The sequence below is a fragment of the Agelaius tricolor genome, unplaced genomic scaffold (genome assembly GCF_023055355.1).
Source record: "Agelaius tricolor isolate 1412-34295 unplaced genomic scaffold, bAgeTri1.0.p SCAF_6, whole genome shotgun sequence".
In the NCBI taxonomy this organism is placed as follows: Eukaryota; Metazoa; Chordata; class Aves; order Passeriformes; family Icteridae; genus Agelaius; species Agelaius tricolor.
In genome coordinates, this window is record NW_027269266.1 from 13,959,488 (window position 1) to 14,103,666 (window position 144,179).

The 144,179-nt window shown below is 42.1% G+C and overlaps 2 protein-coding genes and 1 non-coding gene across 7 annotated transcripts; 2 read left to right on the top strand and 1 right to left on the bottom strand.

Annotated features, from left to right (window-relative positions):
• Nucleotides 1-4,436: 4,436 nt before the first annotated feature.
• Nucleotides 4,437-54,727, top strand: MKX (mohawk homeobox). Of its 4 annotated transcripts, none has more exons than XM_071428759.1 (7): nt 4,437-4,573; nt 4,805-5,051; nt 7,068-7,227; nt 15,398-15,551; nt 16,771-17,106; nt 51,981-52,014; nt 52,127-54,727. In XM_071428759.1, the coding sequence occupies exons 2-7, from the start codon at nt 4,870-4,872 to the stop codon at nt 52,311-52,313; spliced, it is 1,053 nt and encodes a 350-aa protein (XP_071284860.1). In that variant the 5' UTR covers nt 4,437-4,573; nt 4,805-4,869; the 3' UTR covers nt 52,314-54,727. The 4 variants fall into 4 exon arrangements, with proteins under 4 accessions (XP_071284860.1, XP_071284863.1, XP_071284864.1 ...); XM_071428762.1 differs by having other exon boundaries at nt 52,132-52,253; XM_071428763.1 differs by lacking the exon at nt 4,437-4,573 and having other exon boundaries at nt 4,699-5,051.
• A 55,108-nt stretch (nt 54,728-109,835) lies between these two features.
• TRNAN-GUU (transfer RNA asparagine (anticodon GUU)) lies at nt 109,836-109,909 on the top strand. Its single transcript has one exon. It is a non-coding gene; the product is annotated as a tRNA-Asn (tRNA).
• A 4,074-nt stretch (nt 109,910-113,983) lies between these two features.
• Nucleotides 113,984-128,490, bottom strand: RAB18 (RAB18, member RAS oncogene family). Of its 2 annotated transcripts, XM_071428764.1 has the most exons (7): nt 128,334-128,490; nt 125,611-125,666; nt 120,411-120,472; nt 118,533-118,605; nt 116,911-117,029; nt 116,764-116,830; nt 113,984-115,242 (listed from the first exon to the last, which is right to left on the bottom strand). In XM_071428764.1, exons 1-7 carry the CDS (start codon nt 128,399-128,401, stop codon nt 115,064-115,066), a joined length of 624 nt encoding a protein of 207 aa, XP_071284865.1. In that variant the 5' UTR covers nt 128,402-128,490; the 3' UTR covers nt 113,984-115,063. The 2 variants fall into 2 exon arrangements, with proteins under 2 accessions (XP_071284865.1, XP_071284866.1); XM_071428765.1 differs by lacking the exons at nt 116,911-117,029; nt 118,533-118,605.
• Between the last annotated feature and the right edge of the window lie 15,689 nt (nt 128,491-144,179).

Here is a 144,179-nt window from a genome sequence, read left to right on the forward strand (position 1 = left end):
CTTTTGTGCTGCTGTTGCTCACAGAGGTCCCCACAGTCTTTGGCCCTGCAGTTTGACAATATTACCTGCTGCAGCACCAGCACTGAAGATGCTTTAGGGATGGTCACAGATGACACTGATGTGTTTCCTTCCTGCATACATCATTCCAACACCTTCTTACCAGTCCATCCAAACCAAACATCCATAAAGAAAAGAAATAAGCACACATATTGTCTTTCAAGTCCTCCTTCAGTCTTGCTGAGAAATCTTCTAAAGCTCATTTCTCCATAGGTCTTTGCATGCAAAAATCAGGTGTAACTTCAGAACCTATCTTTGCTTTCTAGTGGCCCAACATAATTGGGCCACTAGATTAGGATTTATGCACGCCCTCTCAGATGACAGAGGCTACTGTAAGACAGTAAGGCTACTGTAAGAACTGGTCCAGCAGAGTCTTCAGAAGAGGCAGTTCTTCCTTTCTTAGGATTCTACTTAACAAAATTCATCATTACAAGACTTAATTTCATCCCTACGTTATCTTATTCCAGTGATCTGGGAGCTACCAGACTGAGCACAAAGAGCCAGTTCTAAAGCTACCCTGCCATCTCTGGCTCCTTGCAGAAGCAGATCAAACCCTATTAGCCAACATGGTTTAGCACAGTCATCCTTGTCTATATGTGCCTCAGGACTTTGGTCAGCAGTGATTCACCTGCTCTGAGAGATGGCAACAGCTCTCTGCAGCTGCTTTACCTGCCAGTGTGGCTATTCTGTAGTTTGGATAACACCCCATTTGCCATAATCTCAAACAATTTCTCACCTACACAACTTCAGGCCTTTCAACATACATGGCCATAGTTATTTAGCCACCCTACCTGCCATGGCACAGAGAGTGCCAGGAACATGAGAAAATTCTTTGAATTTCAAACATATATGTTTACTGGGAAGGAATCTGCAGCTGGAGGGAGGAGCTGTGAGAATGCAACACCAATGAAATGTTTGCTGATCGCATATAAAAAGTAACCAGAACAACAGACAAAAGCAGCATTTTGCTTGAAGTGGACAACAGAAACAAGAACTGTATTTTTTAGGAGTATAGATGGAGCTATGTATTTAGGAGCATAGATGGAACTATGTATTTGGGAGCATAGATGGAACTCTACTGAACTGGTTTGGGGTTTCCCCCCTCATGGCTGGAGAAGGGGGAAGCAGACAGAGCAGCACTCACAGCCAGCCCCAGTGGTGCCATCTGTGGCATGGCTGCCCACCCCAGGCAGCAGGGCTGGGCTGCAGCCTCCCCACGGGCTGGAGCAGCCCTGGCACTGAGGAGCTCCATCACTTGCAGCCTCAGGAGCAAATTCTCCTCTTGGCTTGACAGCACAGTTGATTTTTTCCTGGCTCCTCCAGTGGGACACATTAAGACCCAAAGCACCGCTTTTAGGCTCTTTCTGCACGATATCCCTTGGAAGTGTGCCTTGCTGCCCCTTTTTGGCATGCCAGCCTGGCCTACCAGCTGTCTGGAGCTGGCACACAAGCATGGGCCAATAGAGGAGTGTTGCAAAGAGTGGCAGGGAGATTTTTGCAGCTCCAGCCTGGCAGGTGCCTGAAGCCCTGCTGTGCCCCGGGCTCCTGTCCCACTGTGGGATGCAGGGGAGCCACAGAGCTCCCATCAGCCGGTGCTGCATCCTCAAGGGAGCCGGCTGCAGGCTGCGGTATGCGGCCAGCAACTGTTGACTTCTTTTTCCGTGCATGGAAGGGTAAGAAACCTTAATTAAAAACATGAAGCCCACAGTTTGTATCACATTCACGATGTTAAACAAGCTCTGGAAATAGAAACACTGTTTTCATTTAAGCTTTCCAACTGTGATCTATGTAATAAAATATGGAGGGGGCGGGCGTGTGTGAGATTTACATGTGATGATTTGGGAGATCTCACTGCTTTAGAGGCTTGTGAGGCGCCGCAGTGCCAACTGCTCCTGCCACTGCCTCACCACGTTTGGTAATGCCTGCCCCACACACGCTTTTGTTTTGTTCCAGAACTGCTTTCCAAATGGTGATTTCTTCCCTCAGCTCTTGCTGCTGTGATTTATTCTGGGTGTGGGTGTGGGATCTGCCAGGCCCTCAGTGACCTGCTGCCCTGGCTGCCCGTCCCTGCCCAGCTCTGGACAGGCAGGCAGGTGAGCAGTGCACATTTCCACCACTCCTGGAGACCACGCACGTCCTTGAGGACAGCCACATACTCTGCAGGTACAATGATCCTCCAAGCCCAAATCCAGGCAGCACCAACATCAGTGGACACAGGGCAGGAATATTTCTGCCTTCCCAGATCCTCCTGAGTCACCACACAGGGAATGAGCATGCTTTCCACCACGGTGGACAGGCAGGGGGAAGGCTCTTCCAAGGGCACTTGCTCAGCACCTGCCAGTGCATGGATTGCCCCTTCTCCAGAGCCTGCCTCAGCCTGCAGGGCCCACAGAAACATGCCATGCCCCATCTGCACCTCCCCTCAGGCTGTGGGAACCAGAACCTGCACCTGACCTAGCAGAGAGGATCACCCCTGCTGTGCTAGAGGGGTTTGCAGAGGAGAGTGGGATGACAACAGAGCAAACAATTGTCTGAGACTGTGAACGACTGAGATCACCTTCCCATGGGAGCTTGATTTTGGTCAAACCTGTCACTTTCTAAGACTCCTTTTGCTGTGACATAATTATAGCAATGCTTCCCATGTCACAAACAGTTCATCTGAGCATTGCAATGATCAGAGCTGCATGTTTTGCATGACGCTCCTAATCAGCATGTTAGCTCAGTCTAGCAGAAGGCATTTGCCCCACACTGCTCCCCTGTGCCTGCTTCTCCCCCAGTGGTTCCTGAATGCTCTGGCCAAGTCATGTCCTGATGCGCAGCATTCCCAGGGCTTTTCCCAAAAGTCTGTGGAAGTGCAAGATGCACAGCCTGCACAGGAGCACTCGTGTGGTTGTTTACATTTTTAGACCTTCTGTTTTCTCAGCAGGGCACTGGCAGCAAGTTGTTCCTGTCTTTTCCTCCCCTTTTGGGGACAGTAAGTTTTCTCATTGGACATTGGGGCGTCTTCAATGCATTGCCCTGCCCCAACCTCTTCCCTGCTTCCCATCAGCAAATGGAGAAATTACAATCGGGTCGGTGAATCCCGACGCCAAGCTGCCCCTCTTCCAGGAACCCTTTCCCCAATGCGTGTGGGTGTGTGACGTCATCGAGGGCGGTCGTGACGTCACGCATCGGTGACGGCGGGGTGCGGGGTCGGGGGTGAGCCCCAGCAAGGGCCCCACAGCGGCTGAGCCCCGGGGCCGGGGGTCCTCTGAGCGCCGCATGTTGCCCCCTCCGTCTCCACCGCTGCAGCGCCGAGCCAGCGCAGATCCGCGCTCCCTCCGCGGTGGCCTCTGCAGCCCAGGAAAACGGGAGGGAGCGGCCGGGCTGATGGTAGCGGGCATACGAGGGGTAGCGGTATGCAGGCTCAGGTACTTTGGGGCCACGCTTGCGGGCACAAGGACAGGGACAGAGAGGTGCCATGGAGAGCGGGAGCCGCGGTCGGTGCCCGCACGGGGGATCCGCGCCGCGCACGTCCCGCCGGGCCCGCAGGCGCAGACGGCTGCTCCCGTTCACCCGCGGCGGTCAAATACCGTCTGAATTACATCCTTGTAAATATTGACTGTGGCCATCTTCTTCGCTCCTGCGCGCAGAAAACCAAAGCGTTGAGCCCGGCGGGGCCGGGCTGCTGCTCCGCAGGGCTGCGGGGGTGCGGGGGTGCGGAGCGGCGGGGCCGAGGAACAGGAGCACACCCGAGGGAGCGGGCCGGGGGCGACCGTAGGCATCGCCGGTAGCTGAGCATCGTGTCTCTGCCGGAGCGCGCCCGGGATGCTAAAGGCAACGGGCTGTCTCCCGGCTTGGGCTGCGGGCTAATTTACAGCCCTTGCGCTTGTAGGAGGGACACACGACTCACAAGAGAAGACGGGGAAGCGTGGTGAGAGATGGTTCCTGGCATAGCATCATTAAACACCGGTGTTAATGAGTGGCACGGGGCTGGGCTGCGCCTCGCGCCCCCGACGGGGGTCTCTGCTGCGGTCAGCGTGACACCAGCCGGTGTCCTCAGCCGCCCTCCCCGGGAGGCTCCCCCATCCAGGCGGTGCACTGCCGTACCCTCAGATGCCCCTGGCCGGACTCCTCCCGCCCCTCCACGCAGCGCCCCTCGACGCCGCTCTGCCCGGGCGGAGCCGTGCCCTGGTTGGGGCTGCCGGGGTCCCCTGGCCAGCCGTGACTCCCCCCGGCCATGGGGAGCGGCAGTCCCGACAGGGAGAGTGGCTGCGCGGCGGCCGTGCCTCCGGGCGTCGGCTCTGCGCATTTGGTGGTCGTTAAAAACAATTTGTTTCCCTCCCCGTTCGGGGAGGGGGAAGGGGAAAATCATTCCGGGGGAGGGGAAGGGAGGAAAAGGGAAGGGAAAAGGGGGGAAAAAAAGGAGTGAGAGAGAGAGAGAGCAAGCGAGACAGAAACACCAAAGCCGACAGAAAACCCGCGCTCCGAACTATTGCGACACAGAGCGAAGAGCGCGAAGGAGGCTGGCGGCGAGGTGCGAGTGGGAGCGGGCCGGGCCGTGGGAGCGGGCCGGGCCGAGGAAGCGGACCGGGGTTGGGAGGGGGGCCGTGAGAGCGGGCCGGGCCGTGGGAGGGGCGGGCTGCCTCCCCCCCCGTGGGTGGGCAGGCGGCGCCCGGTGCCTCCGCGCTGCCCCCCCGCCGGTCGCGCCGGGCGGGTCTCGGCGGTTCGGCGCGGCTGCCCGGTGACCGCTGCCGCCTCCCCGCAGCGCACAGCGAGCCCCCGCACCTCCGAGCCGGCGGCCAGCACGACGGCGGCCCCCAGCCCCCCACCATGAACACCATCGTCTTCAGCAAGCTCAGCGGCCAGGTGCTTTTCGAGGAGGACGCCAAGGAGCGGGAGCGGAGCGGCCGGTCCTACGTGGGGGTGGTGGAGGGCCCGCACCACGCCGAGGTGCTGCTCCCCGACAGCCCGTCCATCAAGGAGAGCCTCAGCCTGCGCAACCGGCGGACGGGGTATGCCGTGCGCTCGTCTCCGCGCCGCGCACCGGCTTCGGGGGCGGCCCTGCGCTCCCGGCCGCCGCGTCGCCGATTTGGGGTTGCGAGATGGGTTTCTAACTGGGTCTTTGCCCGCGGCACCGGGTTCGTGTTTTCTGGGATTCTCATTCCACAGCTACGGTGGGAAATTCCGGCAATAGGTGATGCAGGGGCGTCCGACTGGGCTGGAATATACCAGACAGAGCGCTCCTGTCCTGCTGTGCTTGACCTCCCCCTCTGCCTCCGAACAGAAACAAACCGGGAACACCGGAGCCCCACCGGCTTGTTCGGGCGCTTCATCTGATTAAAGTCTCCAAAACGGAGGCGCCAGGCGGGACGTGTGAGATCTGGGGGCCGGGGCGGCGTCGCGGCCGATCCCCGCCGGCAGTGCCGTGGTGGCAGCGGGGCTGGGGCGGCGGGCACGGCGCGGCCCCGGCACTTGTTCCGCCGTTCCGCGGGCTCGCAGCGCGCCGAGCGAACGGGCGGGAAGGAGCTGCCCTGTCCGTGCGTTCCTGGGATGGCATTTAGATCGGACTAGCGGGATGCCAGTCGGGGGCTCGATAATGTGATACTAGGATCGGGTTTGCTAAAACGGCAGCTGAGGCTAAGCCGCCCGAAGCCGGTTTTGGGGTGTTTTTTTTTTTTGGGTTTTTTTTGGTTTGTTGGTTTTTTGGGGGGTCAGGGGTTTTTTTTATTCATGCTGGAACAGGTGAAATAGAAGGTGATGAGAGGACGTGCGAGCTCTGGCGTGTTGACAGCCGTAGCTCGGAGGGTTGAACTAGCGTGCGCTGACCAGACATTTCGGGTCAGCGTTACAAAGTAAAGATCGAGGAGCGCAGTCAGGCGGCTGCGAAACCGCGGAGTCCGGGGGAGTTGCTTGTGCTGACCAATTTCCACCGTAGCGATTGCATCAGCTCGCAGCTTTACCGGCGCTGCTGGCCCACAGGACGCAGGTGTGTGTTGTGTCACCGGGATGTTGTTGCGGCCGATCCCGGGGCAGCCGCGGGACCCGGCGAGGCGGCGGCGCGGCCCAGCCCGGCCCCGGGGCGCCCCCTGCCGCCGCCAGCGGCACCCAGCGCCGCCCGGAGCCCCCTCCGCCCCGCAGCGCTGCCGCCGGCCCCAGCCCGCCTCCGGGCTTTCCTCAGCATTCTTCCGATGTTGTTCACTCACTTTTTATTGTAGGCTTTTATTTACAGAGGGACTCCTTTTTTTTTTTTTTTAATCGGAGCCCGGGTTTCGTTCCCCCGGCATACGCTGTTACTCGGCAGGCGCGGGGCTTTGCGGGCTGCCTCGCGTCGCTGCCGGCGGCATTGGGAGCGGCATGCCGGCTCCTCCAGGAGCACCGCTCGCCGCCGGTTCCGAGGGGGAAAATGATCCGGGAGCTGCTCGGTGCCGCGGGTAACTTTTGAGCATCAGCGGGAAATAAACCCGGGCGGGGGAATCAGGCTGGGCTGGCCCCGGGGTAACGCGCACCGCAGCTGCGGGATGCGCGGCCGGCCGTGCGAGATGCGGCCTGGCCACGCTGGAAAGCCCCTCCGTAGACAGACCGGCCACACTCCGGTCGGGTGCCGAGCACCGAAATCATCGGGACACTCGCTCCGGCGGAGCCCTGGCCCCGCTGAAATCCCCGCGGGGCCCGCAGCATCACCGCGGCCATTCACCAGCTCCGAGTCCGCTCGCCCAGACCCTGCACGGGGAGTTCGGGGAGCTGCTGGCATCACCTTCTCTTGAGTGGTCGTCCGAGCCACGGTTGCGGCTGTGGAAATCCTCGAGCACCCCGCGAGGACTGGGCTCGGCTTCTCCGGGCAGGGCGCAGCCCGGGGCTGGGCACATCCCGAGCTGGGTCCCCCCTCGGACGGGGCGCATCTACCGCGCCCGCGCTGGGGAGCCCGGGGCAGGCGGGACAGCGGGCAGGGGCCGGGCACGGGCAGAGGGCAGGGGGCAGGGGGCAGGTGTCCCGCCGCTCCGCTCCTCAGCGCCCCTTCTCCGCGGCAGGGCGCGGCAGAGCGGCGGGAAGGTGCGGCACAAGCGGCAGGCGCTGCAGGACATGGCGCGGCCGCTCAAGCAGTGGCTCTACAAGCACCGCGACAACCCATACCCCACCAAGACGGAGAAGATTCTGCTGGCCCTCGGCTCCCAGATGACCCTGGTGCAGGTAAGGAAGGGAACCACTTACCCCGACCTCTAAAAGCCGCTCCGAGGCGTTTCATGGACGGGAGGGATGGGGACAGCATCTGCCAAAGCTCCTTTGAGAGCTGAGCAAAGGACAGTGCTGGGTACTGGGGAGCATCGGTGCAGCCAGCAAGACCAGGGGTCCTGTGCACATCCTTCTTCCACTCTCCCCTGGGCTCCCCATCCCAGCAGGACTGTCTCTCTCAAACAAGAATTGCCACATCTCAGCTATTGTGGCTGGGGAAATGCTAAAGGCAATCAGCAAAAAGTGTGTGCTTGCACTTCTAGGAATAGATGCCCTCATCCTTTCATCTCATTCATAAATATGATGAAAATATTTTTGCTTAGTCTTTAAAAATTCTCAAGTAAAAAATATCAGTCATGGGAGAGTTCAGCACAGAATAGAAATTGTTGAGGAAATTTCAGGGAGCTACTCTTCCCTTTTGAAAAGGGGGTAGGATGGAAACTGTTATATTGTTCTGATAATAATTGTCATCACCTGTTGCACAGACACCAGTGTTATGATACACACTGTGTGCACTGGCTCAGCACACACAGTCTTGCAGGAATAATCATTGTAATATAGTTAGACATGGGGAGTAATTGTTTTGCTCTCAGGTAATTCTCCCCTGAAGTGCCTGGCAGTTTTGCTGTAAGAGGCATAAATTTTGCTGCAAATGTTTATAAATCTCACTTCTTTGTTCTCTTTGCCATCTGGTACTCTACTGATATATGTGGTTAAATGCTATCAGTTGCCAAGCGATGCTATCTCAGGTCTGGATGCTGCAAAGATTTATGCATTGTGAATAATCTAATTTCCTTACTGCAAGCTACTGCTAGGTGTGTAAAATGAAACCCATGTGTTTGCAGGATTGGGTCCTCATCACTCTGCCTAACACATTATGTGTCACTTTGCAAAGAGCACAAAGAGATCAAAGTAACCTAAAGTATTAGAAAAAAACAGGTGGTAATTCAGCTTTATTATTTTGAGTGCCCCCTCAAAAAAACCTGTACTATGAACTTCAGTTCTAGTAATGGCAAAATGGGAAATTTTTACACTTCAGTACCTCACTATGAAACTATTGCACTAGGAAAAACACTATAGCTTTGACAAAAATAATATTAATGTCTCAGAAAATGCCAGTTATAACCGGAAGATACAGTTAAAACAACTTGTCTTGCTTTTAAAAAATATACATGAAAGGTTTAAACTATGATTACATAAACACTATCCCTTCAATGGCACAATTCAATAGGAGTATTTTATTGGACTATGGCTCTTAGAATATCCCTGTAATTTTACAAGAGATTTAAAACATATATTCAGAATATGTATTGGAACACTTTCACATTAATGACATCTTGAGGAGTTCTGCTGTTCTTTTAAAAATGCCTCGGAGTGAACAGTGAAGGGAGAAGAACTGGTGGGGTTTTGCAGGATTTCTCTCTGGCAGCTTTGATAAATCCTGATGGGGACAAGAAGTGTTAGCCTTTATAAAGGCATCAAGTGAGCCGTGGCTGCTTCTCCATAGAGTTTTATGATCTACATAAAGTGTAGAATAAAATTAAACAGAATCAGGGAGGGCTGCTTTTAGCTCTGTTAGACCCCTATGACTAGTGGATTTACACTGAAACTGAATTTGACCTGTTTTGTTCTATGAACTGTAATATTTGAAAGAACTGTGCAAACAGGCATATCTATCTTCATTTACAGAAGCACAACATCAAAGAGAAATCCCAGGTGTTTTTTTCATCTTTTTTGTGCAATGCTCTTTTAATCCAGGAATTCGATAGCATCTGTATGAGATGTAAATACATATGTCTGGCACTAGCAGTAATTCCTGAGCCACAAAGAGCTAAACAACACGCACCCTACACCCTACTTTTTGGATGCTCAAAAAGAACAAGATTGTAATTCAGTACAAAATTTTTGTTCTCTAAGAGTGAGAGAGAGCATGGCAGGGTGTGGTCCCAGTCACACTGGGTACATCTGAAATAGCTTTCCTGAAGGCTGTGCTCTTTCAGATGAGCGGTGGAACCAAGAGCAGGCTTGGGACTGGGCTGTGGGTCTGTTGGAAAGCTTTGCATCTGTCCCAGGAGGGACACTTTGCAAAAGTGTCAACCAGGGTTGTCTATAAATTGTTTTTCTAATCTAGTAATATTGTTGGCCATCATTGGAGAACCAGGAATCAGTGTAGGATGTTTCCTCTGGGTTAAACACCTTCCCATTTGCTGACCTGTCTCATATTTCCTACACTTTTTACATTTCTCAGTGTTGTCCCGTGGTGTTTGCTCCCACAGTTTTCCCCTCCTGTGGAGGCTGTTGTCTGCTGACAGCTGCTGCCTCTCCCCAGCATCCCTCATCTGCTGACACCTTGTCGTCACAAGCCATAGGAAAGGCAAAAGATACTGTTGGATGTCCCTTTGATTTTCTGAGTTTCTGACAAAATCCCATTAAGAAAATGAATGCTTGGGGTGGTTTTTTGTTTTTCACCTGACTGACGACCTTGGAAAAGGTCTTCTGAGGCTGCCTGGAAGATGATGGTGGTCACAGTAATTTTGATCATCCAGATGTAATACTCTCCTCCCTGTGCTTTGATCATACTCTCTTCCCTGTGCTTTTCTTTCATCTAATGAATCTTATTCCAGTATGTATCATCTATCCAAAGGAGCATTTTTTTAGAACCATGGCATAGATAAAACCAATTCTTCTGTGAGACAAAGAGGTGAACATCCATCTCTGTTTTTTTAAAATTTGTTATTAGGACAAACTAATGGCATGCTAATGACTAATAACTTTTGTATCTGCATGTCAAATTTTCCACAGCTTTATTTTCATTAGTTTTTCTATCACTCAGTTGACTGATTTTAAATTAATTTGTTCTACTTTACTAATACTTTGGCCTACCCCACTGTTCTTGGGTGCAGTGGGACAGCGAGGGGACTGTTGCAGATGCATGTCCGATGCAGTGCTGAAGAAATGTCAGACTCTTTCAAGGAGGTAGGATTTTGCAGGGATCATAAATCATCTTGTCTCTTAAGTAGTAGTAGCAAAACCTGGGGCAAATTCTGGGCTGACTTACTCCTGTGCAGGCCAACAAGGTCTTTGGGAGTCCTCAAGGCAAATGTTATTGCAGATTTCAGTCCAGCAGTCCAAAGTTTTCTACTTCCACAACTGCCAAAGCAGGAAACCAAAAAAGCAATATAGTTTGAAAAGGCATTTTATATTTTACTCCAATTAGATTCCAATTCAGAATCCAATAACTTGTCCTATTAATATGCTACATTTTCATTTGTATTATTACCATAGTGTTTGATTTATTTTATTTTAAATTTTGGTTTAGATGTTCTTGTGAAATAAAAAAGAAAAATGGCAGTATATTCCTTCCAGAAAGAAATATGAATGTGTGTATTGTTGGAAAGAAGGTTTTTCAACACAAAGATTTGTATATCAGTCATGTGCGGCTATGGATTTAATAATGTTCAGATTTATAAAGGCGTATCTGGATTACTGGAGGAGGTGAATCACTTGATGTCTGTTCTCTTTCTGAAAGTTTGGCTGCTGTTAAGCACTGAAGCAGAACAAATTACAATAAAATTGAAGATGTGTCTTCAGAAGTAAAGCCAGAGGGTCAATATTTCATGATGCTGATATAAGTACCTGATGCTCTTAGAGAACAACTGAACTGCTGTAAAAAAATGAATGCTGGAAAGCACATCTATTATCGTTCCCCTTGGGTTTTGTCTTTTTACTTCTCAAAGAACTACAGGATTGTTACTTTACAAGAATAGTGAGTTTCATCATGTGTTTTTTCAAGATACTTCTTGGGAGGTTTATGTGACAAAGACTTTCCCACTGGCTTTTATCTAAATAATTTTTTTTGTTGTTTTTTTGAAATCATTTTTGGAGATCACAGTAGCCCAGTTTGGGACCATGGGAAAGGTTGGATGGTTTTGGCAGCTTTGGTCATTTCTTTTTGCAATGGTTTAGGTAAGCGTATTGCAAACTGGCACTCTTTGTGAGTGGGACCTACAGCAGTGGACACGCAGGTTTTTAAAGACCACATGGATAGACAATGTAACATTTGGAGCTGGTTGAAATGAGTGGTAAAACTGCTGTCTTGGAAGAAGACAGGTGGAGGTCAGGGTGAGCGTGCTGACTGGTCCAGCCTGTAGCCGTGCAGCCTGTTCCAGTCCACACACCTGGAGGGTGTCCAAGACTGAAGAGTGACAGAGGTGTTGACTCTCATGATGTCTTAGAAATCAGGATTTTCCAGCAACATGCACCAGTGCCCAAAAGTTGGAAAGCAGCTAGAGATTACCACATCATAGATTAAGCCTAAAAATCTCTTAAATGGATTTGACTAACTTTCCTTTCTTCCAAGGCTTTAATGGACCTTGTTGTAATTGCATTTGGGATAAGAGTTCCTAGAGTGAGTTTGCTACTTCTTGCTTTAGTTAAAGGTTTCTCTTCTAAAAGCTGACTTGAGGTTCTTTCAGAATGATAGAGTCATTTAGTTTGGAAAAGACCTTTATAATCATTGAGTCCAACCATTAACCCAGCACTGGCAAGTCCACTGCTAAACCATGTCCCTGAGCACCCTGTCTACATTTCTTTTAAATACCTCCAGGGACAGCGACTCAACCATGGTAACTTTCACTGGGCAGCCTGTTCCAATGCCTGGCAATCCTTTCTGTAAAGAATTTTTTCCTGATATCCAATCTAAACCTCCCCTGATTCAATGCATTTCCTCTTGTCCTATCACTTGTCACTTGGGAGAACAGACTGACCCCCCACCTACAACCTCCTTTCAGGTAGTTGAAAAGGGCAATAAGATCTTCCCTGAGCCTCCTTTTCTCTAGGTTAAACCCCCCCAGATCCCTCAGCTGTTCCTCATCAGACTTGTGCTCCAGACCTTTCCCCAGCTCTATTGTCCTTCCCTGGATTCTACCCATCATCCCAGTGTCCTTCCTGAATCGAAGGGCCCAGAACTAGACCCAGCACTCAAGTTGCAGCCTCACCAGTGCTAAGCACAAGGGTACAATCACTGCCCTGGTCCTGCTGGCCACATGTTATGGTCCAGTTCTTAAAATTGTTAGAAATGCCTCTGCCTGAATTAAGATGCAAACCAGATCATATGCCAAAGGATTGCAATCTCTGACACCACACTATTGCTGATCCAGGCCAGGATACCATTGGCTTTCTTGGCCACCTGGACACTCACTGGCTCACGTTCAGCTGATGACAACCAGCACCCTCAGATCCTTTTCCAGCAAGCATCTTGCCATCCAATTCCCCCAGCCTGTGGCACTGCAGGGGTTGTTGTGACCCGGGGCAGGCACTTGGCCTTATTCAACCTTATGCCTCCGGCCTTGGCCCATGGATCCAGCCTGTCCAGATCCCTTGTGGAGCTTTCCTGCTCTCCAGCAGACCCACACTCCCACCCAGTTTGGTTTCTCTGAAAACTTAGTGAGGGTGCCCTCCATCCCCTCATCCAGATTAATGATAAAGCTATTAAACATACCTGGCTCCCAGTACCAAGCCCTGGGGAACACCACTGGTGACCAGTGAACAGGTGGATGTAGCTCCATTCACCAACATTCTTTTTTACCCTGCAAAGAGCACACCCATCCAAGCCATGGACAGCCAGTTTCTCCAGGAGATGCTGTGGGAAATGTTGTCAAATGTTTTATTGATGTCCAGGTAGACACATCCACAGCCTTTCCCTCGTCTACTAAGTGGTCACCCTGTCATAGATGAAGATCAGGTTGGTCAAGCACAACCTGCCTTTCACAAATCTGTGCTGGCTGGGCCTGATCCCCTGATTATCTTGTATGTGGTGTGTGATGGCACTTAAAATCATCTGCTCCATAAAGAGCAGGAGGACAAGGTGCAATATATTTATCTCATTATGAAATAATGATCAAATACTACTATTCCCTTCTCTCATAGCAGAAGACTTAAAATATGACTCATCTTTTCATATTGATATGCAGAAAGCAAAGCAGTGGCATGGGAAGAATGAGCCCAAAATAAACCAAGAGTACCATGCAGAAATCACTCTTGCTAAATTTAATTGCTTTTATGTATGAATCACACTAATACTACCCTATCTTTTCTGTAAATGGCACTTCACTGATGAAAAATTTCAATATGTAATAGAATGAAGCATAATGAAATCTTTATTGTGAGAGGTTGGAAAGCTGTCGGTTTGGTAAAATGCTACAGTAACTGCAATCCTGTTGATTGGGACACTGGATTGATCCATCTCTACTATTAAATACTTGATTTCAGAATTACACTGTCATGCAGCAGGTGACTGCTGCTTCACCTGAGCAGTCTGGTGTGACTTTGCTAACAGCATTAGAAAAGTGCATGGATTCCAGCCCACCCTATCTCATTTACTGTAAAAATTACTGTGTAAATACGAAGATTACAAGCAAGTAGCCTCAGAAGAGAATTAGAATTACTTTGCCAGCTACAGTTTTGGTTTTCTAACCTGTCATAGTAAACTACATGGCTTGTAAAGTTACATGTTTGCCATCTGAGCACTGATCCAGTGCTAACTGTATTTTCAGTGGAACCCTGTTTCATGTAAACGCAATTTCAAGGCAAATCAAAGTGACAGGCGTAAGGCACCACTGCTAAGTTCTAGCTGGGATTCTGAACTAAAGCTTTGCTTTTTCTTTAGGCACATAGTGTTTATCTTTCTCATAATCACTTTAGAAGAGATTATTGATCCAGAATAATTAGACAGATACTTCTGTGTGATTTATACAGTAACCTTAGCTACAACAGACAGATGACAAAACTAGGGACAAAATCCAGCACTAGGGTCTACAGTTTGGCTCTCTGTTAGGTGGGGTAGCATGTATTGATAAAGCATGTATGAACTTGCTTTGCAGGTTGATGTAAATTAAATGGTGTGATCGTTCCCAGGTCAGAACATGATGACAGTAGTCTGGCTTTCTCTTTGTGCGTGTTCACAACACAAAGATGTGAACAGGGCTGTAGGCTGATAACATTCTTTGTATTCTCCTTTGCAAGTGATGCTACTCTGCCTCCTTCTTGCAGAGGTCATGTCAAAATGCACTTATTCCTGCCAGGGTTAAATAGGACTTTGAACACCTTATTTATCATTAAGCAAGTGTCATTAGAATGTAGGTCACTTGCCTCTGCTCTTGCTCATAGTAGAGTTATCAGTATTTTCTATTTTCTATATTTTTGGGTTGCAGTAGAATCAAGGCCAGTATTTTCTCAGGTGTGCTTTCATGCAAAGTCACTGCAAGTACATGCATCACATTTGGTGGTTTAATTAGCACTGCTGGCACTGAAGGGTAGACTGTGCCTTTTTGCTCATTCAGTGCCTAAAACACTGTGAAATACTTGTGATTGAGCCTGACTTTGTAATGAGCCTGTATGCTAGAGGGATACCAACATGAATCCATTTTTCTAAGTCAATCTCTAGAAAATGCTTTGAAGTTGGGAAGGAAGACAAAGCAGACTATTGTTTAGTAGTCACCTTGTGAGGAATTGCATCTTTACTATATTTTAAACTGTTCACAACAAAAAGAGTTTGTAAAATCAGTTCTCTGTAGAGCAAATGGTGGATTTCTGCAGTGAGTCAAAGTACATTGTACTCTGTGTAAGACTTTCCTGATGCCCATGGCTTGTCAGACTAAGAGTTCTGTAAAAGTGAAGGGAGAATTTGGGGCTTTTATATACACAAATTTAGAATGTCTTTTCTGTTCAACAGCTTTATTGTAGCCTATATAAATATCTAACGAAATTCCTGAATATTAGATATTAGTTTAATTTAGGAAGTTGGTAATATGTTAAAGGTTCATGTTAAAAGTTCAGGGTTTTATCTTTAAAATCAAAAAAAAAAAGATTAATATAAAACTGGTATTTGGGACACCTTAATTGAAACCTTGTGATAATGTGGTTTTGCTAACACTTGGGAAGGGTGGGAAGCCTGAAATTGCCTTCCTGTATGAGATTCCTGATCTGCTCACTGGTAATTTCGTGGACTGCTGTTCATATTTCTCTTGTTTGTGGTCCCCTTGAAGCATACATAAAACTCTTGAGGACTCTATGGGTTGGTTGACTTGCCTAATTTTCAAGGGAAGCTAATAGACACGTTTGTGTGCAGGTATCAAACTGGTTTGCCAATGCAAGACGTCGCCTGAAGAACACTGTCAGGCAGCCAGACCTGAGCTGGGCTTTGCGAATAAAACTGTACAACAAATATGTTCAGGGAAATGCTGAGAGACTCAGCGTCAGCAGCGATGACTCGTGCTCTGAAGGTTTGTTGATGCTCTTTTATCAATTTTAAACTGGTTAAAATATATTTAGAAAGTACTAGGTACCCTAAGTTAGCTCTAATTTTTAATCACAAATATCCCCAGTGGACCTGCCTTTATTGTTTTTGTGAATTAAGTGCCTCTTTTGGCTCCCAACTACTGTGCAGCCTACAAAGCAGAATTGTGTAAGTTGCTCAAGGTGGCAATGTGCCTGTGTGTTATTATATTTCATTATTGCTAGAAAGATAATTGTTTGTTCATTACATTCTATAAGCCTATTCCTTTAGTCTGCATTAAAGGAAAAAAATTGATTACATTTGTTGGTATAAAGAAATGAGAAATCACTTGGCTGTTACTTTCCTTCGTGGAAGGGCTATAGCAATATACATCATTAAAGGGTTGATTAGTGGGGCATCTTAGATGGTAAACTAAATATTACTGTTATTTATTTGATGTATTTTGCTAGCAGCTGTTTTCCATAAAGGATGTACTGGAATTCTCTTTCTTACTCAAATTAACAAAAGCAGGATTTTTTTTTAAGTACCCTGTATTTTTAATAGAATTCTTGTATTAATTCTGTCTGTGAGTGCTTTTTTTAGACAGTTGTGACATGAGATACAATGACAGGAACAAATCCTACAGAACATTGTCAGAAATCTGTATGTGAATTTTTAGAAGAGTATGTCTCAATCTGTACTCAATTTTAAATATCTTTGTTCCAATTTCAGTCTGTACTCACATTTCTTGAAAAATGTGGGAATGTACTCACATTTCTACTCACTTCCCTTGAAAAGATTGCTTGCAGAACAATTAAAAGAGTACAATTTAAGCAAATGTACCTAAATATTCTGCAGTGTTGAGGCAAACCAAATTAGAAGTTATGATAGTAATAATTCAGTCTATTCACACAGCTTTTTAAATGCTTATCATTGAGTTAGGGCACTTTCCAATTTTTTTCTACCTGTCTTGTGTTACTCATGAACAAATTAGACTCAAAGACTTTTCTATAGCTAATTAATTTAGAATACCTGGAACATCTGAGAATCATGGGAACTACTATGAGCAATGTGTGAACAGAAGAAAATGAAAATCAGCGTCTAATGCTGAAGTTACTGTCTAGTTTCTCTTATATTTATTACAATATAACAAAACATGGAGAGAAAGCCTCGTGTTAAATATTAAGTACTCAATGTATTACTATATCTTTGTTCTTTTGTTTCAGATGGAGAAAATCCTCCGAGAAACCATATGAATGAAGGGGGATATAACAAACCAGTTCACCACACTGTGATTAAAACTGAAAGTTCAGTAATAAAAACAGGAGTGAGACCAGAAGCAAGTGCCAATGAGGATTACGTGTCACCCCCCAAATACAAAAGCAGCTTACTGAATCGTTACCTAAATGACTCATTGAGACATGTCATGGCTACTAATGCAGCTATGATGGAAAAAACAAGGCAAAGGAATCATTCTGGTTCATTTAGTTCCAATGAATTTGAGGAAGAACTGGTGTCTCCATCATCATCAGAGACAGAAGGCAATTTTGTCTATCGGACAGGTAAGGGATATTTTTCTGCATGATTTCTATTACAGACATCTTCTGTAGACATTGGCTCCAGGATTAAGTGTAATCTGATTGTGCCTTTTATGAGACTTCTGTCCATCCTCTCATATCACAGTGGATAATTCCTGTCCATCTTCTTGCATGAGAGTGGATTACTCCTGTCCATCTTCTCGTATCAGAGTGGATAAATCCTGTCCACCCTTTCATTCTCTGGAGAAGTTCTACCTGCAGTATTACAGTTAAGTGCAGTTATTGACTGCTAATGAAGCTGGTTTGCTTTTCAAATGGAGCTATGGGAATAATTTTTGAAATTACGCTTATAGGCCACTTTTTGTCAGCACAAAGACAAGCCTAAGGAAGGAGAAAACTCTTGCATATTCTATTACAATACGGGAGGACTGGAGGACTGAAGTTCTCCAGGGCCACAGCTGGAGGAGGAAGAGGGCTTTGAAATTTCAAGGTGGCTGTTTGTGACACTTACATGAGTCATATGTCCTTCAGTGGAGTGCATGTGAACACCTTCTCCTGTTGTACAGCACCTTTCTGTCCTCAGAGTGCCTTGTCCAGTATGTGACCCTTTGGTGCTCATGCTTCTCTTAGGAATACAGGCATTAGTGAAGACTCATTTCTGCATCACTCTCCAGAGCTAAGCGGTGACAGACTTGGCCATTAAATTCTTTGTCTTCCTGTTTTTTGAAGGGTTACACATAGTTTATTATTTTAATTTTATCAATAAAAACATACAAGTGTGATGTAATGTCATCCACTGTGTCACCAGTCAGAGCAAGGCACATGGGACTACCTGGTTCATGCCAATAAATTGCTGTAAATCAGGGCTTGCTTAAATTCCCATGAGTCAGGGGGTGCTGGAAGGCTCCTCTTGTGAAACTTCTGTATTTCTTTGGGACATAAGGTAAAAAAAACCAATTAATTTTGAAAAATATGAAGTTTTGCACCCCAGTCTCTGAAGGTCTCCACCAGTGTCTCAGGATTTTGACTCATTGCAGCAGCCCCTTGTATTGTCCTGGGCCTTTCTTGGCAGGTTATTCTGCCAGGGACCACCCTGAGGGAAGCATCACTTTAGGGATGGATATTGCTGAAAAGTACCGGAGGATTTTGCAGTAAAGTTAATACAGATTTAGATTTTTCACTTGGTTCCCCTTGGCTTCCTTGGCAGTCAGGTTCAGGTGCCTTTGCAACTTCTCCTGTTTGCAGCCTTTGCTCTCTCTTTTCTGGCACATTTCCTGGGGTGTTTTTTGTCCATGTGGAGGGGCGACATGGCTGAGTTCTGTTGGTGGGGATTAGGAGGATGTTTGTGTGTGCAGGTTGTTGGGAATGACCAGAGAACGAGAGGGGACCCTCTAGAGACATGGGGTCTCGTGGAGAGAAAGAGTAGTGCATGCTCAATTAATAAGTTTCAAAATAAACTCTCTCTGCTTATGTTTTTTTTCTTTTTTCTGAACATACCAAATGCATTTGGTCTGCATTATAAGTATATTGTCTGCCAAGCTTTATTTTTAAGTGAAAAGTTACTCAAGAGCAGATGCAGAAGCTCACATATGTAAACTTCTGTTTTTCTGTACTTTATACCATAAGCTAAAAATGGATGCAATGACTTTCTAAAATTTATAATAAATTTGCTACTGGATTAAGTTCTTCTTGACAAATTTCAAGCTGCACTGAAAAATATGGTCATTAATGTGAAGACTGAATGCAGCCCACTGTAACTGTGTAAATTCACCAGCTGTGCTGGAATGACTAAAAACTAGTATGCTTGTCCTTAAAGTTCCTAAGTGACATTGCTGGAACTCCTCTTGAGATTGTATTTTATGCAGTTCCTAAATATCTTCTTTAACATTTTCACATTTTTTGAGAACAGACAAGCAGCTCTTAGGATACGGTTTTATTCTTTTTGCACTTTGAAAGCAGACAAGCAGTATATAGAAAGAAAAAAAATTATATACATATATATGCACATGATATACATATGATATATATATATACATGACTTTTTTACTGTATTGTTGCTATATATGTGTGAACACTCGGGAAATACAGGTACAAATGGGCTTTTTTCAGTTACAAGATTATGGTCCCATTAATGATTTTCTGATGTTACACATGCAGGAATTAAACATTTCATTAAGAAAGCATATTTTCAATATGCTTTCAAGGTATTTTTTCAAGGTATATTTTCAAGGTATTGTCCATTTATGAAAATTACCTTCAAATAGATGAAATTATCCACATGATTGTTAGGTAGGGAGAGATAGATGAGGATTATATATCTTTAAAATGTTTTTTCTTTGTTATTGAATACCTGGGTTGGCAATTCTCAGTGCAGTGCAGTACAGTACCAGACCTGTATCTGTGTTTTCATTAAAATAACTGTAATACATTTTGGTTAAGAAAATAACAGGGTATGGCTGACTTTACCACTCTTACCCTCCTGAAAGTGGCAAGTGCATTTTTAAGTGAGATATCACCACTTACAAGAAGTTCCACACTGCAATTTTTTGTAGTGCAAAACAGCTAATTCTTAACACAAAGGAGCTGTTGCAGGATTGTCAAGTCCCTACTAGACATTTTAATTTATGAAGACATTTTAATCAGCATTTCAAAAAGCACAGAGTGAAAACTGATTGATGTTTTATTTTTGAGAAATGTTTGGCAAGGTCGTTGTGCCTGTAAGGACGGGAAGGCGCTGGAGTTTAAACTAATTCTCTATTGTGCTTTCCTGGAAAGGTAACTTTTTGTAGCAGATCATGAGTAAGAAATCATCCTCGCCCTGTCTGGTTCTGATTAGGGGCTGGACCGTGATTTCAGGTACATCAGTGTGTCTGGAGCTGTTGTTTTGTGTGCCCAGCACTGGGGTCAGCGTGGCCACGAGTGTCCCAGCAGCCTGCGCCAAATTAACGGCGTATGCGTGCAGCGTCCAATAACAAAAACAAGAAATTGCAGTTTAAAGTTTATAAGGAAAACGGGTTGTAGAGGTTCCCATTTCAGTCATTAACATGCTTATAAACACGAGACCATATGCTACTTCGGCTTCATGCAATTGGGAAATCCCACATAAAGATCAAGGACAGGCTGCGTAACTGACTGTCGGCAGAGCAGCCGCTTTTATACCTCCGTGCAATTTCCGTGACCTCATGGGCAGCAGTTTCAGTGCTGGGGCAGGAGCAGCAAGCCCCGAGTGGAGCCCTGGCAGGGGCAGTGCCCACAGTGCCCTGCCCCATGCCCAGAGCCCTGGCAGGTGCAGTGCCCATGCTGCCCTGCCCCATGCCCGGAGCCCTGCCAGGTGCTGTGTCCACACTGCCCTGCCCCATGCCCGGAGCCCTGGCAGGTGCTGTGCCTGCACTGCCCTGCCCCATGCCCGGAGCCCTGGCAGGGGCAGTGCCCACAGTGCCCTGCCCCATGCCCAGAGCCCTGGCAGGTGCTGTGCCCACACTGCCCTGCCCCATGCCCAGAGCCCTGCCAGGTGCTGTGCCTGCTCTGCCCTGCCCCATGCCCGGAGCCCTGGCAGGTGCTGTGCCCACACTGCCCTGCCCCATGCCCAGAGCCCTGGCAGGTGCTGTGCCCGCACTGCCCTGCCCCATGCCCAGAGCCCTGCCAGGTGCTGTGCCCGCGCTGCCCTGCCCCATGCCTGGAGCCCTGGCCGGTGCTGTGCCCACAGTGCCCTGCCCCATGCCCAGAGCCCTGCCAGGTGCTGTGCCCGCAGTGCCCTGCCCCATGCCCGGAGCCCTGCCAGGTGCTGTGCCCGCGCTGCCCTGCCCCATGCTTGGAGCCCTGGCAGGTGCTGTGCCCGCTCTGCCCTGCCCCATGCCCGGAGCCCTGCCAGGTGCTGTGCCCACAGTGCCCTGCCCCATGCCCGTGGAGCTGGAGCTGCTGCGGGAGGCGGCGCGGGCGGACAGTGCCGGCAGCCTGGGGAAGAGCGGCTGTCACGGGTACGGCACAGCCTTCCCTAAGCCTGTCTGTTGTAAGCTGATATTCTTATGTATATAACAGGACATGCACAAGTGTGTTCACTTAAAGCAGAAAATTTCAGTTCAGATCAATCCTGGTGCAGGTATAATATATAAGTATAGATAATTGGTCAAATATGCATCTTAAGCTGATGACTGAAAGGCTCGGTTCAGTGTTTTTGTTTAGTTAAAAAGCCGTGTTGGAGAACTGGTTTTCACTAACTGCTTGGCATGCAGTCACTCACAGCGGGTTCTCTGTGTGACAGGAATAAGTGAAAGCAGACTTGTCTACCCGCATTTGTTGTACAAATGCATGCAGAAATAACAGTCTTGACTGCAACAAGCACTCCAGAAATCTACAAGGAAAAGATCGAATGTTTGTAGTGAAGCTGAATATTAAGCTAAAGAGGCAATGTCAGTCTTTGGTTTATGGATCACTAAAATGCTGACTTTTCTGCAATCAAGCTGCAGTGCTCCCTGAGTGCCCTATTGTCAGTCACCTGCAGAAACAAAATGTTCTGCATCGTTGTAGCACAAGGAAATGAAAATTCCCAGCTTTCTGGGATATTGTTGTCTAGTGAAGGAAAGAAAAAATTAAAACATGAGGAAAAGAGACGAAATGGCAGGAGAGGGAGTCCTTTTTCTGTAGGCAGATTTTTCATTGATTTCACTTTATATGTTACTTAGCACAGTAGAAAAGCCAGAACAAATAAAAACAATGAGGAAGCTCAAGACTTGCAGGGCTGGAAAAGAGGGTGGTTTTAAACAAGTGCTTGAATGACTGGCTGATTTTTGAAGATGTTTGATCTCTATTTTTAGACATTTATACTCAGGAGTGCGCTCTGCTTCTGATGTTTTCATTACTACTGACTTTTTCTTTCCTCTCGCCTTCCTTTCTTTCTCTCCTTTGGATCTTGCAAAGTTGGTGATTTATAAAACACTATCCTGGGTCATTTATTGCAGCACACTGAGCACCTCTGATGAGACCCTCATCACTCTGCAGGATCAGGGCCACATTCCTACAGAGCACTTGAATGTAAGGGTGTAGCCATGCACAGAAGTGCTGTAGAGAGACACAAACTGCAGAACAGTGCTGTGATTTTGTGTGGTCCTTGCCAACTTTTCCTCGCAATTTAACATTTTTAGAAATTAACATGTAATTTTAAAATAAGCCATAAAATTTGAAAGCATAATATGAACACAATGGAACCTGTTTTCAGAAACAACTCAAGGGACCTACAAAAACTGCTCACAGCAGTGACTTTTGCAAGTTGGATCTAAATGGTGCTGGAAACTTTGGGGATACTTTGAAATAAATGGTAACCTGGGAAAGCTGAAGGAGGTCTTTTTTGCAGATCCTAATGTCATCCAGAAGTGAAATGTAAAAGGTGAATGTCAAGTATAGTATTAAATGCACACAGCAACATAACTGCAATTTGAAGGTTACAATTTAAGATCGTATTTCTGCAGGAATTTTATTATTACATGACCTGATTCGTCAACTAAAATAGCATAGAATTGAGGAGAAGATTGTGTTTAATTTACTGTTCTGTTGTTTTTTCTAAAGAAAGAACAAAAGGAAATGGCTTTACTGCACGGGAAGCGTCAGGTTTAATATACCAGATGTGATAGCCCAAACCTGAGAACTTTAAAGATCCTACCCATTCCCTGCTAGTTTGGTTGACTTATTGCAGTTATTTCAGTTCAAACACCAAAAATCAAATAAGCTTTTTTTTTAGTTCTCTTTAGCTTCTTGATTTCTCAGTACCTGAGCTGCAAGGGGAATGGGTCAGGATTTTCTCCACATGACCCCAAAAAACAGTACTCATCAAAACTGAATATTTTTTGTGGGAAGGTAGCAGTTCCAACCTCCCTCAAGTAGAATGGGGGAAGAGAGCCCTGGGTGGGCTGGGAACAGCAATAGCTGGGGGCAGAGCACTGTCCCAAAAGCCTGGGCACCAGGGGCTGGAGCCAGCCCTGCTGAGAGGGGAAGCAGCACTCGGGGCAGTGCAGTTTTCCTGTGCCATTTCTCTCCACTCCATTCTTTCATTGGAAATGAGAGTATTTGTTTTCTCACAGGTTCTGGATGCAAAAACTGTGCATTCTTGATTTATCTGTTTGTTTTCAGATGCAAAAGTTTATGAATGTTTAAGGCTTTTTTTCCCATTTAAACCCAAAATATTAAAGATTCCAGAGATTCACTCTATTCTATGCAGATAAGGTGTGCTTCAAATAGCAGCATATTTGTGCCTGTTCTATAATTCAGGTATAATTGCTGAGGAGACCCCACAGAGTAGAGGGAGACTGTGGGCATGTCTTCTGGTTTTGCTTCTGTTGATGTCATGGCAAGTTTTCCACATGCTTCAGTAAAAACTGTCTTGAGCCACTTCTTGGCTGCAGAGGATTTTCTTCAAATCAGCTTGCCTCAGAGCAGCATGTGTCAGGACTCCTGACAGCTTTATCATTGTAGGGAATGGGATGTTCCTGAATTAATGATTTGAAATGGAAAAGATTATAACATTTGACCAAAAAATCACAGAAGGCACCAAAAAAATCAGGGCACCAGCCATGTTTCCATAGCCACAGGCTGTTGCTGCCTGTGCTGGTGCAGCAAGCCCACCTTTGTTTCTCCGAGACCATTAAAATTTTCCCAATGCAAATATTCACAGCAGTGGCCAAAAAGCATCAGATCCCTGTGCTTGCCCAAGACCTCTCTCAGACACAGCAGGAAAAATGTGTGGTACTGTCACCAATTTCTAACAACTATATATTTTAATACTTCTCCTTAGAGTTAGTCAATGCTCCAGGCTTCAGCAAGGGCTTTCTCTGGCAAGCCTTAGGCTTCACTCATTTAGTGAAGGTGTTTTCAAAGAGAAAAAAATATTTATCCCCATTTTCCCATTGTTCCAAATGTCTTCAGAATTATGCTTGGTTTTAAAGCCTGGGGCCGGCCAAAATGTGAATGTTTCAGGAAATTATGTGCATGGAAAAGCACATAGTCATAAATCAGACTGTTTTCCAGTTTTAGCTCTAGACTGCATGGTTAGTAATGAATATAATAGGGAAATTAGTTAGAAAATTAGCAGTTAATTTAGGGATATTTAAAGAGTGTGTGAAACTACAGCTTGGGAAAACTCATTTAGTGAAATGGATGTGATTCCTTCTCTCCTTCCACTGCCTGAGCAGGATTTTCCCCAGTAGCCAAATTTGTGTGCAGATCTCTTGCAGCAGACACACCAGGCTCACATGCTGCCTTGCCGTGGCTTCTGCCCTGATTCAGGGGTCCCTCAGCCTTGCAAACATCAGCCAGCTGCAGCCATTGCTGCAGAAAGAAACACTGCTCAGAGAGGAGGGCAGAGTGGGGCTCAGGGGAGATAAATAGATGAGGTAAATGAGCCATGTACCAGCTGAAGCAGAGCAGCAGAAAGCCCTGGGTGCTGCAGCCCTGGTGCAAGGAGCAGGGACACAGCAGGGCAGCACCAGGCAGGAGCAGTGGTTTGCATCCCAGGGATGTCTCCATAGCCTGGCTGCCTCACTCTGCCTTGGTGTGCATGCAGAGAGGCCCTGGCACTGCTGCTGTCCCCCAGAATGCTTGTGAAGGCATAAGGAGGGTGTGTCTGCTCTGTCCCTTACCCAGGAAACCCAGCAGCAAAATGTGAGTATCAGCTGTTTGTTCCAAATATGCCAATATGCCAATGAGCTTTAAAAATATGGCATGATTTTATACATAGAATAGCGAAACAGAGGAATAAAACACAAAGACAGAGATGTGTGCTGTCACCTCATCAGAAGGGGCTCAGAAATCACACACAATTTTATGTCAGCACTTTTGACCAGACAAAGCCATGGCTGGAGGCAGATCACTGGGTTGTGAGCAGGACGTGTGCTGGCTCCAACCCTGAAATGTGCCTGTTCTGCTCCTCGGGGCTCTTGTGGCACTGCAGCTGACTCTGCTCCTGCACCAAGACATCTGCTCATGGCACCTGCATGAAGAAAGAGAAATGACAGGGGCAAACCTCTTTATTGCCCAATGGATTGCTTTTACATTTGAAATCTATAATCTTTATCACAGGTAGCCACTGACTTACTAACATACTAATCTGTGTGCAGTGCAAGGAAGTGTGACCAGGAGGGGACAGGCTGCAGACAAGGTGGGCACAGGCGAGACAAGGTAGGAGCAGAAGGGAAAAAAGGGCTGGACTTCTCACATTCTGGCTGGGGCAGTAAACTTAAAGGAATGGCAAGCCCATAAAAGTTTCACTTCTCTCTGGAAAAACATCTGAATTGAAACTTCACACCTGGCATGAGTTTTCTGCATGTCCCAGCCTCCTTCCGCCACTGCTGGGGAGAAATAATGTGACTTTGGGTAAATCCTGGTAGATTCTGCTTGTGGTGCAGACTGTCCCTCGTGCAGTGTTAGTTACCTTGCTGCTGTTCATGTTGCTGTAGTTAAGGTTGTACCTGTGTTTCCATTAGAACCCTTTTAATCTGCAAATTTATGACCCAGCTGTAAAAATTCAATCCAGACTGAAACTTGGCATGAACAGTGTTCACTCTCCCATCTGTGGAAGGGATTTAAGCAGGTACATCCCAGTAATAACCATCTGAGTTAGGCTTGTAAATTTGGAGCATGATGACTGGTGAAAAAAACTGTGGGCTTCTCAGTAGTCCTGGAGTCTGAAATATTTTATGCCTGTGGTGAAACTAGTGAAAAAACAGCTTGTTTGTATTCAGTCACATTCAGTCAGTTGTAAATAAAAAAAATGGTTTGGGTCTCTCTGTGTTTGCTTACATGCACAAACACATGCATTTTCCTTGCCATGGCAAGATTTTGATATGAGTGGCAAACAATTGAAACTCTCCAGTCTCATGCACCAAAGCAGTGTTTGATGATTCTCAAGTAGGTTAAGAAATTGTATTTGTACTGGTGAAAATGGTAAAATTTATCTACTGATTGTAATAGAAAAAATTAGGGAAATAAGAAGACTGGATTTTTTTCTTTTGGGTCAGGTTTTTTTTTTTAAATTTTTCTTAAAATACTGTAAAAATGGATGCAGTATTGAACAGCAAAATTAGTTTTATTCACCATTGTTTCCTCCCATTTTAATTTTCTTTTCTTAAAAGCTCACACTGAACATTGCCTGACGAGACAAACTAGTGATCTTATCTGATCCAGCAAATCCTAATTCCCTTTGCAGGTTTGTGGGTTTTAAAAGTAATTCTGTAATTTGAAAAAAACAACAACCCTCCTATATGTGTTTAACTGAACTTTTTTAGGTCATTTGTCCGTAATGTGAATAACAGAAACATAATGATGAAAGCAGTTTAGTGAGACCAGACTTCTGATATTCCATGTGTACTCACAGAGAAGATTTTGGGAGGGTTTTGACACAATTTGAGAAGTGGACTGAAGGGGTATCTGCATGGAATAATGCTGGGCTGTGGATAAGTTTGTACAGAGCAATTCAGAAAATGTCCGGAACCTGCAGGTGTTGTTTGCAAATGAGAGTTTTATCAGCTTGAAGGAGAAAGGGGAGTGCATTTAAAAACACCTGTTCTGCAAAATTTTGTCTAATGTTCACCTGTAGAGATCAATTTCTAATTATTCAGAAAACCAGAGTCGGATTCAGTGATATTAAATCCGCTTCACTACAGACTTAAAAATTTGGGTATGAGATAGAGAGACAGATGTGCAAATTACCAGTGATTACTAAAGACCTGTTGAGGTCTTTTATGCTTTATGGCATTAAATTGGCATCAAATCACCACTTTAGATCTGCTAAAGGAGAAATATGTCCTAACAGAAAAAGCATGCAAAACGCTTGTATAAGTGAGTTTTATGTGAGCTAAAAAAAAAAAAAAAAGGACCAGGAGTTTTTTAAAGCAGGGAAGAGATTTGGAGAGGTAAATTACATTGTAGAAAATCTGGAAAAGTGAAAAACTATTCAAACAGAAAGAGATCAGATAAACATTTGAAGCTGGAATAGCTGTAAAGAAACACAAAAATAGGTAAAGCAAAATTCCAATGAGGCATGAAATCTGTTTTCCTTAATTTTTCACTGTGGCTTTGAAACCCGATGTCAGAGACTCTATCTCTGTTCTTTCACTGATGGCCAGAAATTGAGGTTAGGATGACCAGATCATTTGGTATGGCACTGACATTTCAGGTTAAAAGGGCTTGCCAAGACTCTCAGTTATGACACTAAAATATACCACTATTTCTAGAGCCAATTTTCAGTCCCTCCCTCATGCCTCCACATTGATTTAGGCAACAGATGCACGAAAAGCAAAGCAACATTCAAAATAATCCCCTAGCTGAGGCTGGGGAAAGGCTGGCTAGTGGGCTGTAGCCAAAATTCCTTAAATGTTACAATGTTTTACATTTCTAAATGTAAAAACTTTCTTTCCAATGTGAGGTACCAGCCAAATGTCTTAGTTACGGTATCTCAGAGTGAAAACTGGCATGTGGCCTTGTGGTCATTTGTGGGTATTGACAGATTTACACCCTCCAAGATCAAGTTCTACCTTGTCGGTTTCTCCATCTCCCCTTACTTTGTCAGGGTGTTTTTTTCTCTCTGTTACTATCTGTCAACTTAAATCCTTTTTTTTTTTTTGCTGGAAAAATGAAGGCTCTTCACGACCTGGCTCTTCAGGAGCAAATAGCCTCAAATTCTTTCTGCTAGCCAAGGTATTTTGTAATGCATTGCAAAACAGCGGCGGGGCTGCGCTCCTTGCACTGGATGTACTTTGTGGGCCAGACACTGCGGGCAGTTTTAATGAGGTCTTGGTGTGCTGGAGAAGTTGTCTTGGCCCTTGACTTCAGGGAGACTTTTAATCCAGGTCCCTGTTTGTCTAATTGCTCTTTCTACCCCAAGGAGCAGGATCTGGCTTTATCCCATTGTGGGATGCACCATGTGGAGTCTGGACTGATGGCTGCTCAGGGAGCAGGTTCTGGATCTGGTGTGCAAATCCAATGGTCTGCTCCTGACTATTTATGGCAGCTTTGCACTGTGGTGGTGGATTGTCCTTTACACAGACACACTAAAATCATTGTCCTGCTTTTCTCCCTTTATGCTTTTTAGCTGGTGTAGCTGTTGATTTTTGCATCAAATAATTTCCCTGGGATCATCTTCAAATAGGAGCTTCCTCCAGAAGACACCAGCCTTTGTTCCTCTATCAGGGAAAGCTCTGGGTGTCTGCAGCACTGTTTGTGCCAGCAGCATCAGAGAGAGCCACGTGCAGCCTGTGAAATTGATGTCAGCTGGGGGAGCAGGGCTGCAGGGTGAAGCCTGGAGCCTCTCTCTGTCTGTGATGCCATAATTACAGTAGTTCTGGGCCTCCTACTTGTTGAATCTCAAACGTGCTGGACGTTTAGTGACACTTTCTGAAGTGAAGAGAAACCAAAAAAGCTGTCCTGCTCTGGCCAGCGCTTGAGATTGTAGTGGTGTTTGTAAGATAGACAATGTTTCACATATATACGTACACACAGATGCACGTGTATTTCCTTAGTGCTCTGTTACAATATTCTCTTGCTGTTTTGCTGTGCTTGAACCTTCAGCTCAGAGCTGGGCAGAAATTTACCATGGCAGTGAATTTTGCAAAGAGAGAGGAAAAGAGGCTCCCAACTGTATTGTCCACAAACAATGACATATCTTGCTTTTAAATCCCATACCTTGCTGAGTTGCTTACTCCAGATTGCCCCTGCAAAGTTGAAAACCCTTTACACGAAAGTCAGCAGAGATGACAAGGTTGACCTACAGGTATTGATCCCAGTAATCCTTTGTTTCATGCAAAAGCTTATTTTTGCTGTCTAAACTGATGTGAAGAAATACTTGTTTAAACATTTAAATGAACAAAAATTGCAAGTGTCTTTATAAGCCTGTTTTTCTTTTAGCATTTTGTCCCAGCCTTTCTGCTGCTGTTTTCACTCCTTGTCTAATGAGTCTGTGAGTGATAATTTCTCCTTGCTACAAGTGCACATAAACATTAATTTGTGTTTATTGCATTTGCTGTGAATCTATATAGGGAAAATGTCCTTAATATTTCTCATTCTTCTATACCTCATTCAGATCACAGATTGACACACCTGATTCTCTTCCCTCTTATTTCTGATGTGGTTGACAATTATGTCTATACCCAACTCAAACAGCTTTTATCTTCACCTGATAATTGAGGGAGGAACAGGCACTCAGATGTTTTAAAACCAACCCTTTGGAAGTGATTGGAAGTGCAAAAATCCAATTTGCCAAGATCTGGTCTGGGTTTCGAGTGTTTTGGCCCCAAAGCATGCTACATGATTTGACACACAATGCTCATGTGTTTGCAAAGCTCTCCAAACTTCACTTTGTGAACTCCTGCTGCTTTCAGTGGGATCTCTGCTCACAGATCAAAGACTGGGAGCCTTGGAGAATGTAAGTGTTCATATTTGGATACTCCTTATCCTTCATTCCTTGCACAAAGTAGGAAAAATAAAGTCTGTATTCAGTGCTGTGGTGCTACTGCATTTGCTGAGGTTTGGGGAGCTCTGGTATCTGTCTGTGGGCTTTATGGCTGCTCAGAAACACCCCTTCCCTGTCCACAGCAGTGGCAGCACTCAGCCTGATGTGAGCCCACCAAACCCTCTCCTGCCTCATGGCTGTGTCATCTTCCCATCGTGTCTGGACAGCCTCCAGACAGTGGCTCTACACTCCCCACAGGACCAAAAATCCTTTTACAGAAGGTACAGGAGACAGGTTTTGTGAGGTAAACCCCCCATGAGCCACTGGCTCCTGCCCACAGTTGCCCATGGGGAGCTCCTGTCCCACCATGCAGCACCTCCAGCCCCTGGCCCAGCTGGGAACAGGGGGTCTTGGGAAAAAGCCAGGTCTGGGTGAGCTGGCCAAAGGGCGAGAGGTGAGTGTTGGAGCAAGGTGTGTGAAGGAGGTAGCTGGGAGAGATGGGTTTATCCTGCTCCTCAGGGTGTGAGGGACATGTGTGCAGTGGGATATCTGCTAACAGGGCTCACCTTCATCCTTGGTGAGCTCTGCTCCATCCAAGGACATTGCTCCCTTGGCCCCCACACATCTTACAGCTGGAATATGGGTTAGGTAAATCAGACACACCAAGTTCACAAATACAGGGTAACTGTTTGGAGAGGAGAGGAGGGAGAAAATCAACAAAGACCTTTGATATATTGTATGTCATCTGTACGTGACACTTTGAGACCTTCAAATGCTTAAACTAAAAACCTAAATATAATTTAGTTAGTAAAAATATACCTTAGTTATAATAAAATGATAATAGTGGAACTTGGCAACAGAACAGCTAATAAATACTACACTTTTGAAATGTGCCTGGGATCCAAGTACATACTCTTTTACTGTGTAGTTAAAGCATGTGGCAGGACATGCTAGACCAAGATTTTCTTTTTGTCTTTCCAGTGGAAAACTAAAGTTCTTTGTTTAAGTGAAGCCCATTGGGAATTTTTCTTAAGTAAAACAAGTAGCTAAAGAATTCCATTCCCTTTTGCCAACTTTTTTTTCCTCCTTCAAGCCAAATTATCGATTAATGGGGCATTAAGTAACAAATACTGCCTAGTTAGAATCATACACTTTTTTACTTAGGCTCTTTCAATGCTTTCTTATTGGTGCTTCAAACACAGCTGAATTAAAAGATGAGATATTTTATTGGAAAATACTACCCTTTCTAAACCTTATAAAAAGAAAGGTCAGTAATCTGAAAGTCATTGCATTTGCATACTTACCCCTATTTTTGAATTTTTAAATGGAAAAAAAAAAAAATCTGTACTCCTTTAAGGTCTTCTTCCTGAGATTCATTCTTTGCCTTCCTCATTAGCTGTCTCCATTTCGGTACCCTATCGTTTTGCCAGCAGAGCAGCCCAGTGAATGCTTGACCATATTTTTGTCTGGCTCTAGTGAAACCGTGATCTGACAATAGAATACTTTTCTCTGGGTTTTCCTTCTTCCCCCAGGGAACCATACTTCAAGGGCAACCTGCTTGTCCAGCATATGAACATGTGGAAAATCCACTGCTATGCACTAATGATTTTCAGATGGGCAATTGTTGCTGAAAATCATCCCAAGAGCAGCAGCTTCTCCATTGTAGCACCTAACCACTGTGGGATCACATTGCTTGTAGCTGCTCTGGAATAAACCCTTTGCATTTATGTACAGGGTGGTGACATCTGCTGCATCACACATATGTGGTGACAAAATTTAGGGGAAGAAAAGGAGGTACAAGTTACAGTTGTGGTTATTTTTTGGCCACTGTAACATGCATCAAAATCTGACACTTATTTTAGATTGAAAGTATAAATGTAGGAAAAAGTTGAGCTCTGCCAAAGATTCACAACAGCAAGGCAGAAGCACCCTAAATATTGTCCACAAATTAATAGCTTGGAAAGTTGTGTTTTAAATATTTACAAGAAGACTTGTCACACTCTGGGAGAGAGAAAAATGAGTTTTAAATTTTAAATAACTTCTATTACTGTTCTTAGAATATGCATTCTTTTTAAACAACTTTCACTTTTAATCTGCAATTAAAGCCAAAGTTTTCTTTTAATTTTAAAAGCTTGCCCTTGGACTAAACCAACATGGAACATTTTTAAACATTGATCCAAGCTGCTGTAGATACATTTTATTTAAACCACAGAGCCTGCAGTTGGATTCCTTGCTCTGCCAGATCGGCTATGAACTGTAAGTGTGGCAGTAATGATTGTGGAGTCCTGGATGCTTCACTAACAGTGAGGAGAGTTGTTTTTCTGGAGTTGTTCCTCCCTTTGGGCCCTATTCATGAATGACTTAATCTCTGTCTATGATCAAATGTCGTGCAAGTTACTGCGCACAGAAAAATCAAGGAATGCTTCTCTTTCCTGCGTTCCTTACATGGAATTGCTGTGCCTGCCCAGCAAGCAGTTGGAGAGTGGTAAGGGTGGGAAGCAAGCAGCAACAAAAACACACAGAGAAAACCACTAGAAGCAATATAAAAAGAGTGAGACAAAGAAAACAGAGAAAATTTTGTAAGATCTAGTGTGCAGGTTGGATTGAGCTATGCACAAAACAGCTCCAGCTCGTCCAGGCAGCACCAGCTCGAGGGGAAACTGGGCTTTCAACCGGGGAATGTTACAGGGGCAATTTATTCACCATGAGAAACAAAAGTGTTCCCCAGTAATTTGTCTGCAGTGTTGGCCATAAAGATGATTTCTACTGCATGTTTCTGTTAGCTTGTTTTGTCTTGAAAAGCAAACATTATTGCTTTGATGGGCAGATCTCAAGAATTTCAGGTAGTGAATGCTTCTTAGTCTTTTTATCTTCTTAACCTAATTGCTTGTGTGGTAATTCTGTCCTTTGACAGGATGTTACACCACTTCATTTGAAGCCAAGAGTAAGACTTTCATTACTAGTGATATTGATTACACAATGCATGCCATGAAATGAATTTTTCTTGTGATGTTTTGGTATTTTGTTAGAGATCCAGCAGAATACTGGGGTGAAGGGGTGCACAGCTGTCTCCATATTTATACAGGTCTCTTTCTTACTTTTTGAGTTTCAACAGTTTTCACTTGAGTTAGTTTCTGTTCTCAGTTAAGAGTGAAGAAAGGACTTACATTATCAGAGTTGTTTTTCTCATCACCAACACCCTGCAGCCACTGCTTGAAATTCTGTCTGTGTCTCCGTGCCCTAGTGTGAGGACAGATTGCTATAGCAGGACTCCCACGCCAAACAGTCACTGGTGGCAAATGGGAAATAACTTGACTCAGGTGCTGAACTCCTCCAGCTGTTGATGGGAGTTACACTTGTTTGTCCAGGACAGTGACTGGAATAGTCATTTAGCTCTTTTTGAGATATTTTCCATCCCTTTAGTACTGACAATGGACTTAAAAGATGTAACTCTCTTTTCAGGTAGGTCACGGCTGGAGTATCATTTTAGCTCTAGGAGAGAAAAGATAGAAGAAAGGATAGGGAATGAAGGGAAAAAGAAAACTCAGAGCCAGGAAATAAATACAGATAGGAAAATAAAGAGCAGAAGTTTTGGAAGATTGTAAAGAGAAGATAGTGTTGGGAGAGGACACAGAAAGGGGAATGCGAGATTAAGGACAAGAACAAAAAGAAAAAGGAAAGAAAAGGGATCAAAGGGATGAAGGCAAGAAGATAAAATACTGAGGAAGCAGTTATGGAAATAATGGTAGGAGTGTAACAGGAAAGGGTTCTAGAATAAATTAGAGAAGGGTAGGAGATATCTGTATTTTTAAGTCAAAAATTAGAAGTTTGATATTTTCATTTTCAATGTCTTTGAGAAATGAGGGTAGATAAGCATTCAAGACACTGCCACTCTTCTTGGAAGGAACCTTCGAGTCCAGTTGTGGTGTCCTGGCATTTCTTTCCATGTTACACAGGCTAAGAGCAAATACACTCCCAGGAAAGGGTATGACCTTGCTTAGGATACAAAGCAAATTAATCCAAACTGTTGCTCCACAACTTAGGGCAAAAACACAGCTTAGTCTGGGACTGGGAAATACTCCAGTGATAGTGGCAGTGGTGGCAGTGATGGAGGCGTCTGTTTGTGTGAGGTGTGCGGTTATTAATTTCCGTCTCTTGGTGCATCTGCAATCCCTGACTAAGCTGGACACAAAAGTATAGAATACTTCTCATACTTTGGCTTAATCACACCAAATCCAGACTTTGGCGGATTCTACCAAGACCTGTTTTGAAAACTGTAAGTAGTTTTCAGGCTACTGTGAGACAATTTGGCCAAGTGTGGAGGCTTCCTTGGCCCAGTGTTCCTGAAAGTTTTAACTTCTTTTAGGTCTGCTCCTTTCTGTAATTTTTTCAAATCAGATATTCTCTTTGAAATTTTTTCAAGTCATCACCTGTAAGTTAAAGAGAAAAGTCTTCTTAACCTAATGCATGGTTGGCTGGGGGCAGTGTCTTTGTGCTCCTCTGAGACGAGCATCTGTCAGTAGAGTAGAAAGGACATCACCTGGGATGGACTGGTGGTTTGATCCTGTATGTCAAAACATGCATTCCTATACAGTTCATGGAATATATGAACCTAAAATATGTCATGCCAGATCTGATAATTACACATATAATTTTCAAGTTCAACAAAAGGTTTTGTTTCTTTTTCCCCCATCATTTTTTAAAGAAACAGAATGTATCTGAATTAAAAACATGATTGGTGATGGTGAGTGGGTGGTTCTGTTTACCCTGCCACATTATATAGTACCACTTTTACTCCTTGTTTGGATAGCAGTCACAAGACCCAGATATCAAGCTGTGAAAGTATTTTTCTTGCAGCAGCCTTTCTTTTTTTGGCAGGCAGTGGCTTTGGAGATGCCTCGCATTTTGTCATGTGATTGGACTGCTGATGAGGTTTGTGTGTTGCCTCATTTTCCTGGATTCCATCTGAATTAACTCTTCTTTGGGTCACAGTCATTAGCACACTTCTGAATGAGTGCAATGAACACTAATGCTTAATCTCTGTAAGGAAACACCCTGTAAAGAAGGAATTTGCTTCATTTGTTCCATGTGACTGAAATCTGTTTTCTGTACCTCCAGCTGTCCACATTGAAAAAAACATTCCTTCTTCACAGTAGTATTCCTTCATGAAACAAGGGAAAATGAGGGGAAATTACTTGTATGTAATTGTTCCATCTAAAAATATTCAGCTTAGTCTTGTAAACACATAAACTAGTTCTTTGTAAACAAGCCTCTTAATTTTCTTTAAACTGAGTATTTAGATGTTATGTTAGAGAAGCTAGGTATATCAAACAAATATGGTTCCTATTGCATCAGGGACTTTCTTAATTTTGGTGTTCTAATTGAAGAGATATTTTTGAAATCATGCTAACTTTACAGAAACTAATCTGACTCTGTTGGGTCTAGGCTTTATTCTTCCATCTATCAGCACACTCTGGAACCATTTTCCACTTTAAATGTGCAGCAGTAACAGTATAGCTCATGGACTTTGAAGTGCCCTCAATATTTCTAGTGTGTGATGTGGAAATATGGTTTGGGGTAGTTGAGGCTGGGGAACTGAAGGGAGAGAATTAGGAAGAGGCATCAGGGAAGGAATGAGAGTAGGGACTATAATTTATTCATAAGATTTTGCCTTATTCATGGATAATTTATAACACAAAATACCCTAGACCGAGTAGTATCTTTAAATAGACAAAATTTCTATCCACATCAGAGAAATACTACAGGTCTCCTTTAAAATATAAGATATTCCATAGATGTCACGGAAAAACTATTTCCCTCAGATAACACAAAATTTCACTTTGGCATCCAATATGTATTAATTTTCCCTCCTACAAATAATAGGCAGAGAACTATTAAGTTTACATTTGAGGTGGGAGCACTTGAAATAGAAAACACCTTTCTATCTCAGGCAGTGCTGTTGTGGTTTCTGCTCTGGTGGGCTCCCGCTGCAGGTGCGTGTTCAGCAGGGAGCTGAGCAAGGCCCCTGGGCTGGCAGGTGCTGATGTCTTGTAGAGGGGTGGGATGTCCTGCAGAGCTGAGTTAGAGCCCCCTCCCCAGCAGCACCCTGAGCTCTTTGCACTGCACCTGCTGGCTCTGAGCTGAGGCAGTGAGCACACCAGGCTTGCCACTGACTTGGGTCTGAATTCTGGGTAAATGCACCTTTCCCAAGAAACCAGAATATTTAACAATAAATTGCCTTTTTAAATTTTTTTTATTTTTATTTTTATTTTTTATTATCCAGCAACATGTACAATATAAAGTCCACAAAGGTCATAGAGGTAAATTTTTTTTATTAAATGGAAATACTTGGGTCCAGAAACCATTATGAATCATTTTGGTGTTTTAAGTTCAGGATGCAGGGTAAATTATTCCAAAAATAATGGTAGCCAAATGTCATTCCCTCCAAGTGTTTGTGTAATATCTATTTATCTGTGGGCAGATGACTGCTATGTATAATCAGAGGCAGACTTTTGTCAAATTGAGACTAAGTAAACACAGCTGAACACAAGCAAGTTGGACTACAATTTTTTGAGTTCTGCCAGCACTGTTATGACCTTGAAAATGAATGTTTTTTCAGAGCAATCTGCTTTCAATATGGGAGAATTTTTAGTGTTTCAAATTAACAAGTGTTGACTGCAAATTTGTTCTGTTTAATTTTAATATTTTTGTCCAAATAAATGAAAAGGGTATGATTGTCCAAAGGAGGGCATCCTTTCTGCTGCTTGGAAAGTAGGGATGTTTTGTACAGAAGTGTTTCTTGCATGTATCTATGAGAACAAGAACAACAGTTAGAGCTGTAAACTCATCTGAAACGTCATCATATAATCAGAGAAAATTTTCTATTGTTCGCTTGAAACATAAATGCTTTTTTTTCTGTTCCGTACAAGTAAATGTAGAATTCAGGCAGTAGATTTTATGCCATTACATATTTAGATACTGTTTTCATCATCCTTGAAAACATAAGACTCCTATTTATAACTTTTGCCTATTTTTCTGAACTTTATCCTTCTAAATTTTTTTGTACAGACCCTGTTTTTCTCTGATACCCAAAAAGAAACAAGTCTGATTTTATTGCCAAACAGTACAATTTCAATCTTTGTTTAAACGTGGATTTTCTGCTTTTACAGTACCAATCATTAAAACAAAGAACATTTTGCTCCCTTGATTTTAAAGGTCACAGCATTTGGAGCTCAGAGAGGCTTTGGAGAGAATTCAAATAGGAGTCCTGATCAAAAATTTGTCTTTCAGTAATTACAGCAAGTGAGTGTCATCCATTGCCAATATCTGTGTTTCAAGGCGCTTCTTTCAAAGGGATTTTTTTTTTTTTTCCATTTTAAATGCTGTATAGAAACCAGCTTACATACCAAACTCAGGAGTAGGACATGTGCACAGAGTTGTGGCCAGGGGAAACTTTCACAATGTCTTTGTGCTTCATATTCACAAGTCATTCTTCCCAATCTGCCTCTTTGGCAGGCAGCAATTATCAATTTCTACCCAATTCTTACAGAACAAGAGTTTAATGCCAGCAGCTACACATGCACTGCTCCTCGTATTTGATGGTTGCTGCAGTGTGGCTTTGCAAGCCAAGTGCCATCCCAACAGGTAGTCTTGGATGCTTTTTGAAAGAACTCTTCTTTCTTCAGTTTTCTCTTCCCCTATCCTAGCAGAGAAAGAAAAATGAGGATCCAGTTGGAAATGGGGAGGAAGTGGAAAAAGACAGATGTGACAGAAAAGATGTCAACAGAATTGAGAAGCAATTTTGATTGAGAATTGCAATCACTGGGTATGGCTGAACATTCCTGTATTTTGTTCTCTCTACTGAAATGCAGATTTCACAAATAAAGCAGAGGGTGTTGCTTCCAGGTCTATCTGAGCAATGTGGCATCTTAATGTTAACCAAAATAATATGGAAAAGTCCTTGATGCCAGGTTTTTACACACTTTGTTGTTTTTTCTGGGCAGCTTCTCCTTGGGGTCTAAGGGTGTGGATACTCTCAGTGTCAGTGTCCTGGTTTGTATTCTGGAATCTCTGCTTCACCACAAAGGCTAATGAGTCTTAAAAAAACAAAAATAAAGGAACGGGGCAGGTGTCATCTAAGCCTCAAAGTGGGCCTCTGGGTGTTTGAAGGGTGCAAGGCAAGCACTAATTGCAAAGCTTAGGAGCATTCAGGCAGAACTCACTTTGTGTTATAACAGCCTGAGGCAGCCAGCTGTGTTGGAGGTGTGAGAGGAGGGGTGGGTGTCTGCAGATGGGGCTGTGGGTGGTCAGCAGCCCTCAGGTTGCTTTGAGCAGCTCTCAGGATGCTCCTACCTTGTGGGAACCCAAAACATCCCTCTGGATATCCAAGACGGCCAAGACCTCTGCCAGGGGCCTCAGAAGCCCTGGCACAGAGCCCAAAACACCTGTGGGTTTGATTTACGAACCTGTGGAGCAAATTACCAACCTTGTATGAAGATCTGCAAGCCACAACAGTTTAGGTAGAATGATAGTGAAGTTATCACAGAGTGGAAAAGTAGATTTTGGGGTTTCTAGAATGGGGGTTCAGGAGGCAAGATGGAGGAATCTGGGTGTGTCCAGCCTTTCTCCTTCTTCTTCTTGGCCTCCATCTTCTGCTGTGATGTTGGCACCTTTAGATTGGTTTAGAGTAGAAGCTCACTGTCTAACACAGGTGATAGGTACTGGAAAGTAATTGTAAACATTGTACAGGTAGTTTTTGGTATAAAGACATAACAACACCCCGGGGGCAGGCAGAGTGCCTGGAACTGTCCTGCTGGATGGACCTCGGCAGGGCAGGAGAAAATATTTTATAGATAAGGAACAATAAACAACCTTGAGACCGAGAAATGAAGAGCCCTGACTCCTTCTTCGAGCACCGGGCTGGGAAAAGAGACTTTCAAACTCTTCTCGGGGTCACTCTGACCAGCAAGAGATCCCAGCACTACCTGAGACAGCAGTTGCCTGGGAAGTGCTGTCCAGAGAGAATTTTTTAAAAGATTTGCTGAACCTGGAGTCACAGTTGGGGTTGATGGTGTCTGCCAGCACTAGCCAAGACCTGCCCAAGAGCTGGGTGAGCCACTGCCGGTGCTGCTGGACGGGCTGGTTTTGCCAACACCTCTCTAGTTTGTTGGTCTGAAGTAACATGCTGGTGCCACCCAGCTAGGCTGGATTTTGTGCATCCTGATGAATCCATACTATCAAATAGAGCATTTGCTGGTGGTGCAAGGTCTGTTTGTCCTTTGTTGGAGAAGGACAGTGGGCAGGAATTCAGGCAATGTCCACACATGGGATTTGCTCTGTCTGCTTTGCAGGCCCTTTGCAGAGCCCCATAAACTTCACAGACTGTGATGTATAGGCAATTGTTCTATGGGAAAGCTTTGGCTCACGGGCAAAAATAAAAAGTTCTTGCAAATTAAAGAAAAAGCCTTTCTTGTTATAAAAGTGGAAACAGAAGTACTACTAATAATAGCAGCAAGTTAATTAAAAAACATGAAACAGTTCACAGGGCTTAAAGATTTTGTGTTGTAGCTGCCTGGTTTGCATGGCTGCTGAGTCCTCCTCTTATCCTCTGTTCAAAAGCTCAAAGCCAAGGGTTGAACTGTGTTGGAGGGATCAAAGGATCTCACTTTCTCTTACCACAGTTATTTCCTAAAAAATATAAATGTTTTTTATGTCTGGAGCCATGGCTTCATGTCTCTTTGTTTTCTTTATAGAAGTAGAAATTCAGGATCTTAATTCTTAAAAGGCAGATGAGAATGCAAGGCTATCTGTACAAATATATAATTGTTGCAGATGCTACTTACCCTTAGGAAAACATCTAAGTAGATCAGGGAAGACACATAAAAAAATTCCATAAGTGTGAATTACTCTGAGATAAAGTTAATTTAATTGGTCCTTGAAGAAAATGTTCACAGTGATTTTCAACTGCATCTGTGTAAGGAATTGTGTTCTGTGAATGCTGGTATTTTCTAAATTTTTATTCACATGCCTGTAGCTCAGTTTCCCATTGCAAATCTTGTTGGGTGAAGAGGTTTTGGGGTTTTTTTGGTTTTTTTGGTTTTTATTTATGGTAACATGAAGAAAGACCAATTATTTTTAATGCTAATAAAGCTTCTGAGCTGGTTTTGATTTATAGAGCTTCCAAATTAAGCAAAATTTATAATTTTGAAGTATGTCAGTTGATTTAACCATAAATACCATATGGCTTTACCATAAATATGTATGTGTGTTTTAAGTCTGATATGGCAAACTGTTGCAGGAGAGAATTCCCTGGCAGAAGTCTCATATGAGCTAATATAAAACAAATACATAGGAAATATGACATTATCACCTTCTGCAAATGTCTTACGTATTTTTGAAGCACCTTATGTCTGCACCAACCTGATATTTTTAAACAGTATTCACCCTATTTTGAGGAAAAATGTTACAAGAGCTACTTTAGATAGCATTGTCTTTTATCTTGCAAGCTGACAGCCAGCAATTTAGTTAAGGTTTAGAGGAAGCTATTGGCTTTAACTGCTTTTAGATCCCATTCACTGGTCGATGTGTTGGTACCTTTTTGGGAGAAGTATGTTCAATACCTATGGATAGTATATTTTTTCTGTGGTAATAATACACTGTGCATCAATCACTCATAATCGTATTATGAAATTTTATTAATAAATTTAGTACAAAATTATTTTATAGTATGAAGGGAATGGATTGCTTTTTATCAGTCATTATTTAAAAGATATGTATTATTACTGTCACAATTATTAGTAGTACTATTTTAGTCCAGTGTCTATTTAGGCACAGTGGCTAGTGTAGGTTTTTCAGGTGAGAACTGTTTGCAATGATTTCAGAAAATCATCTTCTTCGCTCAGAGAAGCAGCCTGAGGACATTGCCCCTAGTTCAAAAGCTCTCTGTTTGAAAGCAGATCTGTTTGCCGTGAAATACCGCGGCTTGGGGTCCTCCCCAGCTCAGCAATTGCGAGCGGTTCCTCCTGAGCTGAATGGCAAAGGCTGTGAATGCACCTCGTTGTTATGCAGCGTGTCCTGCAGGAGGGGAGCAGAGCAGAGCTGCTCTCTGCAGCACCACGGAGGCTCTGGAAACCGGGCGGTTGTGCTGTACCAGGAGGAGCAGGCGGCATCCCTGGTCGGGGTGAGCTGTAAGCCCTGTCTCTCCGCAGTTTTGCTGCCATGTAGGTCCATTATCGCGCTGCTGTCACGGCTCGCTGCTCTCTGCCAGTGGATGGATGCTCCGAGCCTGCTACTGCTGCTCATTTACTCAGCCTGAGGCCCGGGGTGCAGGAAATCTGAGCCCAGCCCCTGTCCTGTTATCGGTGACGGTGCTTCCCTGCTGGTTTCTTGAAAATCACTGTCTCCAAAAGCAGCAGTGTGTGTTGAATAACAAACCCCTTCACATTCAGGCTCTTCAGGTTTGGGAACGGAGCCAACATTCTTGAAGAATGATTTAGTGGCCAATAAACATCTGCAAGATCTGTAAGACTGTCAGAAGCAGTAACATTGAAAGTGAAGATCATATCAGCAGCAATTCCCCTGTCCTGACAAGGCATTCAGTGCAAATATTTGTTCAGTCATCCTCACTCTCATTCCTGTTATCACAGACGGTTTCATACATATTGCCAGAGAAGCAATTTCATCTTCTTCCACAAAGCTGTTCACATCCAAGGCCTCTGCAATGTTAAGTACTGGCCTACTACTGTTTCAGGACCTCCCACATGTGCTCCTTCAGAGTGCAGGAACCTCATGTGTCTTGGGCAAAGGCTCTGCTGTGAAAGGGACTGAAAACTTCCAATTAGTGAGCATCTGCAGTGTTAAAGTTTAGCTACTCCTTGAGAATTCAAAACCAGTGTGGCTGATTTATTCCACTGCACCAATCTCCATGATAGCCCAGAGAGGCTTTGAGCTCTTCTTAGTGTGATTCTTCTGCAGGGTTACTGGAATTGCACTGCATTAGGACTCAAACTATTTTAAACATGAGATGATGTTTAGAGTACAGAAGGAGGTGTTTCTGCTTCTTCAAAAGCTCTTGGCAAATAGGCACATCTTCCTGAATAACTCTGGGCATGATGCTCTGCTCCAAGAGCCTTCTGCCTTTTAGTGTACTGGCTCTCGCTCACTCAGTGAATAGGAAAACTGAAAACACAGCCCTTCTTGATAGGCCTCCCAATTTACTAGAATCTCTGAGGGCCTGTTTAAAAGGTGCCTGAGAATACTTAGGTTTGGGAAGAAATCCTGTAATGGAAATAATAACAGTGCAAGTTGTGGTGAGCAGGAGCATGAAGACTGCAATGGCATCACAAGGGAAAGCAGAGGAAACGAAACTGAAGAGCTGACTCAAAAATAATGCTGTCAAACACTAAAATCACTTTTGTCCAGCTGGAGGTGAGAATAATCCACAGGCAGCTCCTTCCCCTGCAGCTCACTCAGCACTTTCCTTCTGCTGATTATTCTGTATATGGTCAGGGAGGTGTGTGACTTCAGCTTTCTGTGTATGTTGCTGATATTCCTTGGGATGCTGAATAAAAGGGTTCCCATCACATTTCAAGCTAGATGAGGAAAGAGATACTTTTCTGACATACATGACCTGGCCTAGTTTGAAAGATGCCTCAAAACCTATCTTGTATCCTCATTGGCTGCTCACTGCTGGTTCTGTACCACCAAAGCCACAGCATGAATGTAGCTGAGCCCCTCTGAGGACAGGATGATTTCATGATGTGCTGTTCAGTGCCACTTGATACATTTTATCTGGCCCTTTTCAAAGTTTAATAAAGGTGTTTTCATAAGGCATCTATTGGATTTCACAAATGGATAAGTAAGGCACCAAACAATTACAATTTAAAGTAATTTTAGCTGTTTAAGACCTTGAGGATGCTCATGGTTTTTTATGCATGCAAAACAACACTCTTGTTTACCTCGTTTGCACCTGTGAGTACTCAGTCATGCTGAAGTTGGAAGCCCAGGCCCTCAAGTCAGAGTCTAGAGACCAGGGAATGTACTGTAGCACCTGTGAAAAGGCCAGTTAGAATGACTTATTGAGCCCCACACAAACCTGTAGCACAAGCAGAGACTGTCAGTCCCTGACATGATGTACTCAATGTGTTAAGTTCATCTGTCTTCTCTCTTCTTGTGTCCTCTTCCTGCAACAGCCTTGGAGCTGCTGTGTCATGGCACCGAGGTTGTGCAGGGAAAGGTGTCACTGACTGCTGCAGGTTCAGCCCTGGCACAGCTCTGTCATGTGCCTGCAGGAAGTGGTGACACAGAAAATACCGTGTGTGATTGTGCTGCTGTATCTCATAGTATGCTTAGTGTGAGGGCAGAATGCTTAGCCATTCCCATTTCTATGCAAACATAATGTAGAAGCAGATACAGGTAGGTATATGAAAATATCTATATCTCCTTGGAGATATAAACAATCTTAAATTTCACACGTAATCCCTGGATTTACAGGATCTGTTGTGCAACAGTTGTCTGGGTTACCGTGAGCCTCTCTTGCAGCTTACAGTCATTTTTATAGCTGTTTGATTGCTGGAGCCCTGCTGATGCACTTTTCTTACAAGCTCCTTAATTTGTAAGCTTATGATCTCACAGCACAGTAGGTTTAGGACACTACTGAGGTGTCTGGGGTTTGGTATTTGCACACGTGTCAGTGGTAGTTTATGTGGATATTAGGAAAATGTTCTTCACCCAGAGGGTGGCTGGGCACTGGAACAGGCTCTCCAGGGAAGCAGTCACAGCACCCAGCCTGCTGAAGTTCCAAATGCATTTGGACAATGCTCTCAGGCTCATGGTGCAATTCTTGGAGCTGTCCTGTGCAGGGCCAGGGGCTGGACCTCAATGATCCTTGTAGGTCCAGCTCAGGATATTCCATGATTCTGTGGTAAGTATTGTGCACATTTCAGTACCCCATGCATTGCGTGGAAGAAGCTGTGTTTAAAGAGACCATATTTGTAATTTCTTTATCTTACAGGTGAATGAAAGAAACTGAATTTTGTCTCTCAGATTCTTTACTCCATGCACCTGGCTAAACAGACCATGGAAATCAGTTCTGACATTCACTGAGAAGTTCCTCCACTTGCCTGAAAATACAGCACCTTGTAATTTAAATTGTCTTTGTACAGCATATGCTTGGCTCCCAGGAGCAGGAGAGGAGCTGGCTCCTGCAAGCAGGGCTGCAGGAATGGGTGGCACGTTTCTCTAAATTCTGCAAGAAGCTTCTGAAAATATCCTGTGTGCATGCATTCATATCATAACATTACACTGCATATATAGGGTCTGCTCCCAAACCCACAGCCAACTAGCATAACAAAATCAGATTTTACTGCTGTCGTGTCAGCCTAGGGTTGAAATATGGCTTTGAAACCCTCCCTTTCACCCTGCTTTTTTAATGAAAAACAATCGTGCTGGAGTGTAATAGTGCTTACCCTGGCTGCATTTGACTTTAGCTTTTTATTTTTAAAGCCTTATTTTAGTCTTTAAGAGCTCCCAATTAAAATCTTTAGATCCAGAATGAAAGACTGAACGTGCCTGCCTGCACAACAGCAACTTTCTTGGGTGGGAGAAGGATATTTTTGTATTAAAAATAAAGAAAGTTTATATAGTGGTATATTTTCTCCCTTTATATTCCTTACTCCTATTTTTCCTGGTGAATCTTCATTTGCCATTTTGTCATTTTCTTTTTTTTTCTTTTTTGTAACATCTAGTCTTTCCGCTATTTCTTTTTTCTCTTCCTCTTCTCCTTTTTCCTCTTTTCTTTATTTCACCCTCCCCCTTACCTGCTGCCTAATGTGGTTTTCAATGTTAACCCCTAATGGTTTGCAACAGAAGGGCAAACCACTTCACCTGATGAGTCAGCAGAGCACGTGTTGTGAATCCCTTCCCAGATAACACACACACACAAGAAGCCTAGGTCAGATGTTCCTTTATGCATTGTGAAATGCATGTGGGAGACTATCACCAAGGAATCTGACAACATTGCACGACTCAATGAGGAACATGCCAACTCAATGAGAAAAAAATGTATTTCAGTCAGCTTTGCAGCAAATTTGTAAAGAAAAAAAAAACCGTATAACCATCAGTTTGTTAACAGCTCACCTCAACACTCACAGCCCCAGCTCCCATTATAGGCTCTGCTAAGGTCTGGCTGAGAAAACAAGACTCCCACAGTGCCCTGAATCTCACCAAGGAGAACACATTGTCACTGGTCAGGGGAAATCTGGAGTCAGCTGTGACAGCCTGAACAATGAAGTGATTTACACCAGTTTTTTATCTATTTTGCTAACTCATAAATTCTTACATTCATGTGCATAATTCAAGACTCTAAGACCATTTGCACCAAGCCTACTATTATGTGGGGCTTTCAGTGCACTTATTAATGCAAATATTAATATAGACTTGCAAACTCAGTTCTCTTTTATTATTTATAAAATGCACCTATCACAGTCTCTGTGGGCATGTACACTCATTTTATAAAAATCACATGTATTGAAATGTAATTAGATGCCTACTCCCACTGCAGCAGGCTCCAGGCTGCCTGCACAATGTAAAAAAGTCTTTGGATGCTCAGATACTCAGCAAAAAAACTTGATTGTTAGCAATCCTTCACAGTTAAAGCTGATATGTGAAGTTTGATGCAAGAAACAAATTGCAAGGAAGTATTTTCGCAGGAAAGGTTTAGTCTAGGGCACAATGGAAAAGGGATGTTTCTAACATTGGCAAGACCCACCATACAGATCTTAATAGAAGATGTCAGACCAGGGCTATAGCTGTTCCTCAGAAAAAACCCACTGGTTGAGCAGGGAAAAATATTCACTCTAGTGGTTACTGTGGACATAAATTGTCATTATGCAGTTTGTTCATCTGAAAGGACGTAACAGCTGATGACAGGTCAGTTGTTATACTTGGTGTCCCTGGGAAGCCAAAGGAGTGAGGTAACAGGGTTGTGGCGGTGACTTCATTACAAGCTGCTCTGTAACCTCCTCCTGGAAGAAAGAGAGCAGTGGTAAAATAAAGCTTTGCTGAAAAGGAGCTTTCTCTAGAGCCTGGGCCCAGAGCTCATTCGTGCAGGTTTCTGACAGCTTTCCTCCTCCCACCCAGCTAAAGGACATGGCAATAAATCTTTGTCAGTAGAAATCCAGTACACCCCTGAGATGGGACCAGCTGTGATTGGTATCCTGCCCTCTCCAAGGTCACGCTGCCATGCTGTGTCTGCAGCCATAGGTCACCTGAAACTCCAGCAGGGACTTTCATTCCTCCACCTAGAGGTTCTGCTGCATGAGCGCTGCCAGACCCAACCAGATGGTTTCACACAGACCTTCCCAGCCCAGGACCTGCTTTGGGGCAGGAGGGGACTCACAAGGGACAACACTGAAGGGGTCCCATGTGGAGGTGGCCTGGGGTCTGCAGGAGATCAGCTGCCAGGGCGTGTTTAGGGAATATTTCTGTAGGAGACTCTGCGGTTTGGAGTCTCTTCCAGCATGAGCTCTCCTGTCTGCACTTCTTCATAATTCATCCTTAATAGGTCTACTGTCCCTGAGGAAACTGGGAGGATGGTGCAAAAGGAAAAGGGTTTTAGGAGTTTCAGTGCTGGGTGGGATGAGCCCTGTCTGTGTGTGGAAAGCCTGTGGTAGTGTGGGTCTCTGGCTGAGCAGTTACCCATGTTTACAGGCTCTTTTGTCTGTTTACATTAGGCTCAAAATGGGAGGCTGCAAGTGTAAATATGGGATGGCCAGTTCCTTCTTCCTCCAATTCTAGCTAGAGAAGCTGAGGTTTCCTTGTTTTTCAAAACATGCTGTAGTTTTTGCACCAAGATTAAATGACATTTTTATAAGAGCCCTGGCCTGCTGCTTTGGGCTGCAGTTTCCCCTCCCTTGCATTGCTGAGCAGCCTGGGCTAAGCCACGTTCCCTCCCTAGATGTGGGTGAATATTAGTGGTGTTGTGTGGTTCACAGTTTACTTTGGGATCCTTCAGAGGTAAAGGAGTTGTGTCAATGCCGAAGAGCACAGGATTATTAACTCAAATTAACCCAACTTTGTTCTTGGAGAAACAGAGATCTGAAAGTGTTATGCGCCCTGAAATTGTGGTTTGGAAAATACTGGGATCAAGGTGTGTATGAGTATGTGACCTACAGAAATACTTCATCTCCCCACTAAGTTACTCACACATGTAATGTTCATTTTTCCTTCAGCTGTCCCAGTTTATTTCCCGTTTCTCCTTCTTTTTCCTCTACTTGCTTGTTTTGAAAATGCTGGTCAACACATGTTAAGCCAGAGTCTCCAAAACCAACAAAAGAAAGTTCTGGAGAGGCAGTGAGAGAAACAACTGAATAATGCTGCCAATTTTAAAATGAAGATAAGTTATACAGGACCTTTTATTGAACCAACAAATGTTTTATAGTGCTCACCAGTTGAGGCCAGCAGTTCTTTTTTTCCCCCCTCTATTTTAAGCTAGAAGATGTGTAATTCACCAGGAATCTGTACATGTTTAAGTAGCTTCAAAAAATACGACGGTCATGTGAGACTGACCTACTGTGCCTTGACTTCTATGTCCATTTTTTCCCCACTACATAATGTTCTGTACCCTTCCATCTCTGTCTTATTCCCTCATTCACACATTCTTTCCCCTGTTGGTTTCAAGCCATCTTTGCTTTGTCAGTGTTACCTGATAACACAAAGCAGGGCTTGAGCCAGTTGTTGTGGCTCAGCTGGAATCAGGGTGAGTGGGGGAGCAATGTGAGGCTGCTTGGTGCTGCCTAAGGGCTCAGTCCTGCCTTCCCTGTTCCCCGCAGGGCCTTAGGGTGTACTTCATCACTGCACACATGCAGTGCTTAGTTTAGAATTCTCAAATCCAAATGATAAAATCTAACTGTAATTAACATTATTTAGCACACCCCTGAAGTCGTCCAAATATATTAAAAAAAATATTAGTCTGGATGCAGTGAACAGTAAGGGTCTGAGTTGTTCTGAAATGTTTGAACGTGCTGCAAGCTCTGTGTCACCAGAGAGCCTTTGTGCATAGTAAATTGGAGGTGTGTGATTCTCTTGTGCAGTTTAAGGTTGGTTTGCCTGCAAGAACCCTGGGCTTCATTTTCTTTGGCTAGTCCTTGCTGATAGCAGAAGAGCAAAGGAAAACATTTTAAATATAAGAGGAATCCTGGAAAATTCTGTTCTTAAATGCTTTTGAAATAGTCAAAATATTGCCTAGGCAGTAGTTTGACTTTGGACTTCTGAGTCTCATTTACATCTCTGCTAAAATGGGACAGCAGGCTACCTTGCAAGAGAGTTGTCAGGATCAGTGAGTTAATATTTATGAAGAAATTTTATGGTGAAAAAAAAGATGCCATGTATATTATTAATAATTATGTGAGTCCTGAAAAATACCATGCTGTATCACAAAGCTGGTATTGTCTGGTGTCTACACTCTTGGCACTATGCCCTACAGTAAACTGTATACTGAAAACTCATACTAATGGAAAGGTATACAGAATTCCTTTGGTAGGTGATTTATAGTGACTTCCTATTATAAACAAGAGGGAACAAATATCCTGCCTTGCTGGTTTCTTTGGGTGGATGTTGAGAGCAGAATGAGACATTCTTGGCCAGGCCAAAGCAATTCTCTGGATCCTTACAGAATGAAGCACCAGAAAGTGAGGTATAAATGACAACCCCTAATTTTAAATGATTAAATTTCTATTTTCACAGTGTTTAAAACTTTCTGGCTACAGAGTAAATGACCACTATTTTAAGTGATTTCCAAACCTGTAGCAAAAAGGTATTTCTGAGGTTTAATATTAAATAGATTTATTATAGAATCTCAATATATGTTGAAAGCCTACCAACATCCTTTGACAAGAAGCATAATCTTTTCTGAGATGCTACAAACCACCTTCAGCAGCAGCTTCTTCTGATTTCAATTACTAAATATGCTATTGAGCACTACTGTTGTTTGTTTAGGAAAATTATTTGTGCTGGCCAGTTGTATGCTGTTAAAATGTATTTATGTCTGTGTGTAGTATTTTTAACCTTAATAATTTTTTAATCAAATGAATCTTGGGAATGATGTGGAATACAATAATTCATCAGTGCTGGCTTTTCCAGGAGTCACTTGACACACTGATCTAAGCTTGACCAGTCTGTGGGGGTTTAGATTTGTGTGACAGCTTGCCTTGATCTGACTATTGGGAGAGCCCCACTCTTTAGGAAGAGACCAGAGGTTCTGCCTCCGAAGGTGTATGAGGTCAAAGGTAACCAAAGGAGAGAACAGCTCTGGTCACCTTTGGCACCTCAAGGCTGGTAAAGTGCTGCTTCTCACATTGTAGAGAGAGGGTCGTGAGTGGAGTGCCCATTAGCACTTGCTCTGGGGTGAGTCCTCAGCTGAGGCTACTTGGTGAGGTTCAGGATGCTCCATTGTTTTCCCATTCCTTTCATCACCATTTCCAGAGAGGCTACCCAGCCCCAGTGCCATTTCCTAATTGCCTCAGAGATTAAATCTAGGGATGTGGTGTGTGATGGTCAAGCAAATGAACATTTTCCATTTTGAGAGTGCAGTTCTTTGATTATTTTCATGGAGCAATCTCACCAAAATGTTGCTTTTACAGTTGAAATATACGTTGCGATTCTTGTGAAGGTACCTCGAATATTAAAAGCTTCAATTATAAAAATCTTTAATTAGTAGTTGGAGGCAGAGCAGATAGATTACAAAAGATGAAGAAAAAGCAAAATATTGGTAAGACTCACCATTTTGCAGTTTTTTAATATGATTGATAACATTTTGTCATCTATGTTCTTTCTCTGGGGACTGAGGAGCCAGACATGACCAGCCTGCATTTCTTCCAGGCTGAGCTAAGCCATTAAGGCTGTAGTTATACTAGCAGTGTCTAATGTCTCTATATAAAAATAGATATGAATCATTGATATACTGAATAGCCAAAGGAGAGATATGGTCCTCCCCCATCCAGCTCTCAGCATATCCACATGGATGATAATGCTGTCCAAAGGACAAAGTGTGAGGAAGGGGCCACAGAACAGGACTCGGGGATTTGGCTTTGCAGCAGCATGCAGGGATATTGGGCTGCAGTGTTGAATAGAATGGCTGAATCCACTCGTTGGGGAACATCTCTGTTCTTTATGAATGGAGTCCAGACAAAAAAGGATACCAATTTATGTGACTTAGGGTCACATAAATTTATGTGGGGTTCACTTCACATTCATAGCATGTGAAGTGAACCCCACTTTCGCTTTGAGTCACATCAAGTTGGTTTGACTGGCAAGATGTCAAGGAGAGCGTAAGGAAAGGTCTTTGTCTCTCTCACTGAGGTTATCCCCAACCAAAAAAAAAAAGGTAATACTTATTTCCTTTGCTAAAGGCTGTTCAGACACAAGGGAGCTGCTTGGATGCTGTGGTAGTGCAAACTGGCATATGCTGTCAGAAGTTTGGTATAGCAGAAAAGGATTTTTGGCAAGAAAAAGAGGGCTTGTTCTTTGAAATTATGGATTTTCAGACTTCATTGTAGTAACATGCTTTAAGAGCAGTTATTAACCAGAGCTTTGCAAATTATCAGTGATGGTTTTATTTTAACCTAGCTTTGAGTTTCTTTGACATAAATTATTTATTTGAAAAAAACATAAAATCTGAACAGAATAAGAAAATATATGTGATTCAGGAAAAATCTCCAGCAAAGTTAAAGAATGGGCAGCTCATTCCCCCTGGATTTTATTTTTTAGTATTGCTACTGCTTTTATATATCATGGGCAACATGCTTTCTTTGAGAGCTGGCTAAACACCAGTAAAAAATATTTGCGAATACTCCTTCAAATAAACGCTGGAATTGGAATGTGTGTCACCATTCACACCTACTTCCCACAGAAGTTTGTATAAGCAATTTTTTTGTTCATAGGAAATATTTTCCAACAGCAAAAGAAACGGACAGATGCTTGAGAGAGGTGTATTTATATCCAGGTTTGCTCTGGCCATGATGTTCTCTATTACTTGCCATTTCCATTTCTATACCTACTGATCTGTTCAGTCCCAAATATCATCTTGAAAATTGTCTCTAATTAGAAAAAACAATGAAGCAGGGCTGAAGAATTCTTCATAGCCAAGTACAGTGTGAAAAAATGAGACTTTTTGTGTCATCCAGTATCTCTTTATGGATCAAATGTTTCTTTTCTCCTTCGTTCCTTTCTCTGCTTAGGCTGGACTTCCCCTTCTTGAATCCTATTCAAGCATTGTTCTAGGAAATATTAAGAGATACTGATTTAAGCTATGTGCTTTTGGAACAAAGCTTAAATCTTGGTCACCTGGGAACATTTATTTATAAAGCTGTTTTTTAAAAGGATGAAGGCCTGCTGGATCAAACAGGCAAACAGCTGATCTCTGAAATTGCAGCTGGTCTCCCTGTGGTTCTTTAGTGGGACTCCAGCAGTCACCTCCAAGTACTGGGCAGTGCAGCTGAGCTGAGTTTTTGGCTGTAGGAGACAATGGGCTGCTGGCTGTGGTGGGCAAGGTTGCTCCTAAGGGAAGGGCTACCAAGGGTTATTCCACTGGAAACTCTGTTTAAAGACAAGATCAACTTCTAACTAATAACCTGATGGAAATCTAGCAGTAAGGTTGATTTTATTTAGGAATCTGGCCTCACAAAGATGTACATTACTTTTTGAGATTGATGTTGTGTTTAGAGGCTTTTTGGGTCTTGTAGCCATTAGTGCTCATGCTATTGCTGTTTCTTTGGTTTGACCTGTTTTCCATAGGAATTGCAGTTGGGCATTGGCTTCTTGCTCCTCTATAATGTATTTCTGTGTCAGGATAGCAAACCCACTGAATAAAGCTTATACATTTCTGTAAATATTTCTGGCTTCTCTGGGACGTGAGGACTTAGTGAATGAACAAATATGACTCTTGATGAGGAAGTGTAGTTCATGCCTGTGATGCAGTTTCATCTCTGAGGGCTGTTGACCAGGTGTGCTTGTTACTTGTGTCCCTCTCAGCTGCCTCTGTGACTGAGGCACTGCCTGGGCAAGGGGAGCACTGAAACCCACACACATCATGTGTGCATGGTGAGAGTCCTATTTTTAGTGCATACTAGAAGGCATTCACTGAAAGGCAATGAAGCTGATTTTTATTTTTAGGTTTTGCAATTCCTTATGTCCTTGGTATTCAAAACATAAATATGTTTTGAAGAGCTCCTCTATTGCCCTGAAAAATGTGGGTGAACCTTCAGGAACAGCTACACCTTCAGTGTAGCTTTCTCCAGGAAGATGCCTGCATGAAGCTTGTCCTTTATGTGTGTCAAAGCAAAGATTTTCTTTTAGATCTGGTAGCAAATTTGGAATAAATCTTGGGTTATGTTTCAATATGCCTATTCCCTGAACATGCTTGTTTTTAAAACTATTAAAATAAAATAGACTTTTCTTTTCCTGTTTTCAGAAAATCTGGAGAACGGACCAAATAAGTGTGAAAGGTGAGTAAGGGACTTCACAGTTTTCCAAAACTATTGTTGCTATTGCAGTTTTCCTGACATCATGTAGCTATGTAAGATGTGTGTGTAAATATTTATTATTGCTTGAATCTAGTGCAGCTAACAGAAGGGGACCCAGCAAAGATGAGACGTACTGGAAGGAGATCAACGCAGCTATGGCCCTAACGAACCTTGCCCAGGGGAAGGACAAACTGCAGGGAACCACCAGCTGCATCATTCAGAAATCATCACATATATCAGAAGTAAAGACTGTTAAAGTGCCATTAGTTCAGCAGTTTTAAGGGATGGGTCCTCTTTCTTTTTCACATCAAACAGACATTTCCCTCACAGGATTTGTTTTCAGCAAAATCCGGTTCACAGACAGGGGGAAAATGTGGAAAATAGGTCCCTTTTTACAGAATGGTCAGTTAAAAAAATTAAGGTCCCTTCTGACTCAGATGTTTTCATTGTATTAAATGAAATGTTCAACTGCTTCTATAAAAGGCATGTAAATTATAAAAACCCTGTTTTTATCAAAACATTAACTTATTTTATGTTAATCGAAGTGCGCATAAGATGTTTGCATTGCTATTACAGTAAGTGCCTTGCTTTGAAAAAATAAGCTATAACGTGGGCATAGTACAACAGTGGTATGCCTCAAAATGACAATGCCATAATGCTTAAACTTTGTATATTATTCCAAGTGGGCTTAAGCAGCCGAGGGCTAAACACATTACTGCTGAAGGCCCTGGAGAGTTGTGCTTATTTGACTTGTACAAATTGATGAGTCTTAATGAAATTGTTACATCATTCTCACTCTCTTTTTTTTAATCAACAGTGTTATAAAAATTGTACAGTATGTTTTGTCAAAGTGACAATAAGGTTGTTATGCATGTTTCTTACCTGTATTCAGTATATTAAAATACCAAAACCATTCCTTTGAAAAGTGCAATACTCTAGAACACACAAATTTAGGAAATAAGTTAATTGTTCAGATTATTTTGAACTTATACATATGCTGTGTTGCTCATTAAAGATTTCTAGTTGAGAAGGTTTTAGTCAGACTAGTTGTAAATTCAAGTTGAATTTCTATAATTTTAAAGCTTTACTAGTGACTTACTGAAGTTTTGATAGAAGTAAAATTGGTTTCTTCTTGTACAAAACTAAAACTCTAGTGCCATTCAGAAATGTTTCCATGGTGGAACTTATTACTTTAATGTGGTTCAAACATTTTTATTTTGTATGTACTGCATAAATAAGGACAGTTGATTGACATTTCACATTTCAGTAAGAAAAGCCTATAATATAAACGATCAAAGCCCAAACAAGAATCACAGAAGGAACTGTAACATTGAAAAATCTCAGCATTTAAGGCAGGAGGGTTTTAAGAAGATACTAAACCATGTATTAAATGTCATGTCTCTAAAATTGACTGCTATTGAGTGTAATAACTGTCATAAAACCAGGTTTATTTTAAAATTTTATCTGGAGGTGTACAAGTTATTTTTAAGTCATATAACAATAGTCTAATGAGGTTTACAGTGCTTGAATAAACAGTGGCAAAGCCAAAACCAATTTATACAGAATCTGTTACAGAAAACTGGAAAAGAGCTGATTGTTGCTAGGATTTGGATTTTTTCCTGTGGGTATCCTGTCAGGTTTTTTCCTACTTATCCCTTTCCTTGCTTCTCTTTCTGGTGAGCCATCAATGAACAAGACAAGACTTCAGTTCTGCTCCTGCTGAGTTTAATGGCAGAACTCCCACATCAATGGAAGCAGGACTATGCTAATGATGTAACTAACTTGCAAATAGAGGCTGTTTGAGTTGCACTAAAATAGTCAAGACACATTGCAAATATCAGACTTGGTGTGACTTCTTAGGAAACTTCTTGATGTAACATAACGTTGTTGGTTTTATTTAGTGTACAATGAAAATTATTTGATATGAAAATATTTTGTACATATATATTTTTACTTTGTTTTCTAAATTGCTGATTTGCATTGACTTAAAGTGCCAAGCAAGAAATGTATGTTGTGACTGTATGAACAGTTGAAGTATGTTTTACTGACTTGCATCATTATATGTCTAAGATTCCATGACATTAATTTTTAATACTTTACTGGATTTTGGCATAATAATGTGAGTTTATAACTAATAGCAGAGAGTTAATACTTCACTTTTGTTCATACTATTATAAGTTATTCTGGTATTAAATATTTTGTGACAATAAATTCATGGTTTTGACAAACTCTTCTGTTAGGAATATTCAGTGTTTTTGTCTGTATAAACAACAAAATTTGTCATGTAGAAAGGGTACTTTTGGGGACTCCTCTGAAGTAAAACTGGAGAAGGCAAGCCATTGTATAAACAACTTGTTAATGGTTCTCTTTTCCAATGATCAAAGCACAAGAATAATCTGTAAAACACATCAAGTGGGTTTTAAATTTAAGAAATACTTGGCCTAATTTCTTGTTACTGTTTCCTTTAATTTATTTTTTTTTCTACTGCTGCTTTAGAGTTTTCTGAAAACACAAATTCTGATGAATTATGTGTGTGTCTTTTTTAAATAACGAAAGTCATGATCAGTGCTGAGCCAACAGCTAATGAAAACTCAGTAATTATTTATGATATTGGAAAAACAAACATTATTACTATTGCTCTTCTTTGTTTCAACATATGTAACCATTTTAGTAAAATAAATAACTGCAAACAACATCTTGCTGGTTTGAATTAAATATTCATTTATCTGTCCTTAGGCATTTGCATTTCTGGTTTCCTGTAATAGTCAGGGTTTCCCTGTACTGGGACACAAGCCCGTGATGGGCAAGGACAAAACAGAAAAGTTATTCTGATCCATACACCTCGTGGTACATAGTTGTGTGAAGTAGTTTAGCTCATACCCGACTGCAGCAAGGTTTGAGTAGTGACTACTAATGACAGTGTGGCATGATGCTGATAAATCCTCCACATGAGAGGAGTGCAGGGGGAGGCCATAGCTACTCACTGACCTGAGTCCCTGGAGAAGGTCCATCCATTGGGAAAAACTTTGGTCATTTACAGTTTTTTCGGCGCACAGGCTACATTTGCCTACATTACCCTGTGTGGATGTTTGGCTGGGGAACCTCGGTGGAGAAGAAGTCAGCCCATCCAGGAGCTCAGTGCTCATAGTAGAGAGCCCAGTGCAAGTGATCTCTTAACTTTTGTGCCTTGGCAAAGCTGCTCCACTTGTGTGGGAGGGGTGATAGCTCAGATTTGGGGGGCAATCAGCACTTTCAGGTCTTATGTCCTGTTGATTTGTGATAAAAATGTACTTCTGCAACACCTCTGGCCACCCAACATGTCAGTGGAGATCTGGATATTCAGCTGATACGTGAGTTCCTGAGGGAGTATGTACAGCCTGACTTTTGCTGTTGGGAATGTGTAAAACACCCACATCTTAATGATGCTGAGCTACTTGGCACCTACTTTGTACCCGAGTCTGACATGAAGACACCAACTCAATCTGCTCCCACCTACTCTGTCACATCATTTGCCAGAGCTGAGCACTCCAAACTGTTATAAACCACTGAGTAAGGGGAGCTCTAATTTTCAATTCAGTAGTTAGAATATTTCTCGGGCTCAGGATTGCAGACTCTCCTAGCACCACACAACTGCTGCAGCCACTGAGCTATAGTTCTCACTTTGTAGCCTCATATCCTCCACTGGTGACCTAATGCATAAATACATATGCCAGGTATATTCCACCAAGGAGACTGAGACCAAGTCCCAGGTTAACACAATTTTGAGGACATTTGATAACTTGGTGCCTTATATTTTAACTTGGAGTTTGGCAAAGGATGGCAGCTAGACTTGGATACCCACACGCAAGTTTGTGAAGTGGCCACTGTACTATGAGCTAGAAGGAGAAGGTGGGGCAGGAGGTTGATAACATGTCTGTACTGTGAAAGGAAGAATGGATTTAGCTTTGGCTATGGGAAATGCTATGCAGGCTTAAACCCCTTTCTTCATGACTTCTTTACTCAGAGAGATTTTCATTATATTCCCTGGCTTTGATGAATTATGTTTTTTATCTACCTAAATTATTCATCAGTGGAGATCAACAACACCAAATGTGAACTGCTATTACAGGAAGAAGCTTTGGTTATAAAAATAATCATGAGCTTCTGGAATTCGCTGTACTTTTAATGCTCAGAAAGTCCTTCTTTTTACCCTGTGTGTCATTCCCAGGAATAGGAGACAGTTTAGGAATCGTTCTGCATTAGTCAAAAGGAGCCCTGCACCAGGGAAAGGCCTTGGTGACTGCCATGGGGATGCTCTGAAATGCCAGGGAACTGCCTTCTCTCCCTAATTCAGCACAATGAGTGGTGAATGAGGAATCACTGGCATGAGGAATCCCTCAGGGCCAGTCAGGGAGCATGCCAGTGGGGCACAATTCACCCTGCCTACTAAGGCACTGCCAAGTAGTGGGACCACAGCCACCAAGCTTGGATCCTCCTTCAGGAAGCTTTCCAGAGGCTTTCAGGTTCCATCATGCCTCTGTATCTTTCAGTCTTGTGGAAGTCCTGGGCCATATTCCTCACATGGCTTCTAGGGGCCACAGGAGATGGCTTTATCTGCTGGTGAGTCCCCTGTGTGGGGTTGAAGATGAGAGTAAATGATGAGTGTTTAGTCACCCAACTTTCCAATTTGCAGAAAAGCTTCCATAAATTGACATCCACCAGGGCTATACAAGTCTTATGCAGAATTTCTGCCTTCAGAAGAACACTGAGGACCTTGGATTAGCCCTGGCTGAGCCATGATCCTCGTACTGCCAGGAGATAAAAACAGAAAAGCAAAGCTTGCTACTACTCCTGGCATTGCCTCAGACATCCTCTTGCTGTGTGGCAAAGGGAAGGGCTGTTTCTATCATGTTTGACTTTCACAGAATCATGGAATAAGCAAATCATGGAATAAGCTTGTGTGTCCCTTCCCTTTGGAAGGGACACACAAGGATCGAGTCCAGACCCCATCTCTGCACAGCACCATTCTCTAGAATCACACCATGTGCCCAAAAGCATTGTCCAAAGACTTCTTGAAGTCTGTCAGACTTCACACTGTGACCACATGACTGTGTTGTCTTTCAGGTATTTTTTGGTACCTCCCAGAAAAATCTCCATAACTTCATCAGGCACTAAAGTGAGACTGACAGGCCTGTAGTTTTCTGGGGTCCTCCTGCTTGCTCTTCTTGAAAATTGGGATAATGTTCACCAGCTTCCAATCAGCTGGGACCTCTCTAGATTCCCAGGACTGCTCAAAAACCATCAAGAAAGGTTTTGCAATGATACCAGGCAGCTCTTTGAGGATTCTTGAATGATTCCCATCAGATCCCATAGATTTGTAGGGATCCAGCTGGGGAGGCAAATCCTGCACAGTTCCAGGGTTGAATGGAAACTGATCATTCTCACAATCAGGGTCCTCCAGCTCAGGGCACTGAGACCCCCTTGATCCATAGTCCATGTTGAAGATAGAGACAAAGAATGCGTTAAATACTTCTGCCATGTCCATGTCCCTCCCTCTTTGTGAGGTGAACATCTTCATCCTATAATGGTCCAAAGTTGTTTTTCCACTGCTTATTACCATAATACATTTGCAAAAAAAACTTTTTAGTGTTCCCCGCATTTCTGGCCAAATTCAATGATTTTCTCACAAAAACAAACTTTTCTTGCTGTGAAACCCCATGTTCTGCTATGGCACCTTCAACACAAATGTGCTTCCATGCAGTCCTTGGTGTGACCACACTTTCTTAAACCTGAGCCTGGTACTTGCAGGAAAATAGAGCCTGGACTTGGCACAGACTGAGAATACCAGATCCTGTTCCACTACCAGCTCTGAAGTCCAGTTGGCACCGATTCAGTGGTCACAGTGACAGCTTTAAGCATGACAAGTCCCTGTTCTCATTCCTGTGCTACTATGAACGATCTGTGAGACTCTTGGAAAATTAGAAGGAACCTCAAAGGGTTTCAGGCTCCTAACCTAACAAATTGAAACACTTCTGAAGGTCTGAGGGCCAAGTCATGTTTCCATGGCCAAGTGCAGGCAGTTGCATGCCTACTCTGAGCCAGCTGGACAGAAATTTGGGTAGCCAAATTTGGCATCAAGCCTGAGCTGCTCTACCAAGATCCCCCAAAGAGCATGAACTGGACTTAGTAGGGTGTGAATATGTCTGTGCAGCTTTGGGGTCATTGGTTTTTCTATGTCTTATTCACATTGTCCACAAATTTCTCTGTGCTTTGGTGCAGTATTTCAAAGAGGACAATAATACAGCTTTGTGTGGCTGAGTCGATGTTTGTAGGAGGACATTGGTAGTTGGAAGCTGCTCTGGTGACATCCCTGCCCATCCTAGTTAGGTAGGGCAGGAAAGAAAGGTGAAGCAAGATGCAAAGGGTTGGATTGCCTGAGAGCACTGCACTGACACACTGCAAGGGAGGCTACAGGAATCCAGCCTTGATGCCAGTTCATGTTTTACAAGCTGATTTGCAAGTGCCAGGGTGTGCTTGATTCTCATTAGCAGCAGAATTGAGACCCAAACCCACAGCTTTCACAGTGCTGGGTTGCTGAGCCAGTGTTTAGGTTTGGACCCCATCTTGAAACTCCTCTTGTTTAACAAGAAGGGAGGTGGTTGGCTAAAATACAAGTACCTTGAGGGGGGGAAAAAAATGAAGAAGAAAAAAAAAAGAAGAAGTGGAAAAGAGACATGAATGCCTAATGCAACAGAAAAAAAAAACCCTAAACCTCCTTAATGTTGCTGTTATGTCAGCTTGGGTTATTGGCAGTGGAAGTGGTTATTGGCAGCGGAAGTTAGACCTGGCTCAAGGCTAATATAACTTGTGCACCTGACGTTTTAAAAGGAGCTGAGGTCTGGTTTCTTTATGGATAGGCTTTTTTCATTCTTGGTATTGGTCTTTTCTCCAGATTTCCTTAACTTTCCTTTCAGTCTGCTTTGGACTTAATTGTCCTTCTATCTTTCCTCCTGCCTGAAAAGTCTCCTGTTTCATGCAGACACCAATGGGATCCTTCATGCCAAGGCTCGTTCTCCTGGCTTTGCAGTTTCTAGGGCCATATAGAACGATACATGATACAACAAGATGGTGCTCAATGACAAAGTTTGGTATCTCCCTTCTCACAGTCCAGGGCCAATGAACATATGAAGCCTCAGGAGTGTGCAGTAGAGGCTCTTCAACCAACAAGCTCACCATCTATCACTTCACTCCTAACTACTACTGCTTTTGGCTATCTTAACTCCCAAAAGGACTGTCAATTTAACCATAACTACCTAAGAACTGCCAAGTCTCATTTTATGAGCTGCTTTTGAGAGTTTAGCTATTTAAGGCTGATTTTGAACAATTTTTATTGGTACTTCGTGGCATGTGCCTGATTTACAGTGCTGTAAATAACCACAAATTAGGGACATTTCTTTCTTTACAGTAAAGGCACATTATCTTGAGCATAAGAAAGATAGTTTGTTGGTAAAGAACTGGAGTGCAGGCCCTTTCCTGCTACAGACTCCCTGTGTGAGTCCAGGTAAGCCTTATCCTGAGTTTGGTCCATGCAGACAAGCTGACTCTTGCCTGGGGATTCTCTAAACACCAGGGAATGTCTTGAGATGTCCCTCAGTGCTGTGGTAGCTGACAGCAATGCTGTTTTGTAAGTGGCACACTCAGTTTGATGCCCTTGAGGAGAGATGGCTCTAGCATGTTAAGTGTAATTTAAAATTTCATCTCAGTCACGTGTCCCAGTGCAGGCATCACCTTCTGCAGCACTTCCATCTCTTCACTGACTGCAGCAGGAGACTGAGCTACTGAGACCAGATGTCCAAATCTGACACAGCTAAAGTTGGGGAAGACAAACCACACTCTCAAGAAACAAGACATTGGGACCCACACCACAAAGGCTCTTATTGGGCCCAGGCCACCACTACAGACCTTTCTTTACAATATCAGCTGAGGAGCATACTGAAGCACATGGATAACCTCATCCTAGGAAGTCTGAAACGTGTCTTTAAGAAAGACTTCTCGCTGCCCAGGAATTTGTGGATGTACAAGTTCAGGTACAAGAAAAGATAAGATGTTTCATTTAGGACTGTCCCTGTGACTTGGGAATGTTCAGCAGAGCAGTCTGATTTGCCTCATATTAACTAGCACAGGAAGAAGAATCTTCACTCTAAAGGGTTTAAAGCTCAGTTTTTGCACCTTTTAAAGAATTTTTCTTCTAGGTCTGAGGCCTGCAGAATGTGCTGATAAGAATCAGAAGAAATAGAGAAGTCAGGCAGCACAAGATAACCCTGCTGTGATTTTGGGAAATGACACAGACACCACACTGAGGTCTTCAGTGTCATCATTGCATTGCACAAATGGGTTCCTTTTCAACAGTAAATTCCCAATTCATGTTTGTTGCCTTCACACACAGAAAAAATCTATTCATAGGGGAGAGTGAGACTGTATAACTGAAGTACATGGCTAAATGCTTTGGGCAGCATTTAAAATGTTAAACTTAACTTTGGGAATCTTGTGAAATGGCCACAAAATATGTGGCCAGATTTTAAAATGTTCCAAGTACTCAGTGGCAGCCAGTGTAGTCATGAAAAATGGTCAGCAGCATTTCAGCTAAATCTTTGTGAATTAAATGCCAGGTCAGCAAATTGGAAACATTTTGTGGAACAGGACAACTGTGTTTAATTTCTTTGGATTTCTTGTAAGAAAGCTTGGAGATGATCAATCCCCAATTTATATATATTTTTTTAAATGAGTAAGTCTAGTTTTTCATATTTACTTTTGTTGTATTGAAATGTAAGATAATTATAGTAAAAAGGATTGAAATTAACACCAAAATAGAAATAATTGAAACTTACAAAAATATTGAAGCTTCCAAATTATGTTTACTGACTTTTTAAAAATGTTCTTCTGGTTATTTCTCTTAATTTGTTTATGTATTTACAACTTTCTAACCCATTTTAAAACAACAACGACAAAAAAGTTCTACCATCTCAAAAATATCTACAGGCAGGGAAAATACATTCTCCATAGTTGCACTGAAGAACTTTTAATGCTCATTGTCTTGAAAAATAGACCATTTTGCATGGTGACCCGTGGATATAAAAGTCTGTATCTCAGTACTTTGTTTGAAAGTACTGGTTTTTATGCTGAATCATTCCAACCAGCACAATGCTGCTTTTGCTGTAAGTCACCTTTGTATCAGTGTCCTGCTGCCTTCAAAAAAAAAAAAAAAATAGGGTTTAAGAGAAACCCTATTTGAGTTTTTTTCTGCTGTCTGGGATATTGGAAGGAATTTGCATTCAGATTGAAAATGAAGATAGTGAGCATAGCATTTGTTGGTATCCTCAGCCTTGGAGAGCAGACACCCACTACAGTAATGGATGAATCTATGTGGTGTTCATTCATGCATGTTGATTACAAGTAATAGAGCAAAAAAGAGTAAGCAAGGGGGTCAGATTGAAGAAGGCATCTCCATCACCTAAAAAGAGACTGCAACAGCAATAATAAATATATTTCTCAGTGAGAAGTGTAATGGCAACCAGAAAACTGAGAGTGCTCCAAGTTTTGCACCAACCTTTTACTGGCAGTGAAACCACATGCAAAAAAGTGAGGAAAAAGCTCAGCAAACAGCCAAGAGTGTCTCACCATGCTTCAAGATGCAGAACAAAGAAAATCTTAGTAATTTCCAGTCCTTGAAACCCTTGACTACAGTCCTGCAGCTGACGTCTGCTAGGCAGGGTGTCTGTAGGTGGGCAGCAGAAAGGTCTTCTCAAGAGCAGCCTGCCCAGACTGGGGTAACTCCATCAGGCCATGCCCAGTGCCAAGTTGGAAGAGGCTCAGCTGGAAAGCCTGGAGCTTTTGTCACTTAAACTTATGTGAAGTGTTATACAGTTACAAGTTATATTTATCCACCCTCTTTCACCCTTTTATTTAAAAGCCTTTCCTTTATGGACTGAGTTCCTGGAAAATCACATCTCCCTTACTGCTATCTCAAACAAGGCTGCTCGCAACAAGTGTTTACTGTGAAAACAACATTATAGGCAACTGCTGTATAATCCAGTCAATATCAAACATCTTGTAAGAGGCATCAATCAGATTCCCCTCAAGGAACAAAAATACAAGAAGGTTGCAATCATTTTTGAGATTTCCTCATGGGTAGCTGGGGTGGGAACTATAGACATTATTTATAACATGAAATATTCCCTGTATCTGTTTCACAAGGACCTGTACCAGCATGAGAGGAGGATTTGGTGGTACTTAGATTTACAACTTGAAATTAAATATAGGCATGTGGAAACATTATTATGTAAACAAATACTAAGCTGCTTCTTGCTGCATTCCCTCAACAGCAACAAAATAGCAGCATGGAAACCAAAGGCCGAGTGTAATTTTTTAGCTTGTTGTGTGAGAATGAAAGAAAACCTATTCCATGTAGAAGGAGCAGTCATAACTTTTCATCTGTGAACTCTTAAATGTCACAGACCCTGGGCTGAACTCTGTTTTCATCAAAACCAGTGGAGCTTTGATACTGGTTTCCACTTGAGCATGAAAGATCCCAGAGACTCCGTTTTTCACCTTTTACTGAGAATCCTGGCAATGTACATACTCTGATGTCTTGCTTTCAGTAGTTTGTTCTGATGGCTCCTGTTGCTCAAGTAGGAAGTAAATTTCAGAGAAACTGTAGCTCAGAGACATGACAGCTCTGTGTTGGTGTTTCAACACTGCTCTAGCCTGAGGCACTGCTGCATCAATCCAGGCAGAAGGGCAAAGTGTTCTAAGATACAACTAAGTTACCTTCATGTGTCTTTTACCCACTTCTCCAGGCCCTGCAGATCAACCAGGAAACCACCAAAACAAACACCTGAGGCTTACCTGTGCCCTGATCCTGGCCACACCTTCTCAATAGCAGGGCAGTAAGAGGCACTTGATCCTATAGGGTAGGATAGGCAGCCCCATTTCTGGCTATTTGCACTGTACAAGGATGTCAACTGATCCACCAGCACATGTGCTGCCCAACCCTGTGAGGGACAAAGTGTGGAATTCCAGACAGTTGGCTGTCATCTCAGGGATCTGCAGGAGCAGCCAGTCAAGCTGTGCACAAGGCAGGAAGGTACCAAAAGTAACAGTCATGAGCTTCTTGGAAACATATCACATAAACCAATTTGATTTCCTGCTGTGACATAGGGCAAACTCCATGTATGCAAGATACACAGTAGAGCAGACAGCTACTGGCACTCCAGATAGACTTCTGGCAGCCTCTCATATGACATTGTTATAAATAAGCAGAGGAAATATCATGGAGCTGAAATTGCCATTCAGAGTGTATAAAACAAATGGAAAGCTCAGGAAAGTTATTAGGGACTCATTGTCAAAATGAAAGTATCCATCAAGGACTTCCACTGGGGTCTGCCCTTGGCAGTTTGTGCTCAGTATTTTCATCAATAGCTTGTCTAAAGGAATAAAGGATAGGTTCCCCAGATAAACAATATGTGCTATTAGCTTTATAAAACCAGCTCCAGGGGGCATATAGACCAGAAAAGACACCTGGCTGCTGCTGCTGCTGCTGGGGCATGCTCCTCCTGCCTCCACTGTTCTTCACGGTGGTCTGGAGCAGAAAAAAAATTGAACCTCTTGCAATGCAGAATCCTGATACTTTTTTCGTTGTCAGCTTGGTTCTCCTTGCAAGTCTATCAGAGGCCAGGGTAAGAATTCCAAATTACCTTGATACATTGGAGAAATGGCCTGAAAAATAACAGAATTCATCAGCTGTATTGCAAGGACCTGTGAACAAAAGTGATGGACTGTACAGTGCATGGTGAGGTAGTGTCCTGGTTTCCTTAAAACCATGACAGGAGTTCTGTAGAAGATGGAGGCTAATCACAAGGTAAAGATGATCCAAAACTATTCTGATATTGTGAAAAAAGAAATGCCACACTGAGTTGTATATGTAAGTGTTGGACTATACAAAGTGTAAGTGAATGTCTTCTGCACTGTTGGGGCTGCACTTACAAGAGGTAAATACCAACTGGAGGCACCATGTTACCATATTAGGAGTGAACATGTTCTGAAAGGTAAATCTGATTGATCTGGTGTTATTAAGTGTAGAGAGGATTATGAACTTCAGGAATATGTGGTCAGCAGAGACACAAAGAGAATAATCCCTTCTTTGTACAGGTGTACACTTGAGTAATAATGAGTTTTAATTGCAGCAAAGGAGATGGTAGGTGAGTTCCTGGGTAGGACATGCCAGCTGAAGGGGGATCAGACAGGGAAGCACTGGAATACATATTCTATGTGGGTGGCAGACTTTCTATCAATGAAGCCTTTTTAAAGAACAAGTTAGAGACATATTAATCAAGAATTAAATAGGTATCATTGATGGTACTTTGAGACAGAATGGCTTCTCGAGGTCACCTCTCCAACCTGATTTTCCATTTCAGCAATCTGCCTTCTAAACATGGCATGGTCTGTTGCTCAACAGAGGGTTAAAAGAGTGAATAGCAGCTGGTTTATTTCTCTGTTTTTGTGAGGTGTGTTTACATTCCAGGCATAAGAGTGGAGGGGAAGGACAGCAAGTTCTGATCCCACCAGCCAGCCAGCAGAGGAGACTGGGCAGCCATCCATCGGAGGCTGTTTAACTTTCACAGCCTTTCAGAGTCTAACATAAGGGACAAAGGTGGCTCCCAGATGGAAGACAGCAGACTTGAAAAACATGCAAGTTGTCAGAGAGGGATGTACATTTAACATGTAAGTGCAAATTGCCAGAAGAAAGCAAGGAAATTTCCAACTAGGTGCAATGGAACAGCTCCTGAAGGATCTGTAAGTGCTTTTGGCCTCCATAGAAAATACTTGGGCAGAAACCCTCCAGAAGGTATGTTTGTTTTGAGCAGAACCTGGAGTTCCTGCACAGAGCTCTCTGAAGGCTGTGTTGCAGGATTAGCCCATATTCTCTCGACTCAATGTCATGGGAGACTGAATGTTTTCACTGTTTTCTGGAGCCTGACACAGGCAGACAGACCACAAAGAAAAACACGGGAACAGATCCTATAAGCCGCTTCAAATAACACTTGCTCCAGAGCATCTAGTGAATGCTGAGAAGTTCTAGTCTCACAAAAGATGCCAACAGGGAAGAAATTATTTCACAGTTTGCCTCAAGCTTCAAAAGGAGTTGCTGAGCATGTTAACCAACACACTTTTGGACAGGCTGGTTTGTGGCCACTGTCGCTAACAAACAGGAAAACAAATGCCTGTAGTTGGAGCAGGGATTCACACTCAGCACCACAAAGCCAAGGAAACTGCTGCCAGAGAATCCCCAGAGCTGCTCAGCGAGTGCACACAGGCTGGTAAGATGTGTGAAAAAACCAGCAGGAATGATCCTTGTGTGACAAGATGGATCATTCAGAAGGAAGACTGCTTGGAATGTAAAGATTTGGCATATTGACTCAAGGAGACTCTGAATACATTCCTAGGTATGAGCAGCTCACTTCAGAAAGAAGCTAGATGACAGGGAAATGGAGGGAGGGGTTGGAGTAGGAGACAAAACACAGTCAAGCTATGTATACAAAGATGAAGAATGAGCCAGAAGTAGGAAGGGGAAAGTAAATCAGAAGTTAAGAGTCTTGCATACATTCATTATGATATGGGGTGTTTTTTGCAAGCACCAGCAATTCCATTAGCCAAAGAGATACACAGTCATTTTTGATACAAGAGGGACAAGAATTTTACTACCACTGTATCAAATCCAGTGAATACAGAAAATTCAATCCCCTTTCTCTGCCAGCTACATGATTCACAAGGTGCTCACTAAAAAGACTGACAGTCCTGCTGTTTGTCTGTGCCGAATAAGCTATTCTGGATTCAAAGAACTCACATATATGGACAGAAACGTTCAGAAGGATGATGAAACCTGAAACAGATCCAAGTACAGCATAATAGAAACAGGCTTTGGCTCTCAAGGTAGGAAAGAATATCAGAGATACTGCTAATGGGAACTGGTTATTAAACAAAACTACTGATCGCTGGAGGATGGAACCCAGTCAAATGTCCTAAATCTGAAAGACCTGACCAACATAATAAATTACTAGTATGTGACAGAACATGAATTCCTCCCTCCACCTCCACCTGGTGCCAGGGATTAAAGAGACCCTGATTGTCACTTGCCAATATTTCAGTATGGCTGCAAGTCTAGTTCTTTTTTTAGAGCAACATCTCTTTTCTTATATTAAGATTCTGCTCCTTTAACCAGAGTTGCAAGACTTGTGAAAACATACTTACTTAAGGAAATGGCAGAAATGTCTCATGAGATCCTTGCAGGAGCAGCACATAATACTGATACTGTTGTCTGTCTCTCAACACCAACTTTTTATCAAATTTTTTGAGAGGTCAGCCTGGAGAATATAGTATTAACTCTGTAGTCTGAATAAAAGGGTGTGAAACATTAAGAATTAGAACATGTCTTTTCAGAAATTACAGTCTGATTTTGTGTAAAGGCAGTATTTTTCTCTCATAGAATTGCCAGAGCAGGTATTTTTCAAATTGCCAGCATAAGCAACTCAGCAGTGAATGTTCCAGTTCCAAATTATTATTTATCATTTCATTATTTTGTTTGAACTGAATTAAAATGCAAACCTCATTCCTCATTCCTTCAGGTTGGAATTAACTCTGCCCTTTAGACTAAGGGAAAACATGAAGTCCTAAACCATCACCATAGCTTTGTCTCCAACTTTTCTCCCTCCCTCCTTGCACTTCCCAATACATCTTTACCATGTAGGACATGAAATTTTTCAGGGATGAGTTGACTTTTACAGGACCTGGCTCAATAGGGCACAGGGCTAAATTATGGATTCTTTTTGACAATGTTTACTACTAAAGAAGAAGCAGCTACTACTGAATAAAAATAATCTTGAATAAGAATAAGCTTGTAGCATTTGATCTTGATTTACGAATCCACCTATTTCCATTGAGTGGAATCTGTATTTTGTCATGCTGGGGGGAGCCAACACTTCTAAGGCAAAAAGCTATGAACTAGATACTGTAACTCCTGGATAAGTAGATTTGCATTTTGAGTGCTGCTATTTGTGAAGACAAAAAGATGGTGCTTTTGAGATAACACTGGAGCTGCAGAGAGGGCCTGAGAACATAAAACCCAGTTGTGAATGGAGCCTTGCAACATGAATCCAACCCCACAGCCAGCATTCACAATCCTGCTGAGAGAGGCTTTTTATTTACTTTTCCATGCCATTGAGAGCAACAATTCATTTACTCCTTATATATAACTACAGACACACACGACACCAAGCAATATCCTGCTGATGTGAAATGCTCCCCTGGCCTCACACCCTCCCCAATGGCAGCCCCCTCCCAGCCAGCTCTCTTTGCTCTGCAGCAGCACAGCCCTGGGGTGAGTAACTGAGAAACCTCTGCTTCAGACAAGGGAGAAAGCTTCATGAATCACCAAACAACACTTCTCAGGTGGGAAAAACACATTCTTTGTTCCTCTATGTGGAATTAGAAAAATATGTGTAGAAATAAAGCCCTGAAAACCCCAAGAGAGCAATTGTGCTTTTTTTTTTTTTTTTTTTTCGGTGTTGTTGAACTTGTGAATTTTGGGGTGGTTTAATTAAAGTCTTAAATAATTAAAGTCTTAAAATTCTTTAACACTAACACTCATATTTTTCCCCTGGACTTGCAGAGTTTCTGTCCTCCTCTTTTTCTAGTGTCACTTTTACTCTGTAATAAAACAATTGAATCACATGCTGGTACATAAATATTGGCAGATTTTTAGGTTTGCTGCTTCTTTCACTCAGCCTATTGGGCAAACAGCCTAGAAAGGCTAAGTTATTTGCCAGAGTTTGAATTTCTGGCAAACAGCGCAGATCCAGTACAAATCTCAAATCATATTTTAGGAATGCCGTGCTTCTACCGCACCTTTCCAACTCTTCTCTCTGTGCTCTAATGACTATTATGGGGAAATGCGTTCCAGAAATGTGAAAATCAATGTAGTGGGAAATGTACCAAAACCACCTTTCCACTTATACAATCTCAGTTGTCCAAGAAACACAATTAATTAGTGTTATTGAGCTGTTTAGCTCCCCAATAAAAGCTTTTTGAGTGATTATATGAAGAACCATTGGTACTGGAGACTTCATACTGAAGTAATTAATGGAAGTTGATTATATTCTGACAAGTTAAACACAGGTTTGTTTGATATTACACACACATGGAAAACACATGCTCTATTGAGCCCAGTACCTAGGAGTTTAGATTAATGGTGTTGATGAATTATGTGGAGATTATATACTTTGCAGACACATAATGGACCTGATTTTGAAAAGCAGGCTCTCATTTTGCTCCTGCAATTTTGAGGGTGTGAATAATTGCAGGTGATTTTCTAGCAGCTAGACATCTCGCTGCCTGGTGGAATTCCTTTGGGCAGAGGTCATACCTGGTTTTGTGCAAGGCACCAGGAGGCACAGGGACAGCTCCTGTAGACAGTGAGGAACAAACCTGCAGTGCTGCTGCACACTGGAACCACAGGAAACAGCAGGGACAACTCCTCCATCTACAGTGGCAGCTCAGTTGGAGCTTTCAAGAAAAGTGTTCTCTGTCTAAGTTCAGGGGCATGAGGTGAACTTGAGGCTCAGCCACAAGAAGGGAAGAAGGAAGCTGTCACTGTGCTTTCTCCTGCTGCCAGGCAGATGTTGGACACAGACCTGACAGCCCCAGGACCAGCTGCTGAAGCTGTCTCCATGGGACATCATTTAGGTTCAGCCTAATGTCTCAGCCTACCATGTAGCATCTTTCTCTTGAGACTATGTCTAAAGGCAACTGAATGCCATTGGGGTGAGGACAGAGGTAGTAAAGAATGCTAATGTTTAAGGCCTGCAGGGGATAGTTGGGAGGTAGAAGGCCAGGTGCAAGTGAATGGCTTGATTCAGGTAGGAAATGAACTGAGGTTTTGGTTTGGTTGCACTAGTCTGCCATGTAGAGCAGCCAGCATAGAACACTCAGCCCAGATCTGATGCCTTCCCATGTTGCTTGCCCACAGGAAAATATCAAACCAGTTTTTACAGGGCATTTACTGAGGGCTTGGATCACCAACCAAGCATGTTCCATATCAGGATTTTCCTAGGAACCTGCCCAGAAGGAGCTAGCACTACAAGTATCCCAAAGCCAAGCTATGAAGGCAGGCTGCAAACTGCAGATAGCAGTCTGGCTTTCACAGCACTCCTGGGAATGGCTTCTGGCTCCATGAGGCAGCTCAAAGATGGATGAGCATCTCCTTGTGAGAGCAGATCCTGATGAATCCCGAAGATGTGATTCAGTTTGAGACTTCAAATCTGTCAGTCAAAGTACAGCTTTCCATGTGAACCAGGCAGCTAAACTCCATGAACATGACAGAGATCTCACCTAAACTGACAGGGAAGGATAAAGAGAGATTCTGTCCCTCTGAAGCACAGTTCTCTTGCTAAACTGCCTACACCTGCCCTGTACCTCAGACTCCTGTGGACACCTACCATCAGAAACCCCCAACTAGGTGTCAGGCACCAGGTGAAACCCTGCCCTTAGAGATGCATAACAGGAACAGCACAGCAGCAGCAGGCCATTTCCAGCACCTCTGGGATCACAGCTGTAAATTGGCTGCTCTGTCCAGACCTGTGCTGTCCCTTGGGTGGGACATGTCCATCCCCCAAGGGCAGCAAATCACCACCAAAACCACCCAGCTCTATCCAACAAAGAAAAGAGCCCTCTGATTGCTGCTGGCTGCAGAAGTGTGGAATATCAAGACCCAGGGCAGGGCAAGAAGGGGCAGACAACCCTCCTCCTGGGACTAGCAAACCTTCCTCAAAATTTTAGTGTTCAGAGCTATAAAGTCATTTCATTTTAGGTCAAGCTGGCTGAGAAATGAGTTGGGACACATTCTCCATATTCAGTGGTTGTACCCAGAGACTTTCTTTAGGTTACAGCTTGAGGTAGGTTGCACAGAGGGAGAAGGGGAAAGACATGCAGACCTGTTTCAGCTTTGATCTTAAAGGAACACATGTGAAGCACCAGCACGTGCCTACAGAGGTACAGTAAGCTGGAAGTTAAAGAGGGCAACACAGGAGGGTGAGTTTAGATTACACATTGAGAAGAAATTCTTTACTGTGAGGGTGGTGAGGCACTGAACAAGTCACTCAGGGAAGATGTGGATGCCCCATCCCTGGAAATGTTCAAGGTCAGGCTGGATGGAGATCTGAGTAACCTGGTCTAATGGAAGGTTCCCTGCCTATGGCAACAGAGTTGGAAATAGATGAACTTTAAGGTCCTTTCCAAACCAATCCATTCTATGATTCTGCAATACCCTGGACAGTGCAGCTGGGATGGAAGAAGTGAATCACAAAAGAGGCAAGGAAAGGCTCCTCTGTCTTTATCCCTCCACACAGAAGACCTAACATGGAAGCACTGGTGTGAATTCTTTATACAGTTTGTTTGACTGTATAAATACCCAACCTTTTCCTAATACTCTGCTCTGATCACTCACCTAGTTGACACCCTATAAGAAAAACAGAATTAGAACTTAATCCTGCAATTATTTGCTGCCTCCAGGAAAGTGTAGTCATTGTTGGGAAAGGACTTTTAAGTCTCCCCCATGGTGGCTGTCTGCTGGAGGCAGTGGATGATCACAGAAGCAAACCCCAATTCTTGCTGTGCCAGAGGACAGGAAGCAGTCCTTTCCCAGCAAGGGGAAAGACCTGGCTTCAGCCTCTGCTTCTTAATTAGCTGCTGCAGGTGGAGAGCTGTGCAAGTCCCTCACATTGCTTTTATAACTATCACATCTTTATGTGGCTGAACTGGTTTTTTCCACTGTAACTTGGACATTTTTGGAAAAGAAATATTTTGGGTCACATTATCAATTTTCCCCCTATGGAAAGCTTATGAAAATTAATCTATAAGCAAATTGATGTGAGGAAAAAAGTTAGCAGAAATGTTTTCAAATGGACAACTTTCAAAGGACCTGAGCTCATTCCGTTTGAATTACAAAGCCAGAGCTTTGGTCCAGCCACTCTTTGATTCCCTACCTCTCTTTCCCACCCATGCTTCTTTGCACCACACTTGAACAGGTCTCCAGAGAGTGAATTTTATCCAATGATTGAATTTACCATTGGCAAAAGTACCTTGATAGATTGTTCTTGAGGCTGAATGCTCCATTTGCTGCCCACAGCAGGCACAATAAGCTTCTGAGCTGCCTTTTGGATGGTGATGTGCTGATCCCTCTCAGACAGGTGGAGGAGGATACTCCTTCTTCAAGACCTACACATCACTGTGACTTTGTTAATGGTCCCAAGACATTTCTCAGTTAGGGCAGCAATTTGTCTGCAGACATCAAACTAACCACCCCAGACTAAGGCCACCATGATGATGACTGTGTACTAATCTTGCGCCATTTTAATTAGTGCTAAAGCAAATTAGCAATACTGACCTAAATGGCTGTAACCTACAAAAACACAAGCATACCTTTTCTTTGAAGTGAGATGTCAATTGTGCAGGCAGACGAGCACTGAGATTGTCCTCAGAGGAGTCAAGGAGGCCTGTAAGAGCCACCATGACTTTGGGATAAATACAAGAGACAAAAGCCTTCAAGATGCTTTGTGTAACCAGAAAAAGTGAAGCAGCCTCCACACAGATACATGCATTCCTGCAAAAATGACATAAAGAAATTACCTCTACTTACTAGTGTACCATATCTCATAGCTATTGGTTTTGTGTTTATGGAAAGAAGGTAGAGCAGATCAGAGAAGCCAACCAAGGACTTGGCCTAAACAAACATCAGGATTATGGCTCCAAGAACAGAGGCAGGGCGGGGGAGGAGAGAATTTTTGGCTAAGCTGATTAAAAGGCAATTTTAACCTGAAAAAAACAGCTCCTAATTCCCTTATGTCTGAGATCACTGCACATTCCTTGTAGACAGAGGACCATAATAAAAAGAGTCTGAGTCTATCATCACCTCCATCTCTGCTGTCAATACGTCTGTCAATGTTACCTGTATTTCCAGTGTGGTGCTGGAAAAGGACTGGGACAAGCCTCAGTACATTTGAACTCATTCAACTCCCCCAGGAAAAAGGTCTCCCTAGAGCCAGCAGCATGGTTAAAGCAGAAAGCAGCAAACAAAGAAGGAAGAATCATCAAGATGTCTCTTAGTAGCAATGGAGAGACAACTTGTATGTGGAGATGGAACTGCTTTTGAGGCAACATCTGCACATGCTGCACACAGTGTCTAGCCAGGCTGGGAAGCCCCATGGTTGGAAGCAGAGACCTGTCTGCTGTGAACAAGGAGGATTTCCATGGAGCCAGGAGACTCAAAGGTGTCCTGACGACCCAAAATCTGCTAACAGACATGAGCAGCAGCAAGGAATGACAGATCTCAAAAAGCGTGTTGAGAAAGCAGTGAAAGGGGCAGAGGTCAGAGCAGACCTCACTCAGCCACCTGGCTGCACAAGGGAGTTAGCCAAATGGCCTCAGTAAAACTATTTTCTACTTCATTTGTAACCCTCAGAGGCCAATCAGGGAGAGGAGAGATTGTCCAGTTCAAATAATGCAAAACTTGATTTCTTTGAGAGAAAACTCCTTGACAGGCTTCTTGGCTCTGCTCAGCGTCTCAGCCAAGCGAGTGGCCAGGAGGAGGAACGGGAGAGGTTTCCAGCAGGCAGCCTGTGCACGCAGCCCTGACCGTGCTGCAGAACAGCCCATGACACACGAGAGTGCTCCAAGTTTGCAGGAGCTGTTGAGATGTGGTGCACAGGCAGCCATCAGGCAAAAAGAGCCTGATCAGAAAAGTAGCAGCAAGGGGAAAGCTGAATCCTCTGGCCTGGCTGAGGACCAGACAGGACTTGTTCTTGGCATAATCTGGTGCAAACAAGGACTCCCAGGATAAATGGGCAGTGGAACAATTTATACAATTTATATTTAGCTGGACTTCAGCTTGCAGAGCCAGATCAGTGAAAGGAAATCAGACAGCCCAAGGGCTTGGGGAATTTGCCCCATCATTTGAGTTTTTCTCTGCAGCAGCCAATCAGAAAAGGAAGCAGCTGCTAGCAAGATAGATATTAATTGCCATGAACCCCATAAGCACAGATATGTCAAATGGAAAAGGTGATGCTAGTCTGGTCTGTGGCATTTTGGAACAATTAAAAATAGTGATAGATTTGGTTTGTAAAACAAGAGAAGTTGGCAATAATGCAAAAACTAAAGAAAGCAGTTAAGTGCTGGTACAGTGAAAAAGTTTGCTATAAAACGTCAGCCTGCTATAACAGGAGTCTGGGCCAGAACAAAACATCACAAGAGCCTAGTAAAAAATCCTCTTTCCCAGTCTGAGGATTGCAAGGACACCACATTATGTTGTTGAATCCCAGAGGTTTTTGTTTAGATCCTCGCAGCTGAAGAACAGAAGGAGGAGGCTGGTTACAAATCATCGGCTGGTATCCGTGAAATGCATGGAAAAAGTGGACATTGCCTCAAGGATAACCATTAATAGAGCAGACATGCTAAAAACAGCAAGGGGTAGACTGTCCAAAAGTGAGCCAACTAATTGGTCTCAAATGGAGACAGTGACAGAGAAATGTGCATTTGTCCAACAGTTGGGAAAATTGGGGTTGAAAATTGGACATCTGGAATTTCAGCTTTATTTCTGGATAATCAAGATAGTGGATGAGCTAATAAACAGTTTGGATTTCATTATGCCTAATAGCTGCATAAGTGCCAGGAAACCATGTCTTACAAAGCCTGCCTGTGAAAATTCTTTTAAAATATGGATAACAGGTGAGTAAAATGACATGTAGACAACTGTTTCTTACAGTGTTTCCTACACAGGGAATGGCACCTTTATAAGTGACATTCCATGGGAGCTTTTCAGACAAAGAAATCACTTCCCAGAGGCTGAAGCTGGTTTTGAGACTAGGATCTCAAAGGGATTTTAGCTGCTCAAGTGTTGGTCTATGGGAAGTAGGAATCTGTTCCCCCTTGTGTGCTAGACATTTCTGATGCTGAGCAAATAAAAGAGGAAAAAAGAGAGTAAGTGCCAGAAAGCACAATAAAGTAAACAGATGTAGCAAATATGCAGATGAAAAGTAGCAGGGAAAGAACAGTGGAGACAAATGCAGGGATCTTGGTGTTCAGTGCTGAGGATGCCCTACAAAGCTCTGCTGCTGAGGTTTCTGGAGTTGTCCTCCTTCTTGTTGCCAAAGTAGCACAGGACTGTAATATAGAAAGGTGGCCACAGAGCAACCATTTCACTGCTTCACTAAAGCCAAGTACAGGAGATATTCTGGGCAGCTGGGAATTTCAGAAAGGTGAGTCTGAGCTCTGACATCACTTGGGTATCACTGGTTTTTCAGAGGAAGGAGGGCAGCCCCACATCCCATTCAGTCTGGACCACTGCACCCTAGTTTTCCACTCTGGATCTCACAAACAGCTGTGGACCTCAGCAGAAAAATCTGTAGAAAAATCTGTTGCACAGTGGCAGAATGACTCTCTCAGTGGCCACTGAATGTGGCTTCTTCCCCACTGCCACAATGCAAGGGGTTACACCCTGAGCACAGCCCTGCAGAAACACAACCAAACTCCCTCCACGTGGCACATCCATCCTGGGGTGAGGTGCCCTGAGGGAGCTGCCACCCCTGGCTCCTCAGCAGGGAGGTTCTGCTGCACACACCAAAACCCATGGTCTCTGCCTAGGGAGTGTACAGATGTCTGAGACAAGCTTGGGTCTATCATCAAAACTCCAAAGAAAGGAAGTATGTCCTGATGAAAGAGCAGTTTGCTTTGGGCAGATGGGGAGTGAAGGAGGGGTTTCTGCTGACAGAATGACAGTGGAGAGGTCCTGAAACAGCCACTCTTCCTGGATGTGCAGGATCAGGGAGGACTTTTGCTCCTAACAAGAAGTTTACTTCTAAACTTGCAGATATTGCACAACATCAGCTAGTTTGTGTGAGCTTGTGGCAGAAAAAATTGCAATGATCACCAGAAGATAATTTAGTATTTGTGGAGTTACTAAGGCTCTTGTGACCATTCACACTTGGTTTTGTTGATTTTAAAATGCCTTTCACATAGGAAACAGATGTTAAGAGACAGTGAACTTCTAGTTTAGAGACAGTATTGCTACAGCAACATAAAGGACTTGAAAGTGTCCGGATTGCAGCAAAAGTTTCAGGCCTCTGAGTCAATTTATTGTATTACTGAAGAACACCTTGGCTTAAAAGTCTTTGTATATTTTCATGACTGATTTGATGGGAATAAAATAACTATTGAATAACAAAATACTCTGACAAGAAGGCATTGCACAGTTATGTAATAATTAGTTATTTAACTATGACTGCATCAAACATGATTGTGATAGATGTCATATTTCTGTTTGCCTAGAACATACTCTTCAGACTAACGTCATTATAGACTCATGACACTGGTGAGAACAATTCAAAGGTGCTTTTAATAGATTAAATGTAGCTACTCTCTTTCAACAGGGTTTTTGGGAACTCAACATCAACAGCCTCTCCACATGAACCATAGAAAATGCTACATAGGCAACTCTGGAAAGACAAATCTCTCTTGGTCCTATTTTGTGAAACTTGGGTGTTAGTTGGGACAGCATGTAGCAGAAGAACAAGAAAAGAAATATCTTGACCCAAGAAACTAGGAGAAAAGCTCAAAAAAAAAGAAATTCTTTGGCCAAGTATCCTGCAAAAGGGGAAAGGATCTATGAGCAGAATGCTGACCACTTGCTGTTTAATTCCTCCTCTGTTGAGAAGAAAAAACTTTGAGTGATTGCTATGAATAAAGAGGCTAGCATAAATCCCCATATTATTTAGTGAGCAATTTCTCTTCCTTACAGATCCCACCTGCAGGGCTGGAAGTTGCAACCACTCAGGTTAAAAGGGAATAGTCCTATTTTTTTCTTAAACATTTTTAGTGTCATTCAAGTTAGTATATGAAGTTTGCATGCAAGTATTCAGCAGACTTATTGATAACATTGTCTTTAAAAACCTTCTTCAGCTACATAACTCAAACTCCCTCAAATCAGTCAATCTCTGCTATAAAATTAACTGGTTGGTGATAGAACTACCACTCACTTTTTTTCCCATCAAAAAGAGCAGTCAAGCCCTGTTTTCTGTAGCACTAACTGAGGCAAGGCAGAAACCTGTCCTTTTCCAAATTGAGGTGTGCGCATCTATGTGCTAACAGTAACTGTGGTGTCTAGAAACTCTTTCAAGCCACTAAAATTCTTTCAATAAGCTCCTTATTTCCAGCTTCACCACCCTTTCCCTGCAACAAAACACCAAGAGTCAGAATTGCTTTAAGAAAATCAAACTTACATATTACCTTTGTGCCTCTGAGAACGATGGTTGTGTGCTATAAGATATGGCAAGCTCATGCTAAAACAAAAGGACACGCTCTCAATAGCATACCTGATATTCTCCACTACTGAGTAAGTGGATCACCTGCCCCCTACAGATCCTTTATGGTTACCAGAGATGCCACTTCTGGCCAGAGCAGCTTCAGTACAGAGCCGTAGCTTCCAGAGATGTGTAATCATTTACACCTGTGCAAAGTAGATGTAAACTCACTTTGCACTCACTTTACACAGGTGAAAATGACTGCACAATGTGAGAGGCAGTGGAGAATCAAGCTCATAATGACTGCAAAGTGCTTAAGCAGGGTTTGATGGAGACCAACAGAGGCACGTGGGATACAGTGATCAGCAGGCAAGCAAATGTCAGCAGAGCTTTTGGGAGTCTATTTTCCCTCATTGTGCCAGCAGTGTCTATTATTTGCAGTGGAATTCATCCGTGTGTGCCCAGCAGACAATAAATCAGCTGCTGTGTGAATGCAACAGGCCTGCCTGCTCCAGCTGCCCCTGGCACTGCTGCTGGGCTGCAGCTGCAGCGGGAAACCTGCGCTGCCACCAGGGCTGGAAGATGTGTGGTTGTGAGATCAGTTTATGGGGAGAATCAAGCTAAGCCTAGGGGCTTTGCCTTGGATTAGGGCATGTTTCTTGTTGTGAGTTAAACAGCTTATCCAAAAACCTAGCTTGAGCACTGCTGAAATAGTACAGGTGCTCCTGGCCCTTTTTGTTATATTGCCTTCTAAAGCTGCCCAAGAGCTAAGGAGTGCAAGAGATTTCAAAGGAAACTTTCCTTTTTATGAGCTGTTGGATAGGACAGAGTAGACAGATCTAAAATTAATCTGCTGCCCTTTGTCAGAGCTCTCTGACCATAAGGATAAGGACAGTAATTACCACAATGGGCTATTTGGGGGATGTTGGAGAGAAATTTCTTCATTTCTGGATTTTTTTTAGCTTGAAGATTAGGATTTATATAACAGCTTTGCCTGGTAGTCTGAAAAAGACCTTCTGAAATGTGTTCCTCTTAGCCTTACACCTGCCAGCTTTCTTCACTCTTCTTTCCCTAGCCTACTAATAGTGATGGTAAATGCATCCAGAGAAATACAGTTGCTATAAAGTACTGAAGTTTCTGTGTAGCATGACATAAAATTACTGAATGTGAAATAAAGTATGTGTGTCATTTTTCCAAGGGACTTTTAAAATGTGCCTCTGGATGTATGTGAAAATATAAAATACTGCTCACAAAAAATGAAAGCAGAAAGCATACACATGTGAAAGAGAACTAATTCATTTGTTACAGCTATCTTTTCAAGGCAAAGCAGTCACACCCTGTGTGTGACAGGCTGGAAATCTACGTGTCCCCACTGATTTTGCTGTGTTTGCAGTACCTGGTGTGAGAGAGGGCTGGACATCAGTGCAGGAGTGTTTCCTCATGTCTACAAAGCTCTGCAGAGCCTGCACTGAAGTCAAGCCCAACATTAATTCACATCCCATGACAATCAGGCTAAATGATTCACAAGAAAGATGATGACAGCTAGGACAAGGGATCAGTTTTAGTTTTAAAACAAGCAATTTTGAGCATGTAATTATGGCAAATAATCCAAAGAGTCTCTTATTTAATGAAAGCACTTACCAAAGACAGCATCAAAGCTGTGGTGGCAAGGGAGGATGGGTGAAGGGAGGGTGCTAACCCATTGCGAGCCCCTGTGGGCTGGGAAAACCAGACTCTAGAAGGAGACAACTGTCTCAATACTTACATTAACAATAGAGTGAGAGAAGCCTTTATTTTCAGGAACAGGATTGAGCAAAGGACTTTTACCCTCTATTCCTGTTTTCCTATTAAGTTAGGAAATATTTATTTACCCCAAATCAGGTACCCCCAGTGGCTTTTTCTGTAATGGGGTTTTAGGGGTCTTTTCAGCATGAGCTACAATTAACAGAAAGAAAATGTTGTCTTTAGGTAGAGCGGGAGCTTAAGGGCTGTTCTGGGACCTCCTTCCGTCAAGCAGCAGCAGTGCCGGGCAGTGCTGCCTGGGCTGGCTTTCCAGTGGGGCAGCACATGGAGCCAAGGGCCAGCCTGCACACTGCCCTGGGCTCCTGCAGCCTGCCAGCAGAGCCACACTTGTCACCTCAGCCAGGGAGCTGCAGCAGCGGGAGGACAGAGGGGAGCAGGCTCAGCCTCTCGCGGCTGCTCCGCTGCAGCTGGAAACTGTGGTGCAGTGCAAGGCCCCCACTCCAGGGCAAAGCAGCTGCTCAGAGGGGAGCTGCAAGGGCCTGAAGCTCCTGCAGCTCTTTACTTCATCTTCTTCACCTGCAGTCCGAGACACGGCACACTCAAGCATGTGGCTCTTCACAGTATGGCAACAACTGTGACATTTGTGTACCTGGCTGTGTTGAAATCCCTGGAGGCAGCTGAGAGAGGATGTGGGCTACTTCACCATACCTGGCACTTGTCACAGGATCCCTCCATTTCCCTCTCAATGACAGCTGGCATCTGGTACCTACTGTAGTGCCCTGCTAGTCACGGCCCTTGATGTGCACAGTCTTCAGCTTCTGTGAAGGAGAGTGGATACTGTGACAAGATCCTTGTAGACTTTTCAATTTACCTCCTAGGTCTATTCAAATGCCCTGAATTATAAAGGCAGGCTGACAGCAGCCTGGTATCAGTGGTATCTTATATGCTGCTGCTATGAAACTATTTTCTTCTTCTACCTAGTCACCATGAAATTTGCTGACATTTGCTGAAGGTGTATTTAAGGTACTAAAATATACTTCTTTTTTAAGTGTTTGGGTATTTTTTCACCAAAACTTATTTAAAGCTGTGGTGGATTCTTTATGACTTTATTATTTTAAAATCTAAAGCCAAGGAAAATTTAAATAGCTAAGTCTAAAACTGATTATCTTGAAAATGGTCCCTATTAAAGAGACCCTCATAGTGCCTAAGTCTCCTCTTCAGCCCTCATTTGTCTTTTTGGAACCTCAAGGAAACAACTTAGGTCAGTCCTGACTTACACCTAAAACCATCTGGGACCCTGGGCTTGACTTTCTTCTTTTTCTTAGTCCCCAGAGGATTCTATTTGCTCTCGTAAATGCATACCAGATAATGCCTCAGTACAAAATTGTGGGAATGTCTTTCCTTAAAACACATCCAGCAATATGACCCCTGATACTTCCACCTAGTCCAGTGGTCAAAGCATTTTGCTGGGAAGTGGAGGACGAGGTTCAGTGCTGGTGCATTCCCTCCTGTGAGTGTGCAGGACCACCAAGAGCACTGTGTGGTCACCCTGCTGGAATGTGGTCACCCAGATTTCCTTCTGCTGAAATGCAGAATTTCTTGTGAGAGGAAGGTACAGAGGGGGTCTGTGAAGGAGAGATGCAGAAAGGTAGAAGGGAATGGGAGCACAAGAAGTGAGCAGCTCTGGGCCTAGAAGGGTCAGGTCCTGTCCCTGGAAGTTCCTTGCAAGGGAAGCCCACGTGCCCTTCTCCCAGCAAAGTGTCCCAACCAGTGTTGGCAGCCTGCACCTTCCCTGTGGGACAGCAAATCCTCAAGGACTATGTGCCAGCTGCAGAGCTCCTTGCCTGGAGTGTCTGACAGCCTCTTCAGAGCTCCCCACACCAATGGGAAGCTGCTTGCTGCAGCTGCCTTATGCACTTATTCACTTTATCACTCATGCCTTGTGTGCATCCCTTGTGTTTTAACTATGGAAGCAGAACAAATTGAGCATGTCAACCTTTCTTCCCTCCAACCTGTCATCCAGTTTGCTTCTACAGGTTTTCTCCCCACTCCTGAAGGCTGCTATAGATGTTAACAGATTGCTTTTCAAGTGTTCCCATTTACATCTCTTTTTTCCCCAGTTGCACACTCAGCAATCTGTAGGGGAAGCATCCAGCATGTCCCCAAAGCATGTGGACACTGTTGCTTCTGTGGCCAGCTCATGTGCAGGAACACTTGGTCTGAAATCACTTGGTCTGCTTGGTCTGAAATCATCAACACTGACTGCACCCAGCACACACAGGTGACCCCACACCTCTGCTGCTTATGCCTGCAAAAATCCAGGGGTATCTGTCTCAGACTTGGTGCTCTCTTGTGCCTCCTGTCTCCCTTTGCTCTGCTCTGGAGAGTCCCTCAGCATGAACTCATGGACTTTCCTTTCTTGGTGGGTTCCTTTTTTCTGTCTGCCAATGCCACATTTTGAGATTACAATTTCTGAAAAGCTTTCAAGAGCCTAAAACTGAGCAGATCAAATGGAGACCACTGAACTCTAATGTGTCTATCAGATCAAAGAGCACCTCTTTTTCACCAGTCTCTTATCTCTCTTAAAATATGTTTTTACAAATGAGTGCCTACAAGCATGAGTGGGTGCAAAGGCAGCAATGCCGTCTGAGAAAAAGCAGCTCCTCTGGTCCCCAGCTTGGCTGCCCCATCATTTGGCTACCCTTGCACTGCCTGGTTGTGATCCTGTTAGGCTCAGGCAGGTCTGAAAATGCTGTCCCTTATTTTTTTTTTTAACCAAATCCACTGCTAAAGTCCAGCAATCACTGACATCCAGCGGCAGCAGAGGATAATTACAAATGTTTATTTTCTGAGAAGCTTGTTTGCTACCTGGGGAGGACCAAGTTACAGTAAAGGTTTCTTTTTGAGCTCTACAAGTCAACTGAAGTAAAATACTGCTTTTCTCAGGCAGGAGAGGGCAGGAACCTGAAAACCAATATTGAAAATCATTTTTATGTTTCCCACATAAGGGGCTCCAAGTCTAACTCTGCTGCCTGGGAGTAACCCCAGATGGCAAATTGAGTTCTGCCTTTTGCAAAGTGCAGTGAGACCAGACCTGAAGTTTCCTGCCCCAAGCCATTTTGTGTGGAATAAAATTAAGCCTTGAGCAACAGTGACACCACTATGCTGGTCTAATAAAAAAACTGTGGTTCAGGGTGAGCCCTTCAGCCTCTCCCCAGTAAGGCTCAAATATCAATTAAATCCTCTGGTGGGTGATCCTGCCTGAAGAAAACAACATCAAAATTACAGGTTTTGCTTAATTTCATTCAACACAGATAATTAACAATTTCTTCATGCTTGAAGCGGAGTGGGAGGGCATCATGTATGGTTTTTATTACAGTGCAATCACTACTTGTTCCTAAATGCTTGTTTACTCAGATTTCTTTTTGTATAAAACTATGGGCTATGGGATGACTGCTGAGAGAGTTACCTAGTTCTTTGGTTTGGATTTTTTCTATGCAGACACTCTCTGCAGTGTCTGACAGCATTTAGGGAATGCTTAGAAGTCATTGTAAGGAAAAAAGGTCAGGTAAAAAGGAGGTAAATCTTTGAATGGCACAGTCAGGCCTAATTACTACAGAAAAAGTAGATTCATCAGTGAAAGCATAATTATGAGACTGACTTCTGTGCAGGACCTCTTTGATGCTTTTTCCTCTTTTTTTGGTGGTGGTGGGGAGTAGGGTAATAAAATGAAAAGAATAAAGTCATCTTACTTTTATTTTTATTCCTATAAGTCTTTCAAGTGTATTAGAGCAGAAGGTAGATTTTGACAGACATAAAATACTTCCAGTGCAGCAAACTTTAATGGTTGCTGATATCACCATAATTTAAACTTTGGGCTTTTGTAAACAGTGTGCACAGAATGCCTTGTAATCAATCTGAGCTCATTGCAAGGGCTCTGGCACTTTCTGAATGCACAGTTCCATCTGTCTCTTTGCCTTTAACCTCCAGTCCTTTCTTTACTGTTTCCACCCCTTCTAATACCTCTTGCAGAGAGAATATCCTTACAAGTTTTTGGCAGCCACCACAGGCCCCTTCTCACTGAGGTGTTACAGCAGTATCTCTTGGAGCTTTGGCCATAAACAAGACCCCATCACGGGGCAGTGGCCACATAACAGATGCTCTCTGCAGCAACGGGTTCAGAGGTGGAGGATGCACACAAACAGGGGACCCGTAGCCCATTGCTGGGATTTGAGGGCACTTTCATTTGTGTGTTCTGCTCCAGGTAAGAAGCTGCCCTGAGGGGCAACAGAGGAAGCTGAGAGAGGGTGAGGAGAAGCAGCAGCTTGTCTTAAAGTGACAGGTTAAAATGTAATGAAAAAAAGGAATTTCATTTCCTTCCCTTGAGTCTGATAGATTTGTTTTTATGTCCTCTGCCTGTGTGGGTAGGGAAAGTTTTCTGTTTTGCACTGTATAGAGGGCCAAACTGAAGAGCCATGGCTGAAAAAGTGGGAGTGACAACACCTTCCTTGCAATGAGCCCACCCTCCCTGGGTCATCTTGACTGGCAGTGTTGGAATGAGAGCAAGGGCTCTCCTCTTCCTCAGTCTCACCATTACCTGCTGATGGAGAGCATGAAGAGAAAGCTGCAGTGATCAGGGACGTGCTCAAGGAGCTGAAGGAGCTGAGTTTCTCTGAGGCTGATACAAATCTCCACACAGCATCACTGATGAAGGATTGCTCTGCCTGTGTTTGGGGAGAAAGCCAGAATCTCTTTTCTGATACTGAAATAAAGCAGTCCCCTTTCAGACAAGTCAGGAAAGGAATTGTTCATTCCTCAGGCTGAGCTGCACATATGCAATCTCTTTGTTAAGTAGCTTTCTGAATTTTTGCTCCTTGGCTCCTGTAGCTGCAGCCTGTGAGATTGCCAGCCCCGAGCGCCGGCCAGGAAAGCCCAGCCCAGGAGGGGCGAAGGCAGCACAGCTCTCCCAGCACAGACACAGCTATAAATGGGCTGCTGCTCTCAGCCACTGGAGAGGTGGGGGAAAATCCACACCTCCCAAACACAGCTTCCAAAATTCAGTACAGGTCCTCTGGTTATAAAGCATGCAGAGACCTTACTTCTAAAAGAAGAGCAGTGTGTGGAAAAGGAAGGAAAGCCTTGGTGGCTACTGATGGCAAAAGCAAAGGTGAAATGGGCAAGCAGAAAAACACTTTTTCTTGTAAAATAACTATCAGCCTCAATGTCATCACACTTTAGGTAAATATGCAGGAGGTCCATCAGTGCAAAAGAACAGGGTAACTAGTGCAGATAGAAGGGAATTAAATTTGTGGCAAATTAAAGCCAATGCCGGATCTGTTTGTGGTATTGAAATAACTTTGCTACTGCCTTGACCACCCTTCAGAGTGGAGGGGTGGGAGCATGATGTGGGGGAGACTGGATCACAGATGTCTTACAGATACCTGTCCCTCTCCTGCATGGTCAGGTCTGCAAAGTGGCAGTCTGTTTCTAGGATCTGGAAGTGTTGTTTAGGTAACCAAAACTCTGTTTCCCATCTAACTCACACCTTGCAAAGTCACCATATATCTGTGTAGTTTTGATATAAAACACCACCATGCCAGCAAAATAATATTTTATACTGGTTTGTACAGGCATAAAGGTCTCATGGACTTAGGCTGAGAAGAAATGAAGGGTGAGAAGCCCTTCTCCCATATCATTATCTGTGCATTGAGAGTTCTGGACTGGAGGAAAGAAACAGCATTGCTCAATTCATTTCCATTAGAAATTGAATGGGCTTCCACATTCCTGGACAGCACATGACAGGAGGTATTGGCTCATAAGGAGCTCTTTTGCAATTTAACCATGACTGGCTGAAGGACTTGGAAATAAGAAGTGTTTTTCCGCATGGACGCTATTGAAACGTGAGCCTGAAAGCTTGTCCAGCCAACAGCTGGGACTCACGCCTCTCTTTCTGTACCTTTATTTCTTGGTCCTGCCAAGGTTGGGTATTATCTGTCTGTTTGATAGGTTAAAGACTGGAGAAGGCCTTGGATAAGCTGAGGGAATCTGTCTGGAAGCAAACCATAATATCAGGGTTAAGAAACAGGCAACTTTTGTTGCTGGTGCTGTTTTCTGCAAGAGGCATCTTACTGTTGTGTGCTGAGCACCCCAGGCCAGTGGCTTAGGTACCAGGCTGCTAGACATCACATCAAGGAGTGGCAGAAGGGGCCAAAAATACCTTTTCTGCATGACTCTTCTTCCTAATGTAATGTGTGACTGGTTCCAGTCTTCTGTGACCACAAAAAGTCCTGCTCAGGTCCCCAGCATCTGTTACTGTAGGGAGATCTAAAAATGTCTTTCTCTGGAGGAAAAGATGGTCATTTCACATTTTATGTAGAAACAGAAAAAATGAGCCTGCAAGATCTCTCATCTAGAACACCAGTTTTGAGGCTGTTTACCTACTTTGAAGAAGAGACATATTGAAGTCCCTGTTCTTTGTCAAATGAAGGATTTGGAAGTCTTTGCCTCCTTCTACTGAGCGAGAAAATAGTTGTTTGCTGGCTAGGTGCCTCTTGTGAACAGCTCCACAGACAAACACTCAGCTTGCAGCTTAGCAGTTCAGTTTTAATCTTTACTCTGGCTAATCATTACACAGAGCAGAAGAGATTTAATTGCAGATGATGAGCATGTGAGTGAGAGAGAGAACCCCAGCATTTCTGGCAGCCAAGTTTGGGTTTTGCCACACAGATGCGCAATTTGAATTTTCCTCCTCCATATGTTTAACAACTGTTATGGTCTGCTGGGCTTTTCTGAAATAGAGCTGCCTGCCTCTGACCAGAAATTCTGTCATGGCTCTGAGAAGATACTCCATGCAGTCAGTATTTTCCTCTTGCTTTGTCCCAAGGCTTCTGCTCTGGGTAAGTGTTGTTATCACATCAGGACTCAGTAGTGAAGAATATTCCATTCCTGCTGTGCTCATCAGGACCACAAAACTGGACTGTTAATTTAAAAAATTGCTTTGGCTTAAACCTGGAGTTTCAATAATTCTTGAATTTTCAGCAAACAAGAACCCTGCACTGATTGAACGAGTCACCTTGTTTCCCTGTGTGTTTTTAAACCAGCACCACTGAGCCATAGCAATGGCAATGGCAATACAGACCCATGCACCCTTCACAGCATGTGGGATGGCATCTCCCCTGCACCAGCCTCCAGAGTTGATGCCAGGAGGTTTGTGTGGGATTTTACATCACTATGCCTAAGGCAGAACAAGGTTTCCAGCCAAAGCAGGTCTGTGTGCAGCACACCCTAGCCATGTACCACAGGCTCCACAGGGGTAGAGCACTTCCAGAAACCCCTCTCCTTGTATTTGACATATCATTACTTATCTGTTGGAGGAAGAAGAAGTTGGCTTTGCCATTCCCAAACTCTGCAGTTGCTGTTTGGTGGGACAAAGCAGCACAGCAGCTGACACACCTCTGATGTTCTCAGTTCCCTCTGTGTGAAATCTACATCGGAAAGGTTAAAAATTATCTCACCACTTCATATTGCTAATTCTTTGGGGTTGACAAAAATTGCTGTGCTGCTATTTCTCTCTGGATTTTTTCCTCTTTTGGGCAAATAAATGAGATGTGGAGTGGGAAATCCTTCAGCCTACTGCTAATGACTCTACACACAAGGCTGGGGTAAAATTTGGAGGACATGGGAAAGACCTTCTCCAGTGACACACATTAATGGAAGAATGGATACATGGGACAGAAGGCAGGTTTTCTGTTTTGTTGCTTTCTTTTTGAGCCTTCTCAGTGCAACAGTACTTCAGAGGCTTATACTAAGCCATGCCTGAGGAGAGGGAAATAAAACCAAAGGATCCTCCACCTCCTTGGGGTTGGGAGGCAGCTTGGGTTTTCTGTGGGGTGACTGGGGCAGTTTTCTAAAGGTCTTGTGGGCTTTGCATGCTCAAGTTGTTCAGCATACTAACTTGCATCCACTGGCTAGTCTTTATGAAGCATTTAATTCTGTCGTTTTAGAGCTGTTGAAAAAGCAAAGGGAAGATTTATAACAACATTTGCTAACTCTAGGCCAACTGGTTTGGCACAGGAAAGAACTATGTTTTTCAGAACAGCTTTTCAACATTCCACTGTTAGCTAAAATGTATGAAAATTACAGTTTTTAAATGACCAGATGTTTTTGCTGAGAAAGAAATAGATTGCCTGAAAGGGGAAGATGAGGCCTGAACTCAGGCTTCTATGCTACTACTGTCAGCTTTTCAGCTAATGGATGACCTACTACCATTTAAAACTACTAAATTTGTGTGATTAATGCTGCTAAATTGCAGCCACAGTATATTTATAATTTTCTCTGTCAGCTTGATACCATTTGTGCAGCATCACTATAAAAGGTGAAGGAGAGAAAAGGCGATTAATCTGTTGTCCTTGTACAGGACAATATGGCATAGCTCTCCTCAAAGTGGAAGCTTTCAAGTGAATTAAACTAATGGTTTCATCTGTTTCATTTCCAGCTCTATTTTTTTTAAATCAAGAGCAGCAGATCCTTTCCATGTTGTCTGCTTCTCTAGACAGAAACTGAGACTAGAAATGTTCTTGCTTTGGCTTCAAATTGCTCAGCACAGCATGATCATCCAGTACTTTATTCAAGTGACTTATCAAGAGCATGGGGATCTTATTTTGGCCACCCATAATAGTCTAATTGGACTGGCCTGTGTTAAAAATCTGTGCTGGATTGATGGGATTCTTCAAATGCTTTTCTTATTGCTCTGTTGAACAGTTACCAGTCATACAAGATTAAGAACAAAGAGAAGATGTGATGATCTTGCATTGCAATCCTCCTCCTTACTTTATAGCCATTGTTTAAGGTGTCCAAAAGAAATCCCATAGTAGAAAAGCCCTTTTTGCATCTTTTCCTTTAAAGCAGACACTTGTTAAGGGGGGAATTGAATGAAGCTGAAGATGGTGGAGGAATTACGGCTGTGCAGTGTCATTCTCCCATGAAAAGGTGCCAGATCCTTTGCAAGGCCCAGCTGGTTGCCTCCATGCCCAAATTCCAGGAGTTCTTGTGGTGTCACCATTGCACTATAGGTAGGGGCAGGAGCACCCCAAAGCTCCCTTACCAGCCCCACAAGTGCAGCTTAGCCCATGGCAGCAGAAGCCAGGAGCAGTCAGCACCATAGGGATCAAGCCCAGAAAGTCCCTGCTTCTGCTCCTAAAAAGGCATTATCATCTGGCTGTGCTTCTTTTCCAACAGAGTTGACAAAAAAGCTACTTAAAAATCTGTTTAAAATTACGTATTCTCTGCTTGAGGGTTTGCTAAGCTCATTATAGAAGTGGAATGAAATTCCACAGCACGTTTAGCATTTTTCTTGTTCTTATTTTCTGAGCTTTTCCAACCTAATAGAGAATGACTGATCCTACTGGTGATCTGAGAAGGACACAGTGGAGGAATCGCAGCAGGCTGAGCACCATAGCAATACTGTGACTACCAGTTTGGCTACTTCATTGTGCAGGCTGATCCAAGCAGGGATTAAGAGGATTTTGTTTTCCATTTTTTAAGTTGAATGGGCTGGGATGAAAGCCTTTTACTGCATTTCTGAACAAGTCAGGATATTTAGAAAAGCAGTAACAATGGACTGCACCAGACTTGGATCTTGAGCAATATAAAATAATTTTCCATAGGAGACTGACTGTATGAAACCACCCAGCTTCCCTGTCTTTGATCCTTTAGTGGTCACTGATGACCTCTTGTCTTTCTTTGTTCCTTAAAGCCTTCTGCAAGGAGCCACCCTGCCGCTGTCTGGCAAGTAATAGGAAAAACTCAGCCCTGGAACGAAGGCATTCCTGATTGCCAGGATGTATTAGAGTCTGAGGGATGTGTGGTGGTTCAGATCAAATACTAATCAACCATAAGCCATGGCTTAAATTTAGGTTGACCTTCACCTTCTGACAGGTTTGAAAATGATTGATTGTTTTTCATTTGTTTCTCTGCACCCACCCCCCACCCTCCCCATGCCTGATTTCTGATTAAGGACAGAAGCAAAGGGAACAACTAATTGTTATCACCAGTTTGGATTTCCAGACTGAGAAACGTCAGTTCAGGGAAATGTTGTCCAAATGTTTTGCTAAACTGACCCACAGCCAGGAATTTTCAACACTGCACTCATTGCTAATCTGTATGCACCAAATGATGCACATTTTTCTCTTTTAGCACCTACACTTGTGCCTGAGGACCGTTCAGGTCTTGACCAAAGCTGCTGCCATAGAGGCAGGATTATTTTTTTCCACTAGCAAAGAGAGTGCAGGCGAGGAGGGAGTAAGCCTCATGTTTAATGACCAATACCACATTGTGGATTACTGATTTCAGTCCCTGCCACCACAGCCAGCTGCAAACTTTGTTGACACTTTTGCAAAGCCAAGGCCTCAGTACCTCAAATATATTAGCTTTTGTGACCCTTTGAAGGCTACTGCTATTTAGATAACTTCACCCATATATCTTGATATGTATTCATTCTATGCAATTAAGGGCTTTGCAGTTACCTCACCTAAATTGGGCACAGTTCTACAAAAACTATTACCAAGGCTGTACAAATGGCTAAACAAGTGCTCAGTTCAGCAGATTGCAAAGGAAAAAAGGGCCCCTTGACTTGATGCAGGCAAAACAGAATAAAATTTGTGATTAAACATCTACTGCAGCTCCTGCAAATTTTCACAGTAGTGTGGGCACATATGGAAGCAAAGGTTCATCAGCTGGGTCTCAGAGGGGAGAAGAAGGTGGGTTTGTCTTCTTTCCCTCCCTCCCCCTGTCTGTATCCCAGCAGTTATCTCAGCTGGCTTATGTATAAATGATCCAACCTCAAATCTTGCCTGTCTGATTTGGAGGGCTCCAGAGGCTTACCCCAACTTTTAGCTTCTTTCACAAGGAATACCAGACATCTACACCAAGCAATTATTTTATATAGTTTCCCTTTAGGTCATCTTGCAGCAGGAGGCCCACCCTGGGAATCACTCCAGTCCTAGCACATGAGGACTCTCAACAGGCCAACACACTGAAGGACTGTTTCTGCTTTAAGTACTAGCAGCAGCAACCTGGGCCAATAAATCTTCTATCCTTCACAAATGAAAAATCAACCAGAAAAACCTGTACAAAATCATATCTCAAAGTAGGTCACCACTAGATTATCAGGTGTACTAAAGTCTATTTTTGTGCTTAGTTGTACTCATCAGAAATCTACCAGATGAGAAAATAATGGAAAGTTCTTTTTCAATATGTAGATGGGAAAGGTGTCAGAAAGACAACAGATACTGCCAGCAATCACATGTAATAATTTGGAAGTACATTACACCTCCAAATGAAGCATGTCTGTTAGTGTTCACACACATCACAGTGTCTGAGTTTATGTTTAAAGACCATAAATAATTATGCAGCCAAAGTAATAAAGCACATGCAAGCTACTAACATAGAGACTGCATGACTACATCAGTCCAAACTGTCAGGTATAGTTTACAACTTCACAAAATTTTGGAAACAACAACTGTGAAAACTGGCTATCCACATGCAGCAGAAATTTCTTCTACTGGCTGAGATCAAGCACAGAGCTGAATCCCATATGTGTATTTTTGTGAGTATCCACACTATGGGTATGTATGCACAAATATTAAGACCACCAAAGATATTTTTTTGTTTTGACAATTTCTAAAGCCTATTTAGATTTTTCTCTAACAGATGTAATTAATTATAAATAAAGCAATTAAAATCATTATGAGGATAATCCACTACCATTCAAAGTTTTTAATAATATCCATAGTTTTAAGACAAAGCAAAGTATGACTGATACACTTAAATTCAGCCTATTGGTCAATATATCTGGAAGATAACTTTTATTTATACTGATACCATGCAAATGAATTGCAAAAGAAGACTGTAGTCAGATTGCTCTGTGTGAATGACATTATATTTATGAAAAAGCATACATACATACATATATATATATATATATATATATATATTTAAAATACTGTGTACAAAGAAATATCAACAAATTCTGTCAAAATCTTAATCTTTTAAAATTATTCCTTGGAACAATACATACAAACGTGAGCTGTGATCTTGATCTCAGTGAGTGGAAGAGATTTGTTGGTACTCTCAAGTAGACATTTTTCACAGTTCTCATTTCCAAACTTCTGCAAAGTAATAAATCACAGCTGAAAACTAGTACTCATTTACTGTATTTCAAAATTGCTTTGTTCAGAAATAAAATAAGGCTTGTGAAATGGCAGCAACTATACTTCCTCATTAGTTCAGATTGCAATTTTTGTGTAGGGTATTTCTATTTGAGTGTTTTGAGTTATCACTGTTTTTTAATCATACATGTGATAAGTAAAATCAACCAGACTCACAACTGACTGTGAAAGAACTGAACTGTGGAAAGTTCAGGATATATCTGAGCAGACAGTGTGCTGTTAATTATAAACTTAGAGGTAATTCCCTAAAATTTTATTGGCTTGGTTCTGTAAAATATGCAAAAAATATGCCCATTCTCAGTCTTAACTTTAACACTTCAGAATATTTTCAAAGACATGTATTCCTGTTTGTTGGTATCAGTTTCCCTCACTTAGTACTTGAAGCCCTTGGCTGAGATTTTGAGGCGAAAGAGTCAATTCCCATCAGCTACTGTGTTCTTTTTTTCTAAGTGAAGGACAAAATCCCCATCCCTCTCAAACCACTGAAGGTTCAGGTTCTAGGCCAGAATGGCAATGTGTTTGATGGCAATCACTTTCTCCTGGGTCTCCCTGTTGATCTGTTTCTGTGGGAGACAAGGGGCCCATGACAGATCCGTTCCCAGCCTGGTGCTGTCCAAGGTGTCGGTCCTGCCCCGCTGGGCTGCCCTGGGGCTGCTCCATGGCACACAGCTCAGCACACCCAGGGAGAGCGGAGCATCAGCAGCACTGCTGCCATGCTCTTGGGGCCTGAGTGTCAAAGTCATGGCTGGAACCTCTTCCTCACTTCTAAAGGCAAGACATCATGCATAGATCCAAGTACCGGCTTTCCAACTTGGAACCTCAACAGGCCCCCTCAAAACAACTCAAACCAAGCAAAGGTTAATAGCTGTGCTTAAAGATCCTGTGACATTTTGGCAAACGTCTAATCGCAGTAATTCAAAATGCATCACACATTATTTTAAGCTTCCTTAAACTTCCCAGAAACATGTCTATTTAGGGTCTCAGTGAGTCTGGTAAAGTCAAAATTGCAAAGACACAAAAGTTGCATTTTTAACAGAGACTGCATGCAACCACAGAGATCTACTTGGCAGGAAGGGAGAAAGAGAGATCTGTGTGCATGCTTGCATTCACCTTCACTGTTTCAGGCAATGTATAATAATTTCCTTTGTGAATAGCTATAAAGTTATTGCAGCATTAAAGCTGGATAGACCTACAGTAATGGTATTTCCTGACTTTTCCAAATGTTAAAAGGTCAACAAAAACAGTACGTATGGAAACAATCTCTTGTCATTACATTCTATAGCATGAATTAAATAAACATTTCCTCTTTTTTCTCCCTTCTCCTGTCATTCAGTGTAAAAATCTAAATTATGCTATGCCACCAAAACAGCATGAAGGCAGTAAGAGCTTTAATTAAAGAAGAATTCAATAAAAGCAATCTATTCAGTTTCAGTCAGATCCACTTTTTCTTCACTTACTAAGAGGTAATAAAATTACAGCAGTAACCACTGACTTAAACATGAATCTGTCCAGAGAAACTCTTCCTCAAAAGGAAACTTCTAGTAGCAAGAGCCACCCATCCCTAACCAGTACACAGCCTGTTAACACACTGTGTTACTGCCTTTGCTTCACACATTGTGTAAAAGCACAGGTCCCAGTGAAGCATTAAAGTTCAGACACTGCCTTGTACACACTGACAAGCCCATCAACAATAACTTTTTAACTGCTTTTGAAATCAGAGTAGGATCTAGCTGCTCTAACATCAGCCTTAATCTCAATAGGTCACACATTAATAGACAGCTCAGCACTGGGATGGCCAGCATAGATGGGCAATGCCCATAAAATCCTAGAATCATTTAGATGGGAAAGGACCTCCAGGATCATCAAGTCCAACCTGTCATCAAACACCATGTCAACAAAACCAAAGTGCTGAGTGCCACATCCATATTTCTTGAATACCTCTGAGAATGGTGACTCCAGCACTCCCCTGGGCAGCCCATCCCAATGCTTAACCACCCTTCAGAGAAGAAATTTTTCCTGACGTTTAACATGAACTTTCCCAGGCAGAGCAATGAGGCCAGGTTCTCTTGTCCTGTCACTGGTTGCCTGGGGGAAGAGGCTGACCCCCACTTGGCTACACCCTCCTTTCAGGCAATTGTAGAGAATGACAAGGTCTTCCCTGAACCGCCTTTTCTCCAGGCTAAACAACCCCAGCTCCCTCACTGTTCCTCAAATTATTCACTCTCCAGACCCTTCACCAGCTCTGTTGTCCTTCTCTGGACATACTCCAGCATCCCAGTGCCTTTCTTGCTGCAAGGGGCCCAGAACTGGACACAGGACTCAAGCTGAGGCCTCACCAGTGCTGAGCACAGAGGGAGCAATGTCACAGCCTGTCTGGTCCAGGAGAGAAATGCAGCTCTTTTTGCAGGGTGGATCTGAGACACTAGCTCTGCACAGAGAGCAGAGAGCACAGAGAGCTACCCTTTCTTAATAGCTTCTTATATTGCCAGACAGCATGGATAATGTCTTCAGTGTGTTAAGCTGTAAATATTATTTCATGTAAAATCTTGGTGGACACAATGATGATCTGCCAGAGCATGACTGGGCTAAAACAGCAAAACTGTGACTTATCTGACCTGATATTTTTACCAGATGACCTCAGTCATCTGGTAGGCTGGAACAAGAACAACTAACACGACAGGTTCCATGAAGAGCTGTCAATAAACTTTGAACCAGACTGTTGGCAGCAACACTCACTATAAAAGCAATAGCACTGTGAAGTTCCCTTAGGCTGGGTATAAACAGAACCCTTTTGCATGATGAGACTGAAAGGCCCTGAACAGAAGACCAGCACTGCAGTGCAAGAGGAGTGGAGATGTGCATTGACCAGGGAGAATGAGGGACTGACCTGCTGGAACACCCTGGAGACTCTGCTGTGCTCAGAAGCATATGGCTGTAATGTACAGCAGGTGTGAAGAGCTACACTAGCAAGAAAGGGTGAGGTAGAATATGCTTTCATTAAAGCCTCTCACTTTGGGCCACTGATATAATTATTTCTTAGGTTTGCTAAAATTCAGGGTGAAAGAGCCAGTCTTCCTCTGGAATAACTACAGAAATCACGTAGCTTTTTAATGGACCCATGTAAAGAACTCATGCCCACCACTTCTCTATTGTTATGGCCTCCCATCACCAACCATTTAATACCCTGTTTTGGTTGTCTCTATCCCAGTTTTCCATTTCTCACTCTTGAGTGACCTCACTTCATCTGAAAATGATGACAATATTCAGGCAAATACATCATGAACACTTGCATTAAGCACAGATACTAAGTCTCCTGGATGAGGAATTCAGACTGGTGATTTGTGCTGCCAACAGTGGGACAAGGCCCTGGGACCATCAATCCCATGTTACAATGGCACCTGATGATAACAACCACCCAAAGAGGCAATAATAAATCAAAGTTCTGGTCAACGAATCAGTGTTATGAGAGCCCTGAAAAAGTATGTCTGAAGGAGCAGGCAGCTCTGTCAAAGTCAGTAAGAGAGACTTGGAAACGTCTTTTGCTGCCACTTTGTTTCATTGCTGCAGATGAGTTTCCTTTGCTTTCTCTGCATCTAAATACATAAACAAATAGATAAATAAGTTGGTCTGTATCAAGGATTTTCTTACTTCGTCACCAGTTTCTTTCTTCTGTAGAAAATAAACTGGTAAGGCACAAGTTAAAAGAAAGATTTCTAAAATGGCACCACCACCTCTGTGCTGTTTAAAATGCACCCCCTGAGGCAGTACAACCACACCAAGTTCTATTCACCCCCAAAATAATCAGCTGTGTTTGTTGGGGGATACCAACAAAGTTGTTGCTCAGCTTTGATTCTGTTGCAAGGCCAGTTTACTCTAGGCATCCTCAATGCTTTTGGTACAGCTCACCAACAACATCTGGAGAACAGCCTGACATAGTGAAATTCTACTTTGCTGTCATGTTTTGTGTGGGTGTGACAGTAACTTCTCTTGTGGCCCTCTGCTTTCATAATTGGTGCTGCTTCTCTTGTCCCACATCTGAAACAGGGCCTGAAAACTGTATCCCTCCTAAAGAGAAGAAGCTATCTGCCGCCCTGGCTTTGGCATTTCTTGGCCTTCTAGACCTCTGTTATCTTCAAATTATTTTCCACAGATGGAAAATGCATGAACCCATACAGTGGTTGCACTGTGCATTGTTACTTCTGTCACCCTCTCTATCCTAGGGTAAATTTTTCTTCTGGAGGAAAAATTACTTCTGCAAACATCTGGAATAAGGCATTCTTACCATTTGGACCCACTGCTTTCAGCTGCACAGTAGCACACACCTAATCTATGTGCAGAGGATGACACTTCACCTTTCACCAGACATGGAGCCTCACATACGAAATGGAAAAAGGAGAGGTTCTGGTAAAGTAACAGTTCAGGCAAAAACTGCTGCTCAGATCTTCACACACACCCCATACCCCTCAGTTCAGAGGAAGACACATGAGGCTCTGAGGACAGATTAGGGTCAACTTCAGGAAGTTCCATCCCAAGTTTTCTTTCCAAGACCTGGACCCAAAAAGAATACGGTAGGAAAAGCCTTCCTAATAAGTCAAACTCTTTCTTCTTTCACTAAATAAACCAAACATTTTTCTAACCTGTATTGTTTCTGGCTCTGCTCACTGCTCAGCCCCTTATTACAGCTTACTCCAAAATTCCTTACTGGGTGTTTGGCAGAGTGAGTATGATCTATAGCGTGACCTTGCAATTCAGTGCACTGCTGTCATTCTGCATAATGCACTGTAAAGTGTAGCTTTTATTGGAAATGAAGCTGCATAAATAAACACTCTTACATTAATGTGAAGTAAAACATTTTGTATTACCAATGTGCAGATATATTTTGGGAGAAATTAGTTACTAGGGAGCCAAAAAAACCAAGCAGTGATGTGCTTATATTATTTTGATCCTTTAAAAATGTAGCCAGTGTCTAATAATTTTTTTTCAGTTTTGTAGTCTTTCATTAGGGGGAAGATTTGTTTGCATACAATGGAAAGCTGAAGGGGATTAAACCCTTCTCAGGAGCTCTTTTCGTCCACATGAGCTTCAAGCCTCTGCTCCACTACAATGTCTATAGATGGACACAAATCTCATGAAGTAAGGAAAAAGCAAAGTGAATCCAGTTTTGCAAACCTGATCAAAGATGAGTTCTGCTTTAGTTATCTAAGTGCAACTTCTTTGTCTCTACCATAGTAGCTTTTCTTTTCTTACATATGCTGTCTGACAGCTTGTTGAAAAACCATCTTGCTAATGTATGCACTCTAACATGCTTTAATTTTGTGCTTTTTCAGCTCGTTATTAATTGACCCATCACTATTTGTTCAGAATTCAAGGCTGACTGCCTCCAGTGCACTTAAAAAACATATGGGCAAAATTCATAGGCATCAGCTTTGCATACCATACAGCATGAGAGGTGACAGTACCAATTATGTGTCTGGAAGGAGACGCTCCAGCCGGGCTACAGACAGTTAGCTAATATTATCCAATGTGTCATTTTGAGAGGGAATAAACCTGTCGTGATCATCAGCTATGTAAAGTACTGGGATCATTAGGCTAACTCTGGCAGTATCATGCTGGTTGGGTTGGTTTTTCAGTAACAATGCTCACAGTCATTCAGTCAAATACTTGTGCCAGAACTTTCACCCCCAGAAAATGCTGCTCCTCCTTTACGAGCACCTTGGTGCTTTGCTTAACAGGTTGCAGTCTCACGTCTGGCACCAGCTGGAGAGCCAGCAATAGGCATTCAACCTGGTCTCTGCAGCAGACCATTCCCAGAAAGGTTGTTTGCTCCAGAAAATATACCCCAAAACAAAAATAAGAGAGAACATAATGAATAACACAGATCCAGAGGATAGGAGATACATCTGCTTTCTCCTGCCTCCATTACTTCAAGGCCATCCCTGCAATATGGGTTTCATTAATGGCTCAGAGACAACACTGCAGAATTACAAGTTCAAGATGTTATTGGAAAAGCCACCCCATGACATTTTATATGGTTTGAGAAGCGGGTGGGGAAGAGGACTTTTTAAAAATTTTTTTTTTTTTACTTAAAAAATTATTATTAGATACAATGTAACACTGGCAAAAATTGGGTTGGAAATTAAAATATGCATATGCACTTAACCAACAACAAAAACTTTCTGTTCAGCTTTGCCCAAAATAGAAAAATAAAAGGCATAAATATGAGACATAAGCTGGGTTTGAGCAGCTGAGTACAATACTTGAATTTACTCAGCTGAAAGGCCTTTGGATCAGGGTCAGTTACTTCATCTGTGCTTAGACACAGATTGATGGGGCTCCCTTCCCCTGTTCATAGTTTTCTACTAACTCACATGAACTGTTACTTCACAGTGTCATCATATTTGAAAATCAGGTAGTATAACAATAAAGCATTATGATATCAGACAGCATGATGTTAGTGAACTATTAAAACACAATCTTTACATTGAGAAATATCTGGATTTCACTTTAAATATCTGTGTTTCAACATGGCCAATTACCAAAGATTCAGATATATAAAACAATTGTATGAAATCAGAATGGAAATAAGACAGTAAAGTTCTAAAACTGCCTCTAAGACACTAATTAGCATTTGAGGCTGCTGTACAGCCAGCCCCAGCCCTGGCTTTGCAGCCCAAGTAAGTGCTATGCCCATTGCAGCTGAGCCTGGCTGTGGTGGCAGCAGGGCACCAGTGCCAGGCTCAGCCCTTTGATCACCCAGCTCAGCTGTCCCTGTGCCCCACCACACACCCCGTGCTCCAGGACACCCAGACCTCCACCACTCACACAAGTGTTTTATTCATGGCTGGCAAAATAGAATAATTTTCCAAAGCCTGAATTTGCAAGTCAAGAAGAACCTTCCCAGTGTGCAGCAGGGTACCGTGGCCTCAGCTGGGCAGAGCCTGACAAAGCCCAGCTGCTCTCAGCCTCGCTGAGGTTATCCCATTTCTCTCACCAAGCACGTGGGAGAGCACAGTGGGGCTGCCTGCACCCAACAGCCCCCTAAAGAGCTGTTCATAAAGCAATCCTACTGGATACAGTCACTGGAAATGGAGAACAACATGAAATGTTTCAACTGAGGCCTTGCTCTGCTGCAGTCCAGGACAAACTGACAACTCATGTTCCACCTGCTGAGAAAGGCAAGGGCCTGTCCAATGAGTGCAGGCTGTCCAGTCTCTTGCATTGCATCTACAAAACTAAAAAAGCCAATTAAGAGGCCTCTATTCTAGAGTATATTTATGCATAAATATTCTAGACTAGGAAGACTTTCTATATACACTCCATATATGCTCTATGTATACATGCCATAGCAGGTTTCCTTGGGCATTTGTGGTGAGCTCTCCTGGTACTACTTGTTAGAGAAAACACTGGATCCTGAAAGTCTGCTTAGGTCTTCTCACGCACTACTGGTGTAAGAATATTAAACTCAACCTCCAGTCTTTCATTATGTATTCTATGCCTGATTATTTTTTAATTGTTTTTGTGTGTTTGTGCACAAATCCCAAGGCAAATGTGCAAATTAGGATTCCTGTCCCATGTCAGTCTGGGCACATGATTTGTTTACATGCTCATTTAAAAATGCAAGTCTTGTCATTTCAATGTGCTACAGTAATTTAGTTCTAATGTGGAGCTGGTGCCAGGAGTTTGAAGGGTTATTTTTCCTCTCTGTGGACAAACTGCTATATTGTAGTTACATTCCTACTTAGTGGCATGAAGTCACTTAAAAGAACTAACCTGCTCTATGCAAATGTTAACAATAACAATTTTCTGGTAATACCATTCTACTTAAAATAGAAAATCAACTGCTGCTGTTATAGAAATGTGCAGGTACTCTGACCCATAGCATGATGGCAGAGAGTACTCCTTTGCTTGCATCTCTGTCACAGAAAAAAGCTTGACATGAACTCTGAAATAACTAGATTGCTCTGGATATGTTTGCAGATAAAATGAGCATACTGTTACCCCAATATAATTGTCTCTCTCAGCATAACCCATTCTTTCCCATAGTGTGGCAGAGAGCAACACAGGAATCCAGTACTGTGCACCAAGGCTAAAAGTGCATCAGCAGCAGACTTGGAGACAGGTAGGCAGTTCTGAGGCCAAAGCAGGGGCCCAAAGCAAACCAAAGGGTAAGAAAAGTGCTGGCAACTGGATGCCATGTCTGGAAGATGTATAACTTCATCTTGCAGAAGCTGAGCTGAGTGGCCAGAGCAGTTGTCTTCAATTATGGTGAGAGCCAAAGGGCAGAGAGAAACCAAGAGGGTAATGAGAACTAGATGCTGTTCAGCCAGTTCCTGAAAGATTATATGTTTGTTCATTTAGTTAGTTACCAAAACACCAAGTGTTTTCAAGAGAAATCTAAACTTTGTATATGTCTGGGTGCAATACAAGTGCACAAAGCAATCTGCGTGCAAGATGGTAGTTAGCTACAGTGGATGGCAATGTTACTGATGTTTATTATTTGTAACACCCTCTTGGTCAAAATCCAGGATTCTGCCATATGTACTGGCATTATGAAATCCCCCAAAATTATCATCATAAGTAACTCAGAGATTATTGTCTGCAGAACACCAAGAATGTGCTTTGTAGGACATGCTGTCCTTGTCTTAAATGCTTATATTCCTGTTTGAAATGTCACTCGTCAGGAGGGAGGACACTTGTCCAGGGAAAGTTTAAGGTCAATAATGGCACGATTTATTGCAGAAACATCATTACTCTGCTCAGGAGACATTGCCAGCTCTTCAGGAAATGTTGATTAGATAGTGAAAAGCTTAGCTTTCTTCTTCATGGAACAGTACTCTCTAACTGGGTTTTTGTACTGAAACATATTGTACGTGAAGCAAATGACAGGCAGAGAACATTGACTTGGGGAAGAGACTTAACTCATGTCCTCAGCACCTCCTGCTTTCAGCATTGCCTTAAGCCATGCAAAACATCCTTTTGAGGCACAGGCAGTACAGCTACAAATAAAAAATCAGGCCATTTTTAGCTCTGGCCCTGTGAGTCTCCACAGCTGATGTCATTCACAGCTCCCCTTTCTGCACTGCCTCAGGTAAAAGTATCACTTACTCCCAAGGCTGTGCCTCTTCCCACTGTTAGATCTGCTGTCACAGGGCATCATCCCTCCCTTCCTGCTGTCCATCACTGCTTTGGGTCTGGGCACCACTGTCCACCACCTTTCCCAGTGCAGCAGTTCCAGAAGGCCGATTGCTGCTGAAGGCATCCAGAGGATCAGACCAAAACCAGGCTCTACCAGCCTGCAGGACTCATCTTACCATGCAAGGGCAAATTTCACTGTTGGCACACTGGTGTCTTGTGATTAACGTTTTTCCCTTTACTGTATCTGGTCTGGTTTAAGTTGTAGATGTTAATAGTTAACACTGTGCTTTTACTTAATCTAAGCCACCTTGAAAACTCTGGGTGGCATTAAATAACAAAGTATGTGCAATAAAATAAATGGATTGTATATACTAGTAGGATAACATTCTTTAAATGGTTGGAATCTCAAATGAAGCATGAATAAGAAGCAGTCTAACACCTTTGCAGTTAGACAAATCTGAACCAGCCAGACTATGGGTACTTGGCTTTTCAGATGTAAGAAATCAGTAATTTTATTTGTCAGAACCTACAGTAGGCTTTGAATGTTTTTCTTATTCCTTGACTAAAATAATAAATCAGAGAAATACATGGTGTCATATGCAAATGGAGACACTACCAGTTCAAAACAAGGAATACAGGCTGGCTCTCTGAAATCTTAACCTTTTAAATGAAAAAAAAAAGAAAGAAAAAGGACTGATATGATTAATTTTGCTACCAGTTCCAGCAAAATGCGGACATAATAAATTGCAGCAAAGCCTGAACTATGATTCTTATATCTGGATATCCACCCAATGCTTCAGGCAGCAGCACTACAAACTGTGCCTGTAAGACTCATTCTTCTCGTGGATTGAGTGTCTTTTGTTAAGCCTTCAAAGTTTCAAAACATGCTGTTCTGAGGTCCACAGCCTTTTGAATCAGTGGTTTGTGAAAATAATTCACAATACACAATGGTTTGAGTACTATGGTATATAACACAGTGTACTGCTGTATCAGTCATAGTGTCAAGGACACTGTGAGTTTAATACAAATTGTTTACCAAAGGAGAACATCACCTGGAAAGAAGAGAGGTTACTCCAAGTTTTCCTTCCAGATCAATGAATGCCTTACTTTTGAAGGTTACTTTTACCACCAAGTTGTTCACATGTGCAGGGCTATAAAAAATTCCACCATTTGAGTTCAAGAGATATTTAAAAAGTAGCAGGCAGAATTCTAGCCAAAGAAGTATTTTATCTTTTTAGACAGAACTTGTTAAACTAAGTCTCACATTTTTCACAATCAATTTCTGCTCCTGATGGAATATGTAGATGAGAAACACATCATGCTGTTCAAAAGATGGCTGTCAAAGATTCTTACTTTTGCAAATGCAAATATATCCCCTGATTTAGGAAATAAACACACCATCTTATGTTTTTGTGGTTAATTTTTTTAACTCCAACCATGATGAAAACCTTGAACAACCAATTCATAATTTATACCTCTGCCAATGAGCAATTTGATAAAACTAGAACTGTTAACTAGCAAAAATATTTATTTCTCCCCCTAGCTCCATCTTATCCTATTTACAATCTGATAATCTGGTTTAAAACAGTTTATAGATTTATAGGAGTCATATGTGGTCAAACAAAGAACATGCCCTTGAAAATATATATTTGAAGTATTGTCTCAAAATAATATGTAATGTTTATTTACCTAGAATCTGTCTACACATGCAAAATATCAAGAGTCATTTCAAACTTAAAAATCCATAATAAAATTCTGAACAAGAAAAATAACTGCCATGAACATATGCTTACAACCACTCTACAATTATAAACAAGGCTTTCTTTATGAACCCCTGTTTCTCTTAGTTGCTGCTTTATTTAAATCCACACAGGACCACAGAAAGGGAAACATTTCAGTTCCTGTGTAAAGTACAATCTTTTCCCTCGATGGTAAGAGGAAAATCATGCTGCATAAGAATTCTTTAATATATTTGCCTTTAGAGTTTATTGACTTTACTTCTACTACTATTCTACCATATAGGAATAACATTTCATTACCAAAACTGAATCCTTGTGGATTTAAAAACCCATCCATTCAACAACAGTTTTGAATGAGTTGTATTAATTTAAGCAGTATGAGGCTAGCTGGACAGAGAGCACTAGGTCAACTAACTATAGTTTAAAGGTTTCTTTCTTAAAAAAGGGGGGGAAATCAAGCCTAAAAACGTGCACCATAAATCAGGATTCAGTGACTGAAAGGTGGAGCAAACATCCCTCTGGGAAAATAAATCAAGTTAGTACTTGAATTTGTATCATCTTAGAACATCTTTCAACTTTATTTATTAGGTAGCTGAATGATTTTATCTTATCCATGTGTAGTCATCTAGTTCTGCCTGTATCAAGCTGTTCCAGACAGCATCTCTCAAAGCAGTAGCCTGTACTCTGTTGGAAAGAGGCTACCATTGATGAATATGGTTTTGATTTTGGAAAAGTGAGCTGTCTGTCTTTATCATGGATTAAGGTATCATTCAAAGGCACACAGCACACTTGGCTCAGAGTGCAGCAAGGTAGTCTCCATCCCCAGCAGCCCTCCAGCCAGGCTTCCCATCTGGTTCTCATAAGGCTCCCCAGCTACATTTCATCCTCTGAGCTGAGGAGACGATGCGAGATTAAAAGCAGGCCCAGCAGCGATAGGTTTCAGCAGTTGGGGCAGGTATTCTAATTATGTAACACATGTAGTCATTTCTGGTACATAAATTGGCTTCTCACTGGTACATATTTTATTGGTACCAGTTTCTCCAACAACAGGCACACTAAGGTAAATGATATCAACCTGCACCAACCCATGAGGATAAGGAAAATTTCTGTTTGTTTTGCCTCTTTAGTCCACTTCTATCTTTTAATTAAATACTAGAAGACTAGGAACTATAACCTGCTTAAATCCTTGCAGCCCCAAAAATATCATTTCCCTGGGCAGGAGATGCTACAAGAGGACTCATATTTTCTCAACCCCATCTCATCACTCCATTTTCAACACTGCAGCCTCCACTTTGCAACAAAGTTCACTCTGGCACAGACCCTCAAGCTCACACAAAGCTCCCCAGAGCTCAGTGGGATTCAAGGGCTGCAAGCTTCCTAACAGGCAGATCCTATTGCAGCACTGGGGACAATTGTACCAGAAAAATGTGATTTAGAGTTACCATAGGTACTATTTCAAGAGCAGCATACAAAGCCATGTAGCAAGCATTACAGTTGCTCAGGGATATCCTTCTGTGTATTGAGTGAAGTTACTTCCATTGTTTTTGAAATACAAATTATTTATTTAGGCCCATCTTCAGGAATGTATTCAAGTATAATAACCTAGAAATAGAATGAAATAAATCATCTAAAGTACATTGAAGTATCTGGCATGGAATTTTTCTGAAACCTTTTTAGTAAGTTTCTGACATAGTTAGAGCAGAATTAATGAACATTCTAATGCAAGGAATCACATGGTTTGTCTAGTAAATAAAAGGTAAATAGCCTCTCTCAGTTGAATACTGACACTTTAAAGCAAAACCTCTCCAAAATCAAAACAAAGAGAGACAGTTTGCTGGAAGTGGTGCAAGCCAGAGGTAATTGTGTATGCTGTATCTCTGCTTTAATGGAACATGCATCACCTCTTTATGTGTTTCCCAGATAATTGGGCTTATCAAGCAAAACACTGAATTACTGTCAGTTTTTCTGTATCAGAAACCAACACCTAGTGCTAGTGTCACATCAGGATCTGGTCAGAGGAACAAGTATACTTGCAACAATTGCCAGCTCTGGTGTATACCTCTGCAGGCCAACCTCTTTTAAACCTATTGATCAGCTCCATGACTCTTTTGGCCACCCAGCCCATGAACAGACAGTGAACTAGCAAACTGCTTTGATTTACAGCAGACTTGAAAACTCCCCAAAAGTTACCTCTATCTAGTAGAGAGATTTTAACAGATTTATTGGATTTCTCACTCTTAGTTAAACTCTTGTGCCAAGAAACAGAATACCTTCATGCTTGGTATGAATCTCACATTTCTCCTGAACTGCACTGGAATCTTGAACTTCCACCTGTCTGACATGAAAGGACCATTTCACAGAATTTACTGTTTACTGGCATTTAGTCTACTGGGTTCACTTTTTTCTCTTATTCCACAGGAGGTTAAGGCTTTAATACAGTTGAAAAAGTTCAGCAGTATACACACTCTGTGTGCATTGCAGCCCTATATTTAAGAACACATTTAGTTACAATTTATTTCCATGGCCTGCTTTCTTTTTCAGCAGCCTGTGTGAATTCTTTTAGGATGACATTAAATCAATCAGCTGCACCCATTGTGTTGGATTCAATATAGAGTGGCCCAAAGAACACATAAGCCCAATGCCACCCTCTCTCTCTTAGGAATTACATGCTTGCTTAAAGTAAATTACGGTGTATTATAATACAAAAACTGTCAGGAGTTATTTGTGGCTAAACACCAAAACAAAGTAATATGTGACAACATCTGATAATTGACTTCAAGATATTTGCTCAAGAAATTAGTTACTAACCAAAATTATTGCCATTAACTTGTTCTGTAACCAAACTTTGCAGGAAAGAAAAGCAAAGGCACTGCATGTGGCCACAAAAAGCCCCATCCTTAAGGTAACACTCAGATCCATGCTGGGCCAGCCCTCTCAGCCTCATTCACTCCACCCAAACTGAATAAATCAGGCATTTTACTTTGAACTTGGTCTTCCCCATCCAGGCTCCAGCTCTGTGCTGATCTGTTCCTGTGCTCAGTGCCACAAGCCAACTCCAAACTGCTCTCATTACTTTTCATTTCACCCATTTTGTTTCCCCAAGCCCTCTGGAGTCATCCTGACCAGAGTCTCTGGATGCTATCACAAGGCAAATAATCTGAGGTGTAAAAGACCCCATTCCAAAAGTGGAAGAAAGTGGACTCTTGAAAAGAATGTGAACTTGTCTAGAATAAATACATTTCAAATATTACTCAAATAACTTGCTTTCATCTCTCTTTTTATTTCTTTAATGTTAATTGGAAAGAAAGAAGGAAAGAAGTCACCAGGACACACATTCCAGGAGTCTCCTTGGTATAAATCAGGCAACACACGCACTGCGCACCAGTAACAATGAAATGACCCCTTAAAATATTGCATTTCTTGCCAAGCATAACTTCTTTGAAGACTTTAAACTTCACTGGCCAAAATTTTTGAGTTCAAAATCCTTCTTTTCCTAGTTCAACCTGGGGCACAGTTCAGAGAAAGGAAGAAAGGACTAAAGCAATTCATCTCAGCTGATGTTTGCAGTAGAAAAGCAGGTCCAGCAGTTAGGAGAGAGATGCTCTCGGCCTCTAAACACCCAAATTCTCCTTTGGGACTAAAACTATCAGACTCCTGTCATTAGTACTTTGGGCACATCCCTTTCCCAGCACCTCTGGGGAAACCTCTCACACTTGCTATGCTTGGCCCACTCAGTTTCAGATAAGATCCAGCCCTGGGGTCCTCACCAAGCCAGGGCACAAACTTGAGGACAGGGGAGCAATGTCAGAACTGACTCAGCGTGGACCTCATTTGGGCTGTACCTCAACAGTACATCAACACCAGAAATCAGAATCACAGATTCTGAAATTAAACTTAATCCATTTAATTTAATATTTAACAGAAGGCAAATACCAGAGTCTTGTTCCTTAAGTCTTCAAGTTTATAACTTTGCTACTGTGGCTCCTGCACACTTGATTGATTGGATACTAATGGGCCACAGGAAACCAAAACAGATGACTAACATTAGCCATAAGTGTAAGCACCAGGGAAAGCAAAAACAGGCTGCTTTTCCCTCCTCCCATGTAATCCAGCCACTCAGAATAAACACAAACACTGAGAAGATTATTCATAATTTGTACTTAAATAAAATCTTCTATTAGTGGGTATCACAGCAGTTTATGACTGTTAAGTACTTGGTACTAACAGGATGAGTGTCTGACGCTCCTCTGTAGAGAAAAAATGCATGAAAGAACAGGAGACAGTCAAACTGCACAAATGTATTGCACACACCACTGTGGGTGTCACTGAAAATGTGGAAAACAACTAGAAGGGAAAGTGAAAGGGCTGAAATAGAAAATCCTTTATGTCATAAGACTTTAGAATATAGTTCTTCCCATATGTTTTTCCTTCCACTGTTTTCTGTTGGGGGGAGGGGAAATCCCCTCTTTCCACAGTCTCCCTCTTCAAAAGAAAATGAGTGTCTTGAATCCACTGAAAACAGTTGTGTCATGAAACTGAACTCCAATTATTTGCAGAGAGAAAAATCCCAACAGTTTTTCTACCTCTTCTGTTCACAGAACTCAATTTGTTTTGGGCAGTTATTAACATAACAGTCACACAAAGTGAAATGCTTATAAAATATCAATATAGGCCAAACAACCCTGTCACTCTCCCCACATCTTGCACACTAAACCCTTACAAATGCGAAAGCATCTGTGCTTGTATTTAGAAAAAAATAAAATTAAATTGTCTCTGTACCAAACAACAGAAAACAGTTTTGCACATAAAGTAAGGTTCACAACTGATCTACACTGGGACAGTCATAAGGGATGTGTTCCAAGAAAATAGAATTAAAGCCTTAGACTTGCATGACTATTCTGTAGAGCTTTCAGAAGATCAGTCTCCCAGTCCAGCTGACAAAATAAGCTGCTGCCATCTTATGGAAGAGAACTTGAAAAACACTTGATGCAAAATCCATTCTGCTCTTCCTCCTTCCCTGTGCTTCTCCACCTTCCTTGGCCTACTCTGTAATAACTTTTTTTTTAAGAATATGCCTTGCAAAAATATGCTTATTGTGATGAGGTATTCTTTGGGGAAGTAACTTTTTCACCTCTGATTTTACAGTAACTTTCACAGCATCCAGGAAGTCAAATGGAGTAGTTTTCCAAGGAAGGGAACAAACCAGCCAGGCTGTTAATCCTGACACTGCCTCAGACAGAGGCTTCTTGTAAGATAAAACAAAAGCCAGCTGGAGCCATTCAGCCACTACAGGATAGAGTCATCAATTTTGCCCAGTTTTCAGGCAGTCATTTAGTGTGTTCCATCTGTGGACTTCTCTATACAGCCAGCTTGAACCAGTTTAACTAAAGGTGCGACTTATAAAATGCTAAAATAAATAAAAATAAGCCAGTTTAAGCCCAAAGCCAGCACAAAGGTTCAATTTCTCCATCTGTGGGTCACAAAGAGATGCATTTGCAGAACACCAGAGAGATTTGTTGAGAGAGTTTGCTTTTGTTCAGAAAGGAAATTCTTTCCATGAGTTTTCATGTTACGCTTTATAGGAAACCAAGTTTTTAGATAAGGACTTTTTGTGAGAGCGTACAGCAAGGCCAAGATACTGCATTTGTATGAACACAGGGCTCATGCAAGTTCAGCTCTCATCATGACCTAGGACACAATATTCAGCTTGAACATCTAAATCATTGGATTCCAAAAACCATAAGTATTCTTGAAAGGAGTATGACCAGTATGAGAGGAGCCAAGTGTCCTCCTTGCCCCCCCCAAAGCAGGTAACACTGACACTACCAGCAAACCTGAGCTTCCCCAGCCCTTCTGGAGCTTGCACCAAGCTGTAAAATACAGTCACTGGTCAAACACTTTATTCCTTTTATCTGACCTGAGCTCTTCTTCTTCCTCTTCCTCCTCATGAAAGAGTTTTAACCTACTAGTAACCACAGAAGATGTTAAAGAATTCCTACTGAGAATGAACAGCTACAATGCAACAATCCCACATTATTAAGCTGTACTAGCTAAATTTGGGTAGTATGCAACCAGGGCTCCTACAACATAATAGCCCTAATCCTCATTTCCCCATATGCACCTAAATGAAGTTTATATAGAGCACCTGTGAATTATTACAGGAAAGCTACAACTACTGAACTAGGGGAAGTAAGTGGTTGGCATTAAGTGGGAACTCAGGTATGTTAGTTCAGGTTAGTGCAGGTTTCTGTGTCCTTGTAAGATTTTACACAAATAATTTGTGCCCAAGTACTCAAAGGGAGTTTGCCACCTAAATGCTTCTACAGCAATCAAGACCCATCTTGCACTGCCTTTGCAAGCCTCTCTCTACACACTGGAGAGGACTAATGATTATGGAGAGCTCAGGCCTTGGAGAGGGCCAACTGCAGGTGCCCAAGACAAGTATCTTCTCTCTCCTGTATCAGTTTGTCAAGTCTCATTTAGCAGCATTTCTCAGTTATGTCTGGAAATATCTTCCAATGTTCACATTGGCCTTTCAATAAAAATTCCAGCACTTTCATGGCCGCTTATTAACTGAGAGACATAAAATTTCAAGAAGGAAAGAGACTGTGGTTTCAAGGGTCCACTTAGTCTCTAATCAGAGCATAAAAATTTTTTTAAACATATTCTGTAAAAAACACATTGCCTTTTTTTCTTATACTTTTTTTTACTTTTGTAACAGATTCCTCCAAACACCTTCATTTAAAACAGTCTTTCTACAGAGCCCAGTGTTTTCTTTGGCAAATTTGGAGAGCTGTGTTTTGGGATAAAAGTAAATTGCACCATAAGATGAAAACAGACTGGGAGATTTGACAGGACTTGGTAGAAATCCGTTGTGCACAGGCAAAGGGAGAGCTTTTCAATAGGTCATTTAAAAGATAAAATCTCTGGAGAAAAGAGTTCTGCTTGGTGGCACTCATCTAACCCTTGCAAAGCCTACAGTAGAGGCTGCAAGGGAGGCAGAAGTTACAGAGCATGAGAACACACACAAACTCTCTCACATCTGAAAGTTATTTTATACATGATTAGGTATCATTTTTCTTACAATGCACACATGCAGTTGAGCAATGGTATAGTCCAGAAAAGGGACATTTATGTCCATCTGACTTGCAAGCAGTTGCAGGGTGGAGCCAAAAGGGAGTCAAAAAGAAGCAGATTCTCTCTTCAACACTTAACACAGGCCATCCCAGGTCCATTCAGCCCAGCTACCCTCCAAATCCAGCTCAGGATGAAACCTGGATCCCCACCCTTCTCTCATATAAGGGATCCTGGCAAGTAACCCAGTGTGCAGGGCAGGCAGGAGCCAAGTACCACCACTTTAGCCCCTGAGGGGGGCAGCTGGGGCAGGAAGACCCCAGAGCACACTGTGGGACAGACCTGCCCCACAGCTTTGAGGCACATGGTGTAGACTGCCTTACAGCACAGCTTAAAATACCAGAAGGAAGGCAAAGGGAAAGAAGCAGCTTGCTGTCATGCTCCCTGCTAAGAAAGGCTATCTACTGCTGCTATTTGAGAGTATGTTTTTCTACACCTAACAGTTCCTATCTCTCAAAGAGAAAGTTGCCCAATCCCTTTTACAGTTTACACATTTTCCTACTGAGCTTCTGCAGCTCAGTGACAGAACTTCACCAACAATGGCTTCAGCAGCACTCCAAAGCACAGCCCTTCAAAGCACAATCTTTGAAGAGATTAAGCTTCCTAATTTTCAAAAGCAATTAAACCATTTTCAAGCCAACTTTTTGCTGTATTTCCTTCATCAAATGGACAACAACAAAAAGGCTGGAGTACTAGCCTGTTTTGTTCTGGCAGAAAACTAGACAAACCCGGTACAGATTCACCAGCTGAACAGAACTCAGCTCCTGTCATGTATCTCAGCTCCTTTTGTTTCCAGCAATACACAAGGGCACACAGAGCAGGAGGCTCCACCTTTTCCTGGCTGACGAGTGACAGTAAAAAATACATATGCCCACTAGCATTGATAACACCTTGTTTCTTTGAGGTATGAAGTTTAAAAATGCATACTTCTCCATTAAATCTTCCCTGTTCATTAAGACCTGCCCAACAGCTCTCTCACCTCTAAGCCCCAGCTCCCGGATGCACTGAGATTTCTGTAGTCAGTTTGATATCTCACCATCCATGTTCTGAAGCATACCCATGTTTTGCTTTAATTGCATTAACATACAATTAATGAGCCCCATAGGTTTTCAAGACATTAAAGCTAAATTTCCAGAAGCACAAAAAGCAGAAGAAACAGTGCTGTTAACTTGGAACCACTAACAAATTGCCTGGCATGACACAAGCCCAAGACCTCCTTTCCTGAGAGAGGTAAGCAGCGAAGAACAGCTACTCCAAAAGAATCTCATCTTTCCCTCCCCACAGGAGGTAACAGCGCTTCCTGTCCCTGCATTCTGACACAATAGCCCTTCAGGTTTGTTGTGTGCCTGCAGTACTGCTGCCATTGTTCAGCACACCCAGGCCCCACCAGCAGCACTCACCGATCACAGTCAGGAATTCAGCTGCTCTGAGGGCACAGCACATCAGTCTCTGTGGCGCAATCGGAGAGCGCGTTCGGCTGTTAACCGAAAGGTTGGTGGTTCGAGCCCACCCAGGGACGGAGCACGCTCCCTTTTAGGGGCCAAAAAGAATCTCATGAAGCCCAGTAAGGGGAGGTGCCAAGTCCTGCCCACGGAAGGAATAACCACAAGCATCAGTATATGCTGTGGCCACCCCACTGCACAGCAGCTTCACAGAAATGGACCTGTCACAATGGCACTTTGCTGGCTTGGGTTCACTCAGCGTCTGCCAGAACCCCCCAAGTCCCTTTCCAGGGAAAGTTCAACATCTCAAAGGATATTCTGAGTTGGAAGCCACCCAAAAGGTTCATCTAAGTCCAACTCCTGCCCTGCACAGGAACCAGCCCCAAGAGTTAGTTACACCATGTACCTCAGAGTATTGTCCATACATTTCTTGAACACCATCTGGATTCGTGCTGCGCCCACTGCCCTGGGGGCCTCTTCCAGTGTCCAGCGACACTCTGGGTGAAGAATCTTTTTCTAATATCCAACCTACACCTCTCCTGACAACACCAGTCCCTCAGGTTCCCTCCATGTTGGTTCCATAAGCATCCTTGCTCCTGTTCTTCTGGATGACACCTGCCCACAGGCTTAGCATGCATGCATGCATCCATCTATCTATCTTCCTTGTACCTACTCTGAACTAAAGTAATTATGTCTAAAGCTGAATTTCTAATTTGCAGTAATTATGTCTTAAGCTGTCATCTAAAGAGATGACAGATAATCCCTGATATAAAAAGTTTATACATTTATATATACACACTTATATATTATTAAATTTCATTAATAGTGTCAGGTATATTAAATATGCTTACTATACCATGCATTATAATAGTTTCTGTTTTGTGTACAAAATGTATTACACATTACTAAAACTGTCTTCACAGTTTGGGGGCTGCTACTGCTCTTCCCTGAACCCCAGTTCACAGCTTCACTCCTAATCCTAAGTAGCTACATCTGGACCTTCTCATCACTGTTAAAGAACAAGTTCTGTGCTGTCAACAACATCTGGACAGCCACATTCCTCAAAGTCCAGCCTGACAAGCACTAAGAACTGGGAACCAAGCACTCCTGTCAAAAGGATCCAAGCAGACATTACCAGATGCTAGTAAATCCAGAGCTGATGATACACAGAAAACACTAGAAGGGTTTCCTTCCAATCATGATTTGACACTTCTATATTAACACTTTTCTGAGGTTGTTTTAAGCTTCTAAAATAAAGAACTAGAGCCCAGAAACTCTAGATGTTGACTGGGAATTTTGCTATCATTGTACATAAAATGTGCATAGATGTTACAGAAACGGGGAGCATGAGAAAAAGAAAGATTTACTCACTGTGACCATTTTCACTCTAACAGAAAGGACCAGATGTTACTCAGGCACAAGGATAAGGACAAAACTTCCATTGCATTAAATCAATCACAGAACATATGCATACAGTAGTTTGAAACCACATCTTCACAGTTCTTTGCCCATATAACACCTCATAAATTTTTAATTAAGGTGCCACAGGTACTCAAAAACAAAGGGTGTAGAAACCAAAAAAAAAACTTGGAAGTTTTAATGGAGAGCTTCTCTCTTTTTTTCTCCCACCACTGGACAGTGGCCAGGAAAAACACTTTATATTTTGCCCTTCAAGGCTCAACTAGGTCTGAAATGTATGTAGTGATTTGTCTGGCAACATGAAAAAGTCCTGCTCATGCTAATGTTGCTCAATGATACTTTCATCAATAAGGCATTACTAAGGCATCAGTAAGGCATGCAGAAGGACAGCAAGACACAAACCTACTGCAGGGGCTTTGGACAGGATGGATGCAGCATCAGGACCACTTGCAACGATCCCCCAATAGCCAAAGAGCAGTAACTTGTGTTAATCACAACACAGGCTGCCCAAGTATTATAAGTATTTGAAAAAAATTTATCAGTTAGGCCTCAAAACATAAAATTACTGTATCAAACTACAGGGCAAAATTAGAGGGGTTATTGTAGCTCACTATATATCAGGTTACTGGCAAACAAGGGAACTAGGAAGGAATCATACAGAGCACTTATCACTGTGGTACACAACAGCAAGACCACTGTGCCCTGAAGTTCTGCCATGGCTGATGAGGCAGTCACTGTTATTGTCTGGGGACGCACCAAACTCTCATTTTCATTTAGTTAAGACTTACTTTGAGCCAGCTGTTGATCTCATTATTGCAGCAGAAGAAAGGAAAAGTGATGCTGTAGTTTGGACAAAAGCCCCACTAGCAATAAAAATCCCAGCATCTTGAAACCTCCATCAGAAGCCTGCCCCACCTCCCTTTTTAAAACAGCAGCAGAAGAAATACAAGACAAAATCATAACAACACTTAGCAGTATTCTGAAGTGTAAATTTAAGAAGATGCAAGTGCTGTGCCATATTCTTCCAGGCTAGGATAAAGCCTACAAAAAACACATGCCAGGCCTGAGCACTAAACTGCTAATCAGCAATTTATTGACTAGAGTATATGACCTGGAAGCAGCTTTAATTTTAACTGCCTTTCGCAATCACAGAAGATTTTAGTTACCTCATTGTGGTTTAGTGCTTTAGTGTATAAAACACCCTGCCATGGACATGGACTCATTCTCATTACTTGATGAAGAGCAAACAGCTCTCTCCATTATCCCTCTGCTGCCTACTGAGATAGGCTGAAGGATCTCCTGCACACACTTCTCTGGATGCAATAGATCCACTATTCCACAAACAGGCCCACATTAATTTGGATGTGGTACAGCTTATAGTAGTTTCAGATACACTCGTATTACAACTACAACAGTGGATGTACACTTAGAGATAACCTGACCTACAAAGGGGGAAAAACTTGGGAAGCATGGGAACAGATTTATTTGAAAGATGGCAGCTCCACAACCCACATCCTCATTAAAAAAAAAAAAAAAAAGGCAAGAGAAAGAATAAAAAAATGTAGCACAGTAACTGTTGCTAAATTTTCTTTAACAAATACTGGAAGTGCAAGAACCCAGCCTTCCAGTGTAGAACTTCTTGACAGAGAAATTATGAAAAGAAGTGACACCCTAGGAAAAACATTCCTCAGAGACAGAACTAAACATGCTTAAAAGATGAAGACAGAAAAGCTAGTTGCAAGTCAATTAGAAAACATCTACTTAAAGAAAACCACCCCTCTAACTGCTTTCAGTCTCACTAATTATGCTGTTTCAGAATACTTCTCTCCCAGAAATATTTTGCTGTGCAGTAAGGAAAAAATGACTTAATTCTTTCACAGAACAATACCCACTATTCAGAGCACCCTGCCATTCCCTCCCTCTGACAAAAGCTGTCAGATCTGGCAAGGCAGAATAAAAGATGAATCCAGGTCCTGTGATAAAAGGACCTTCTGTGAGAAACCAGAAATTAAGTCTCTTCTAAGCAGAGGGATGCACCCAAACTTGGGGGGAAACAAATATGGAAATAAATTACAAGCATCTGCCAGCATTATGATACTTGCCAACTACTGCTGACAAAATTAAATTGTTCAGTTTTAATTCACCTACAACTTTACTGTGAGGCTACAAAAGCCAAAATCCTTTGACCTCAATACTAACAAACACGATTTGCTCAGCCCACATACTCTGCATGCAACAGTAATACAAATCTAAGATTTTAATATAATGTTTATGCATATTTAATATTAATTACATTTACATATTTAAATTATCCTACTACATTAACAATACTAGATACAATATTTAGAAAAAACAACTAGCATGGTTAAGCCTTCAAATTTTGGTAGTTTTCTATCAAGTATAAAACAGAATAGAAAACAAAGTTTCCATGTAAAGAAGAAAATGTATTTTAACAGATATTTTGCAGCCAAGACCTGCTGCAAAACACAGATCATGTATGCTGACATTTAGACAAAACCTTGCAGTAATAAAAGATGCTGTCATTCACTATATTTACAAGAAACTGCCTAATAACTCATTTACTGACTGCATTGTAGTGATTATTTAAAAATCCTGCACAGCATCTTTGTCTTGTCCTTTAGAAATAATTTGTACGTACTAAATGACCTTGTTTAACCATATGTGCTAGAAAATATAGAACTCTGCAATAGAAAGAGGTTAAAAAAGTTGAATACTGTGGAAAAAAATTTATTTAAGTCTATACAAGTCTTCTGAAACAAACCATTGGCTTTGATACAGTAAATTCAAGTGAATACTCATTGCAATAGTATTTTTTCAAACAGAGATCAAGAAGCCCTATAGCTTCCCATTTAGTGTCTGTGACAGTTTTATTTCTGAATAAGTAGCTGCACAAAGCAGACGTGATAAGAGATCTCACAGTCACAGTGAGCTACAGTTGAGATAAACTTATATTACAAACATTTCAGAAAATTAGGAATCCATACTGAAGTGTGGTAAAATGATTCACAAAGAATGAACAATGACATCACTCAGACCCCTTGCCAATAATGAAGACTTTCTGCAGCAAGTCTAGAGTAGACCATCATAAAAACCTAGAGTGCAAGAGTACCACAAATTTAGTATATAAATATCACAGGATTAAAACTCCAGTTAAGCCATCAACTGAAGTGATGATTAAAAGGAAAACATGGCGTCTCCCAGCTTTGCAAAAGAAGCTTTCAAAGCATCTCTTCAAGAAAGTGCTGATGCCAACTAGGGCCTGTGCCAATTTGTGTTTTAGACTGCACTGCTGAAAGACAAAATTTTAGCAGATTTGTCTAAGAACTGTATAATCCTGCTGCTTTTATTACCTTAAAAAAGCATTTACTGGAAGAGATGAAATGTAACATTTATAGCTCATACTGTTTCCAAGATCTGTGCACACTATATAGTTCTATAATTTCAACAGAATTTAAAAATAAGACAAAGAGCAGACAATGCAGTATTTGTTAGATGGATTTGTTTAGAATAGTTACACAATTAATGTATACAGTTGTAAAATTTTTAGTGCATTTGTTCTTGCACATTATTAATGCTACTTATAAAAACCTGAAGATTGCAAATTGGGCATGCTTACCATAACATTTTCAGACTGGGAAAGCTGCAGAACATTTTTTCTACAAGTGTTCACTGCCATGATACAAAACAAATATGTGCAAACTGCAAGGTCCCTAAAAATAGCATTTAATGACTTTATGTACAGAAAGATGTAACTATCTGTTTAAATATGCAAAGAATAAGCTTCCCAAAGTTTATAACATAGAACAATATCCACCACATGCTCCTCCTCCTCCATATCCTTCTTCCTTGTTTGATAACTTTACACCTCTGTTTTGGCTTTCACTTTCCCACAGTCCAGGAGTCTGAATGATTTTTTCAACAAGTTCTTCAAAGGCACACTGCACACCATCACATGTTTTTGCACTTGCCTCTGGAGAAGGGACACAAAAAGTCAAGAGTTAGCATAACTTCTGGTAACTTGTTTAGTATTTCTCTTTCGGTTAAGTTTCAACTTACAACAGACTTAAAACTTCTACAGCCTATTCCTAAAAACATAGTGGTGTCAAAATTGGCAGCTATGGGGATTTGTCACCACACAGGTGGCATCTCAAAATATTTTTAATAGAAGAGCTTTCAAGTCAAACTTCACCAGAACATACAGAGACAGCTACAGCTTAGCTTTATTTTCCTGTGGAAAGCACTCCAGTAAGAAAAAATTGGATTCTTGTCTGAAAAACCTGTTTGCTGTTCTGTATTTCAGTTCTGTACATTAATCACAATTGCAGTACCACAGACCATATGAATCAAGGATCCATACTGCAGGATTCTGGGTCAGTCTCCATGATAAAACTCATCTGATAAAAGCAATAACACATCTCATTCCTTTTGCAATTTGCAGAATTCTAGGTAATTTCACTTAGGATCCTTACTTTAACCAAAACTAAGAAATCTGCCCACAGGTTATGTTATGAGAACAACAGACACTATTAGAAATTGTTCAAGCCCCACAAGGCCTTGCCCTGTTCATCTATGCAGCCATGCAGATACTTAGCATATGTAGCATGCATATATATATACATACACACATATATGCACACTTATAGTCTAATTTTCATTTCTGTTTTCATCTCCCATACACTTAATAGATTGTGCCTCAACTTTGAGCTTTTATTTCCGCATCTGACGCTGTGGCTAAAAAGAAACACAGCAGGACACTAAACAAAATTACATTCTTCATCTCTGACTGAAGACTTAAGTCTGAGTACAAGAATGAATGAGTACATATCAATGAACTGCTTTGCTACTGGAATAATCCTGTAAAATAATCCCTTCTGATCCTCTGGTGAAACACATAATAAACATATGCATAAACAGTCACTTCAACACGCATTTTTTAATTTATCATTACATGGCTTTGCCTACAAGACCCATTTCATTTTGCAGCAAGATGAGACTAATATATTTGCTCCATTCATAATTATGTCATTATTCAATCCCACCCACCATTCATAAGTTAATTATATACCTATGTGTTTTAACATCCCAGTTCTAATACAGATTTCTCTCAGGTGCCAGCCATTTTGCTATACTGAAGGCTGGTCACTAGCACCAGTTTTCCCTCTTTCATTTTGCTTCTGTTATTAATTTAGCAAGTAAGCTGGGGAAAGAAATCAGACAAAACTCCAAACCCAAAACAGGTTTCATCACGCTATGGAGCACCTGTACTTTGCCCTTCATCCTTATGAATTTCTAGATAATCATCCACAGCTAGAACAGGTATCTGGACAGGCACAATTTTAAAAAACAGGAACACCCATTATCTTTGTGCCCAGCACAGGTGAGAAATATCATTAACTGGACTGTACATATAAAGACTCTCAATCCTACAGAATGGTACTTTTCCTTATGTAACAAAAATCAAGAAAGATCTCTGCAAGTATCTATAGCATACCTATGAACAACATGGAATGTTTTCTTGCAAATTTGAGGCCTTCATTTCTGTCAACTTCACGGTTTTCCTGTAATAAAACAAAGTATTAATATTCCTTATTAACAAAATACACCAGCAGATTACTTACTGCAGTTGAATTTGGTTTACCTTATCAATCTTGTTTCCAACTAACATTTGCACTATGTCATTCCTTGTGCAGTAAGTTTCCAATTCATTTAACCAGTTATCCAGCTTGACAAAAGTATCTCTTCTTGTGACATCATAAACTGAAAGATATTAGTGATATTATTTCACAATATTTTTCCAAGAATTACAACTTACATTACAAAAGTAGCAAAAATGATGGCTTTTTGAATCAGAAAACTGAAGGAGTTCTAAGGATTCAAATTTACCTTCTGTATGAAGAACTGGAAAGAAAGAAGGACATCTAACAGCTCAAATCATTGATGCAGAACAACTCCAAGCTTCAGCTACCTACAGTTCTCAGACTAATATTCCTTGATATATCCTAGCTTACAGACTAGAGACTATAATTCTCCAAGGAATTCTACACCAGCTGATCCCTCATGTCGGATACCTAAAATCACTACACAACAGCTATGCAAACAGAATGGCACAACCTTCAGTACTGAAACTATGAAAGTGGGTTTTTTCCCTTTGTTTTCACATCCCATGTGCAGATAGGCACAAACAGCTTCTTTCAATCAAATCTGTAACTTGGCTTGCATGAACAACCTTATTTTTTGGAAGACAGGGTAACAAAGAAATAGTCAGGAGATACTGAATGAAAGGGTACTGCAAATCTCTCAAACAGCAACCTTCTATCTCCCAAACAAGCACTCCCAAACAGTGCTTTTTTACAGCTTTCAACAGTAAGTGGCAGGTTCAGTGCAATTAAGTGACTTGATACAACATGTTTTGACAGCACCCTCCTATACCAGGAAGACAATGCAACTCACAACTTGGGAAACCTACCAGGAGGTCACATGATAGATGTTATTCCACATTAAACAATTTTACTAGACACAATAGCTTAGCAAGATTCTCTAAAGTCAGAAGCAACTTCAAGAATATTAAATGTACATCGCTGCCCTTGCTTTAGTCAGCTCCTCACTCCTATCAGTGGAGAACTTCAGAGCTCAGTGCCTAGCAAACATGCTTCCATACACCAAAAAATAAAAGTACAAATGAGACTTGACCATGAAGCTAAAATTATGGGTTTTGCCTGGGTTTCTCAAACACAGATTGGTGCATTCTACATGTCCAGCTGGTCTTTTCTAAGTGATTCTGACTGTGTAACATTCCATCAGTTGGGAAACAAATACCAAAAAACCTCAGTCAGATTCCACATGGTTTATATTATTAATTTCATTAGGAAAAAAACAACAGGGAGAAGAAAAAGCTGTATCATACTGATCCAGAGAGACTACACTGAGGAGAATTTTTTTTACTCTGCACTTAGTAAGCACGGGCAAAACGCAATAAATAAAAGACAAATTTGTGACAGCACAAGGACAAAAGTTCCAAGCTATCCTTTCAGATAGGAGTAGCTTTTATTCTCATGCAAAAATCAGAGGTTCTCAAGCTGGTCAGATTGACTACATGAGAAAGAAGCCGAGACACCAAGATGTTTTTATATGAGTTGTTCAACACAGATATAAAGATTTTAAATATCACTTAGATACTATATAAAGGCTATATGAGTTTGTGTAACTCCAGTGCATGAGAAAACCACAAACATTTGAACTAGCATGCAAAGATATACTTACCTAGGATAACACCTTGTGCACCTCTGTAGTAACTGGGGGTTAATGTTCTGAACCGCTCCTGACCTGCAGTATCCTAATAAGCCGTTCAAAAAGTTCCATTATTCAGAATTTGAGCAGAATGCAATTTAGCTTTCAGGTATTCTACTTCTGATGAACATACACAGTAAGATTTAAACTATATTCCACTAGCAGATTAGCTGAGTTTATTCCATCCCCTGCTGTTTTACTACAGATTAACTTTAAGATTTGATGTAGCCTGTCCCAGGAAGCACCTTTGAACTACTAGATGCAATATGTAACTGGATTATATAACTGTAAGATGGCCATTTCTGCAAAGGCATTTGATCTGCAGCTAGTATTGCAGCAACCAGCAAGAAAGCAGCATAGCTGCAGTACTAACATTTTCTAACATGTCACAGCCCATGACAACAAAACCAGTTCCTTCACTTCAATCACTTGGTCCAATTAAATTTGACTGAGTATCTGGGTAAATGGACTAACATGCTATAACACAGCAGAAGCAGGAATAAGTCAGAGGTTTCTCTGGTTTTAAGCCAAGTTGAGTTTACATCCTAAAATTAAAAGGTCAATAGCTCTGGGGAAAAAAAAAAAACACCAACAAAACTGACCAGAATTAGAATGCTGTTTTCTCGTCAGAGATTAAGTTATAGTGCACACTCATTGAAGGCTTTATGCACAGAATATTTAAACAATTTTATTAATTTACCCAGGTTAGAAGTGACACATGAAACACTGTGGATTCCCTGAGAAACAACCTGGATAAGCAAAGTAGACTTCAACATTCTACAAGCCACTCAGTAAACGTCACACATCCAAAACTGGTTTTGTGTCATGATGCACTTTCACAAGCTTTTCTTTTCCAGTTTACCTCAGGATTATTTCTTTCTATTTACCAAAATGAAAGAAAAAAACCCCTAACTTATCATTCCTTGTTTTGCTGTCAGTCTGGTTTTCCTCCTGTATGCATTCTTTATTTTTTTTCAAGCTATTGCATTTATTTTCCTTGTCCAACCCATTTATTTCACTGATAAGTACTACTGTAACTAAGACATAAGTCCCATTTGTTAGTGAGGTATGAAGTACCCTCCAAACTACAGAAACACTGCAATACACATTTCATGTTCTACTACTACTTCCCAAGGAAACAAAGGTCTGATATCTTACTTATATGAGAAACAAAGTTTTAATCTTGCTTGGTGCAAGAAGACACAACTGGGTCTGACTATTTAAAAATGTGCTTCAAGTCACATAAGCGTGGAGGCTGGTTTACGAAAGGAGGAATATTTTTTAAAAGCTTGAAAGTATTTTATCTTTGCTTGTTGTAATGGAAGCTCTACTTTCAACTAGAGCAGAAGTTGAACCCACTAAAGCTACAATTACAAACACTGCCCCTCTCTCTTTGAAATGCATCTGCTACAAATAATTCTGATGTTAAACCTATAAAAGTCTTTATATGATGGCTATGAAGTTTAGACAAAAAACATGTCTAAAGAGGTAACAGATGAGCACGCAACTGTAATTCTTAATCTATTAATACACAACTTCAGTGTTATAGGCAAAATTTAGTAAAGAAGTGCACCCTTCTACTGATTTAATACCATTTAGTTCATCCTTTTCTCTACTTCTTTCCCAACCAGATCTGCAATTAGTAGTGCAGAAGCTCACAGCCAGGAGAACTACCCCCTCAGCCAGTCATCCCACAGTTCACTGCAACTTCTGAATGCTGCAGTATTAACCTCCCACTTCTCCAAATCACCTTCATGCTAATAAAAAGGGATTCTGTACAAACTATACATTATAGAAACCCTAGCTATTCCTAAAGCAAAGCAACACATGAAGAACTTAGGAGAGACTCACCCATATTGCCAGTTTAGCTTTGTTTCCATCAACTGAAATAGTTTTCACCTTGAAGTCCACACCTAGAGAAAGAAAAACATTTTCGTTCTTCAAACATATTACAGCTATTTTTGAATAAGACAATAAAGAGAAATAGGAAGAAATAAAATCAAACTCAAAAAAACCCCCAAGTTTTGACACAAGCAGGAAGAGTAAGTTCCATTACCAACTTATGAACCTTGCTCAAAATGTAAGGTTTTCTTGCTGACATGCTCTTGCAAAAGCCGAAAGGCCTTTTAAGCCATTGACTCAAAATATTTTATGGAAGTCAAATACTGTATCTCTTGTATTAAAACACGTATTCCAGGACAAATTTTCAAGTTTAGAATTCAAATGGATTAACTTTCTATTCAGTACTCACAAACACTTTCCAAACAAACAAGATAATGGTTCTGCTGGTCAGTCACCTACTCCAACAATTCTTTCCCCTTCACGTATCCTCCACCCCAGGAACTAGCAGCCTATCAATTGCTCAAGGACAAGATGCACAAAACTCAGGCCAAGGAGAACAACATGTTAGTGACTGCAAATTTAAAGGATATAGTGACACGCATCTGTTTGAGAGCTCATCAGAGTTATGATGCATTATGCTTTAATTTAACCCTTAGTTACTAATAGCAAGTAACTACCTAGAAATACGTTTTAAGTATTTTGGAGTGACTTTCACTTCTCACCAGGCAGCAGCTCTAAAATGAAGTAGCAGTATGGAAAGTTGATACTTCTACAAGAACAACTTTCAAGTGCAACAGCAACCTTTCTGTACTTGGAATTACAATGTCAATAATCAGACTCCCTACCAGAAAAAGATTTAACCATTCTGATACAAAATGATTAGGGCCTCGGGATGAGTGCACTGCACTTACATTCCCAAATTCATGCAGATTACAAACAAATACAAACAGCTGCCAAAACAAATTCAACTTAAAGCCACAAATATATATAGGATGATTAAGAAACTGCATATTATAAGCAGATGAAAACATCCATTTCACTGAATTTTAAAAGAGCTTTGTTTCAAAAAAGGCAAAAACAATTTTGATTCCACTGTTTCACAGCTTCAGCTCATTGAAGTGTTCCCTGAAGTGTCAGGTGTTTTTCAGACAACATTCTGCACTGGAAGAAGCCCATGCTCTCTTTCAAGCAAAGTTTTCCCAAAGTACACCTACTTTTGTAGTAACTGAACAGAACTTAAGTTTTTTTCAGTTACTAGTACTCTTAGTCCCTACCTTAGCAGTAATACAATGCTCAGTAGAATGGTACATTGTTCTACAGTTAGGTTCACAGAAAAGAACAGTCGTTATAAACTTTATTTTAAACACCAGTTCTTAGAATGTTACCTATTTCACAGAACATTGCTATGCTAGCAATTTGACTCAATTTAATCCTAGAGAACATTCTGTTCTGTCCTCTTTTCAGCACTCAGCAGTAACTTTCAGACTAACAGAATCTCTTTCTTCCACTGTAATTGCATGTTTCTTCCCCTGAACTCCAAAAATCCCCATCTGCAGTTAGGTCAGCAAGTCCAACAGTTCACAGTGCATTCTTTTATCCATTAGTCTGGCACCAAAACCTGTAACTGCAGATATTACAAGTCTATTGGATACTTAACATGACAAAAGACATCATAATATTTTCAAGAAAGAAAATTTCTTCCTTAAGACAAACATATTTTATGTATTTTGAAGCCACACTATTCTCCTTCCATTCAGTAAACAGATTCTGTATCTTGGGCCTGCACAGTTCAGCAATTTTCATTTAATGGAAATGGCTATATACACCTTTATGTTAGCCTTCCTGCTGGTTTAAAATTCACTTTGAATCTTGCAAGACCAATGCAAGTAAAATAGAAAACTAAAATAGTGACTAAACCCCATGCATTAAATTGACTGTTGAAAAACGAAAGTATGAAAATGGACTAATAACACACCAAAATCCACCCTTTAAAGTGATTGAGGCAAGTCAAATAGATTTCTAACAAACAAAGGAGCTCAACACATATAAAAGCCAATTAACAAAAAGAAAGCTTTTAAATACAGACGTTTTTGGTTGCCTATCTGCTATAAGGAAAGACAAATATAAAAAAATCAAGGTTCAAGAAAATCTTGTTGAATTGAACAAACAGAATGCTTCTATTTCCTAAAACCAACAGTGAAATACAGACATGTTTGTGTGACAGGTATCAGTTCTGACCTTGCCAGAGTGATGTGTCTGCCTTGACAGCAGAAAGCTGACAGTGCCTTCCACCATGCCTTGGAAGGCAGCCAGAAACAAGACAGCACTACTAGAGTGTACTCCTGTGTGTTAACACCTCCTGCCTTGCACTACACACTAACATACTACAGACTTACAATCTGTAAGAAGCAGCTCTGACACTGATACTGCTCTCACATTCAGGCCAGTAATGCTATGCTGTGTTTATAGAAGTACACAATTAGCTACAGTATAGTATTTGTGTTGTAGGTAAGTGACAAGTTGGACAGCTTAGGAGTTTGGAGACTCCAAATACAAAGAAAGCTAAAAAGTTAAGAGACATAAGATCTCAATACATCACTTCATTTGCAAAATACAGATTGCACTGAACACTTATCTAGAATCTCTCTTACAAAGAAAAAGCAAGTAAGGACAAGCATGATCAGTAAGGCCAACAGAAAATACTGGGGTACAAGTAGTCTGGTAAGACCCATGTGATGAAACCCAACAAACAAGCCAGCCTCATTCTCAAGAGAATACAAGGACAGGTAATCTGCCAGGTTAAATACAACATGTTTAATCCAATTGAAGCGACTAAAGCAGAAGTATTTGCCAGAAGCAGCTTATTCTTCGAAGAATATCACAGGATTTTTACTAAGTTCTGAAGAATAAGCCACATGAAACAATCATTTAAGGTTTCTTTTAAATTGCACTCAATAGGTCTGTGCAGTCTATGAAGGTTAAGATGTCTCAACAGGTCATCACAGGGGACCAGTTGTACTGCTGTCAAGGCTTTCCTCAGTACTGTGGGTTTGCGTGCAGTTCTTATCTTAAAGAAAACCAAACCAACCAAAGTTCTCCTCACTTTCTAATCCAAATTAAAAAAAATATATAGTCACATTAGCCAGTTCAGCAGTCAGTACACAGATGACATTGAAAGAAGACATTATTTATAGTCCATTCATTTTGAAAAAGCACCATATTCTTCAGTTTCAACAGGAAAGGCTTTAAAACCTCTTCTGTCCTTCTGTCCCCCAACTCTCAAAACAAAATAGTATGTTTAATTAGCACAAGAAAGAACTCCAAGCCAAGACTCACAAAGTGTTTTGACATTTCACCATGTTGTAAGTACCTGAAATTGGCATCTAGGGTCTGTCTTCATGCAGCAGAATAGTTACCTCTAGGAACTCACTCCAACTGCTTTATCTATATGAACAACAAATCATGCCCTGAATTTAAAGCTGACATTTTGCTTCTTAGAAATACATTTACCAGAAAAATGGCAGTGGCACTGGATAGTAGTTTAAAAAGAAAAACAAGAAAACAAATAAGAACCTAGATTCTGTCCTTTTCCAGTTAAGCTGACAAAAAAATCAATCTGCTATCCCCTAGGAGAGCCCCTCACACCATGCTGTAGGACTTGCACAGCTGGGGTCACAGTAGCTCTACTGCACAGCACTACCTCAAACGTCACCTGGTTGGGCCTAACGGGGCATTTGCTCAGTCTCTAGAAACTGACTTACCCTGCCAAATGATCACATTCATTCCAGATTAGTATATTTGTTTCAGAACTCAAACTCTATCTGAAGTAATGTTTACATTGAGTACTCTTCCTCCTTTTCCACGCCAGAAATAGAGCAGAGTAGGACCTGCCAGCAACAAACCTTGAATTGTTACTATTTAACAATCAGTGATTAGCTACCACACATGCTGTTGTGCATGTTTACAAACTCGAAGAAGAATTACTTCAGGAAACATTTCCTTAGTTTCTCAAACGATGCCAGTTTTTGACACAGATACAAACAGCAGAATGGAAAAAAAAAAAAAAAAAGAAGCTCCACCATTAAAAACAAACAAAAAAACCCCAAACAATAAAGATCCCCACTCAGAGACTGAGCTACTCTTTTGGTATCCAAAACATCATGAAAGCTGAAGTAGCTATTCTGCACTAACTGCCTGGCTCGCATGGTTGGCATATCAAGGATATACAGTGCCAAAACTGTTAGATTAGAATCCAAGATTGCCATTTTCACCACCTGATCTATTTCATTCCTGTTTCCTTCCATGCTATCCTCCCTCATGAGCTGAGGTGGGGCTACTTGCACAACTTCATTTTTTATAAGCAATGGAATGAACAAAAATAGGCCACATTCCTCCCCTTGGCTTCTCAGTGCTTTATATGAAATAGTACTCCTGAATCTTCTTAATGTTAATGAAAAAAAAAAAAAGTTCAATTTATTTAATTCTTAATAAATTAGATAGAGCTGGTTTTGCTTACCAACAGCTGAACTCAAAAGAAAAAATGCTATATAAGCTCTTAGACAGAAATCTTCCTACAGAGAAAGTAAAGAATGCAACTGAAATGATGGTGTGAAAAAGTATCTCTATTTTCCGTAATTTCAGTTATTACTTTGGCACAGAGTTGCATCATACTCTTCAAAGTTCCATTTGGCTTCCTTTGAGAACCAATCCACTTAGTGTATCCTGCATTCTGGGTCACCCTCCCCCAGAACAACTGACCCATGCTGGTAGGTATAATAGCAGCACAGCAATGACACGTCACTGCCTTTTTCCCCAGCAGCTCTAGATTCTTGGCTCTCTTCTACTTTTCTCAGGAGTCTGCCAAGGAACTGATTGCTAAGCAGAAGAAAAAAAAGCCACATTGTAATTTCCTCTCTACAGAGGAAAAGCAGATGCCACGCAGAGCCCAGGGCACTCTAGTATTGTCAGAAGTTGGAAGAGTTAACACTACCTGCTACAGAGTGTGAAGATAGCTAGCAAGTATCATATTACAGAGACACAAGGCCTGGACAGCAATATTATTAGCCAAAAACCTGACAGCTATTTTGCATAGATAAATCAGTAGGAGAGTAGTAGTTCTAAGAGAACTGTTCAGACAAGTCTGAACAAACCACAGTTTTACACTGAAAATGTTATCAGTTTTTCTAAGGTAGTATCAGCACATACTTACCAATTGTTGCTGCAAGTTCTGGGTCAAATGTATCATCTGTGAACCGCAGCAGAAGGCTGATAGGGAAAAAAGAAAAAAAGGAGATACTATTATTGCAGCATATCCATACCTTACTGAAAGCTATAAATTACGAGTCTGAAAGGAACAGCAAGATCACATAGCTAAATAAACTCACATCTGAGGTTTTTAGGTTTTTTTTTTAGAAGAGAATATATGGAAAAAAGAAAAGAACATGTAAAGAATAGAGCAGACACGCTCTGCTACCTGAGCCCTTATCTCTGCATGCACTACCAAGAATGTCTCTTTGAAAAAAAGTAGCATGCAAGTTGTCAAATCAGTTGCCTGAACAGTCAAGTGATTTGCTTTGCAAAGCATTTTACTTCAACCTTATTCTATTTTTCTTCTCCAAGAATTTAGTACAAAAGTAGTATTTTTTGTTTTGTTTCAATATTGCTTCACACAGTATTTCTGTAAGCTTGAGAAATAAATTCCAAGTCAGCTTTTCATCACAGAAATAATTCCTTGAACTGGGGACACAGGGGAACAGCAAGGACAACACCCATGAGAAATAAAGACACACAAGCTGAAGAGTAGAAATAGCTCCCCAACATTTTATGATTTTGTATTTCTTTGTATTAACAACTCATGTACACATTTCCCCTATCCTGATGAATGTGTTTGCTACCAATAGAAAAAGTTACAACTAAGATTAAACAGTACATCACACCATAGCAATGCAGGGTCCCTTAAAGGAGTGCCCATAATGCCACCAGTGTCAAATGTAAATATTTTTGTGAGAGACAAAGATTCTGAGCGTGCAGTTCCTAAAATCAACAGTTTTACGCATCTGTGGCAAGTGCATGTGGCAGGCAGCTGTTTGCTACAACCATGACTTCTACTCATTTCCAGGATGGAGAAACAAAACAAAGCCTTATTTACTCTTTGGTCTTCCCCACCACCTTGTTCTTTTCTCCTTTTTTTGCGTGTGAATTTAGAATTCAAGTGCTTTTTAGCATTTGGACACAGTCCTGCATTGACAAAAACAGTGACCACTGAAATTCCTTTATTTCAATGAGGATGAGTGAAAACTCCAAGTTAATCACTAATCACTAAGACTAACGTTTTTTTCTCTCCTTACTCCAGAACCCCAAAAGTAAATGGTAGCTTTACTTACCAAAGAATAATTAAAATAATAATAATTTTTTTTAAATCACAGCACACAGGTTTTTAGATTTCACAGATAGTTCTATAAGGATGCTATTTAAGAGCAGTTATTTTTAGTTACAACCAATACTAGTTTCATTCAGAACAGAGAAATTATGGAACCTTTATACTGCTACTAGAATAAAACCATCATTTCACCAGTCTGGCAAGCCTAGCCCAACCAACTTCTACCTTCTTTTCATAGGTAGCTATTATCTTCTACAAAGCATAGCACTCTCACAGGGACCATGTTTAAGACAGCATTTGTTCAGAAGTCAGGACTCCAACCACTTACTCCACCTTGCTAATACCTGCTTAGCAGCTGACCTTTCCTAGTCAACCAATAGGTAAGAGACATAAATTTAAGAATAATTCTATATTAAGTTCCTGTACCTGAACAACTCCACTGTTATAATTTAATGGCATTTTTACTTCCTCCACATAATTCCTTTTAGCAAGCTTTCTGATGTAAAGAAACGTGTATATAAATAGGTATGTAAAACCCCTGTGTTTTATCTGCCCCAGGAAAAATTCTTCCATGTGGCCACTCATATGTGAGGTGACATCAACTAAAAGAAATTTGCTCAGGTCATGTCTGTCACCAGGGGCCTGCTGTACTAATTATCAATTCAGTAGCTAACTCAAACAAGCAACTGACAGACTTTTAACAAATACGGGCGCCTTTTTTCCCCTAATTAGCAACTTGTCTGTAATTTGGGGTAACGGCAGGGGACATATATTATTGCCGCAAAAACATCAAATATAAAATTATCGGTGTGGTACATTCCCAGACGTCCTCCTGCATTTATATCCTACACCGTTTAATAAGAACTATATTACTATCAAAAAAAAAAAAACAAAAAACCAAAAAAACAAAAAAAAAAAAACCAAAAAAACCCCACACACACAAAAATAAAATTTCAGCTCCTTAAGATTGGTATCTACAGCTTAGCCAAAGCCATGAATACAGCAGGGAGGAAGAAATCAACCTCAATGTTTTCGATAAAGTCTATAGGTAGCAAAAAAAACCTGTGTTACAACTACTTTGCTGCGTCCCCGTGCTCCCCCTCACACACCCAAAGCTGGGTCACCTGTGACTCTGCATATCTGTATTATGGACTAGACGTTAACCCCAAAGCGCTGCGGAGCTGTACAAAGGCACCCATCTCCGCACCACGCAACGCTGCCCCGGGCACAGGGCGGCCCGGTGACCTGGGCAGCCCGCCAGAAGCCCCGCTTCATCTGCGGGCACCTGAGCCTGGCAGACACCAGCTCGGGGCCGGCGGCTGCGGGAGCGCGGAGGAGGAGGAGGAAGATGAAGAAGAAGAGGAGGAGGAAGAGGAAGTGGGGGGAACCTCTCGCCCGCCGGAGAGCTGGCCGGGAAGGGAGCTCCCCCCGCGGGCCCGGCCCTGCGGGGCGCAGGCCGCGCCCAGACGGCATTGTCCGACCAGAGGCCTAGGCCGGAGCCGGCCGGCGGCCAGGAAAGGCTGTGGAAGGCTGGCTGGCGGGCGCCCCCTCACCTGGACTTGCCGACGCCGCTCTCGCCGATGATGAGGATCTTGAGGGTGGTCAGCACGTCCTCGTCCATCCCGGCAGCGCCCCCGGACCGGCCCCGACCGCCCGACGCTCCGTGCGCAGCTGCGGCGGCAGCGCTGCGCCTGCGCGGGGCCGCCCGCGGTTTGTTTACAGCGGGCGGGCCGGGCCGGGCCGGGCCGGGCGATGAGCGCATGCGCGGGGCCTGCGGTGGGGGGAGCTGCGCGGCCGGGCCGTGACCTGAGGGGAGCGAGGGGACCCGGCGGGGTTTGCAGCTGCTGACGGTGTCAGAATCCGGGGCCGTGGGGAGAAAAGTGACCAAATAAAATGGCAGCGAGTGGTTAGACATTGGAATGGGCTGCTCGGGGACGTGGTGGAGTCCCTGCCCCTGGAGGTGTTTAAGGAAGGATTGGACGTGGCATTCAGTGCTGCGGTGTGGTTGGCGAGGTGGCAGTCGGCCGCACGAAGACGGGCGGCCAGAGCCCGGTGCGGGAGCGGGGCCAGCTGCCACCTCCTGCGGGGAGCAGCTGGTCCGGGCCTGCCACCAAAACGTGGCTCCTTTGGGGACAAACCGGCACTAGGGCCAGCTGGTACGTGACACCACATGCTTTTCTACCAGCATCTTACATTCTCCCTTAAAAGCCAAGAATGTTGTTTGGTTGGTTTTCTTCCCGATTCCTATGAGAAAGGCTCTTTATAACCAATTCAGCTAACCTGCTATTATGGCTTGAAACCTACCTCAGGCCATGTGTAAAGAAGTGCAACTCTTCTAAAATTAACAGCGTACATGTCAGATGTGAGATTCCTCAACCTGTGCTGTAGTCCTTGGCCCTGCTGGGCAGCCTCTGGGCAGGCCAGAGACTGATTCCATCAAATATAAACAAGTTCAGGCTCCTCCATAATCACATTAATCAGTCACACAACCAGTCACTCCAAAGGAAGCAATCAGGCCATGTCAGCAGTTTGCACAAGGCAGGTGCACTCGTGAGGCCGTCGTGGTTTCTGTCGGGATGATGGCTGCAGAGGACACAGCTCCTCTGCTGAGCATTTGCCTTCACCTAAGTTCCAGGGTCAACACAGAAACCATTCTCTTGTGTTTTTCTGGTAAACCTCTCTGTTGCCTGGCTTCTTCCACTTTCAGGATCTGGTATCCTGACTCTTTTAGCTCAGAAAAATAACTCCCAGGATGAGTACAATAACAGTAATTATCCTATTAAACTATGGAAACATATTCTATAATTAGATGTGCAAACGGCTGGCTGTGTTTACAACAGCGCTGTGCCTCTTTGTAATGAATAATCTAAAATTTGTTGAAGGTGTGACAGGGCTCAGACTAGAGAAATGTCAGTCCATCTCAGCTAGTGCAAATGTATGCAATCAGTGTTCCTGAGCTTTTGATTACTTCAGGGATGTGACAGAGAAAGGACATCTTGACGATGATATCGTGCACTCTCACCATTAAAATTCCCTGCCCACTGTATTACAGACTTGGCTATATCTTTGGCCATGAAAACAGATGGGAAGCTATTTATAGTCACTCCCTCAGGGCTGGGATCAGTAATGAAAGGACCGTTGCATTTTATGTCCCCTCAAGGGACTGTAGAGCAGTTGCATGGTGCAGTGCCCTTATGCAGGCGCTGGGAGCAAGTATGGGTGAGCAGGAGCTCCATCCAGTTTGTTCCTGCTGAACCAGCTGCAGGGTAACCTTGGCAACAGAGACGAGTGTGTCAGTAATAATCAGCCATTACCATGAGAGACAACCTGGAATAAACAACAAAGAGCTCCCTCAGTCTCATTCTGGGTCTGAAAGACACCTGGGAACCTTTGGTAAATTCACTTGAACTATCCGCCTTACTTCCACAGCTTCAATGTGGGGATAATGATATTTGCTATTAGAAGACTGCAGAAACAGCAATGGGTCAAGGGAGCTAAGCTGCCAGCACTGCTTTGTTTAGCATGAGCTCTCAAATTCATGATGAGAGAGTGTCCCCTTAACTACATGGCTGTCCTCCTGTCTCTCTGTGCCATCACAAGTGAAAACAGGTCTTGAAGTATAGGTTCTGTTTAGACTGTCTAGGTACACACAAGTCTCAGGAGCATGCACCTCTCGAGGTGACAAAGTCCTTAATTCATTGACAGTGTCAAAGATTTTCACAGGCCAGTCATGCACAATGTGCAGCAGAAGCTGAGAAGCTCAACCACTTCAGAGAGAAGTTGATAGCAATCTACTGCTGCAAAGACTAATCCTGCTGTCCCATTTCCACTTTGTGAGGCTGACCCATATGTTATTGTGGCAGTGAGTCAGGAGTTATGATTCACAGTGAAACAAGCATGATTGCTAAACTCACCAGTCCCACCCAGCAGAGATGACACACATACACACGCTCATTCTTTTTTGCTGCTTCATGAAGTAATTTGCAAGGTTTGTAAAACTGGCACTATAAGTGTCATATTAAGGGAGGTTCCTTCTCTGTGTGACATCCTTAAACAGACTCAGCACATCTATATGATTCACATTCAATGAATAAAAGCAAGGAGTGAAAGTGCTGCAGCAGTCCCAGAACTCTGGGCAGAATTCCTCTTGAGACCACACTGCAATGTAAATGACTCTGCTATGTCTGGCCACTCCTTTTCTAAAGAATTCAGCCTATTTTTTTGAAGAAACTACATAATTATCTTTCTCTTTCCCCCCTTTCAACAGCAGCCAGAGCTGAGCACTCCCATCTGTTGATCTTCTCAGTGTCTGCTTGTTTCTGTGAACAGTAAGGGGGATTTAAGGCTATAAGCACATTAGCTCTGAGCAATTAAAATACACTGCTTATAGTCAACACAGTTTAAAAAAGCACTGGGGCTGTGACAGAAATCAGCTATTTGGGGAAGAACAAGAGGAAAAATATTATTTCAGCCACTCAAAGAGCCATGGTTGTATATGAGAATGATATGCCAGTATTTTTCAGAGGAAACCAATATATATTCTGAAGATCATTAACTGAGACTTGCATAATGACCATGAGTAGATTGCTGATTTTGTGCTAGAATATTGTGATTGCTGAAAATAATATAAAAAACTTGATTGCATGCTTTGCAGTTTTATTTTGCTAGATACAAGGTGTAACTTTGAGACACCGCATCTTACTTCTCTGCTGGAAAATGATGACAAAGGCTAGCCACCTCCTACTTACATAAAATTTTGTTCAGATAAATTGGCTAATCATTTAATCCCAAGTAATGCAAGCAGTAATCTTAAAACCAACATTTTATCTTTCTGCATTGTGTAATGAACCTTATACCAAGGACAGCCTTCAGTACTAGAAGACCTAAATACAATTTTTAAATGTCTCTAAAGCAACCATTGCAATCGTAAACAACGAGAGAGTAGATTACTGGTTAGAAATGTTAGATTCCTTACAAAACATTGATTACACTTCACACAATAAGAAAACAGCTTTGCTGTTTGAAGTAAATCTATCATCTACTGCACCAACAATGAAAAAGGTGAGACAACAGATTTCAAAGGACACAGTAAGAACAACAAAGTTTGGATGCTAGAGTTTTCCCACAGTTGCTCTTCATGTGCACTTCATGAGCATACTGAACTGTGAGTGCTACGAATTCATCTTTTTTCATAGCAAGTGTGGTTGTTTCCAGTGGAGCACAATAGATAATATATTTACCACTCAGATCACAGGATTGCTTACAGTGGAAAAGACCTTTGAGATCAGTGAGTCCAACCTTTGAGTGATCACCACCTCATCAAGTAGACCATGGCACGGAGTGCTACATCCAGTTTTCCTTAAACGCCTTCAGGGACTGGGACTCCACCACCTCCCTGGGCAGCCCATTCCAGTGTTTAACAACCCTTTCTGTGAAGAAATTTCTCATTGTGTCCAACCTAAACATTCCCTGGCACAGCTTGAGGCTATGTCACAACCTGTGACATGATCTCCAGATCTCCCAACACGATGTCCTGCCCTCCACCACAGCAACACTCCCACCCAGCTTGGTGTCATCTGTGAACAAATCAATCGCCTCGACTGGAAATCAGAGATTATCTGACAGACCAAGTTGATGGAAGTGTTTTCTCTCAGTCTTAATGAAATAAAAACAACTAGTACATGTCCAAATCTTACTATTTCCACATTGGTGCCTCAGTTTTTCAAAAGCCACTCTAGGATTTTCTTTGGATTTCCTGTGCTGGAGGACAGCTAAAGATGGATTTTATGAATACAGTAAACCTGCTAAAGGAGAAAAAGTAGCCATGTGCAGTACCTTCCTGCTTAAGCAAGGTCTGTATTTCTCACAAGCAAAACAACTCAGGTTCCTTCTCAGAAAGCAGCTGTTCTGAAAGAACTCTTTCAAAGAGGGTATACTTCAAATTATCATTTCAGGGGGGGAAGCATGAAATGGAGTTTGCATTTAATAAAGAACTTATTTCTCCTTCTCCAGTTGCTTTCAGTACTTAATATGGTTAATGTTAAGGGGGAAGGGAAGGAATAACCCCTTCCCTGCTGTGAGCCTATCTTCTCCATAATCCCCTCTGAAGGGATAACATACCTCATCCAGCATTAGATCCCACACGCCTGCAGGATTATCTGTGAGAATGGGACAGGGTGGAGTGACTAAACTCTGCCATCAGTATCCTGCTCTTTGCACAACTCTGTGTGAAGCAATTCTGGTAAATCAGAGAATCTGGTGGGCAAAGGACAGAGACATAATGTCAAGGCAGGGATTGCCAAGTAAGGCAAAAACCAATTTGTATTAAATCTGCAATGATCGTTGAAAGAAATGCACACAGAAATGTAAATTCATATGGGTGCAAATCAGGGCCTACTATGGCAACAGTTTTATCAGGTTTATCAGAGCAAAGTCCATCTGTCACCAGTGATAGTAGCTTTGCTTAGGCAACAGCATACAGACAGGACAAGCATGAAATAGCACTTGCCAAGAATGTTACTGCAGACTGAAGCAGCTTGTGACCCAGGCCTTTTTGAGCCCGTTGTGATGGTGTCTTCAGATATAATAGCTGTATTTCTCATAAAGAATAGCAGATTTCTCTTCATAGAAGGTAATTTCTCATCCAGGTATTTTTAACCCAAAAGAACATATAGAGCCTCCTGTGGCAGAGTTGCACAAATTAACTACATAAAAATTTTTATTTTTGTTTTATTCTTTCAGCCTGTTGCCTTCATTTGATTTCCCTTCTCAGATTAGGCCCAACTGTGAGCAACTGTCTATTTGCTTAGTCTATACCACACATGATTTTGTAGACCTCCACATACCCTCCCATAGTTCTAATTTTTTAGCCAGAAGAATCATGATCCGTTTAATTGTTCCTCATATGGAAGCCATTAAAACTTTAATTATCATCTTTGCACTTTGCTGTACAGTTACTTTCCTGATGTATCATTTTTCAGATGAGAAGACTAAACTAGAGAAAGTACAGAAAATATTACTACCCTCAGGGCTGAAAGCAAGATGTTTCTGGTTTACTCTATGAGAGTTTTTTAATATTTTCTAACACTCTGTTTGTTTTAATGGTTACCAATTAGCCCTGAGCTAACATTTTTGTAGATCTGTACATTATAATGTTTCCTAAATCCTTCCTTTGCCTATTTATTCCTGTCCTTTTACTCCTACATTTTAAACAGAATTTGTCTGCTTGAACTCCTGAACTCCCAGTCATTCTGAGGTGGTAACAGACAGGTCAGTGCTCTTCATCACAAATGCACTTTCATGATATTTTTAAAAGAGAAGGAGAGAATTTATTGCATTTTAATTTGTGCTCATTGCCACTTGGATACTGCTGAGGGGGGTCTGGCTCTATCTTCTTTACTCCACTCCCATCAGGTGTCAATCCATATTGACAAGATTCACTGTGAGCTATCTGTTCTCCAGGCTAAACAGCCACAAGAAATGCCATGAGGGATTCAAAACTCTCCTTTATCTTGCTCTTTACTCATATTGGTCTTTTCAATAATTAAAAAACTGCCACTGACAGGTGGCTTACAGATACTCTGAACTTCAAGTATGGTATCCTTAATATAACCTGCATTTAACCTCCATTCTACCCTTTAGTCATCTTTAAAGTGCTCTTCATTGGAGTTTTTTAAGGGTTTTTTTGGATGCAGGATTTTCCTCTGTTAATTCTCTCTGCATGACTACTGAATACAAGTGTTATTCTAAGACTTTTTCATAGTTACATTTCAGCTGTGGGTCCCTTCCAACTCAGGACATTTTATGATTCTATGATTCTGTTCCCATCATCCAGGCCAATATCAATAGTTATACTTCCTCTTGTGCTAAGCTATCTGTTTAGAGATGTGGTGGTGCATTCTCTTTCTCCCTCCTTGGGGCCACTCAGTGATCTCAGGAATTCTCATTAGGCCTCAGATTTTGTATAATGAGTTGTGAGAAGTGTCCATTCACTGCAGCAGGAACTCTTACAGGGCTAAGGCTGGGATAGCACTGATCATACCAGGTACTTCTGTTGCCTGACCACAGTGGGGAAAAAGAGATAATCCATCACCCCATGATATCCTTGGGTCATTCCAATTTGTACCCAATTTGTAGCCTGAGTGGAATGGTACCATTGTGACTGGACTTTTGAATATTACAGTCATTATTGACCTCTATGGAGGCCAGGATGGAAATTTACTGATAAGTAAAGTAAATGTTTTTGGGCAGCCTATAAACAGTGGTTCTAGGGGACACCTTTGAGCTTTCCTGAAGCACAGTGGCCTGCCACCAGCATCTCCCTTGGAGTGGGACACATCTCTGAGCTCACCAACTCTCACATTTATGAAACTCAGAGGACTGCCACTGAAAGCCAAGGACAGATCCTGGGCTGATACTCCCAACCGCTCCTCAAGACTCAACCCTTGCCCATTGAGAAAGAACAATGCGTTTGATGTGAGTATTTCAAAAGGAATTTTTAACAGGTATATCCTTATATAGTTATGTGTATATATTTTTCTGCCTGGGTGCATATGTGTGTGAATTGATTTAAATCCTATAGCAAGTATAGTATGAATATTGCCATCTCAGATCTGAATTAAAGTCGCTGTTGTGGTTGTAGTAAATCCTACTGAGTCACTTGGTAAACATTCAATTAATCCTTGATTAAGTGCTGCTAAAGCCTTTAAACATAAACCACTTACCCAATCTGAGAGTAAGATTGGACCTAGCTGTACTTAGACTGCATCAGGAGTTTAGGAAGCAAGGGGTCCCTGCTAAACCTCATGATTCAGTGGGAAGGTCTCCTTTATCCTTTTGTATCTCTGGTCTCCATGTAAACAATTCTAAATTGATTATAATCTAATTTTCCTTTGTATGTTCTAGCCCTGTTCTAGTTCAAGGTTCAAGGCTGAACCTTGCAACTGAAGTCCATGAAGCTGTGTTTTCATTAAACTTACATTAAACCTGCTTTTTCTAATTCCTTTGATGTCCATTCTTTAAGTGATCTAAACCAGTAATTCCCAACAAGTGAAGAAATTATTTTTTTAAATCCAAACCTTTATTCCTAGGACCATGTTCAGACATTATATTTTAGAGCTAACAGAAGTTTTCATTATTATTTGAGTTTCTTGTCCTCTCCACATTGCTGAGAAGTTCTTCACTTCATTGTCCCTGCAGTCATCTTGGTCAGACAGTCCCTTGCACACTCCTAATCCTACATGGTTGTTGTCTGCCTGTTAAGTAAGCAGTTTCCAATCAGGAAAAGGCTTAATACTAATATTTATAATAACTGTGTGGCTCAAAGCTTGCTCTCACACTCAAGACAGCTGAAAGATAGGAACTTACAAACCTAGGAGAGAAGCCACATAACAATTCCTTTATGGCACATGGGGAATGTGGCAAAGGGAGGCAGTGGGAGTGGCCATTTGGAAGACGTTGGGCTGTCTGTCTGGAAATATCACCAGCAGATGGAGTTTGGGCTTCACTGTGAATGCATGGGCATTAGAAAGAAATTCAGCATGAAGAATGTGACATTCTTTTCTCCTTCATGAGCACTGTTTATTTCATCCACCAACATACTTGGCAGAGGACCCTTGGTTTTTTGTCCAGCAGAGGACTTGTGCCTAGTTTTGTGTAATTTGACTTTGGTTGAAGCATGTTCCTTACTAGGTGGCCATGGCAGCATGATAACAAACAGTGCATCATTAGGTCTTCCCTTACAAAAATTGCACCATCAGAGTTTGGGAAGGATTTGCAGTAGTGTGTTTGAGTAGCTCTTCTGCACTTTCATCACCTTTCTTTTGCAGTTAGAGTATGCTAATATTATGAAACATTCTGTTGAGACATGCTGATAATCTACTGCACCTCCCTTTCAAGAAGAGAAGTAGTAGGCAGTTCTTACTGCTATCAAGTCTATAATAAAAACATTACAGTGATTATAATAATATATTTTTATGATCCCTTTCTTCTAAGGAGCTGAATGTTCCTCTGGCTCTGGTCCAGGGGGTTTTTTCAGATGTCTTCGGTCCCACCAGAGTTACCAGAACTGATGTCTTGTAAAGGCTGACTTAGAACAGAGGCTAGACAGAGTTAAAGAATAAGGTAGGTATTTATTAGAAGACCTCAATGGATACACCTTGGGCAGTACAAGAACCCAGCCAGGGCTACACCCCAAGATGAACCAAAATGGTCACAAAACAGACAACCAGTCAGGAGGTCCCTTACCCCTATAAATTCTGGTCCACCAGCATACTGGAGTCAATTGTCCAACCACAGCTCCAGGCCATGGAGTCCCACCCTTCCTGTTCTCTCTTCATTTTTCTGTTGTTTATGCTCTTGGGCCTGAGATTTGGATGGGTTGTCCTTGGTCCCCAGCTAGAGAAGGAATTGTTTTGTGTACCTACTCTGTGAAGAGAGCTTACCATCCCTTAATATGAAGCTCAGAACTACACACTAAAGCAGCACAGAATCTGAAAAACATAAAAGCTAAAACCTGAGGCATCAGTGTTATTGGTAAAATTTGTAGGAGGATCTTTGACATCCACTGAAGTAAAGCTCTTTAAAGTGGAAGCCAGAATCTGTGGGACACATCAATGCTGAAGACCAGTTTAGGAGACAAAGCAAGGCAAAACAAAATCTCCGTTTGAAGCTGAAGCCAAAACGTGGGTGGACACAGTCAAAATGTAGTGATGCTAATAGTACCCTTCTACTGTTACAAAAATTGCAGTGGGAATCTACAGCTCATGTTCATAATCTTTTCCCTTATTTCTCATCTGATATGAAACAGCGCCAGTAAATGAGTAAATCTCCTTAATATCAAGCTGAGGTACTGATTTCCTGTTGTTCCTATATTTCCACTGCATGAATACCTGGAGATTTTCATTAGAACAGAGCCCAACTGTATTCATTTCTGCAAAATCACAGGCTTCTGAAATTGCTGGAAGAGAAAACTATCCCTACTTATTCCGGCAGGAATTTTTCCTATAACATAACAGTTTTTTGTGGTGATATCTGTTTTATGATAGTGATCAGGCCACATGTCCTGCATAACAACATTCAGTATAATCTGCTCTCATCTCCTCATGACAACATGTAAACTAAAACACTTGCAAATAAACCAAAATATTTTCTTCTGGATCAGGAGTTTGAATTAGATGACTGCATTTTCCTGGCATGAGAGTATTATTCCTTGTCTTTCTCCTAATCCTCCTCTGTTATACAATATATATAATTACACATAGGAGTTTTTTTCCCCATGAGGTTGAAAAGATTACTTTTCCACTGGGTTGCCTGCATCACTGTAATACTTCCCCTTGATTCTCTGGTTACGTCTGCTTAACTCTGTTTATGGAGCATCCGGTAACCTGAAGGAAGTTACAGTTTTTAGATCTGTCATTGAGTCTTTGGATAGACTACTAGAGCAGTCTATCCATTATTTGTTCCATCATCTGCCATCCATTGTGTCCAAGTAGTTTTTCCCACAGACATTTCAATGATAAAGTGAGACTTAGTATTTGCTAAGGACTTTAAAGCCTTTGATTATATTTGTCACTTGAGCTTTCCACCTCAGGTCCTAGAAGGGCACTGAACTTTGGAAGCACTTTTGCAGATCTCATATATATTTGATCCTTTGATCTTAAGAGTCCGTTGCATTCACAGTTGTTTTGACAAGATGATACGGGTTTAAATCACCTCCATTCCTATTTGAGTTGCTGAGGCACGGTATGTTCACTCCTATTCTGAAGTCCCGTGACAGCAATAATTTCCTGTTTGCTGTGGCCTGTGAGTAATCTGTGCACCTTCAAGCAAAATCGTTTTTCAAGATGCAATACCTATGTTCCTGTCTTGACTAATACTTGACAATACACAAATACCTATTACTACTGCATTTCAACAAACATGTTATTTGGCATTTCCATGGGCAGTCAGGGATCTGGACCTCCATGAACTTTTGAGTTTGTTTGGCTGTTGGTTTTTCCAAGAGGAAAGGAGTTTCATGTCCATAGTGTTATTAGTTAATAGTGGGCAACTCAGAGGTGCTTTTTCATCTTCATTGCTGACTATAAACACTTATGATCACTTCATGTTTTAACTTTTTCTTAGCTCCTGTTAAGATAGTGAAATTAATCTCATCTTCATTGAAATGTCAGCACCATAAAGTTCATCTAGACTTTTTTTACTTGCAGATAATTTCTGACTCTACACAATGTTTCAATACATTTATATGCAAGTGCAGTTTGTGATATTAGACAAATTCCTCAGATGGTACCAAGAAACTATTGGATTTTTTTTTCCCTATAGGGGCAAACAACCTTTGATGTTAAATTACCTTCCAGGAACCTGACAACTTTTTATAGAGCTATTTAACCATGAGCTTTTGTTATTTTGAATGTGTACATGTCACAATATCTGAATGCAGACACTGAGCATGAGAGGATGTAAACTGCCACCAGTTCAGTACCAGATATTTTGTTTTCATTCACTACCCTGTTATACAGGGTTTGGTCCTGATCCTGCAAATTACAATCTCATGGTAATTTCTGTGTAATCAGAACAAATTCATAATGGTTTCCTTCCTTCACACTCTGCAGTGATTTCTTGAACAGAATTGCTGGGTGGTTCTAGTCTTCTTGACTAGACAAGGTTTTGTCTCTTCCCTATTTGTTAATTTGATCTCAACTGTGTTTTCTTTGTGCATCACCTTACATTGCTTAGTTTTTTAAGACTCACTGAATAAGCAATTGCAAGAATATATTTTCTGTAAGATTTATTCATTTAATCTGATTTGGTGTGTTGTGTTGAGTGGACAACGTTCAGGGCTATACATTTTTGTGTAATGTTCTGCATTCAGGATGTGTTCATGGACTTGTGTGGGCAGAATGGCTGGAGACTAATTTATTAATGAAAGCCAACAGTCAGCATCTTGAGCTATTTGAGATACTCCAATACTTCCCTTTACTCTTCTAGGAAGGATGGTGAAATTTATCAGAAAATGTCCGAATCTTAGTACAAAGAAATATGAACATGGTGAAGAATTAGTGCAGAGCTGTTCTCAGGGACACAGTTCACCTTGATGAAGGGATCTTGGAAAAAGGGGAGAGCTGTGACCTGAGGTCAGGATACAAGAGTGACTGTGGAGATTAATTTGTGGAGGATAGACAGAACAGAGGAGGCTAGTCAGGAAACCAGAGGACATTTTTCAGCCACACAGAAGGGTCTGAATAGATCAGAAATTCCTCCTGCCTTGAAATCTTAACAATGGCCTAATTTTTGACCCAATAAAGAAGCACAGGTTCTATACTAGTACCTTTTATATACATGTACAAGCCAACAGCTCTTAAAATTGCTTAGAGCTTATTATGTTACCCTTTTTGTTCAATATAAACAATCTCTCCCTGGGCATGGCTACAGGAAATTTCATGATATACGACTTCCCATACAAACAACAGGTGTACCACTCTGGCTGAGTACACACAGCTCTGTCTGAGTACACACAAAGCTCTGTCATGTAGTCAGATCACACTATGGTGACTTGGTGACCAGGGTGCAATTTTGAGGCAGTTAGTTGGATGACCTATAAAAATTAAATTATATATTTATGTTATTGTTACCTTTCTTTCTCCATCTGTAAAGTCAATACAAGAAAATAGGCTCCTTTACAGAACATTTCTAGTGATGGAAAGCATCATGAAAGAGCTAGACATTGCTGTAGAACCATACTGTGAGGCAGAAGCAGTGTGAAACTTTAGCTCTGTGTGCTGCATTGTGTCTTACAAGGACTACAAAAGCAAAGAAAGATGATATTAGAAAACTTCCTTTTGACCTTAAGATGCCTTAAAAGACAGGGCACATCTGCAGACTGGCCGACACGGGAAGGGCAATTCCATATTACAGACATAAGTACTACTGTCCACAACTTGATAGCTTCCTTTTATTCTCAAGTTGCATTGCCTGCTAAGATCATACTCCAGTCAAATTCAGTCAGGTCCTACCTCTACCTTAATCCTTAAGGCTGAAGGCACAGTCCTGCTGTGCTGCCTGTAACATCTAAGGAACAGCAAAAGGGGATTGTACATGGTCTCTATGCTTTGGGAGCAGACAGTGCAGGGGCACACTGCTAGATGTTAATGCTGCTAGGGAGAACAGGGCAGCCCCAATCTGCCAGCCATTCCCTCACTGATTCCATGGAGCTGCAATAGATTACCTGCACAAGCCAATGGAACCCCAAGACTGTATTACCAACATAGAAAAGGTTCATTTTTTTCCCCCACAGCTTCCATTAAAAGGCCCTTCCACCAGGATGAGGGATCAAGCTGAATGCTGGTTTCAGGATTTGTCCTTTCAATAAACAAAATTAGAGGAGTTTTTCTTTGTCTCTTAAATATGTGCTAAATTAAGATGTGTGGCTATTAGCAAAAATATCCTATTGATCCAACTGGTATAAACAAAAGGCTGCTTCTTTGTCATTCAGATATTCATATGTACCATTAAAGCAGCTGGCAGGCTCTGCCTGGATATTACAGGGAACTACAGGCTTTAAAGGGTTATAGACTCTAAAGCAAAACTAAATCAATTATTAACTTGTAAAAGAAATTGATTAGGTCAAAAGTTGGTATTATAATCGTCTCTAATTTAGGAAGCACATAATATTATTATTCTCTCACATCTCAAAATGAAATCCTTCTTCCTAATCCATTAATACACTCAGCAGCACTTTTTCTGGATAGAAATATACCTGTCAATACCAAAAAAAATATCTGACTGAGGGGCTGCAACATGATGAAGAGTTTGCATAGATTCTACAACCTTATTTTCACTAAAGCTAAAGGGTGACTTTTTCAGCTGCTCAAACTCAGCACAGGCACCCAGGGAACATGCCACAGGCTGCAGAAGCCTCTCTGAGACCCCACTGCAGTCAAAGGTGGGTACTTTTTCTTTTTTCCCTTCCCACTCACAGCCACTTGCCCCTATTGCCTCCTGGCCATGAGCAGTGGGAAAGCTCCAACCCCTGATTGAAAACAAACTGTGCAGAAGGAAGGGTTCTGTCAGAACATCAAGCTGCTCTCCCTTCCCTGTGGCTGCATTACATGGGCAGAGCTGGCACAGGTGCAGGGGCAGGAGCATGAAACCAAAGGGTGTGAGGGGGTCTCCCCACAATTTTAGGTTCACTTGAGTCACTCTTGCAGTCCCTACTCAGTTTGAATTTAGATTATTTCATGTTATGCAAAACCAGGAAATTGATAAACTTTATGTCTATAAGAAAATACCTTCATTTCTATAGCAATCTACTATTAAGGTAGCTTGCATTTCTCCATGTTAGTTATGCCAAAAAAGCAGGGGAAAATGGACTTTTTATCTCTACCAATTTTCTTTAGTTTTTGTTTAGCTTTATTTCTAGGAAAACTTGTGAAAATATTTATACAAGCAAATAGGTACCACAAAGACCTATCTTGATTCATAAATAGAACCTCTTAAGTCAGAACCTGGCTTGTAACAAAGGATTTAGCCATCTGCTTTGAGTACCACTACTATAGATTCTGCTGACAACTGATGAAACCAATCTGTTTTAATGGAAGATATTAACTTCAAGGGTAATTTCAGTCTAGGAATTCCACCCACCAACACTGTGGAAACAGGATACAAAATTGCAAACATTACATCATCAAAATTATATTGCCTAATTAATCCCTTGTGTACATGGAACAGGAACTAGCAGCTTTGGATAGTGGCTGACATCTTCTCCAGACATCACATCCACTGCTGGGCTCACTGTGGTGCCCTGGGAGTTCATAACAAGCAGATCATGTATCCACAGGTGATACAATCTTCCCTTGCTTTCAAATTACTCGGGAGTTATATACAACCCTAAGCTTGGTGTCTCTTTTAATTTTTCCTGAGTGGTGATGTGGAGATTGGTACAATTCAAATCAAAACAGGATTGTTTAAGGAAAGAAAGAAGAGTTTTTATAAAAATTGTTTTAAGATTGATAAAAACTGATGACCTGGTAAGAACACATACTTCTCACCACTGTGAACTAGATCATTAAATATTGTTTTGCTAAAAGATGTCAGAAGAAGAATTTCACATTGAATATTTAAATATTTCAAGTTTAGAAGGTGCACAGAATTCAGAAAGTTTGAACTAATAAGCCTCTATAAAGGATCACAGATTCTTTTCTGCTACAGAGGCACTAGAAAATTATTAAAAGTATAGAAATTGCTTGAACTTTTTGAACCCTTGAGGGAAAAATTTAGGAATGGATAACAAGTAAAATAAGCATTGTCATCTTCTGTTAGTGTTATGTTTTATTTATTGTTTTTAGAGCTTTTGGACTTTGCACTTTTCTTCCAAAGTTGGTTCAACATACATGTTTACCATGACACAGATGAGATGTCTGAAATGAGAGATGGCCTGCAAATAAACTCTTAGTAAGCAATCAAGGGTTGAATGGCCTCTTCTCCATAGTTCCTTTAGTTTCCTTACAGATTAAATGCAACACAAGGTATTTCAGTGAAAATACACAAGATTTTCCTCTTAATTCTGTAAAGTCTGTGCTACATCCTTTTATCAAAAACAATATAATGTACTTTTTTCTACCCTATCTTTTAAAGGTGTGACTTTTAGTCCTAATTCCTGAACCTTTCACTGTATAAACAGTATCATCCTTTTTTTTGTTTTGTTTTGTTTTACGTGCCTCATTTGAAACCCGGGTGCCTGGCACATCCCCTTCCATCCCAGCAAGGGGTGAAGAAACCTGACCATGGACTGTGTACTCAGCATTCCATCTAGTGAAAAACAGAACATGATAGGTTCATAAATTGTTTCCTATGACCTAAACTGAGCTGTCTAACGTCTGCTCTTTGGGATTGCATTATAATTGCTGTCTAGAAACTTCTTTCCTCGTTGCTGCCTCTCAGCCCTGGCAAAAACCCTATCTCCTGACAAGTGTCCTTCCAGCAGAGAAACACCTAAGAGTCTTTCACCTTTTGCTCTCAACTTCATGATGAACACAGGAGGATGGAGGAGGCTGCTGAGGGACAATAAGTCTCTCTTCTCCCTGATTGTGTCCTTGTCCCCACAGTTCTCCCACTGGCTGGCATCTGGGAAAAATCAGTGTCTCTGCAGTGCATCATGACACACTGGAGCAATGCTGAAATGCAGCTATGTAAGTCTAACCCTGGGTAATGTAGTTCATCTCCTTTTGTCTGCAAATCGAGGTAGACTCCTGCAGACATGGAATACTCACAGTGTAAGTACAGATAATCTCTGAACTCATTTGCCAGGACATGTGCCTGGTTTCACAATGGCACAAGCTTGGAGTCAATTTACTGATCTAAGGAGTTACTAAACAGCAGCTGAAGAGGCTGCTGGGGAAGCC

What these genes read in the sequence shown, in the direction of transcription:
- MKX (XM_071428759.1), top strand. Translation starts at nt 4,870, where the DNA reads ATGAACACCATCGTCTTCAGCAAGCTCAGCGGCCAGGTGCTTTTCGAG. An exon ending in CCCAGATGACCCTGGTGCAG is followed by an intron (nt 7,228 to 15,397) that starts GTAAGGAAGGGA and finishes GTTTGTGTGCAG; the next exon opens with GTATCAAACTGGTTTGCCAA. An exon ending in CGATGACTCGTGCTCTGAAG is followed by an intron (nt 15,552 to 16,770) that starts GTTTGTTGATGC and finishes CTTTTGTTTCAG; the next exon opens with ATGGAGAAAATCCTCCGAGA.
- RAB18 (XM_071428764.1), bottom strand. Translation starts at nt 128,401, where the DNA reads ATGGACGAGGACGTGCTGACCACCCTCAAGATCCTCATCATCGGCGAG. An exon ending in AGCGGCGTCGGCAAGTCCAG is followed by an intron (nt 125,667 to 128,333) that starts GTGAGGGGGCGC and finishes TTTCCCTATCAG; the next exon opens with CCTTCTGCTGCGGTTCACAG. An exon ending in AAGCTAAACTGGCAATATGG is followed by an intron (nt 118,606 to 120,410) that starts GTGAGTCTCTCC and finishes ACGGCTTATTAG; the next exon opens with GATACTGCAGGTCAGGAGCG.